At 42.8% G+C, this 144,179-nt stretch overlaps 2 protein-coding genes, 1 long non-coding RNA gene and 1 pseudogene across 3 annotated transcripts in view; 3 read left to right on the plus strand and 1 right to left on the minus strand.

Annotated features, from left to right (window-relative positions):
- Positions 1–23,469, plus strand: part of LOC142842105 (HAUS augmin-like complex subunit 8) — a 24,752-nt gene extending 1,283 nt beyond the window's left edge. Inside the window, exons 2-10 of the mRNA XM_075959039.1 lie at positions 4,276–4,325; positions 7,041–7,093; positions 18,136–18,202; positions 19,159–19,217; positions 19,503–19,568; positions 19,652–19,810; positions 20,119–20,260; positions 21,343–21,505; positions 23,246–23,469. Coding sequence (XP_075815154.1) covers positions 4,276–4,325; positions 7,041–7,093; positions 18,136–18,202; positions 19,159–19,217; positions 19,503–19,568; positions 19,652–19,810; positions 20,119–20,260; positions 21,343–21,505; positions 23,246–23,369 — 883 coding nt within the window. The 3' untranslated portion in view covers positions 23,370–23,469. The remainder of the gene's footprint in view (positions 1–4,275; positions 4,326–7,040; positions 7,094–18,135; positions 18,203–19,158; positions 19,218–19,502; positions 19,569–19,651; positions 19,811–20,118; positions 20,261–21,342; positions 21,506–23,245) is intronic.
- A 7,906-nt stretch (positions 23,470–31,375) lies between these two features.
- LOC142842106 (uncharacterized) lies at positions 31,376–72,714 on the plus strand. The gene is made up of 4 exons (XR_012909174.1): positions 31,376–31,465; positions 63,764–63,890; positions 64,081–64,141; positions 71,841–72,714. It is a non-coding gene; the product is annotated as an uncharacterized LOC142842106 (long non-coding RNA).
- Positions 72,715–86,123: 13,409 nt separating this feature from the next.
- On the minus strand, positions 86,124–86,999 carry LOC142842107 (OTU domain-containing protein 6A-like; annotated as a pseudogene).
- A 17,815-nt stretch (positions 87,000–104,814) lies between these two features.
- LOC142842104 (HAUS augmin-like complex subunit 8) lies at positions 104,815–129,539 on the plus strand. Its single transcript, XM_075959038.1, has 10 exons — positions 104,815–104,985; positions 110,342–110,391; positions 113,107–113,159; positions 124,206–124,272; positions 125,229–125,287; positions 125,573–125,638; positions 125,722–125,880; positions 126,189–126,330; positions 127,413–127,575; positions 129,316–129,539. Exons 1-10 carry the CDS (start codon positions 104,957–104,959, stop codon positions 129,437–129,439), a joined length of 912 nt encoding a protein of 303 aa, XP_075815153.1. The 5' UTR covers positions 104,815–104,956; the 3' UTR covers positions 129,440–129,539.
- Positions 129,540–144,179: the final 14,640 nt, after the last annotated feature.

The following is a 144,179-nucleotide window of genomic DNA, read 5'->3' on the forward strand; positions in this document are numbered from 1 at the left end:
CTCACTGCGATCCACCTGCCTCTGCCTCCCTAGTGCTAGGATTGAATGCGTGCGCCGCCACCACCACCTGGCCAGCTTTTGTTTTTGTTAGGAATATTTCTTAGACGAGCCTCTCTGCCAACACAAATAATTCCAATCAGACCAAATTAGACCGAATAAAAGATGCCCATGTTTGATGGAGCGCTCCTGGGTGGCACCAGGAAAGCATGGTGAGGGGAAGAGAGAGAAGGGGAGACCACATGTTCATATTTTGGGGGACAGCCTAAAAACCCTGTGGGAGTGGTCCTGACCCTCCCTGGGGAGGCTTGGTGGGCTTTCCCAGGGGAGGGGGCTTGAAATGGATGCCAGGGGCTGGGGTGACGCTTTCACCCAAACATCCCAGACTCTTGGATATAGGGACCCGACTCAGGTCTGGCCACTTCCTGTGAGCATGGAGTGACATTGGCAAGGGGGGAGTTGGTGGGCTCATGAGAGGCGTGGCTGGAGCGGCTTCCCATTTACTGTCATCCGGGAGACCTCAGGCAGCTGTTGGTTGAGAGAGATGAGAAGGCAGGAGGCATTTGTTATCATTGGCCCTATGAATAGGGCTAGCCATGGGAAGTCATTAACTGCCAGAAAGAATGGGACAGAGAAGTGCCCTAGTTGTACAGGTGAGGCTCGGGTGTACAATTGGGACACACTAGCAGATAAAACCAGATTTTAGTTGTTAGGTGTCCTTGATCCAGGAGAGTTGGTACCAGTGGTGAAGTCGCAGGAGCTGGTGCAGGTGTTGGCATTTTCTGGAGAGCGCTTTGTAAGTTGGTCTTGGCCCAGATGGCCAGAGTGACCTGTAAAATATGCGTGAAAATGGGTGGGGTTCAAACAGGCTCTGGAGGGCTGGAGAAATGGCTCAGAGGTTAAGAGCACTGACTGCTCCTCCAGAGGTCCTGAGTTCAATTCCCAGCAACCACATGGTGGCTCACAGCCATGTATAATGCGATCTGGTGCCCTCTTCTGGCCTGCTGGCATACATGGAAGGAATGTTGTTTTTTGGGGTTTTTTTTTTGTTTTTTTGTTTTTTTTTTGGTTTTTTGAGTCATGGTTTCTCTGTGGTTTTGGAGCCTGTCCTGGAACTAGCTATTGTAGACCAGGCTGGTCTCGAACTCACAGAGATTTGCCTGCCTCTGCCTCCCGAGTGCTGGGATTAAAGGCGTGTGCCACCACCGCCCAGCACGGAAGGAATGTTGTATACATAACAAATAAATCTAAAAATTAAAAACAAACAGGCTCTGGAAGACTGTTAGTTGTTTGTTTGGGGTTTTTATTATTATTATTATTACCAGACCTGATTTTTGATACAGCAGTAGAACTTTTTCCAGAAACCTGTAGGTATCTGTAAGAGAACTGGAACAGATTTACATCTTGGTGTCATAGCAAAAGGCTGTTGCTTTAGGTTAGAAGGTTTGCACATTTTAGAAGACAATTAAAGGGAATTGGGAACTCTGGATTTTTAAGATACACCTGTTAATCTGAACTATGAAGCCTTGAAAGAGGCACACCTGTTTGTATTTTAGCAGGAAACTTCAAATGAAGTAATGAGCTACCAGTACCTTAAGTTGTCAAATGCCATGGATGAAGTAATAAGTGAACAGTATCCTAAGTCACCAAATGCCATTAGACAGATCTAAGGGGATAAATGGGCAAAAATGAGACACCTTTTTTAGCTACACAGGCAATCCCAAGTCTCTCCTTAGTCCTCGGAGAACATCAGCCTGGAGGCAGTGATTGCCGTTAGCTGCTGGGTACAAGAGGCCCCAAGATTTTCCTGTGGGGGGAAGATTTAGTCCACCTGTCATGGCAGGATGAGAAGATTGAGTCCCCGGGTGGCATCCAGGAAGCTGAAGAGGTAAAAGGCCGCTTTTTGGTGTGTGGGTGTCTTTGCAAAACCCAAAGGCAAGCCTCAAGGCGGAAGATCTTTGTAACCATGTATCTTCTTGGAGGAGCTATAGGTGCCATGGGAGCTGGCATGTCTGTGTTAGAAGCACTTTTGTTAAATTGCCATACTCTCAGATCTGTAAAGGCACTTGAGAATTGGGCACCATTACCTGGTGTATTTAAACTGGACATATAAGCTAAATTTAGGCATGTATTTTATCCAGTTAGTTACAGCTTACCAATGCTAGTGAATGTAAGACGATTAAAAGGAATATTTTAATAAGTCAAAGAATACTAGCACACTGTCACAGAACTCCCTGTGGAGACCCTGTGAGCTTCCAGCTCACAGATCACAGAGATCTGAATGAAAAATGAGGATGTGGCCCAGCAGTGGTGCTGCAGGCCTTTAATCCCAGCACTTGGGAGGCAGAGGCAGGTAGCTCTCACCAAGGCTTTTACACAGAGAAATCCTGTCTCAAAAAGAAAGAAAGAAAGAAAGAAAGAAAGAAAGAAAGAAAGAAAGAAAAGAAGTAAAGAAAGAAAAGAAGTAAAGAAAGAAAAGAAAAGAAAAATGAGGACATGACTGCTCCAACGTATATGGTTGAGCAGAAGGTTTATTGTAGATATGAGGGAAAGTACAGCCAGAGGCATCAGGAAGAGTCCATACTGAACCTGCCCAGCAGCCTGAACCAGGCCATGAGAAGAGAGAGAGGGAGCAAAGAGAGCACTAGAAACATACAGACCAAGTGGACAAAATGGCTGAGTTATATAGAAAAGAGAAGCTGGGGAACTTCAGGGTAGGGGCAGGATATGCCTGCCAGGCTGGCTCTGTGACAGGCACTTGGGATGCTGAGAGATGATAAGTTAAGTAGGCCCCTCACTTAGACACTTGACCCAATGAGGTCCACCTGCCTCTGCCTCTGCAGCTTATAGACTTGTACCACCACACGCGGCCCCAGGCCAGCTTCCTTACTCGCAGGTAAAGGTGCTGCCACCAAGCCTCATAGCCTCAGGATTCCCAGGACCCAACTACAAAAGTCATCCTTTGCCCTCCCGTGTGTCAGAGGACGTGAGCACCACATACTGCATCAGATTTAAAAGGCTGAAGTGCTACAGAGAAGAGGCCGGTGGGTGGAGCCTCCTGACCAGCACTATACCTCAGACTTCCAGCTCTTTACACGGGTAGTGATGGGCACAGGTCAGGTCAAGGCCATGTTGCTGAGGCCTCCGTGATTGATGGGCAGACCGCGGGGAATCCTGAGGGACCACAGCAGGTGCACCTGCCCTGCTTCCCAAAGCCAAGCCCCTACCATCTGTAGGCTTCAGGAAGAAGCCAGCAGCAGAGGCTTAAGACCCCCAGAGCTGGACTGCTGGGTACTGAGCTCAAGTCCTCTGCAAGAGCAGCAAACTCTTTATCCTGCAAACTGTCTGTCCAGCCCTGGTAGGAAGATGATGAGTTCTGGGCCAGCCTTGGCTGTAGCGTGAGACCCTGTTGGTGTGTGTGTGTGTGTGTTAATTATCACTGAACAAGCCTGACAACCTGAGTTTGGGTCCCCAGAAGCCACGTAGAAACTGGATGCAGTAGTGCCTGCACTCCTAGCACACCCTACAGGGAGATGGGAGGCCAAACAGGAGAGTCTGCAGGGGTGAGGACTGGCTAGCCTGGTATACGCAGCCGTGGATGAGAAGGTGGAACGTGACCTATGCTGAGATTGTCCCCTAACCTCTCTGGAGGCACCACGGTACGCACAGTTGGTGGCACTTACACAGCTGCACTCACAGACATACACAGAATAAATAAAAATGAAAATATTTAGAGAATACAACTATTTGGTGACATATGAGCGATGTGTGACCCAAAATGTGCTATGTCAGCAAAGTTTTGTTGCCACATGGCCCACGCATTGTGTCTGTCAACTTTGGTACTAGAATAGCAAAGTTGAGTAGTTGCTGGTCATGACAGTGACCGGGGAGCCTAGGAAACTGACACTTTGCAGAGAAAGGCTGTGTCACCGTCCTCTCCCCAACCTGCCATCTCATCCTTACCATTGGACTCTTCCCTCCTGTCTTCTCCAGCCCCTGTGCTCGCAAATCCTCAGCCCCAGCCCTTCCGAAGCCCTCCCACCTCTCTGGCTGTTGTCACACCAGCCTGATGAGACAGGGATCTTCCTGGTCGGGAAGCTCTGATCCCTGTGGGCCAGTGTTCTACTGCCTTCAGGAGGAAGTTGGTCTTGTGGGGGTTCCACCTCCTGCTTGTCTAGGGACGATCTTCACATGCCCCGCTGCAGCTGACAGAAGGTGGCTCTGGCCTCTGCAGATCTTGTAGATGGATGAATAGCACACCTCTCTTCTCTCTTGTAGGAAGCCCGCAGCCACTGGTGCCCCCAAGACAAAAGGAAGAAGAGTACAAGGTGAGCGCTTTAAGGAAAGTGTTTTGTTTTGTCTTCATCAACGATTTTTGTTCAATTTTTTTATTACAGGTGTATTGATCTCTTTGGAGGGGTGTGCATATTGTATCATGAGTATAGAAGTCAGAAGGGAACTTGTGGGAGTCAATTTGTCATCAATCAAGCTGGGTAGCAAGCAAGTGCCTTACATGCTGAACCTTACTGTTCTCTGAGAAAGTCTCATGGATCCCAGGTTGCCGGTCAGCTCCTGATCCTCCTGCCTCAACCTCCAGGGTGCCATCTAGTTCATGAAAGGGGTTTCTTGGGGGCAGGGGAGACAGAGACAAGTCTGAAACTTCCACTGCTCAGTGGCATGCCTTTGGGGACTCAGGGTTGTCTTTGTCCCTGAGGTGTCCTGTGACTGTAGTTGTCCTTTGGAGAGTTGAAGTCCCTCGAAAGTATAGCTCTAGATGTGCACAGGCCACAGATCCAAGTTCCTTCAGAAACCTGTGGAGCTGCCCGGTGTGGGTGCTGGAAGAGCAAGTACTCCTCAGCCTCATAGGCTCCTTTTTTTTTTGTTACACTTCGTGTGGGGCAGGTAGCACATGTGGCACACACATGGGGGTTAGGCATAATTTGGGTGGTTGTTTCTCTCATTGCACCATAGGAGTCCAGAGGACTAAACTCGGACCCTCAGGGTTGACAGTGATCACTGGACCTGGTTGGGTTTGGGGCTTGGGGTTTGGTCTTAGGGATGGAGCCCAGGGCCCCACATTTGCTAGGCAAGCGCCTAACCACTGACCTATATCCTCAGCAGATATTTTGTTTGTTTGTTTACTGCGATGGCAGAAGTAGAATTGGGGCCCTCACTGTGCCAATTGAGCACCGTGCCACTGAGTGGCCCCAGCCTGGCAGTTTTGTGTGTAAGCTATGACATGTTTGCGTGCTGCCTGGTTTTGTTAACACTGGCCAGGCCAGATGCCCCAGCCACCGCCAAGGGGGCCTGGATCTGTGCGTGAGTCTCATGAGGGTCCACCCGTGATAAAGGCTGGAGTGGTGGTGAGGACAGAGCATGGACATAGGCCTCCCCAACCCAAAGGTACAGAGTCTGACATGGCTCACGTGTGCCCCAGCTTCCCTGCCCCTGGGCTGCTGTGGGCTCTTCTCCTGTCTTTAACTTTATTGTTACTTTTTAATCTGCTAGCTTCATTTAATTGAGAAACATGAGTGGTCAAGGTACAAACGACCACAGACCAGCTGTAATGAGAAATCTGGAGTCTTCCATGGTTGGCAAGCAGGGTCTGAGAGCTGGCCTGGGCACATAGACCAGTGGGCCTGTTTGTCCTGGCTGCAGGCTCAACACGTTTAAACTGAACCAGGGTCAGATTCCTACATCCGGGCTGCATTTTCCAAGCTTTTTCCTGGCACAAGCCCCAGGCAGAGTCTGACTTGGCCTTTTACGTCCATTTCCTATGCTCTCAGAGCCTCTGCAGGATCTCAGCGAGAACCCCCAAATCCATGCCAGTACGGCCATTCCCTCACAACAGTTAACATCATCTAGGGTTACAGGAGTGGATCTCTATCCCTCTGATTTAAAGATAGGAAGGTGGGAATACTAAGACCACGGTGGGCAGCCCAGCTTTACTGTGCTGAAGCACAAACAGAGATGGACTCCACCAGAGAGGGATAGACCCAAAATGCTGTGGGATTTGTTGTTTTGTGTTTTGGTAGGTGGGAGGGGGCTGTGCACATGAATGTAGATGCTCTTGGACACCAGAGAGAGTGTTGAATCTCCCAGAACTGATATTACAGTTGCAAGCATCCCTGTGGGTGCTGGGACCCTAACTCCAGTCCTCTGCAAGAGCAACAAGCGCTTAACCACTGAGCCATCTCTCCTGCTCCTTTTTTTTTTTTAAAAAAATTGCACTTATTTACTGAAGGTGAGGGGGATACCAAGGTGCACATATAGAGGTCAGAGGAAGGCTCTTGAGAGTTGAACCAAAGTCATCAGGCTTGCTTTCAAGCTCTCCACCCAGTGAGCCATCCCACTGGCCCCTGGCTTTCACGGTCTAGAATGTTTCTATCTTTGAACTTACTTGGCACTTGCTCCTACTCCAAGGACCCACATACAAGAGACGTTCCATCAGTGTCTTATGGACACTGAGTGTCCTGTGAAGGTACTAGTTGCAGTAGCTCCCATGTGCATACTGGGGAGACTGAAGGAGCCAGTCTGCATCGGGCTGTAAGGCTGGTGCTTTTCCTGTCATTGGCCCCGGCTCTCCACTGTGGGGTCCTGCTCATGCTCTATGTCTTCATGCTGCAGCATTCCTCTTCTCTAACAAACACTGTTGGTTAATTAATAAAGAAACTGCTTGGCCCTGATAGGTTACAACATAGGTGGGGGGAGTAAACAGAACAGAATGCTGGGAGGAAGAGGAAGTGAGGTTAGAGGCCATGCCGCTGCTCCTCTCCAGGGCAGACGCGATGAAGCTCTGACCCAGGATGGATGTAGGCTAGAATCTTCCTGGTAAGCGTACCTTGGGATTACACACATTAATAGAAATGGGTAATCAAGATGTAAGAATTAGCCAGTAAGAAGCTAGAGCTAAGGGGCCAGGCAGTGTTTAAATGAATACAATTTGTGTGTTGTTATTTTGGGGCATAAGCTAGCCAGGTGGCTGGGAGCTGGGTGGCAGGAATGCAGCCCGCAGCTCCTACTACACACTGTGTCGTCTGCAGGAGGAAGAGTGGTTGAGTCCAGATACCTGCAATATGAGAAGAAAACTAAGAAGGTAATGGAGTCTTTTACTCTTGGAGCCACTAGGAATGGGTGGAGGGCACGTGGCAGCTGCAGCCCGATCCTGGAAGACACCATTGGGGCCTTTGCCGCCTCCAGGTTCTGGGCACAGTCCTGAGTCTCTGGTGAGAGTGACACCAGTGTCCATCAGTCGTATGTACCTCCTCTGCCCCTCCTGTTTTGAGGGCCTCTGTTCTGTCAGATCTGTCCTCCAGCACTATCCCTTCACACCCAGGAGGCTCCTGAGTGATGGGCAGTGGCAGCGGCACTCGGTGTGGGCCACAGGCACAGCTGGCAGGGGTGACGTTCACTTCTGCATCTTCCTGTGTGATACTTTTTCAGCTGTCAATAAGCAAGGCTGGCAGGGCTTCCTGAGGCCCCAAAAGCTGCACTGCATTGCAAGAATGGGGGAAACATGTTGGGGTCAGCTGCAGGCTCATCCCTGTGGTGACACATCCCTGGAGCACAGGATCCAGTTCCAGGTTGTCTGTCACGGCCAGGCAGGACTGCTGAGCACAGGCTTGGTTTATGACAATCAGAAGGTTAATTTCCCATCTGCCTGGCCTGTGCCCCAGGAAGTGTGGTGAGGGTTCCCAGGATTCCTGAAGCTCTGACTGGAAGTCTGGTTTAAGGGAAGGGATTCTCACATCACCCTGCAGACAGCTTTCCCAAGCTACTTATCCCTGCTTCCATTCACCCTGTGGCTGTTGCCACCTTGAAGGCTTGGCCACAGTGCCCCCATGTGTTTATACAAGGCATTTTGGTTCTGCTACCCCATCAGGTGACCTTGGTCTGGCTGGAGTCTTGAGTGTCTGTTGTCATGGTAACATTAGCCTGCGCTTTCTCCTGAGGCTGAATGGATCTCAGAAGGGCTGGTCCTGAGTGGAGCCCACTTCCAGCTGAGCAGCCCTTTCCCTGAGTGTGGGGCAGATGATCTTGAGTTTCAGATTTCAGTTGTGGATAAGGAGTGCTTGGGCTGTGCTGTGTGCTCCCATTCCTCCTGAACACCATTTCACGTTTCTCCCAGGCACACTTCTGTGACTTCAGTAGGTGTCTCCAAGGCAGTTGGTGGTGGGCATTGCTCTGCATTGGTCCTTGTTATTTTTGTGTGTGTGTGTGTACATGTGTGTGTTGCAGGTTGTACAACCATGCATGTACACATGGATGGATGCCAGAGTGAAATCTTTCTTTTGTGACAGGATTTCACTGAACTGCCAGCTCTTGGGATCCTTTTGTGTTCCTCATCCCTTGCTAGGGTGAGAGGTTCTTGTGGTGAAAGACTTAGAGGCCCCTTAGCACTACTGCACCCCCTTCCTCGGAACCAGGGCCCTGGTAACCAACAACACGTGCACGAGAGCTTTGAGTACTTTCCATCTCCATTGTATAGACCTGGACCCTGGAACTGGGGTGAGACGACCTTGTAACCGTCATAACATTGATCAAGGTTCCTCCTTGTAACTATGACATTGATCAAGGCTCCTCCTTGTAACTGTTACAACATTGATTAAGTAGAGTTAGCTGACCATTAAATGAACTAGACAAAATAGTAGACAAATGATTTTTGGACTTTCCCTTTGATTTTGTATTCCCCCCTCCTTGATTTTGTGTTTTTTTTCCTTTAAAAGAGCTTGTAATAGACAAAGCAGTCGTCCTTCTCCTCTCGAGGCTGGGGGACCTCTGCCGCGGCAGAATAAAAATTCCTCTTGCTATTGCATCAACCGAGTTGTGAATGTCTCTTGGGGCGACCTTCTCCTTGGTGGGGCTTTAGGGCCCAACAGTGGATTTGTTTCTGTGTAGATGCTGGGGATTCAAACTCAGGTCTTCAGACTTGCAAAGTGACTGCCAGACTACACACCACACAGCCCTGCTTGTTGGCCGTTAAATTCTCATTTTGTTGCTGGTTTGTTTGTTACATGTTCTACCGTGGACATTTTCTCGCTAGTGAGTCAGGGTTTTCAGTGGTTGGCTTTCATGGCCTGTTGTCAACAGCCACAGGCAGCAGCTCTCGTGTCATTGAGCACAAGTTCTGAATTTGCTTTCAAAAGACCAATCAATATTCCAGCCCGGCGGTGGTGGCAGGCATAGGCGGATCTCTGTATGTTTAAGGCTAGCATGGTCTACAAGAGCTAGTTCCAGGAGAGATAGGGTTGTTGCACAGAGAAACCCTGAAGCATGATTAATAAACGCTCAGGGTCAGAAATTGGGTTTCAGTCTGAAGGTCTAAAAAGCAAAACAGCCAGCCACTGGCTCTTGCCTCTCCCTCAGTCTGAAATGGCGATCCTGCCTCCAGATTTCTCAGAATGAGACTATGTCTGAGAACTGTCTCCCCCATCTTTTTCCTCTGTAGGGCTGGGATTAAAGGTGTGTGACACCATAACCTGGTCTGTAAGGCTGACCAGTGGGACTGTTTTACTCTCAGATCTTCAGGCAGTCTTTATTTATTAAAATACAAAAGAAAACCTATCTCACCCCCCCCAAATAAAAGACCATTATGGATTTTTCTGCCTTTTTTCTTTATGGACAGTGTCTCTCTACATATTCCTACATGGCCGGGACTTAGAGAGATAGAGAGATCCACCCCTCTACCTCCTGAAGGCTGGAATTAAAGACAGGGCAACCACGTCCAACCGCAATTGTTGGTCATCTGTTGTTGGACCTTCTTTAGACTGCCAGTTCCCAAATGATGGCACAGAGACTTCTTATTAATTATGAAAGCTTGACCTTAGTCTAGACTTGTTCCCAACTAGCTCTGGCGGGTGGTGGTGGTGGCACACACCTTTTATCCCAACATTTAGGAGGCAGACAGACCTCTGTGAGTTCAAGACCAACCTGGTCAAAATTTCCAGGGCAGTAGGACTGTTTCACAGAAAAATCTGTCTTAAAAAAAATTACCACGTCTATATTAGTCTACATTCTGCCATGTGGCTCCTTACCTCTCTGTACTGCTGACTCCCTCAGTGTCTCCCTGGCTTAATTATGAGAGCCTCTGATTCTTCCTGAGTTCCCTTCTCTCCTGGAAGCCCCACCTGTTCTCTCCTGCCTAGCTATTGGTCTTTCAGGTTCTTTTTAAAAAATCAGAAGGTGCCTTGGGCAGAGACACATCTTTACAGCATACAAAAAGATTATCCAACAGCAATCAGGTGTGTACACAGACCTGTTGATGGAGCCCAGGCCTTCATGTGCCAGAGCCCAGCACCTGCTGGGGATTGACTGCATGGGCTCCCAAGTCAGCGTCAGGGACGTGCTGGCATGGGGGTCTCAAGACCTGAACCCTGTGATTCTTCTTGGGTTCTGACAGGCTTTCATGTATGATGTGTGAGGGTGGCATCTGGCTTCGGCACGTGCCCCTTTTAGTCTGGAATTCTTTTTTTTTTTTATTGAGAAAAGGACAAAAAAAGTTTCCGCCTCCTCGCAGACTCCTATTTCCCTCCCTCTCCTCCCACCCTTCTCCCCGTCCCCCCACTCCTCACCCCCTCCCTCTCCAGTCCAAAGAGCAGTCAGGGTTCCCTGCCCTGTGGAAAGTCCAAGGTCCTCTCCCCTCCGTCCATGTCTAGGAAGGTGAACATCCAAACTGGCTAGGCTTCCACAAAGCCAGAACATGAAGTAGGATCAAAACCCCATGCCATTGTCCTTGGCTTCTCATCAGCCCTCATTGTTCACCATATTCAGAGTCTGGTTTTATTCCATGCTTTTTCAGTCACAGTCCAGCTGGCCTTGGTGAGCTCCCAATAGATCAGCCCCACTGTCTCAGTGGGTGGGTGCACCCCTCGTGGTCCTGACTTCCTTGCTCATCTTCTCCCTTTTTCCGCTCCTCATTGGGACCTTGGGAGCTCAGTCCACTGCTCCAGTGTGGGTCTCTATCTCTATCTCCATCCATCACCAGATGAAGGTTCTATGGTGATATGCAAGATATTCATCAGTATTGCTATAGGATAGGGTCATTTCAGGTTCCCTGTCCTCAGCTGCCCAAGGAACTAACTGGGGACATTGCCTTGGGCCCCAGGGAGCCACTGTAGGTTCAAGTCTCTTGCCAACCCTAAGGTGGCTCCCTTAACTATTAATTGTGCTTCCGTGCTCCCCTATCCAAACTTCCTTTATCCTAATAATCCTGTTTCCCCAAGTTCCCCCCATCCTCCCTTTCTCACTTTTCTCTGCCCATCATCCCTTACCCCAATCCCACCCCACCCCCAAGATCCCAATTTTCTCCCCGGCAATTTTGTCTACTTCCCATAGCCAAGATGATAACTATATGAGTTTCCTTGGGTTCACCTTCTTATTTAGATTCTTTAGGTTCACCAATTGTAGACTCCATGACCCCTATTTATTGCTAGAAACCAATTATGAGTGAGCACATCCCATGTTCATCTTTTTGGGTCTAGGCTACCTCACTCAGGATTGTGTTTTCTATTTCCATCCATTTGCATGCAAAATTCGAGAAGTCATTGTTTTTTACCGCTGCGTAGTACTCTAATGTGTGTATATTCCACACTTTCTTCATCCATTCTTCCATTGAAGGGCATCTAGGCTGTTTCCAGGTTCTGAGTATTACAAATAATGCTGCTATGAACATAGTTGAACAAATGCTTTTGTCATATTATAGGGCATCTCTTGGGTATAAACCCAAGAGTGGTATTGCTGGGTCCAGGGGTAGGTTGATTGCGAATTTCCTGAGAAACTGCCACACTGATTTCCAAAGTGGTTGCCCAAGATTGCATTCCCACCATCAATGGAGGAGAGTACCCATTCCTCCACAGCCTCTCCAGCAAAGGCTATCATTGGTGTTTTTGATTTTAGCCATTCTGACAGGTGTAAGATGATATCTCAAAGTTGTTTTGATTTGCATTTCCCTGATTGCTAGGGAGTTTGAGCATGACCTCAAGTGTCTTTAGACCATTTGAACTTCTTCTGTTGAGAATTCTCTGTTCAGTTCAGTGCCCCATTTTTTAATTGGGTTAATTAGCATTTTAAAGTCTGAGTTCTCTATATCTTTTGGAGATCAGACCTTTGTCTGTTGCAGGGTGGGTGAAGATCTTCTCCCGATCAGTAGGTTGCCTTTTTGTCTTAGTGACAGTGTCCTTTGCTTTACAGAAGCTTCTCAGTTTTAGTAGGTCCCATTTATTCAATGTTGCCCTTAATGTCTGTGCTGCTGGGGTTACACATAGGAAGCGATCTTCTGTGCCCATCTGTTGGAGGGTACTTCCCACTTTCTCTTCTATCAGGTTCAGTGTGTTCAGACAGATATTGAGGTCTTCAATCCATTTGGACTTGAGTTTTGTGCATGGTGATAGATATGGGTCTATTTTCATTCTTCTACAGGTTGACATCCAGTTGTGCCAGCACCATTAGTTGAAGATGCTTTCTTTCTTCCATTGTATACTTTTAGCTCTTTTATCGAAAATGAGGTGATCATAGGTTTGTGGATTAAAATTCGGGTCTTCTATACGATTCCATTGGTCGACTTCTCTGTTTTTATGCCAGTACCACACTGTTTTCGTTACTGTAGCTCTGTAATAGAGTTTGAAGTCAGGGATGGTAATGCCTCCGGAAGATCCTTTATTGTATAGGATTGTTCTGGCTATCCTGGGTGTTTTGTTTTTCCATATAAAGTTGATTATTGTCCTCTCAAGATCTGTGAAGAATTTTGAAGGGACCTTGCATTGAATTTATAAATTGCCATTGGTAGAATTGCCATTTTTACTGTGTTGATCCTCCCAATCCAAGAGCAAGGGAGGTCCTTCCATTTTCTGGTATCTTCTTCAATTTCTTTCTTCAATGCCTTAAAGTTCTTGTCAAATAGATCCTTCACTTCCTTGGTTAGAGTTACCCCAAGATATTTTATGCTGTTTGTGGCTATTGTGAAAGGTGAAGCTTCTCTGATTTCCCTCTCTGCTTCCATATCCTTTGTGTATAAGAGGGCAACTGATTTTTTGGAGTTGCCCTTGTATCTTGCCACATTACTAAAGGTGTTTATCAGTTGTAAAAGTTCTTTGGTGGAGTTTTGGGGGTCGCTTATGTACACTATCATATCATCTGCAAATAACGAAAGTTTAACTTCTTCCTTTCCAATTCGAATCCCCTTGATCCCATTATGTTGTCTTATTGCTATTGCTAGAACTTCAAGCACTATATTGAAGAGGTATGGCGAGAGTGGACAGCTTTGTCATGTTCCTGAGTTTAATGGAATAGCTTTGAGTTTCTCTCCATTTAATTTGATGTTAGCTGTCGGCTTGCTGTATATAGCTTTTATTATATATAGGTATGACCCTTGTATCCCTAATCTCTCCAATACTTTTATCATAAAGGGATGTTTTATTTTGTCAAATGCTTTTTCAGCATCTAATGAAATGATCATATGGTTTTTTTCTTTCTGTTTATTTATATGATGGATTACATTAATAGATTTTCGTATGTTGAACCAGCCCTGCATCTCTGGGATGAAGCCTACTTGATCATAATGGATATTTTTTCTAATGTGTTCTTGGATTCGGTTTGCCAATATTTTGTTAAGGATTTTTGAGTCGATGTTCATGAGTGAGATTGGCCTGTAATTCTCTTTCCTGGTTGAGTCTTTGTGTGGTTTTGGTATCAGAGTAACTGTAGCTTCATAAAGGGAATTTGGTAATGACTCTTGGGTTTCTATGTTGTGAAATACATTAAGGAGTACAGGTATTAGATTTTCTTGGAAGTTCTGGTAGAATTCTGCATTGAAACCATCTGGTCCTGGGCTTTTTTTGGTAGGGAGGTTTTTGATAACAGCTTCTAATTCTTCATGACTAACAGGTCTATTTAGATTGTTCACCTGGTCCTGGTTTAACTTTGGTATATGGTATTTATCTAAAAAAGTGTCCATTTCTTTTACATTTTCCAGTTTTGTGGCATACAGGCTTTTGTAGTAAGATCTAATGATTCTCTGAATTTCCTCTGTGTCTGTGGTTATGTCCCCCTTTTCATTTCTGATCTTATTAATTTGCATATTCTCTCTCTGCCATTTGATTAGTTTGGATAGGGGTTTATCAATCTTGTTGATTTTCTCCAGGAACCAGCTTTTTGTTTCATTGATTCTTTGGATTTTTTCTGTGTTTCTATTTTGTTGATTTCAGCCCTCGGTTTGATTATTTCCAGTCTTCTACTCATCCTAGGTGAGTCTGCTTCTTTTTTTCCTAGAGCTTTCAGGTGGGCTGTTAAGTCTCCAATATGTGCTTTCTCTGTTTTCTTTAAGTGGGCACTTAGTGCGATGAACTTTCCTCTTAGGACTGATTTCATAGTGTCCCATAAGTTTGAGTATGTTGTTTGTTTATTTTCATTGAATTCCAGGAAGACTTTAATTTCTTTCTTTCTTTCTTCCTTAATCCAGGTATGGCTCAGTAGTTGACTGTTCAGTTTCCATGAGTTTGTAGGCTTTCTGGGGGTAGCATTGTTGTTGAATTCTAACTTTAATCCATGGTGATCTGATAAGACACAGGTGGTTACTAATATTTTTTTGTAACTGTGGAAGTTTGCTTTGTTACCGAGTATGTGGTCAATTTTTGAGAAGGTTCCATGAGCTGCAGAGAAGAGGTTATATTCTTTCCTATTTCGGTGGAATATTCTATAGATGTCTGTTAAGTCCAATTGATTCATTACCTCTATTAATTCTCTAATTTCTCTGTTAGGTTTCTGTCTGATTGACCTGTCCATTGGTGAGAGAGGAGTGTTGAAGTCTCCTACTATTAGTGTGTGCGGTTTGATGGCTGCCTTGAGTTTTAGTAATGTTTCTTTTACGTATGTGGGTGCTTTTATATTAGGGGCATAGATATTCAGGATTGAGACTTCATCCTGATGAATTGTTCCTGTTATGAGTATAAAATGTCCCTCTCCATCTCTTCTGATTGATTTAAGTTTGAAGTCAACTTTGTTAGAAATTAGTATGGCCACACCTGCTTGTTTCTTAGGTCCATTTGCTTGATAAGCCTTTTCCCAGCCCTTTACTCTGAGTAGGTGCCTGTCTTTGTGGTTGAGGTGTGTTTCTTGTAAACAGCAGAATGTTGGATCCTGTTTTCGTATCCAATCTCTTAGCCTGTGCCTTTTTATAGGTGAGTTGAACCCATTGACATTAAGTGATATTAATGACCAGTGGTTGTTAACTCCGGTCACTTTTTTAGTAGTAGAGTTTGTGTGTTTCCCTTCTTTGAGTTGCGCTGGTGAAGGGTCTCTAGATGTCTGAGTTATTGTGGTCATTGTTGGACTCCTCGGTTAGTGATTTTTCTTCTATTACATTCTGTAAGGCTGGATTTGTGGCTATGTATTGTTTAAATTTGTTTTTATCCTGGAAAATTTTGTTTTCTCCATTTATAGTGAACGAAAGCTTGGCTGGGTATAGTAGTCTGGGCTTGCATCCATGGTCTCTTAGTTTTTGCAGTACATCTATCCAGGACCTTCTAGCTTTCATGGTTTCCATAGAGAAGTCAGGTGTAAGTCTGATAGGTTTACCTTTATAAGTAACTTGGCCTTTTTCCTTTGCGGCTCTTAATATTCTTTCTTTATTCTGTATGCTTTGTGTTTTGATTATTATATGGCGAGGGGATTTTTTTTTTTTTGATCCAGCCTCTTCGGTGTTCTGTATGCTTCTTGAACCTTCATAGGTACATCTTTCTTTAGGTTGGGAAAGTTTTCTTCTATAATTTTATTAAATATATTTTCTGGACCGTTGAGCTGCACTTCTTCTCCTTCTTCTACTCCAATTATACTTAGGTTTGGTCTTTTTATTGTGTCCCATATTACATGAATATTTTGTGATGAGAGTTTGTTGGACTCGCTGTTTTCTTTGATCAGGACATTTATTTTCTCTATGTTATCTTCAGAATCTGAGATTCTTTCTTCTATCTCTTGTATTCTGCTGGTTATGCTTGTTTCTGTAGTCTCTATTTGTTTACCTAGATTTTCCATGTGCAGCTGGCCCTCTGTTTGTGTTTTCTTCTTTGCCTCCATTTTAGTTTTCAAGTCTTGAACTGTTTCCATTATCAGTTTGATTGTTTTTCCTTGGTTTCCTAGGGTAGCATTCACTGATTTATTCAATTCTTCAAACTTTCTGTTATACTTCTCATCCATTTCTATAAGGGCTTTTTTTACATGCTGTTTAAGGGCCTCTATCACTTTCATAAAGTCAATTTTTTCTACTTCTTCTTGATTAAGGTGTTCCTGTCCTCCTGTTGTGAGGTCGCTGGATTCTGGTGGTTTCATGTTGTTTTTCAGATTGTTGGGTGAATTCTTGCATTGGTGCCTGCCCATCTCTTCCTCCGAATGCTCCCCTATGGATCTTCTTTTACAGGATCAGGTCTCCTTGCCCACTGATGTACCTTCCCATTGATGTCACTCCCCAGTGATGGCTTTCCTGGTGCCTAGATCAGATCTCTGTGCTGCTTGGATAGCTCGTAAACAAAGGGCCTACCTTGCTTGCTGCAGGCAGGCTATTGAAACAAAGGAACTGCTGCCCTCCCGGTTGCCCTCCCGATTCAGATTCGGTCCCAGCACCCGAACAGGCTGAGCTGGGAGATGTTATGTGGCCAAAGAGGGGAGGGAGGCAAACAGGGTGGGGAGGGTTCTGGATGCAAGCTGGGTGGGATAGAAAGAGAGAGGAGGTATTGGGCAGTATAGCCCCTGCAGGATGACCAGGAAGTGTAGGAGGGATGAGGAACATCTGAGTTCCCTGTTCCGGGCTGCTGCTGCACTCACTTACCCCAATGATGGCTCTCCTGGAGCCCAGATCAGATCTCCGTGCTGCTTGGGTAGCTCGTAAACAAAGGCTAGTCTGGAATTCTTAGGGGTGTGCTTTTGAAACATTTTAATTGGAATTGAGTGTACAAATAATGAGATTCATGGTGACTTTTTAAAAACTTAACTACATTTTTATTCATTAGAGAAGGGTTCGGGCCAACTGTACATATGGTTACCAGAGGACAACCTGTGGGAATTGATTCTCACCTTCCACCACATGGGTCCTGCGCATCAATTTGGTTTGGCAATCTTGGTGGCAAGCACCTTTACACACTGGCCCAACTGCTGGGAGTTGAATCCAAGTTCTCCTCTTAACCAGCGAGTCAACTCTTCAGCTTCTGGTCACACTCAGTCCAGTTACCTTCACTGTGGGTTCTTCAGTATCTGACCCTAAACCCCACAGCCCTTGGCTGTTGTACCACCCGAGGTAGCCAGGTCTGCGTGAGTGTGTGGTCCCTTATGCAGATTGTTCTGAGGGGAGGGCACTGGCACAAGCAGTTGTAGAGCATGATGACCCCGAGTTCCGGAGCCAAGGCCACAGCAGTTCCTGTGCAATCGTGGCCAGGGTGGTCAAGAGCCCCACTGTCAGGCAGGCGAGAAGCAGAGCTTGCACTTTGTTCTTCACAGCTGATTCTCTTCGTGCCCTTGAGGGCCTGGCTGGCAGCACCTATGCAGGGTGGAGTCTGCTGCCTGCTGGCCTGACACCTAGGGCCATTGCAGGTGGTTGCCCAGAGTGACCCTCAGGCTTGGAAAACTTCTTTGCTTTAGTCTGAATAGGCTTGGGTAGTTTTGACAAGGAGTAGGTTTTAGTTTTCCTGTTCCATCCTGCTGCCTCCTTATTTCCTACAGAGGGTCCCCAGACCCAGTGGTGCATGAGAATGAACCACGACACAACCCCCACTGTGCTCCTTGCCTTTCTTGTACCTGACAGCTGGGCATCCACTGCTGCTGGTGGTGCAGCTGCTGTTTGTGAGCTTTGTAGACTTAGGCCAGGGAGAAGTCAGTGTCTCCTGAAGTCCAGAGTAACCTGTGTAGAAGTCAGCGCATCCTGAGAGTGCCATAGGAAGTCGGTCGCCAGCCCCTCCACAGCACACGCAAACACACACCCATCGAGATGGCAGTCCAGCACGTGTGCCGTTAATTCCCATGTCTGAGGAACGTAGCTGTCCACTGTTTGACTCTCCCGTGTTCGCAGTCTCAAAACACCTGCTTCTCTGTCTGACCTTTAAGCAAATGCATCAAAGGTCAAGTGGCCTGACCTCTGACTGTCTGTTTACATAACAGGCTTCTGCATCTGCTGGAGGGAAGTCACCAGAGGGAAGAAAGCCCAGCACATTGCAGAAGGTCAAAGGTGAGTCCTGGCTAGGGTTGGAAGGGTGGGACTCTGGCAGCAGGGAAGGAGCTGCCAGGCCTCCCTCAGGGCAATCAGGACAACCCATCACAGACTGTCCACAGTCCAGCCTGATCCAAAAGTCCCTCAATTCCCCGGTGATCCTAGATTGTGTCAGGTTGTGAGTGAAAACTTAGCATTAAGGGTCTCTGTCAGAAAGGATGTGGTTCAAGTGTGTGATGGGAGCATAGGCAGAGTGTCTGAGGCCCAACCATATGTCCACGGAACTACTTGCGGATCCAGGAGCTGCTACTTGCTGTCAGTTTAGGATGCTACAGAAATTATAACCAATGGGGTGCCTGACATTTGGACACTTGGGAGGTGGTGGCAAGATCAGAAGGTCAAAGTCATCCTTGGCCACGTGGGCTCCATTGAACCAGGGTGTGCATGAGACCCTATCTCAAAACACAGGAACAAAAATTTCTCTGTTCCCACGTGGGGATGAGAACAGCACATGGGCCTGGCTAGGGTGTTCTCATGTGCGGCGTGAGCACCTCCTGAAGACGGGCCAGTCAGGAGTCAGGACCTGCCTGGCCTAAACAGGTGCTCACCAAAAGGGACTGACTAGGGTTAGGGTGTATGCAGACATTTTATTTGGATTTTGGCTTCTGATGGATGAACCACAGCTGCCGGTTGGCCCTTGGTGCACAGGATGCCCCTGGCTAGCATCTAGTTGGCCCAGAGGTCTGCAGTACCAAAGCTGAGGAACGTTGTTTGTTGGTTTTTGTTTTTGTCATTTTGTCGTCATTGGTTCTTGTTCCTGATGCCTTGGCACATTTGATGTCCGAGGACAACTCTGGAGTTCTCTCCCTCCAGCTTCCTGCGAGTTCAGGGATCAAGCGCGTCATCGGGCTTGCCAGGCAAGGAAGCATCTTTATGGGCTCAGCCAGCCAAACCATCCCATTTTTTTGACACAGGGCCTCATGTACCCTTGACTGGCCCAAAAGGAACGACACACCTTCCCCAGAAAAGACAGGTGAGCACTGGGGAGCAGACGGTGGGTAGGTCTGACTCCGGGCAGCCAGTCCTCCAGGATGGAGGCTAGGGCTGTGGTGTCCATGGGTCCTTGCTCAGGTCAGTGTGCCCATATACTGAGTGGGGAGACACCCATACACTTCTGGGCAAGGTGTGACCTGACTCCATCCTCAGCCCCGCGGACACCATTTGAACCTATAAAGTGCACAGAGGTTGGGGTTCTGCCATGCCCGGAAGAGCCAGGTAAACATGGCTTACTGGGAATTGAACAGCAGGACCCTTGCAGGATCTACAGGAGACCATGGACATGATGGAGTCGCAGACACTGCTGCTGACCCTGCTGTCTGTGAAGGTGAGCTTAACTGGGACTCACGAAACAGCGTGTGTCCTCTGTCACCTCCCCCACCCCACCTGAGTTGGTCTTGCATCCCACAGATGGAAAACAACCTGGCTGTGTTGGAGGAGAAGGCTGAGAAGGACTTGGTGGCCTTATGCCATGAGAAGGAGCGTCTACAGCAGCGGGTGCTGGAGCTGCGGTGCCAGCTGCTGCTCCAGCAGAAGCATCAGGAGCTGGCTACCATCCTGGATGCCCAGGTGGGTTTGAGCATGCTCCTGAGGCTAGGGGTGCATGAGGGAGCCAGGATCAGGATGCCACCACTTACATTCTGCCCGCCCTGCTTAGGCTCCTGATACGAATGTGGTACTCTGTATGGGACACCTGTCTCTGCCACACAGTCTGCAGAATACTTGGCACCTGCCAGCATTGATGTTGTTCCACCGTGGAGCTTAGCATAGCAACAGGGCCCCGTCCAGGGCAGGTCAGAGGGGGTCCTGTTACCTGGAAGCTGGCCCTTCTTGTGCGAGTGAGCGGTGTGTCTCACAGTGTCCCCTTCTGCCTGCAGATGGAGGTGCTGGGCCCTCTCGAGGCTGTAGCAAAGCGCTTCAAGGAGCAATACAAGACACTGGCCACAGCCTTGGACGCCACACGACATGAGCTTCCCGTGCAGGGCATCCACATGCAGGGAAGTGGGCAGGAACTCCTAGGTAAGAACAGCCTTGCTGTGTGGCATTGCCTCAGCAGGAAGGAACCTCAAGTCTCACATGCACCAAATTCTAGGTGCCTCTACCCTGGGGTGGTGTTGGAACCCGTGTGGACCAAGTAGGACACAGGCAGCTGAGTCACGATTCCAACCCCACGCTGGACCTCACAGCTGGAAGACTCTGGGGGCAGGGTGACCTATCTACCGGCCCTGAGTCCTCTGGGGGCAGGGTGACCTATCTACCGGCCCTGAGTCCTCTGGGGGCAGGGTGACCTATCTACCGGCCCTGAGCCCTGGGCCCTACCAACAGGGTGGAGGTATTGAGAGGTCATTTGAGGGATTCTCTGGAGCAGACATCCTCCTTAGGACTTTTTAGCTGCACAGGGTTTACTCTGCCTGGGCTACGTAACAAATGAAAAAGGTATGGTGACCTACATTTATTGTCTGACTCTTGGGAGGCTGTGAGTTCCAGGCCAGCCTGAGCTACAACACAGTGAGACCCTGGCTCCATAAAAGAGCATAGTGTTGACCTGGAAGCTGTAGCGATCCTCCTAGCAAACTGCCCCTCGCAAGTCTGTACCCAGCAAAACCCCAGCACTGACGGTGAGGTGAGGACACGACACAGCAGGAACAGGTCCTTTAACCCTCATGACCTTGCTGGGTTGTGTGTGGTGCAGGTCTGTGCCTGGGACACACAGCTGCTACAGATACCAGAACCTCAGCTCTTTAGATCCGGAGGCCAGGAAGTGCAGGTCCAAGCCACATCTGGCAGGTGCATCCTGCTTGTCGCTCGTAGTGGAAGGACAGAGGGTGAGAGAACAGAGCAGTGGCTTGCAGCCTGAAGCCCCAGCTCCCCTGGTCCACAGGAGTCTCCTGGGCAGCAGTCACAGAAGCACCTGTGCGCTCCCCACTGGGTTTGCCTTCCCAGCATGCACTTGGCACCCACACTCCAGGGACGAGTGAGATCTCCTAAGATCCCTCCCTTTGGCCCTGTTCCCTGAGTGTGAGAGAAGAGCCAACGCTGCACAGCTTAAACAGCTGCTGCTTTGGGCACCGGAGTTCTGCTAACAGCCTGTATCTCCACAGATGATCTGGAGCCGGCCCTAAAGACCACCCTGCAGCTCCTGGGCGAGCTGGGCATCTCCTCCCCGGACGCCAGCGGGCAGGTGCCAGACACCAGCGCGCAGGTGTCACGCCTGCTGGAGGAACTCAGGGACTTGATTACCAAGAAGGACCAAGAGCTCTACAGGTGTGGGTCAGGCCTCCCCCTTTCCCCTCCATCCCTCCCCTCCTCTCTCCATCATCCCTTTCTTTTTAGTTGGGTTGCTGGAGGTGGAACCCCACCCAGCTGCTCTCTCAGGTGAAGACTGTTTGGGCTTTTGAGGACTCAGCTATTGAGTGCCTCACTACTACAGCACTGTTCCACTCCTAGCCCACTTCTGAGTTTTGAGACACTGGGACCTTGGGTGCAGTGAAGCCATCAATTCATACTGTGCCAGAGTCCAGCAGAGTAGGACTGGGGACCGTAGAGACCTGAGGTCACCACGGGCAAGGAAAGCATCCCACACTCAGTCTCATGCCCTAGATAGGGCAGCTCCAGGTCAGCAGGGGACAGAGAGAGCCTTTTCTGAGCCGGACAGTTGATCAACACATGTTAAACGTCATTCAGAAGTCAGTCTTAGCAGGATGTTTGGGGGTTTCTTTTTGTATGTTTTGTTTTGTTTCTAGACAGAGTTTCTCACTCTGGAACTCGCTCTGTAGATCAGGCTGGTCTCGAACTCAGAGATTCGCCAGCCTCTGCCTGCCAAGAGCTGGGAGTGAAGCTGCACACCATCACTGCCTAGCCAGTCTCGTGGTTTCTTGAGGGACATTGTTGTTTTGTGTGTTTTCTAAGACAAGGTCTCAATCTGTAACACCGAGTGTGGCTTTGAACGTGCAGAAATCCTCCACCTCAGCTTGCAGAGTTCTAGAATGGCAGGTGTGAACATCACACGTGTTGGGGTTTTGTTTTTGTTTTTTTACGTATTTTTATGTTTGGGCATGTGCATGCCAAGGCAGGAGTGTAAAGGTCAGAGGACGGCTTTGGGGTCTGTTCTCTCTTTCCACTTTGTGGGCCCTAGGGATCAGACTGAGGTCATCAGGCAGGCTTGGCCATTTTGGCCACCTCCAAAAAAATGCATTTAAGGAGATGCCCATAGGAGTTCTCAGGGATTCTGAAGTGCCGTACCCAGCGCTGGCCTACAGAATGGGTCAGCCATCACTCATATGGAGCATAGACTGAGGATGTCTCCCTGTGCTTGTGACCACTGTATGGCCACAAGTTTTCCCAGTCAGTATCTGAGCAGTACAGATGTACCTGGTATTCACTCTTGGACACATGCCCTCCGTCATCTAGGGGCTCTTAAAGTCTTCAGACACCTGGCCTTTGACCATGTGGTAATGGCTGAATCTCACATCTAGCTTGGCACCAACAAGGTCTCCTCACATCAAATTTGCCCACTGTTGAGGGTGTGGGGCACTGAGGTCCCAGGTGAACAGGAGGATGAAGGATGCATTCAAGGCTCGCCACACAGCTCTTTCCTGCTAGGCCTGGGGGCACAGATCTGTCAGCTGTCTCAGATGCTTGGGGGCTGAGGCAGGAGGGTCATCAGTTTAGGGTCAGCCTAGGAATCTTAGGTGCTGTCTCCTTCAAAAGAGGGAGAGCTGGGGACGGAGGGAACTCAGTATACACAGGCCCTGCTTCTGTTTGCAGCACCATATGGACACATGCACACTTGCCCCCAAGTTGGCAGCCACCCTTGTTGACTTCCAAAGACACCATTAGGGTCCTGAGATCAGCCAGCAAGGAAAGTCTGGTGTCCTGAGTTCAGTCCCCAGGATCTGTATGGAAGGAGAGAACCTATTTCTCTAACAAGTTTGTTTTTCTAAGATCTCCTTTAGAGTTCTTGGCCAGAGGCGAAGTTGTCCCTTCTCTTTCTTCTGCCCACAGGATCTTCAGTCTGGCCATGGAGCTTTCTTCCCAGGCCAGCAAGGAGGCAGCCTTGATGAACCAGGAAGTCTGGGAAGAGGCCCAAGGCACCCCTTCGTGCAGCCAGTGGTACTTCGGTCCATAGGCAGCAGACATCACCAATGTCCACACTCCTGGTGGTGGGGTGTAGGGATAAGCCCAGCCCATTAGGGGGCGTGTTCGCCTTGGGCTAATGTTACCTATAAATCTGGCGAGCATGAGCCCCACAGCTCTCTTTGTCTGTATTTCCTGCTCATCACTGGATGGCTGGTGTTGTAAGTTCATTAAAATTTGCTGTTTCATATTAAGCTAGCCTGGTTATTATGCCGCCTACAGTGGGGGGCAATGAGTGGAGAGGCTAGGCAGATTTGGATGGTCACTGAACACCCTTGGAGTCCCCACACCCAGTAAGGTTCACAAGGAAGTTCTGAAGATACTGCAGGGCCAGCAAGCCTGATCACCAAGTAAAGCTGATTGCTGCCATACCTACCCCAAGTTTCATCCCTGGAACCCACATGCACATGGAAGGAGAGAACTCACCCCTGCAAGTTGTCCTCCGGTCTTCACAATTGGGCTGGCTCACACACCCTGGACAGACATTTCCTAAAATACACAGCATCCTAGGCCAGCAATCAATCCCTGGCCTTTAAGGACAGCAGCAAATGCAGGCAAACACTCATACACATAAATATATGAAACGACAAGTATTGATGAGGCTGTAAAGAGACTGAAATCCTCTTCCATTGCTGGTAGAACTATAAGATGATAAACCCACCGTGAACATGTTCAACATCTTTAGCCATCAGGAAAATGAATATCAAAACTACTTTGAGATTTTATCTTACACCTGTTGATTTCTTAAGCTCCATAATACAAGGGACTGTTAATGCTGGTAAGGATATGTGGCAAGGACATGTACAAGTGCAAACTTGTACAGCCAATGTGGAAATCAACATGCAGTCCTCAGGAAGTTGTGAGTCAATTCACCTCAAGACCCAGCTATACCACTCTTGGACATATATCCAAAAGATCCTACCACAAGGACATTTGCTCAACTGTGTTCAGAGTGGCGTGGTTCATAAAAGACACAGACTGCTGTATCTGGGAGAGATTGTGTTGATGATTGACGTGGGAAAGTTCCTCCAATGAGGGTGGCAATATCCCTAAGAAAGTGGGCTTGGGCTACAAAAGGGAGCTATCTTAGCACGAATGAAGGAGTGACTGGGTAATAGAGAAAGCCAGGAAACAATCTTTGTCCATGGATTTTTGCATTCAACTATTAACATGATTTCCTATCCTAAGCTCTAAAAATGATGAAGTCAAATTACCCCACTCATTGTCTGAGCTGATTTTGGTTAGGGGATTTAATCAGAGCAACATAAATGTAAGTTAGGACAAAAAAAATGGAAAACCAAAAGTAATATTGTTGCTAGGCAGAACCTGGGAATGATGTCTCTTGAAACAGTGTAGAAGATATCTAGATTTTAGGTGGTGAAAAAAATATAGAAATTAGTATACAGAACTAAATTGGCTGTTCTTATAGGACCAGGAATATGGAAATGTTAAGAAGAATGTCAGAAAGTAGAGATTGAGATCATAGCATTTCAGTTGGAAATGATACACTCCATAACAGATTAAGTTAGAGGTCATTTGTGTGATATTTTGGCTCCAAAATCTTCCTTTTATTTTCTTATTGAGTGTGGTTGAAAAGGTACTTACAAGGGTTTTGATTCTGTGGTTGTTTGAATCAAAATGGCCCCGAAAGTCTCATGGAGAGTGGCACTATTAGGAGGTGTGGCCTTGTTGAAGTATTTCATAGTCACTTTCTGCTGCCTGCTGATCTGGATGGAGATCTCTCAGCTCTTTCTCCAGCACCATTTCTGCTTGCATCCACCATGCTTTCTGCCATGTTGATAATGGACTAAATCCTCTGAAACTGTAAGCTTGCCTAAATCAAATGTTTTCCTTTATAAGTGTTGCTGTGGTCATGGTGTCTCTTCACAGCAATAGAAGCTTTAACTAAGATACCCAAAAGGCAGCCAAACAGGCACGTCTCCATCTAGTATGTACAATGGCTCTCCCATAGCTGCATATGTGGAGCTTACCTTCTCTCTACTCTTCCACCGCACATATGCTTTCCATTACAATACATTTCTCAGTGAACGTAGAAAGTAAGCCCGATAGCACTCAAGGTAAATCCCCACTTTTAAAAATGGCTTTCTCATAGGTGCATACAAAGAATGTACATCCTCCCAAGTCTTTTCCAGGCTGTGTACTCTAGTTCATCTCTGAAACCAGAAGGTCACATGTCATTAGGCATGATTTGCATATAGGTGACTGGAAAAGAGGCTGTGTACTCAGATGGAGGGGATACTTTCTTTCATGATGGAATATCAACAGTCAGCAAACCCGGTGGTGGTCATCCTTGGTAAGCAGTCACAAGTGATCACAGGAAGGTACCAATTTTTTGTCTTTAGATAGTGCTGAGTAACAACAAAAGAAATCTGAATAGAAACTGTATATGATAATGTAATAAATTAGTATTTCCTAGGTATAAACTGTTCAACTAAACCTTAGATAAAACACAATACATTATTCATATGATACTTGGCATTACTACTGAAAGACCCCCAGTTCTTGGGAGACTCTCACTCAAGTCTTGGGATAACACGACACCCCCCATAGTAACTCACAAAGGACCATCTTTGCTGCAATCACAGGAGGCTTTAATCAATGAGATGGGAACCAGTACACTGGGGCCAAGACTCATAACCCATGCAGGGGAAGAGTTTGACCCTGAGTGACTGGGAGAAGGAGTTTTTAAGGGAAGAAACCATAGCCCAGTAATCCAAAAGTGTCATAGAAAATTTCAAAAATCCAGTGTTGGTCACAAGGGGGCAACTCCCTGCCTCTCAAGATCACTTCCAAGATTACAATCTAACTTTATCTTCAGCTAGTTCTTGAAACACAGTCACTGAACTGGCTAATCCTAGATTCTTGATTCTTCTTTTCTTGCTTAGATTTTTGGCTATTTTCTTCCTGCTGGGAGGGTCTGGATTTAACCAGGTATTTCACCACTATAACCATGCTTTTGGGTTTTAATGTATGTAGTTGATACCAAGAAACAGCAAACACATAACAAAATATCATGGAATTGATCCAGTCCAACACAACTAAGAAATCCCTCTTAAAACTGTGATGCTCCAGCTTACTCTAGAGAGTTACACAGGCAGACTCTCTATCCTTTCTATGGGTGAGTATCTCATTTGCTTTTTTCACTACAGACATGTATACAAAAAAGTTAAATAAACATTTACATCTTTGCATCCAAATCTCTAATAGTTCTGATTAACATACTACTTGTCTTTGGGTGTATTTCAAAGGCAGCCCTCCCTCAGCTAAATTCTATATTGTGTGGCTTACTCTCTAAGCATTGGTCAATCCTTTATATCACCAATTCTACATTGCGACTGAGTAGTAGAGTACTACACAGTACATGAGACCCCATTTACAACGTCCACAAATTAACTCCAAATGGACCTTACACCTAAATGTCAAGTGCTAAGTGCAGAACTTCTAGAAAATACTTGAAACTAGGCCTCTCTGACTTTGGCAACCCGCCTAGGCTTTGGGAGGTTTCCTTAAGGCAATGATGTATAGAGCAACAACAGAGCTCTGTCTCTGATCTCAGGAATACGCTTGGGTGGGAGAGCTGGCAAAGATGTGGGGACAGGGCCTTTGGAAAAGGGTTGTTTCAGATTCTCAGAACCCAAACCTTTACACAGAAGGGTGAAAGCTGTGGTTATCAGTTCCAACACCACTGTGGACTTTGTTTATAATGTTCTTGGTTTACCCAATGTTCTTCTCGTGCAACTTTTTCTGATTAGCCTCTTTCTGAATTTGTATACTTCCTTTTAAAACCAAACCCATTGATTTACATTAGCAAAAGACTTGCTGTTGAACTTGACTTAGATCTCCAACCAATCTGGGATTTGTTTCTGTAGATTAGCCGCCAGTGCTGGGAATGCTGTGCTGTGTCCCTTCTGCTTACCTGCTTCTGTCACTCAGACCTTACTAGCCAATGAGAGCCTCCACCAGTCAAATGGGAGGGTTCTTCTGGGAGCCAGACTTCCGGTTTAGCAGTTCCTGAAGAAATCACAGTCTCTCTCATGCACTGCGCCTTGTGATTCCTTGTGGGGTTAAAGCTTGTCAGCTAGGCAGCTGCACCATGGTGAGTGAATGGTTGCTCTCCCGAATGGGAGGAGAGGCAAGCCAAGGAGAGCAAGGGGCCAATGTCCCCAGGTGGGGAGGAGTTGCTGGCCTTGGTGCACGTGGTTGCTCTTCCCACGTGTGGAGGAGTGGCTGGGCTTGGTGGGTTTGGTGCTGCTGTCCCCAAACTAGGTGGAGCGGACTGCTGAGGCTCGTGGCTGATGTGATGCATCTTCGCCTGGCTGGGCGGGAGCCAGTGGACAAACACAGAGTTTAGTGTGTTCCTGCCTCATCCTAAGTAGCCCTAAGTGATCCTTGCAACTCCCTGTGGCAGACTCTGAATAACTTCACTGCCTGGGTGGGTTGTGTCTGCACAGAGCAGAGCTTTGGGAGCTGCAAATGGTGGTGCCTGTAGTGCTTATGTTGTCGCATGTGGAGAGATATCACCAAATTTTCCAAACTCAGAGCCTACTGGTCTCTCCAGTATCTACAGAAGTTCTGCACTTTTAACATTTATGTTTAGGATCCATCTGTAGTTAATTTTGTGGAGCTCATAAATGGTTTCTCCTGTGTAGAGGCACTCCGCTGCTAAACTGTGAAGTAGGAGAGCATAATTGAGTATAGAATTAATAGTTTAAGGATTTGCCAGTTCTTAGGAGACATTAAGTCACACAAAGTAGAATTTAAGTGAGGGAGTACTGCATCCCAAATTCCCCAAAGATAAGTAGTATGCTGGCCATGCCTGTTAGAGATTAGTATCATGAGATGCAAATGTTTGTTCACCAGGATTAATAAGCGAGTAAGGTACATTTCTATAATAAATGAGACAACCATGATTTACAACCAGCCAAAAGACCCACTTCCCCATCAAAGACCTCTAACATGCTGCCCAAGGGGCCATTACAGGGTCACAACCTGTGTGCCATGAAAGTATAATAATTCTAGGACAGCTGCATTTTTCAGTTTTTAAAAAAGCAGTTTATAGTCAATGTCCCCTATACTGTTTGAGGTGGACTTGAATCCTGTCTGTAGCCCCACAGAGCGTTACCCTTGCTATCCTCTTGGTTAACCGCCATAAATTTTTGGATTAAAAGTATGCTGCACCACAGAGTTCTAAAATTACCACTTTGAGTCTTATCGTGGTGGTGTCCATTGCAATAACAATAAAAGGATTTGTGTGTGGAGCATGGCTTCTCCCTTCAGACCCGAAGTGTAGGAACAGTATACTGTGTACACTGGAAGGGGGAAAAACTGGACAATAACTAGATCACAGAATGAAGTTTAAGGGAGTGAGCTTCAGGGGTATCCATTACAAAGAAGGACCTGATTGACACAGTGTGTGACTTTTGGTGTGATTTCCCATCATACATTAATTTCTTGCATGTGAATGAAGACAGACACCAGTGGGTGTGCAGTTTAAGGAGGATAGCTTGAACAACTACATATTTAGTTTCCAATTAGTGAACTCTCCCATGCAGGTATATTTAATCCTGGTTGACACCGTGAATTCAGCTCAGATGTTTGAGACACAGGCCATTGGCTGTAACTCCATGTGTCAGCTTACAGCACTCAGAAGCTAACATTTTACATGGGACAAAGTCATGCTTTCTCTTACTAATGGCATTCTCCCTACCAGGGAAGTGCCTACTCTGTTTCAAAGTCATTATAACTTATCGAAAATCCAAAAAACAAAAAAAAAAAAGAAAAACAAAGTCAGTATAACTAAGTGTTCAATTATTTTTTATTATTTTAAGAAATCAATTAATGGTTGTCATATTTTAGATTTCATTTTCTTCAAAGGCATAACTGCTATAATCTTGTATTTTCTAATGTTTCCCAGGTTTTGAATTTCATTTTTAAGAGCTGTTTATTTATTCATCTTTTTATTTATTTCAGATTAGAGCAGTGATTCTCAACCTGGTGGGTTATGACTCATTTTGGTGGATCAAATGAACCTATCACAGGACAGGCCTAAGACCATCAAAAAGTACAGATATTTATATTATGATTCATAACAGCAAAAATATAGTTATGAAGTAGTAGTGAAAATTGTTTTATAGGTGGGGAGAATACTACATCATGAGTAACTGTATTAAAGAGTCATAGCACTAGGAAGATTGCAAAAAACTGGTTTAGATCAGTGTCTCCTGTAGCTCGGGCTTGCATCATACTATGTAACTGAGAATTGCTATGAACTCCTAATCCTGCCTCTGCTACCTAGTGCTGCAAAAACAGTCCAGCAACTCCTACCATGCTGGACATTGACTGGTCTGTGTGAAGGAGAAATAGATCAGTGAATGAGTATACTCCAACTTCTTTAGATTTTATTGTGAATTTACAAGTGAAGTAGGACCTGTGTAATAACTGAGTTCATGGACCAATTCTAAAGCCAGTATCGTCACATCAGAAAAAGGGATGGGAAAGAAGGAAGGTAAAAGCTTTCCTACTGTGACAGTAGTTGACATTAGCAGTGAGTAGTGAGGTAATCAATTTTAAATGTTCCATAAATGTGCTGACTGGCCATTTCATGGGTCCACAGACCATGCATACAAGAATCTATATAAAGAAATTAACTTATCATTAAAGCAAATTACTGTAGTTACAGCAGTTCAAGTAAAATAGAAGAGCTGGATAAAATGGTGTGGCCCTGCCTACCATGATTTATTTTCTAGGTTTAAGATGTATACTGTGAGAGAAATGATGTGAGTAGCACTTCGTGTGCTCTGATACAAATCCCTGGTCTCTGGGGCACATGACCATAAAATCTGTTTCAACTTTTTAACAGAATTTTTCAGGATTATAAATACATTATTTCCACTATCTCTTTCCTGCCTCTAAGCCCTCCCATAGACCCTTTGTTGTGTTCTAATTCTCATGGCTTCTTTTTGTTTAATAACAATTACTGTTTGTGACCTGTGTTTGTTTGCAAGACCTCCCAGCTATGAAGTAAGGGGTTGGCTACTCTGGACCTTGAGTGTGTAATGGAAAGTGTACATATAGGACCATGTGCCTTGGAGGAGGAACAGGAAGTGCTCTGGGAAAATGGAAGATTTTACTAAACTACAAAATTTCCAGATTAGTATCTTGTCTGACCATAGTGTGGAAGGACAAACCTGGAGGATTTTTGCTTTCTAAGACATTTGATTTCTGCTCTCCCAGTAGGGTAACTGCCAATGTCTGGAAGCCCAGCTGGGTGGTCCTAGCTAATGAGGGACTCTGGTTGGCAATTAGGAGCACCAGCAGGAGATAGTTTACAGGTTCTTTCCAGTATTGTATCCACATTCTCTTGCCTGTTCCCAAGACTTACCACAATCCCTCAGTGTCTTCTAATTCATGGCCCACTTGTCTTTAATAGCAGTTGTAAATGTGACCTGTGTTTGGCTGCAAGATTTCCCAGGTATGAGGCAATGGGTTGGCTGCAGTGCACATTGAGTGTGTAATAGGATGTGCACACAAAAGACCCTGTGCTTTGGATGAGGAACAGGATATGCTCTTTGAAAGTGGAGGATTATCTACTAAATTACTCACTTTCTATCTAGGGCCCTGACCACTGGGCTGGAAGGACAGAACAGGAAGTACTGTGCTATCTGAGTCATTTGATCTTTGATCACCCAGTAGGGGAGCTGACAATATTCTGAGGCCAAGATGAATGGCCCTAGCCAAGGAGAGATTCTTGAAAGTCTTAGCAATCAGGTATAATAGTGGCAGGTTTCTTGCAGGTTCTTTTCAGGATTCTTTTCTACTTTTATTGAAGTGAGTTTTTTTAACTATACTATTTTGTTTTTTAAAGATTTATTTATTTTTATTTTGCATACAAAAATCTGCCTCCATGTATGCCCACATGTCAGAAGAGGGCACCAGATCTCATTACAGATGGTTGTGAGCCACCATGTGGTTGCTGGGAATTGAACTCAGGACCTCTGGAAAAGCAGTCAGTGCTCTTAACCACTGAGCCATCTCTCCAGCCCTAGGAATACCACAAGCTATGCCATGGTGAGTATAGGGTGTTCAGAGAAGGTCTGTTGAACTGTCATTTCTGCTGGGATTTGGATGGACCATGAGCCAGGCTGTGGTTCTGTTGCCCTATGTAATGACCTGGGCAGTGGTCGTTGTCCTCTGTGCCTCCCTGTATATGGATTTCCTGGGAAGAGGGACACTCTGCAGCCCCGGCAAGGTAGAATATTATACTTGTAATATCACTGTCCAGTGTACACACAGAGTCATGCTTTTGGTGTGCAGTGGGAAGACAGATTTGAAAACTTATAGTTTTATTTCTAGAAGTTCTGAATATTACATTCTACTTTCAAGTTTGTCTTATAAATGTTTCAAATAATTTAAAAGCTGGCAGAACTATGGTGATGTTGACTGTCTTTTAGCAATACATGATTAAAATGTTTCTAATTTGTCTGATACTACTAGCCACAATGATGTCATTCAGTGATATTTAGTTCCAGGTGACAAAAAGAGTTTCTGAGCTGCAGAGGTTTCTTAGGTGTGTATGGTGTTGGGCAGGTAGATAGGGCAGAATCTATATCTTGTGCCATAATCCATGTGACAGGAAGCAGAAATTATACTATATTGCTTTGGTATTGGGCATCAGTGAGACTGGGTTTACCTGAAAACATAACAAGACCGAAGGAGAGGTCTCTAGAGCATGGAGCCTCGCTGTTTGGAACAAATACCAGTAGCTGTAGGGTCAGAAAGAAGAGTTTATGGGTCATTTTGAGGTAGTTTTGTGAAAATTGTGAAGTCTTTATTTATTTAATTTCTCTACACATAGAATCATAGGTAGGCGAGTAACATTTTTTAAGATCACATGTCTTCTAAGTTTTCTTTGGTCTTTTTATTAATAGTTAATGATATTTTTCTGCCTATTCTCTCTTCTTTTTCTCTCCATCTCCTTTATTCTTTCTCAAATATTGTACACATTCTTGATTGTTGTTGCTTTTTCCCCCCAAGACAGGGTTTCTCTGTAGCTTTGGAGCCTGTCCTGGAACTTGCTCTGTAGACCATCTGACTTTGAACTCACAAAGATCCATGTGTCTCTGCCTCCTGTGTGCTGAGATTAAAGTGTGCATCACCACAACCCAGCAAGAATTCATATTATGTCAATTTGTGTACTATTTTTTCATAATCCCACTGATTACTCTGGGTGTTTCCACTATGAATATAACTTTGTAATCAGTTTTCCTGTTATAAATTGTTTTGCATTGTCATTTTAATGTATTTATCATGCAAATTTACCACACACATCATCTTAATTTTGATGCATCATGTTTCCAAGGGTCATTTATTTACTTCTTTATTTATTTTGGTTTTGTTGCTATTATTGTTAATCTGAGAGACTTTTGGTTTATTTGATAAAAGCCATTATGGGGATGTTGGCAGATGGCTCATCACATACTCATTTTGGAGAAGACCTATGTTCAGATACCTAACTCAAGTTGTTAGGCTCATAACTCTTCCATTTCAGATCCAAAGCATCTGAACCCTTCTTTTTTGTATGTCACCTGCATACATATGGAAGATATTCTAACTCATGTAAAATATATGCAAAAAATAACAATAAACTTGTTTTCAAAAGTACTTTTGACTTATAAAGCAATTAAAGTAAAACAAGTTGCTTTAGGTGTACAGATTCTTTAAAAAATCTGTTATCTTGCATTTTGTTTAAAAATGTTTTCATTTCCTCACTCTGATTGCAGACTTACAGGCAATTATCAATCATGGGATACAAATGGTGTCTAAGTGACCCTAGGAGACATCCTATTCCTTACTATAAGATAATGAGATCCTTTTAGTAGTCAAAACTATTTTCTACGAAGTTAAGACATGAGAAGGTTTCAAGGGAATCTCTCCAATTTTGGTGGAACATCCCTCCTCACCCAAGCCATTTTTTGTTATTGTTAAAGGAGAGAGAACTGAAGTCTATAGGATGAGTGCTGGTCAGTGATTTCTTAGAGTTTGATTTTGGTTAAAATCTTGTAGTTTTTATTTAAAGGAGCACAATATGTCTTTGTGTCTTTGTCATCTATGTTATTGATTTTATTAATTGTTATTTAAGAATATTCTTCATTTCTGGAAAATAATGGTCTCACTAACTTTGTATTCAAAAAATTTCTCATGTTATTAGTTCCTTGAGTTTTTATTGGTTTGGGAAGTTTCTGTGGAGAGACAGTACTAGTTTTTTCTTCTTTATCTTATATGTTTGCCATTTTCCATTTTCTGGCATATCTATCTTCATGTTTGTGTTTTTGCTGGTCAAGTGACTGATGCTATTAGTACATTGCCTTTAGATCTTTAAAATATTTTTGTATAATATTGTCTTTTTCTCTTAATTAGCCTCAGCTATCAGCATGACATAGCTTAGAGTGATCTGAGAAAACACCAATTAGGGTATTCCTAGATCAGAATGTCTGATTAAATTGTCTGAGAGAGATTGTGTTGGTTTTGATTGATATGGGAAGGTTTTTCCACTGTGTTGGCAATATCCCTGAGCAAGCAGCTCTGGGATAGATAGAAGAGCTAGCTAAGCACAAGACACTGACAAAACAAGAGAGAAAGCCAGAAAATAATGGTTCCACATGTTTTGCCGTTAGCTATTATTTTTAGCTTGAGTATCCGCTTTAAGCTCCCATAATTAAGAATTGTGAAATAGGGTTAACAACCAAATAAACTTACTCATTACCTGAGTTGCTTTTGATTAGATAATGTAATAGCAGCAACAGAGAAGAAAGTTGGAACAAAAATGGGACTCAAGTGCTGCAAAAGACTTTGGAATGTTGACTGTTATAAGAATGCTACAGATATCATAAAACTGAACAAAAAGCCTAATCAGCTGTTCTTTTGGGACCTAGAAGATGGAAATGTTGAGAGTAATGGCAGAGAGTGGAGGTCAAAGTCATAAAATTTTTGTGGGTTGTAAGCTCTGCAGGGAACCATGGAGTTGGCCTGACCTAACTTCCTTGAGAGACCTGTGTCATAGGTTTTTCAGTTCCAGTTGAATTCCCTCAGATAGTGAAACGTTCAGGCTGATTTGTGTTTCTTTGTATGATCCCTTAGTAGTCAAGGAATCATGAAAGTTTAACATGACAATTCAATTTAAACATTAATCTTGTGTACACTGTATAGCTTGCAAATTTTATTATATCCTGGTGTATACAGATGCCTAGGCTTGCAATAATTATAAAAAATTATTTTAATTACAAGACTGCTTAGCCAATAGCTTAGGCTTTTTATTAAGTAACTCTTACATCTAAAATTAACCTATTTCTATTAATCTTTGTGTCATCACATGACTGTGGCCTACCAGTAAGGTTCCATCCAGCATCTTTCTCCTTCGGCAGCTACATGGCATCTCCCTGACTCTGTCTTCTTTTCTCCTTTATCTCTGCTTGGAATTTCCACTTGTTCTATTCTGTGAAGCCATAAGCCCAAAGTAGCTTCTTTATTAACCAATGGTAATAAAACATCTTCATAGCATACAGGAGGAATCGCACATCACCTCCTATTTTCTGTCTAAATAAAAAGGAAGGTTTCGATTTTGACATAACAAGATTACATATAATGAAACCATTATCCAGCAAGAATTAGAGTTACAATATTTAGTCCCTTTACACTTGGCAAGTTAAGAAAAATACTATATCATCTATTCCATCTTTTTGAGTCTAAGGTTTTATGTCTAATCTATTTTTTATAATTATAAAACTGTCTCTTTCTTCAACTCCATCAAAGAATCCAGAAGGATATACTACTACCTAAGTAAACAGGAAGTACGTTGTAAGCAACTTCTAAAACTCTAGAATTGACAAAGACATCTTGCTGCCTGGACAGTCACCCAAAGTTCTTCTGTAACAGTGGGACATCCATCTCCAGCCTATAGGCCCATAGTGTCTGGCAGACTTTTCCATGAAGCAGGAAATTTCAAAGACAGTTCTGCCTATATTGGCAGTTTGTTAGTCACCTTTTTTTTGTGGATCCTGCAGAATGTCTGGCAGACTCTTGCATGGAGCAGGAACTTTGAATGACTTTCTCACCTTCTTTAGGCAACTTTAGCAGTCATTTTTCTGTGGGTCCTGAGTGTCCAGTTTATAAAACATACCATGAAGCAATTCCAGCAGAAGTTTCTTGCCCAAATGGCTAGTCACATTGAAGGCAAATTCCATAATGAGATTCTTTAATGCCCATCAACCTCTCTGAAATAATATGTGCTGCCAGAGGCAGATGTGGCTCACTGTCATGAAAAGTCCTAAGTTTTTAAAACATTTTAAATGCCATATTATGTATGTCTTTGAAAGATTTAAAGAATACTTATCCCATCTGAAATATATCTCTGTACTTCTAGAAAGCCTAACATGACTAAAAGTTTAACTGTTATAAAAGACAATCTATTAATTTGTATTTCTTTTTATTTATTTTATTGAAAAAAATTCTGCCTTCTCCCCACCTCCCATTTCCCTCCCCCTCCTCCCCCTTCTTCCCCTCCTCTCTCCCTACCCCCACGCACCTCCCCCTCTCCAGTCCAAAGAGCAGTCAGGGTTCCCTGCCCTGTGGGAAGTCCAAGGTCCCCCCCCCTCCATCCAGGTCTAGGAAGGTGAGCATTCACACAGGCTAGGCTCCCACAAAGCCAGTTCATGCAGTAGGATCAAAACCCAGTGCCATTTTCCTTGGCTTCTCATCAGCTCTCATTGTCCGCCATGTTCAGAGAGTCCGGTTTTATTCCATGCTTATTCAGTCCCAGTCCAGCTGGCGTTGGTGAGCTCCCAACAGATCAGCCCCACTGACACAGTGTGTGGGTGCACCCCTTGCAGTCCTGACTCCTTGCTCATGTTCTTCCTCCTTCTCCTCCTCATTTTGACCTTGGGACCTCAGTCCAGTGCTCCAATGTGAGTCTCTGTCTCTATCTCCAACCATCACCAGATGAAGGTTCTATGGTTATATGCAAGATATTCATCAGTATGGCTATAGGATAGGGCCATTTCAGGTTCCCTCTCCTCAGTTGCCCAAGGAACTAACTGGTATGACCACTGTATCCCTAATCTCTCCAAGACCTTTATCATAAACGGATGTTGAATTTTGTCAAATGCTTTTTCACCATCTAATGAAATGATCATATGGCTTTTTCTTTCAGTTTATTTATATGCCGGATTACAGTGATAGATTTTCATATGTCAAACCAGTTCTGCATACCTGGGATGAAGCCTATTTGATCATAATGGATAATTTTTCTAATGTGTTCTTGGATTCGGCTTGCCAGCATTTTATTGAGAAGTTTTGCATCGATGTTCATGAGTGAGATTAGCCTGTAATTCTCTTTCTTGGTTGAGTCTTTGTGTCATTTTGGTATCAGGGTAACTGTAGCTTCATAAAAGGAATTTGGCAATGACTCTTCTGTTTCTACGTTGTGAAATACATTAAGGAGTATAGGTATTAGGTCTTCTTGGAAGTTCTGGTAGAATTCTGCATTGAAACCCTCTGAACCTGGGCTTTTTTTGGTAGGGAGGTTTTTGATAACAGCTTCTAATTCTGCACAACTCTCGGTCTATTTACATTGTTCACCTGGTCCTGGTTCAACTTTGGTATATGGTACTTATCTAAAAAAATGTCCATTTCTTTTACATTTTCCAATTTTGTGGCATACAGGCTTTTGTAGTAAGATCTAATGATTCTCTGAATTTCCTCTGTGTCTGTGTTTATGTCCCTCTTTTCATTCTGATCTTAATTTGCATGTTCTCTCTCTGTCGTTTAACTAGTTTGGATAGGGATTTATCAATCTTGTTGATTTTTTCTCCAAGAACCAGCTTTTTGTTTCATTGATTCTTTGGATTTTTTCTGTGTTTCTATTTTGTTGATTTCAGCCCTCAGTTTGATTATTTCCAGTCTTCTACTCCTCCTGGGTAAGTCTGTTTCATTTTTTCTAGAGCTTTCAGGTGGGCTGTTAAGTCTCCAATGTTTGCTTTCTCCATTTTCTTTTTTTTTTTCTTTTTTGAGACAGGGTTTCTCCGTAGCTTTTTGGTTCCTGTCCTGGAACTAGCTCTTGTAGACCAGGCTGGCCTCGAACTCACAAAGATCCGCCTGCCTCTGCCTCCCGAGTGCTGGGATTAAAGGCATGCGCCACCACCGCCCGGCTCTCCATTTTCTTTAAGTGGGTATTTAGTGCTATGAACTTTCCTCTTAGCACTGCTTTCATAGTGTCCCATAGGTCTGAGTATGTTGAAAGCCTCTAGAAGACACATTTATTAAAACACTATGCTTGCCTGGCCTCCCTTGCCTACTCGGGCATCATCTGGCCTTTCTGTTGTGTGTATGCATCACTGCCTGTGGGCTGCATAGGTAGAGGCAGATTTGGGGTTTCCTGGAATAAGCCTTAAATCAGTAGAGGCTTAGACTGATCATCTTCTCTAAGTCCATGATGAGGAAAGGGCTTCTCAGAGTGTTGCCACCTCACCTCCTGTTCCCCAGCAGCTGCCACCGGAGCCTGAACCCCTCCCTCCTCTTCATCCCCTTATGATGGCAGTGCTTTCTCTAAGCTTTCCAAGCTGTGACTGTCCAACTGGAACATGAGTAATAAAATCTTGGAGAAATTGGGGATATTATATTATATTATATTATATTATATTATATTATATTATATTATATTATATTATATTCCTTTCTAGGACTGGTTTCTATAGCAGCTAGTATGGCTACTGGGATTAAAGGTGTGTGTTACCACTGCCTGGCCAGTAAGACTGACCAATGGGGCTGTTTTACTCTTTGAACTTCAGGCAAGCTTTATATATTACAACATAAATGAAATGCCACTACATCCAATACAGGATGAGCCTGTCTTCCCAAAACTACTTCAACTGCCTGCAGCTGTTCCTGGGCTAGGCTTTTATGTCAATGAGCTGTGTGTCTGGGAAGAACTTTTGTCACAGGAACATAGTCTAGGCTTGTATCCATGGTCTCTTAGTGTCTGCAGTACATCTATCTAGGACCTTCTGGCTTTCATGGTTTCCATAGAGAAGTCAGGTGTAAGTCTAATAGGTTTACCTTTTTAAGTAATTTGACCTTTTTCCTTTGCAGCTCTTAATATTCTTTCTTTATTCTGTATGTTTTGAGTTTTAATTCTTATATGGAGATTTTTTTTATCCAGTCTATTTCTCTATGGTTCTTGAACCTTCATAGGAATAACTTTCTTTAGGTTGGGAAAGTTTTCTTCTATAATTTTATTAAATATATTTTCTGGACCGTTAATCTGTACTTCTCCTTCTTCTACCCCTATTATTCTTTGATTTGGTCATTTTATTGTGACCCAGATTTCCTGAATGTTTTGTGATGAGAATTTGTTGTATTTGCTGTTTTCCTTGATCAGTGCATTTATTTTCTCTGTGGTATCATCAGTGTCTGAGATTCTTTCTTCTATCTCTTGTATTCTGTTGGTAATACTTGTCTCAGTAGTTCCTGTTCGTTTACCCAGATTTTCCATCTCCTGCCTTCCTTGGTTTGGTTTTCTTCATTACCTCCATTTCATTCTTCAAGTCTTGAACCGTTTCCCTTACCTGTTTGATTGCTTTTTCTTGTTTCTCTTGTTTTTCTTGGGTATCTTGGAGAGATTTATTCATTTCCTCTACCTTTTTGTTTGTCATCTCTATTTCTTTAGGGCAGTTTTTCACCTCCTGTTTAAGGTCCTCTATTATTTTCATATAGTTCCATTTAAAGTCGATTTCTTCTATTTCTTCTGGAGTAGGGTGTTCAGTTCTTCTTGTTTTGCGATCCCTGGATTCTGGTGATGTCATGTTGCCTTTCAGGTTGTTGGAGGAATTCTTGCATTGGTGCCTGCCCATCACTTCCTTCAAATGGAGCCAGGAGAGGCCTGGTGTCTTGGTTCAGTCTTTGCTGTGACTGAATCTCTGGGTGGATCTCCTCAGTGTAGAAGCAGGAACTGTTCCTGTCTGTATGGAAGTCCTCAGCACCATCCAGATGGAACTCCTCAGCACTGAAACAGGGAAGCCTGGTAGCCTAAAGACCCACGGACAGAAGGGCTAACGTGGGAAGCAGGGGGGGGTCGAATAGAACACAGGAGACCCTGCAGCACAAGGTGAAAGTGCCCTCGCTCCCTTGCAGGGGACCTTCAGGCCTGCCTGATAGGCAGGCACTCACCCCTCTGGTTGGGTAGCCTTGGTGCAGGAGCAGGAAACTATTCCTGAGCCAAGGATCTTGCAGACAACAGGGCAGGCTTGGGGGGCGGGTCTAATTTGTATTGCATCTTTAAATGAGCTGCACAAATATAATACCTTAAACAAGAACATATATATATATAAACAAAATTGACCTTAAATTTTTATCAATAGGTCAAAATCTATGCAAATGCAAAGTATTATCTCTATTTCATGGCTCCTTTAAATGTAAACAAATGTTTATAAACAATATTTGGGAATTTGGTAGTAGTTCTCTCCATACTCCTTCCTACTTTTTGTTTGTAGGGATCTCTGCATGGGCTTGCATCAGCCCCTGGAAGAAGCCTCTTTAATAACAATTAAGCTAAACAGCAATCTATGATAATAGCAGAAAATAGTTATGAATCATTTCATTGATATTTTTTCTTGGTCAACTGTATTTGGTTCTACCCTTGTTCTCTGAGCCATTCAAGTTCCAGCTCCTGGCCATGTAGGCAGTGTCAGTTATGGACTTCCTCTCACAGTATGAGCTTCAAGTTAGACCAGTCATCTATTGGCCACTAAGCAAGTTCTGAGTCACCAGTGCCCCAGCGTATCTTGCAGGTAGTACAAGTGTGGGTTGAATGTTTTGTGGTTGGCTTGGTGTCACAGTTCCACTGGTAGCCTTATGTGGTTACAGAAGATGGCTAGTTCAACCTCCTCTTGCATACTAGGAGTCCTCACTAGGGTTACCTTTATAGGTTCCAGAAAGTTTTCGCTACACTGTTTCCACATCCCCTGTTAAAAGTTCCCCTATTCCAGTTATCTCTCCCTGTCTTCTCCCCACCTGTCTTTTTTTCACTCACCTGATCCTTCCTGTTCCCATCCCCACCTGCCTCCAGTGCACCCATAAAATCTGTTTTATTTCTTCTTACCAACGAGATGCATTCATCTCCCGTAGAGCTGTTCTTGTTACTTAGCCTTTCTGTGTCTATGGAGTGTACTGTGATTAACTGTGATTACTGTGATTATACTTTAACTGGTAATATCCACCCATAAGTAAATACATGCCATGTTTATCTATGTGATTCTGTGTTTCCTCACCTAGGATATTAAAGAACTCAAGAAACTAGACAACAACAAACCAAATAATCCAATTATAATGGGGAACACCTCTAAACAGAATTCTCAGTAAAGGAATCTAAAGTGACTGAGAAACACCTGAAGACATGTTCAACATCCTTAGCCATTAGGGAAATGAATATCAAAACTACTTTGAGATTTCATCTTACAAGTCTTAGAACTGTTAAGATCCATAACACAAGTGACAGCTAATGCTGGCAAGGGGATTCATTGCTGTTGCAAGTGCAAACTTGTACAGCCAATGTGGAAATTAATATGCAGTCCTCAGGAAATTGGGAGTCAATCTACCTCAAGACCAATGTATACCACTCTTGAACATATACCCAAAAGATCCTACCACAAGGACATTTGCTCAACTGTGTTCATGGTGGCTTTGTTCATAAAAGCCATAAACTACTATATCTGGGAGAGATTGTGTTGATTGATGATTGATGTGTGATGGCTCCTCCACTGTGGGTTGCAATATCTCTAAGAAAGTGGGCTTGGGATACAAAAGGCACCAATCTGACTAGGCAAGAGAGAAAGCCAGGAAACAATCTTTGTCCATGTATTTTTGCCTTCAACTATTAGCTTGCTTTTCTATCCTAGGCTCCCAAAATGATGAAGCCAAAATACCCCCACTCATTGCCTGAGCTGCTTTTCATTAAAAGATTTAATCAGAGCAACATAAATGCAAGTTAGAACAAAAAATGGAAAACCAAAAGTAATATTGTTGCTAGGCAGAACCTGGGAATGATGTCCCTTGGAAGAGTATAGAAGATATCAAAACTTTAGGTGGCAAAAAAATAGAAAGTAGTACACAGAATTAATTAGCTTTTCTTGAAGGATCAGAAAGATGGAAATGTTAAGAGAAATGATAGAAAGTGGAGATTGAAATCATAGAATTTCAGTTGAAATTGATTAAGGTAGAGGTCATTTGTGTGATATTTTGGCTCCAAAATATGTCTTTTTCTGCCTGTGACCTGGAAATTTAGTAAAGCAGAATTTAAAAATATGAGCTAATTTCTTAAATGGAATATTGAATGTGGTGGATGGTTATTACTGATGATTCATTCAAGACCATAGTGGAAAAAAAACAAGTGGGGCAGAAATAAATGAAAATGAAAAGGCAGTTTCTTATGGCAGTCAATTACTGGAACAGGCTGGGATTTTCAAGGATTTTATCACCATTATAGAGAAGGACCTTGCTATGGAATGGAAGCCTAGCAAGGTGCTCTAAGGGTAAGACTCCATTCACATAAGCATTCAACTTATGGAAGGCGTAAGCAAAGTGATTCCCAACTGTAACCCTAAATGCATTTTTCTTCATTGGTGACCATGAGCCTATAGTGACCCAGGTCAGGATGTAATTGATTGAATAAAAACCTCCCATATAGGAAGATGTATTTGAACATGTCTCTTTTCTTGGCAACTTTCATTTGATTGCTTGTGAATCCAGTAGGAGGATGAGCCTTTCTGGATGAAATTCCTCATTGGACACGTGATATGAGTTTCTATAGCCTCAACCCATTCCCTGTTCTTTGTGCCTGCTATGTTGTGGTTGAAACTAATTGGTCAGCTTTCTTCTTTTGCTGTCATGACTTCCCTACCATTATAAACTCTATCACTAAATCACATTGGATTCAGTAGAATTACCTGCTATTTGATGCTAAGACAGTTTGGTAGCCTACAGTTTTCATTTTTGTTTGTTTATTTCTGAATACAAGATTTGTCTGTGTAGCCCTAGATGTCCTGAAAGTTGCTCTATATACCAGGCTGGCTTCAAACTCAGAGATCCCCTGAACCTGATTCCCAAGTACTGGGATTAAAAGTGGGCCTGGATTTTTTGTTTTTATATTGTTCTATGATGATTTTTGTTCCTATCAAGCATATGCTGTTGTACTGAGCTTCACCCATATCTTGAATTTTAAAATTTGACAGAGGGTATCATTATGTTTCCCAGGATGGCATGTATTTATGACATTGATACTGGTTGTGCTTTCTGAGCCATTGGATTGCAGGTGCATCACCTTCTTCTTCCTGCCTATTTTGTTTGGTTTGAATTTTTATTTTAATATGAGTATTTACTTGTACATGGATATGTACCATGTAAGTGCCTGATCCTTATATTGATTAAAAGATGGAACTAGAAACGCTGAACTTGGAATAATGAATAGTTGTGATCCCCCCATGTAATTCCTTGAGTCAGACCAGGAGTACTCTTTACTGTTGAAACATGTTTCCTGCTCAGTGTTGATTATTTGTGATCAACATAAATATTTGATGTTTTCATTTGTCCATTTATAAGAGTGTTATTGCTGGGTAGGTTGATCCCAAATTTCCTGAGACACCACACTGCTTTCCATAGTGGTTGCACAAGTTTGCATTCCCACCAGCAATGGATGAGTGTACCCTTTACTACACATCCTCACCAGCAAAGGCTATCGGTGTTTTTGATTTTAGCCATTCTGACAGGTGTAAGATGGTATCTCAAAATTGTTTTGATTTGCAGTTTTCTGATCACTAAGGAGGTTGAGCATGACCTTAATTGTCTTTTGGCCATTTGAACTTCTTCTGTTGAGAATTCTCTGTTCAGTTCAGTACCCTATTTTTTAATTGGGTTAAGTAGCATTTTAACATCTAGTTTCTTGAGTTCTTTATATATTTTGGAGATCAGACCTTTGTCTGTTGCGGGGTTGGTGAAGATCTTCTCACAGTCAGTGGGTGGACAGTGTCCTTTGCTTTACAGAAGATTCTCAGTCTCAGGAGGTCCCATTTATTCAATGAGGTCCTTAATGTCTGTGCTGCTGGGGTTATACGTAGGAAGTGGTCTCCTGTGCCCATATGTTGTAGAGTACTTCCCACTTTCTCTTCTATCAGGTTCAGTGTGTTTGGACTGATATTGAGGTCTTTAATCCATTTGGACTTGAGTTTTGTGCATGGTGATAGATATGGATCTATTTTCATTCTTCTACAGGTTGACATCCAGTTATGCCAGCACCATTTGTTGAAGATGATTTCTTTCATCCATTGTATACTTTTAGCTCCTTTATTGAATATCAGGTGTTCATAGGTCCATCAGCATTTCTTGGTTTAGTAAGTTTCTGTGGAGAAACAGTTTTAGTTTTCTCCTCTTGATCTTAGAGGCTTACTTTTTCTCATTTCTTGACCTATCTGTGTTTTTCAGTTCTTCATGTTTGATATGGTTAATATATTGATTTTGTGTTAAAAAATCTTCTTCTCCTATATTATCATCTCTACCTTAATTAGCTTCAGCTGTCAACATGATGTAGATTAGAGTCATCTTGAGAGAACATCAGTTGAGGCTTTGCCCAGATCAAAATTGCTATTTTTTCCTAACTATGGGAAAATTGTGTTGATTGATGATTCATGTGGGAAGGCTCTTCTCTTCCACTCATGGTTTCAATACCCTAAGAAAGTGGGACTGAGAGGGATAAGTAGGCTAGCTGAACAAGAGAGAGTGACTAAGCAAGAGCGAAAACCAGTAAATATTTTTCCTTAGTGTCTCTTGCCTTCATTTTGTAACTTGAATTTCTATCCTAAGCTTCCACAGTTGTGGGTTGTGATCTGGAAATATCAGTCAAAGAAACCCGTTTATTACCTCACATGCTTTTATTTAGGGAATTTAATCACAGCAAGAAATGAATAAATTAGGTCAAAATGTGGTACACCAAAAGTGATTTTGTTGCTGGGTAGAATGTGGAAACGTTGTCTTTTGGAGGAATGTGGAGGATATTAGGACTTTAGGTGGCAAAAGGAATAGAAAACTGTACAGAGCTTAATTAACAATTCCTGTAGGACTAGGAATATGGGGGTGTTGAAAGTAATGCACACAGTGGAGCTCATTGGATTTCAGTGGGAAATAGATTTCATGAAAAATTTATCTATGGGTCATTTGTATAATATTTTCTTCCCAAATCATTCCAATTTTCTCCATTCCCTGAGAAGTTGAGTAAGGCCAACTTAAAAAGTAGTTGGGAGATTTCTTAGACAAAGCATTGATTCGGTTGGGTATTTATTCCTGATGATTTATTTAGGTCTACAGTGGAAAAAAATGAGTGATGTGGATAGAAACAAAAAGTCAGTTTTGTGGAGAAAAACAACACTAGGAAGATTCAAAGGGCAGTCCTGTCATGAAAAAGAGGACAAAATTTCAAGAAGTTTAGAACCATTAAAGAGAAGGCCCTTCTTATTGTTTGAAGCCTAGGAAGGTAACTTAGGGAAAGATTTCATCTATCCAAGTCTTCAATTTCTCAAAGGAATAGGCAACCTGATTCCTAATCTGAGAAAGCAACTTCATGCAGAAGCTGCTGGAACTCTGAACGAAGCATAGTAGCATCCACAACAACTTAGAAGCCAAATTGTGTGTGTTGTGGAGGGACCCATGTTGTATTGTTTCTGGAAAAAAGAAAGAAGCAAAATTTTAAAGTCATAAATTCTTCCTCTTTAGTTTCAGTTGAACATGGTTTTGTCCATCTGTGTTTGGCAGAGTCAGAAACCCACTGAAGAGACTGTGAAACTTTTTATTGCATGAAGCTGTGAAGATGAAGACAGAGTTGTATTTTTAGATGATAGGATGTTGTAATACCCAAGCTATGAGATATCTGCCATGGAGAACTACATATAGGAGGTAGATATATACATATATATAATAAATATATAAGGATATATATATATATATATATATATATAATTTTTCATGAATAGTGCTATCTAAGCTCTTTGAAAATGAATCCCTACCTGTCTGAGGCACAGCTAAAGGATTTGTTGTTTGCCCTACTGAGTTTTCGTGTTACCATGAACCAATCTTCCCTCACTGTGTCCACATTTCTCTCTCTCTCTTTTCAAAATTTATTCTTCTTGTAAACACAGGCTGCTTATTCATTTCCCAGGCACCCAGACCCGAAGAATCACAGAGAAACTATATTAATTACAGCACTGTTTGGCCTACTAGCTCAGGCTTCTTAGTAACTTGCTCTTTCATCTTAACCCACGTCTATTAATCTCTGTGTCACCACGAGGCTGTGGCCTACTGATAAGGTTCTGGGGCGTCTTTCTGCTTTGGCAGCTACATGGCCTCTCTTACATTCTGCCTACTCTCTATATATCTCTTCCAACCTGGCTATATTCTGCCTTGCCAAAGCAGCTTTATTCATTAACCAATAAAAGCAACACTTATACAGAAGGACATCACACATCACTTTTCTTATAATATATCCCAACTGCAGTTTTTCTGTTCTCCATTTCTCTCAGTCCTCTCCACAACTCCCTTCTCCACCAGATCCACTCAATCTTCATTTCCCTTCAGAATAGAGCAGACACACAAGAGATATCAATAAAGCCATATATAGCAAATTGAAATTAGACTAGGCACATATCAAAGACTGCATGGGTCAATCTAGTAGGAGAAAAAGGGTTCCAAGAGCAGGCAAAAGAGTCAGAGACATTCCCCACTCCCACTGTTAGGAGTTGCACAAAAATAGCATGCTACAAATGATAACACATATAGAGAGGAATTGGGGCAAACTCCTACAGGCTCCATGATTGCTATTTCAGCCTCTGTGAGCTCCTAAGAGCCCTGCTTAGTTGATTCTGTGGCCTGCGTTCTCCTGTATTATTTTAGTTAGAAAAGATTTTGACTATGAATTTTTTTGAAATTTTTTTCTGTGTTTTTGGGGTGAGATAGTTCTCCATTTCCTGTTATTATTAGGGTTGGTATTTTTCTAGTGTTTCAGATTTCCTGGATGTTATGTTTCAGGAAATTTTTGGTTTAACATTTTCTTTGATCAATATGTCCATTTCTTTGATCATGCCTTTAAAGTCTGAAATTCTCTGTTCAATATCTTATTTGATTATTTAGATTTTCATTTTCATAATTATTTCAGTTCATATTTTTTAATTGCTCCTATTTCTATTTTAAGGTCTTGAACAGCTTCATTTCTGCCAACTGTTTCTTTGTTTGTTTTTGGTTTTCTTTAAGGGATATATTAATTTTCTCCAATACTGCATTTATCTTTTCTCTACTTTTTTTAAAAAGGGATTCATTTACTTCTTTAAGGACTTCTGTCATCTTCGTAAAGTTGGTCTTAATTGTGCTTCAACTCTATTGGAATATTCAGAGCTTGCAGCAGTAGGATACCTGGAATCTGGTAGTGACTTATTGCTCTGGCTGTTGTTGATTGTGTTTTTATGTTGGTGTCCAAGTATCTGGGTTTTAGGAATTTGTGGATCTAGGTACTCATCTCTCAGTTTGTCTTTGTTGCATGGGTGTTATTTTGCTTGGTTTCTATTTGCTTTCTAATTTTCTGCTTTATGTGGCCTATGGTTGAGCAGGTGCTCTCATCCCAAGTTAGAGCTGGAAATCTTACAAATGGTGTTCACCCAATGTTTGGGCATGAAAGGAGAGGAGACCATAGGGAATTTGGAGATAGTGTTGATGGGGACTGAGAGACTGAGGAAGGCCATTTGGAAGGTGGCCTACATAGACTTCTTGCAGATAGTTGAAGTTGAAGGCTACAACACAGAGAAGAGGAGGGAAGTGGGATTGGGGATAGTGTTGTGGAATTATTAAAAGAATGGAGGTGCACAGATAAACCCATGTGAATTTCTGGTGACTTCCATAGGTTCTGGTCCAGCAGAGAGTCTTTACCTCTGTTTCCCTACCTGGTTTTTTTATTTTGGCTCATGTGGCCTGCACTGGAGCAGAGGCTATGCATCTGATATAGGGGTGGGTACATGGTTTTGGTAGTAGCAGCTGTAGGGTTGCTGAAAGATCATGTCTGTGGGAATGTAGGGAGTGTGGAAATTTCATGGGTTTGTGGTCTGCCTATCTGTTCTCACTGGTGTGACATACACATGAGTCTGCCTAAGATGGGAGGTGTAACACAGTCATATTCCTGTTTTTATGAATGGGACTATGCCCTGTGCCATTATATGTTGTAAATCTTTATTTATTTTTTTATTTTACAACATGTGACAGTCAAGAGATTGTCTAAAATGTCAGAAGAGACTTTGGACATTTGTGATGTTTGGGCTGCTACAGATTATAAGGATCATTGAACTTACACTAAATGCATTTTATTTTTATTTGTATTTATTCTTCTCGTATTCTATATATCCTGATTCAATTCTCACCCTCCTCTACTCATTCCAGTTCCTCCCCCACCAAATCCCATTGTCCCAGCCCCACTGCTTCCTTTTCCCTTCAAAAAAAAAAAAAGAGCAGACCTCCCAGGGAAATCAACAAAATAAATCATACCAAGGTGCAATAAGACTAGGCACAGACTCTTATTTCAAGGCTAGACAAGGCCAATGCAATAGAAGGAAAAGGGTCCTAAGAACAGACAAAAGAGTCAGAGATGCCATGACTCCTACAGTTAGGAGTTTCACAAACACCCCAAGCTGAACTATAGCATGTATGCAGAGGACCTGGAACAGAGCCATGAAGACTCTGTGATTGCTACATCAGTTTTCTTTGAGCCACTATATGCCCTACTTAGTTGATTGTGTGGGCCATGTTCTCCTGATTTCCTCAACCACTGAATGCTACAATCCTCACACCCTCCTTCTACAAGATCAATACAGCTCAAGCTTATGTTTGGGTAAGGATCTCTGATGGGCTTCCATCAGCCCCTGGAAGAAGCCTCTTTAATAAAAAGTAGGCCAGGTGTCAACCTATGATTATAGCAAGAAATAGTTAAGAATCATTTTATTGATATCTTTTCTTGGTCAGCTGTTATTTGGTTCTACCCTTGTTCTCTGAGCCATTCAAGTTCTGGTTCCTGGCCATCTAGGCAGTTTTCAGTTATGGGTTTCCTCTCATAGTATGAGCTTCAAGTTAGACCAGTCATTTATTGGCCATTAAGAAATCTCAGAGTCACCAGTGTCCCAGCATATCTTGCAGGTGGTACAAGTGGGTTGAATATTTTGTGGCTGGCTTGGTGTCCCAGTCCCACTGTGAGCTTTATGTGGTTACAGAAAACGGCTAGTTCAACCTCCATATTCTTGATTACTAGGAACAGTCACTAGGGTCACCTTTATAGTTTCCAGAATGTTTTCACTACAGTTTCCACATCCCCTGTCTTTCCCTGTCTTCTCCCCATCTGTCTCTTCCTTGCTCACCTGATCCTTCCTCTTCCCATCCCCCCTGCCTCCAGTATACCCACAAGATCTGTTCTATTTCTGCTTACCAGGGAGATCCATGCATCTCCCCTAGAGCTGTTGTTCCTTAGCCTGTCTGTGTCTATGGATTGTACTGTGATTAACTGTGATTACTGTGATTATACTTTACTTAACTGCTAATATCCACCTATAAGTGAGTAAATATCATATTTTTCCATGTGATTATGGGCTTCCTCACCTAGGATATTAAAGAATTCAAGAAACTAGACAAGAACAAAGCATATAATCCAACTATAATGGGGAACACTTCTAAACAGAATTCTCAGTAAAAGAATCTAAAGTGACTGAGAAACACTTGAAGACATGTTCAACATCTTTAGCCATCAGGAAAATGAATATCAAAACTACTTTGAGATTATATCTTACACCTGTTAGATTTGTTAAGCTCCATAAGTCAAGGGGCAGCTAATACTGGCAAGGACATGTAGCAAGGGGATTCATTTTACAAGTGCAAACTTGTACAGCCAATGTGGAAATCAACATGCAGTCCTCAGGAAGTTGTGAGTCAATTCACCTCAAGACCCAGCTATACCACTCTTGGACATATATCCAAAAGATCCTACCACAAGGACATTTGCTCAACTGTGTTCAGAGTGGCGTGGTTCATAAAAGCCATGACTGCTGTATCTGGGAGAGATTGTGTTGATGATTCACGTGGGAAGGCTCCTCCAATGAGGGTGGCAATATCCCTAAGAAAGTGGGCTTGGGCTACAAAAGGGAGCTATCTTAGCATGAATGAAGGAGTGACTGGGCAAGAGAGAAAGCCAGGAAACAATCTTTGTCCATGGATTTTTGCATTCAACTATTAACATGATTTTCTATCCTAAGCTCTAAAAATGATGAAGTCAAATTACCCCACTCATTGTCTGAGCTGATTTTGGTTAGAGGATTTAATCAGAGCAACATAAATGCAAGTTAGGACAAAGAAATGGAAAACCAAAAGTAATATTGTTGCTAGGCAGAACCTGGGAATGATGCCTCTTGAAAGAGTGTAGAAGATATCTAGACTTTAGGTGGTGAAAAAAATATAGAAAGTTTTACACAGAACTAAATTGGCTGTTCTTATAGGACCAGGAAGACAGAAATGTTAAGAAGAATGCCAGAAAGTAGAGACTGAGATCATAGGATTTCAGTTGGAAATTATAGACTCCATAACAGATTAAGCTAGAGGTCGTTGTTTGATATTTTGGCTCCAAAATCTTTATATTACCTGGATATTTAGTAAAGCACAATTTAAAAAAATGGGCTGATTCCTTAAATGAAATATTGGATCTGTTGGATGGTTATTACTGATGATTCATTCAGGTCTACAGTAAAAAGAAAACACGTGGGGCTGAAATAAATGAAAATGAAAAGGTAGTTTCAGGTGGCCACCAATTACTGAAAGAAGCAGGGATTTTCAAGGAGTTTATTACTATTATAGACAGGCCCTTGCCATGGAATGGAAGTCTAGCAAGGTGCTCCAGGAGTAAGACTCCATCCACATAAATCTTCAATTTATGTAAGGAGTAAGCAAAGTGATTCCTAATTCTAGGAAGCAATTTCATACAAAATCTGCTACACCTGTGGTCCAAGTGTGTTAGTGTCTGTCAATTAAGAAGTTAAGCTTTTCAGGACCACTCATCATGTGCTGGTCCTGTAAACAAGAAAGAATCAAAATTTAGGGTACTGGGTTTTTAGTTTGTGGTTACAATTCAGCATTGTTACTGGCATCCATGTTTGGCAGAGACAGAAACCCAGTGAAGAGATTGTGAGAGTTCATACCATGAAGCTATGAGGACAAAACCTGGTGTTGTTGTTTTTACTCTTTTGGAGGTCTGCCACCCAGCTCTCAAAAAGTGACATACACTGAGGCTTATTATTATTATTATTATTATTATTATAAATTTCTGGTCTTAGGTTGTCTTGTTTCTAGCCAGCGTTTCTAAACTAATTGTCCCATCTACCTTTTGCTTCTGGGCTTTTATCTTTCTCTATTCTGTATAAATTTTTATTTACTTCTTATTCTGTGGCTTGCTGTGTATCTGAGTCACTGGCCCATACTTTTCTCTCCTTTTCTTGGTCATCCTTCCTTTTTTTCCTCCAAGATTTCTCCTCCTGTTTATTGTTTCTGCTTGCCAGCCCTTCTTATACTTTTCTACCAAGCTACTGACTGTTCATTAGGCCAAATAGGTATTTTAGACCAGCCCAGTATCATAGCTTCACAGAATTATACACATGCAACATAAAAGAATGCAACACATATTTGTATCATTGAAACAATTGTTTCACAACATAAACAAATATAACACATCTTACAATAATATTCCACAACAGCCAGGGTTGTATTTTGATACAGCCTAGGTTGCATTTTGATAGCATAAGATATTGAGATGCCTAAACTATAAAACATCTTCTGTGGAGAACTAGCTGAATATAGGGAGTGAAATTAACCACAGAGATATATGAAAAGATGCAGGGCTGGGTGGTATGGTGCATGCCTTTAATCCCAGCACTCGGGAGGCAGAGCAGGTAGATGTCTATGAGTTCAAGGCCAGCCTGGTCTACAAGAGCTAGTTCCAGGACAGGCTCTAAAGCTACAGGAAAACCCTGTCTCAAAAAAAAAAACACAAAAACACAACGAAAACTAGATGCAGGGATAGGGCCATCTAAGCCCTTTGAAACTGAAGCCTTGTGTATCAGAGACAGAGCTACAGGATTTGATATTTGTCCTGCTATGCTTCAATCTTCTCTTGGTTCAATCTTCTCTCACTATGTCTCCATTTCTCTATTTTGCAGTGTAAATGGTGTTCCATATTCTATACCATTGTATGTTGGAAAGATGTAACTTGTTTTCTGATTTTTTAAATTTATTTATTTATTAAAGATTTCTGTCTCTTCCCCGCCACCGCCTCCCATTTCCCTCCCCCTCCCCCAATCAAGTCCCCCTCCCTCCTCAGCCCGAAGAGCAATCAGGGTTCCCTGCCCTGTGGAAAGTCCAAGGAACCCCCACCTCCATCCAGTTCTAGTAAGGCGAGCATCCAAACTGCCTAGGCTCCCACAAAGCCAGTACGTGCAGTAGGATCAGAAACGCATTGCCATTGTTCTTGAGTTCTCAGTATTCCTCATTGTCCGCTATGTTCAGCGAGTCCAGTTTTATCCCAGGCTTTTTCAGGCCCAGGACAGCTGGCCTTGGTGAGTTCCCGCTAGAACATCCCCATTGTCTCAGTGTGTGGGTGCACCCCTTGCGGTCCTGAGTTCCTTGCTCGTGCTCTCTCCCCTTCTGCTCCTGATTTGGACCTTGAGATTTCTGTCCGGTGCTCCGATGTGGGTCTTTGTCTCTGTCTCCTTTCATCGCCTGATGAAGGTTAATATTCAGGAGGATGCCTATATATGTTTTTCTTTGGGTTCTCCATATTTAGCTTCTCTAGGATCACTAACTATAGGCTCAATGTCCTTTGTTTATGGCTAGAAACCAAATATGAGTGAGTACATCCCATGCTCCTCTTTTTTGGTCTGGCTTACCTCACTCAGGATAGTGTTTTCTATTTCCATCCACTTGCATGCAAAATTCAAGAAGCCCTTGTTTTTTACTGCTGAGTAGTACGCTGATATGTATATATTCCATACTTTCTTCATCCATTCTTCAATTGAAGGGCATCTAGGTTGTTTCCAGGTTCTGGCTATTATAAACAATGCTGCTATGAACATAGTAGAGCATATATTTTTGTTGTATGATAAGGCCTCTCTTGGGTATATTCCCAAGAGTGGTATTGCTGGGTCCAGGGGTAAGTTGATCCTGAATTTCCTGATAAACCACCACACTGCTTTCCAAAGTGGTTGCACAAGTTTGCATTCACACCAGCAATGGATGAGTGTACCCCTTTCTCCACAGCCTCTCCAGCAAAGGCTATCCTTGGTGGTTTTTTTTTGGTTGATATTTTTTTTATTATTATTAATTTATTTATTTATTAAAGATTTCTGTTTCTTCCCCGCCACCGCCTCCCATTTCTCTACCCCTCCCCCAATTAAATCTTTCCCCCAGCCAGAAAAGCAATCAGGGTTCCCTGTCCTGTGGGAAGTCCAAGGAACCCCCACCTTCATCCAGGTCTAGTAAGTTCAGCATCCAAACTGCCTAGGCTCCCACAAAGCCAGTGCGTGCAGTAGGATCAGAAACCCATTGCCATTGTTCTTGAGTTCTCAGAAGTCCTCATTGTCTGCTATGTTCAGAGAGTCCGGTTTTATCCCAGGCTTTTCCAGACTCAGGCCAGCTGGCCTTGCTGAGTTCCCAATAGAACATCCCCATTGTCTCAGTGTGTGGGTGCACCCCTCGCGCTCCTGAGTTCCATGCTCGTGCTCTCTCTCCTTCTGCTCCTGAGATTTCAGTCCTGTGCTCCAATTTGGGTCTCTGTCTCTGTCTCCTTTCATTGCTTGCTGAAGGTTAATATTCAGGAGGATGCCTATATGAGTGAGTACATCCCATGTTCCTCTTTTTGGGTCTGGCTTACCTCACTCAGGATAGTGTTTTCTATTTCCATCCATTTGTATGCAAAATTCATGAAGTCCTTGTTTTTTATTGCTGAGTAGTACTCTAATATGTATAAATTCCATACTTTCTTCATCCATTCTTCCACTGAAGGGCATCTAGGTTGTTTCCAGGTTCTGGCTATCACAAACAATGCTGCTATGAACATTGTAGAGCATATACTTTTGTTGTATGATAAGGCCTCTCTTGGGTATATTCCCAAGAGTGGTATTGCTGGGTCCAGGGGTAAGTTGATCCCGAATTTCCTGAGAAACCGCCATACTGCCTTCCAAAGTGGTTGCACAAGTTTGCATTCCCACCAGCAATGGATGAGTGTACCCCTTTCTCCACAACCTCTCCAACAAAGGCTATCATTGGTGTTTTTGATTTTAGCCATTCTGACAGCTGTAAGATGGTATCTTAAAGTTGTCTTGATTTGCATTTCCCTGATCGCTAAAGAAGTTGAGTATGACCTTAAGTGCCTTTTGGCCATTTGAACTTCTTCTGTTGAGAATTCTCTGTTCAGCTCAGTACCCCATTTTATAATTGGGTTGATTAGCCTTTTACGGTCTAGTTTCTTGAGTTCTTTATATATTTTGGAGATCAGACCTTTGTCAGTTGCGGGGTTGGTGAAGATCTTCTCCCAGTCAGTGGGTTGCCTGTGTGTCTTAGCGACAGTGTCCTTTGCTTTACAGAAGCTTCTCAGTCTTAGGAGGTCCCATTTATTCAATGAGGTCCTTAATGTCTGTGCTGCTGGGGTTATACGTAGGAAGTGGTCTCCTGTGCCCATATGTTGTAGAGTACTTCCCACTTTCTCTTCTATCAGGTTCAGTGTGTTTGGACTGATATTGAGGTCTTTAATCCATTTGGACTTGAGTTTTGTGCATGGTGATAGATATGGATCTATTTTCATTCTTCTACAGGTTGACATCCAGTTTTGCCAGCACAATTTATTGAAGATGCTCTCTTTTTTCCATTGTATACTTTTAGCTCCCTTATCGAAAATCAGGTGTTCTTACATTTGTGGGTTAATGTCAGGGTCTTCTATTTGATTCCATTGGTCGACTTCTCTGTTTTTATGTCAATACCAAGCTGTTTTCAATACTGTAGCTCTGTAGCAGTATTTGAAGTCAGGGATGGTAATGCCTCCAGACGCTCCTTTGTTGTATAAGATTGTTTTGGCTACCCTGGGTTTTTTGTTTTTCCATATAAAGTTGATTTTTGTCTTCTCCAGATCTGAGAAGAATTTTGATGGGATTTTGATGGGGATTGCATTGAATCTATAGAATGCTTTTGGTAAAATTGCCATTTTTACTATGTTGATCCTCCCAATCCAGGAGCAAGGGAGATCCTTCCATTTTCTGGTGTCCTCTTCAATTTCTTTCTTCAAAGACTTAAAGTTCTTGTCAAATAGATGTTTCACATCCTTGGTCAGAGTTACCCCAAGATATTTTATGCTATTTGTGGCTATCGTGAAAGGTGATGCTTCTCTAACTTCCTTCTCTGTTTCCTTATCCTTATTGTATAGAAAGGCCACTGATTTTTTGGAGTTGATCTTGTATCCTGCCACAATACTAAAGGTGTTTATCAGCTGTAGGAGTTCTTTGGTAGAGTTTTTGGGGTCGCTTATGTGTACTATCATATCATCTGCAAATAACGAGAGCTTAACTTCTGCTTTTCTGATACGAATCCCCTTGATCCCCTTATGTTGTCTTATTGTAATTGCTAGAATTTCAAGCATTATATTGAAGAGGTATGGAGAGAGTGGACATCCTTGTCGTGTCCTGATTTTAGTGGGATGGCTTTGAGTTATTCTCCGTTTAATTTGATGTCAGCTGTTGCCTTGCTGTAAATAGCTTTTATTATTTTTAGGTATGACCCTTGTATCCCTAATCTCTCCAAGACTTTTATCATAAAGGGATATTGAATTTTGTCGAATGCTTTTTCAGCATCTAATGAAATGATCATATGGTTTTTTCTTTCAGTTTATTTATATGATGGATTACATTGATAGATTTTCGTATGTTGAACCAGCCCTGCATCTCTGGGATGAAGCCTACTTGATCATGATGGATAATTTTTCTAATGTGTTCTTGAATTCGGTTTGCCAGTATTTTATTGAGAATTTTTGTGTCGATATTCATGAGTGAGATAGGCCTGTAATTCTCTTTCTTGGTTGGGTCTTTGTGTGGTTTTGGTATCAGGGTAACTGTAGCTTCATAAAAGGAATTTGGCAATGCCTCTTCTGTTTCTATATTGTGAAATACATTAAGGACTATAGGTATTAGCTCTTCTTGGAAGTTCTGATAGAATTCTGCAATGAAACAATATGGTCCTGGGCTCTTTTTGGAGGGGAGATTTTTGATAACAGTTTCTAGTTCTTCGTGACTAACAGGTCTATTTAGATTGTTCACCTGGTCTTGGTTCAGCTTTGGTATATGGTACTTATCTAAAAAAATGTCCATTTCTTTAGCATTTTCTAGTTTTGTGGCATATTGGCTTTTGTAGTAAGATATAATGAGTCTCTGAATTTCCTCTGTGTCTGTGGTTATGTCCCCCTTTTCATTTCTGATCTTATTTATTTGCGTGTTCTCTCTCTGTTGTTTAATTAGTTTGGATAGGGGTTTGTCGATCTTGTTGATTTTCTCCAGGAACCAACTTTTTGTTTCATTCATTCTTTGGACTGTTTTCTGTGTTTCTATTTTGTTGATTTCAGCCCTCAGTTTAATTATTTCCAGTCTTCTACTCCTCCTGGGCACGTCTGCTTCTTTATTTTCTAAAGCTTTCAGGTGTGCTGTTAAGTCTCCAATGTATGCTTTCTCCGTTTTCTTTAAGTGGGCACTTAGTGCTATGAACTTTCCTCTTAGCATTGCTTTGATAGTGTCCCATTGGTTTGATTATGTTGTCCCTTTATTTTCATTAAATTCAAGGAAGACTTTAATTTCTTTCTTGATTTCTTCCTTGACCCAGGTGTGGTTCAGTAATTGACTGCTCAGTTTCCATGAGTTTGTTGGTTTTCTGGAGGTAGCGTGGTTTTTGCCTTCTAACTGTAATCCATGGTGATCTGATAAGACACAGGTGGACACTGATATTTTTTTGTATCTGTGGAGGTTTCCTTTGTTTCCAAGTATGTGGTCAATTTTCGAGAAGGTTCCATGAGCTGCAGAGAAGAAGGTATATTCTTTCCTATTTGGGTGGAATGTTCTATAGATGTCTGTTAAGTCTATTTGCTTCATTACCTCCAGTAGTTCTCTTAATTCTCTTAGGTTTCTGTCTGATTGACCTGTCCATTGCTGAAAGAGGTTTATTGAAGTTTCCTACTACTAGTGTGTGTGGTTTAATGTCTGCCTTGAGTTTTAGTAATATTTCTTTTACATAAGTGGGTGCTTTTATTTTAGGGGCATAGATATTCAGGATTGAGACATCATCCTGAAGAATTGTTCCTGTTATGAGTATAAAGTGTCCATCTCGATCTCTTCTGATTGATTTTAGTTTGAAGTCAGTTTTGTTAGAAATTAATATGGCCACACCTGCTTTTTTCTTAGGACCATTTGCTTGAAAGACCTTTTCCCAACCCTTTACTCTGAGTAGATGCCTGTCTTTGTGGTTGAGATGTGTTTCTTGCAAACAGCAGAATGTTGGATCCTGTTTTCGTATCCAATCTCTTAGCCTGTGCCTTTTTATAGATGAATTGAGACCATTAATATTAAGTGATATTAATGACCAGTGGTTGTTAACTCTGGATATTCTTATTGTTTTTGGAAGTAGAATTTGTGTGTCTCCCTTTTTTGAGTTGTGCTAGTGAAGGGTCGCTAGATGCCTCAGTTATTGTAGGCAGTGTTGGCAATGTTGGATTCCTTGGTTGCGATTTTCCTTCTATTATTTTCTGTAGGGCTGGATTCGTGGCTACGTATTGTTTAAATTTGTTCTTATCCTGGAATGTCTTGTTTTCTCCATTTATAGTGAATGAAATCTTGGCTGGGTATAGTAGTCTGGGCTTGCATCCACGGTCTCTTAGCTTCTGCAGTACTTCTATCCAGGACCTTCTGGCTTTCATTGTTTCCATAGAGAAGTCAGGTGTAAGTCTGATCGGTTTATCTTTATAAGTTACCTGGCCTTTTTCCTTTGCAGCTCTTAATATTCTTTCTTTAACCTGTATATTTTTTGTTTTGATTATTATAAGGCGAGGAGATGTTTTTCTTTGATCCAGTCTGTTTGGTGTTCTGTATGCTTCTTGCATATTCAAAGGAATATATTTCTTTATGTTGGGAAAGTTTTCTTCCAATATTTTGTTAAAAATATTTTCTGGCCCTTTGAGCTGTGACTCTTCTCCTTCTTCTATTCCTATTATTCTTGGGCTTGGTCTTTTTATTGTGTCCCAAAATTCCTGAATGTTTTGTGATGAGAATTTGTTGGCTTTGCAGTTTTCTTTGATCATTGCATTTATTTTCTCTATGGTGTCCTCAGAATCTGAGATTCTTTCTTCTATTTCTTGTATTCTATTGATTATGCTTGTTTCTGTCGGCTCTTCTCGTTGACCTAGATTTTCCATATCCAGCTGGTCTTCAGTTTGTGTTTTCTTCCTTGCTTCCATTTCAGTTTTCAAATCTTGAACTGTTTCCATTACCTGTTTGATTGTTCTTTCTTGGTTTCCCAGGGTATTATGTACGTATTTACTCATTTCTTCAAACTTTTGGTTATACTTCTCATCCATTTCTATAAGGGCATTTTTCACATGTTGTTTAAGGGACTCTATTGCTTTCATAAAGTCAATTTTTTCCACTTCTTCTGTGTTAGGGTGTTGAAGACCTTCTGTTGTAAGATCGTTGGGTTCTGGTGTTTTCATGCTGTTTTTCAGATTATTGGGTGAATTCTTGCCTTGGCGCCTGCCCATCTCCTCCTATGGATGCTATCTAATGGGTTTTTTTAAAACTGGTTCAGGTTTCCCTGCTGGCCAGGGGCTCCTCTTACAAAATGCCCTCACTCTGTTTCCTGGTTCCTGCCGGGGGGCCAAGGTCCCTCTCACCCCTCAGAAGGGTCTTCAGGAATAGGGCCTGGCTCCTCCTTTGCCAGGGACTTCACCAACCAAAGGCCTACCTCTTTGATTTAATTGATGTGGGGCGATCTGGTCTCGGTGTGCGGTCCTTGCAGCCTGTATCTGCTGCCACAATGGTTCCCGTTTCCTGTGGCCTGCGTCTTCTGCTGCCGCTGGTCCACCTCTGCGACAATGTTCTGTCCGCCTCTGCGACCAAGTTCCATCCCTGTTTTCTGATTTTTACAAGATATTATTTGCTGTGGGACACTGGTCTTGTACCTTGCAAAGATTTGTCACTTGTATTAGTTTAATAAAATGCTGATTACCAGTAACCAGGCAGGAAGGATATGTGGGGTGACCAGAACAGGAGAATTCTGGGAAGAGGAAAGGCTAAGTCTGCAGTCATCACCCAGACATAGAGGAAACAAGATGAGAATGCCTCACTGATAAAAGGTACCAAACCCTGTGGCTAACACAGACAAAAATTATGTACTAATGTAAGATGTGAGAATTAGTTAATAAAAAGCCTGAGCTAATAGGCCAACCAGTTTATAATTAATGTAGACCTCTGTGTGTTTCTCTGGGATTGAATGACTGAGACCAAGTAGGACAGAAACCTCTGTCCACAAGTCACTGTCAAGTGATTGTTTTGAGCATCAGAAGAGATTTTAACATTTGAAAAGTGTAGGGGCTATTGCAGACTATGAGTATCATTGAAATGACCAAATTAATTTTCTTCTTGGATGAACATAAGCCTCTAGTGACCCAGGTTAGAATTTAATTGATTGAATGAAAACCTCCCAGATTAGAAGATGTATTTTAACATGTGCCTCTTCTTGGTAACTTTCATTTGATTGCTTGTGAAATCATTAGTAGGAGGAGCCTCTCTGGATAAAATCTCTCATTGAGGCTGTGATATGATGTAGTAAAGAGGGCTACTTGTTTGTTCCCAGTTGCTCAGCCCTGAAATAATCACACAGAAACTGTATTAATTAAATCACTGCTTGGTCTTTTAGCTTTAGCTTCTTATTTAAGGCTAACTCTTACATTTTAATTTAACCCATTTCTATTAATCTGTATAACACTATGTGGCTGTGGCTTACCAGCTAATGTTCCCAGAATCTGTCTCTGGCAAGGCTACATAACTTCTTTCTGACTCCGCATTCTTCCTCCCAGCATTCAGTTTAGTTACCCCCGCCCCACCTAAGTTCTGCCCTATAGCTCTGCTATAGGTCCAAAACAGTTCCCTTATTAAACAATGATAATCACAGCATAGAGAGAGGAATTCCAGATCACCTCCCAATTCTTCAACTCCAACAGAGACTCCAGAAGGATATAATATTACCTAGGTAAACAGGAAGTATATTGTAAGCAACTTCCAAAACTCTAGAAATGACAAAGACATCTTGTTGCCTGGATAGTCACCCAAAGTTATTCTGTGTTGTTGGGGGCATTCAATCTTCAGCTCACAGGTCCATACTATCAAGCAGACTTTTCCATAAAGTAGGAAATTTGAAGACCTGTTCTGCCTTGCAATGGAAAAGTCCATCATTTGCCTTCTTCTGTGTCCTGCAGAATGTCTGGCGGACGCTTTCATGAATCAGGAACCCTGTGAGTCCTGCATGTCTAGTTCATCAAGCAGTCCAGCCTAGAGCAGTTTCTTGCCCAAATGGCTAACCAACTCCATAAGGAGCCTCTTCGATGCTGATTATCCTCTTGAAGTAGATTGCTGCTGCCAGGAGCAGATGTGTCTCATTGTCATGAAAAGTCTTAAGCTCTTAAAACATTTTAAAGGTCATATTCTGAAAGTCTATGAAAGATTTGAAGAATCCCTATCTATCTGAAATACATTTCTATACATCGAGAAAATCTAATATGCTACTAACTATTACTATTATAGATGACTCTCTATTTACCTATATTTTAATTATACATTGCATTTTTAAATGAGCTAAACAAATACAATGACTTAATCAAGAGCAGAAATGCATAAATAAAATTGACCTTAAAATAGTATCAATGAACCAAGATCCATACCAATGCAAATCTCTATAGCATATTCCCTTTTAAATGTAAACAAACATTTATGAACAGTATTTGGGAATATGGGCATAGTTCTCTTCAAACTGCTTCCTGCTCTTTATTTGGTGAAGTAATTTTTTGGGTGTGTTCATAGTGACCTTTTGGGCGGTCTTGCTTCATCAAACCACATTAGTCTGGAGGGATTCCACAGGTTCTCATCCTTTGTGGAAAAAAAAGAGAACCTCTTTTGCAAAGCAACAAATCCTTAGACCCAAATCCTGAAGACATGATACCTTTAAAATATATATGTTGGTTACTTAGCTCCTTTACAGCCAAAAAAAATTAAAGAAAACACAATAATATACATAATCCAGAGACTCTGTATATAGTCCATGTTTATGTGGCTTATTTTTTTATTCTATTACTTTTTAATATTTATTTTATTATCTTTACTCCTTTAATTTATGATTGTCTATACTCTGTCTCTCTAAAGACTTTGTTTCGTTTTTATAAACCATTTACTTCTTTTTATAACTTTCTATAGTTTTCTTCTCTCTCCCAAGCCTATGTACATTTTTTAAACACACCATGTCTCATTTAGAGGTCTTTTAGGTATGAATCTGTCCTATTGTGTGTCTGTAATTCTTTACTGTTTAGGAGCGCTTCTTAAAATGCTAAGCACTGTGGAACTTAAGCTGTGCCATTGGTAGAGCAAATACGGCCTGCCTGCTTGCTCCATCCAGTCCAACATGGCAGAGGTATGCTTGCTGCCTCTGAGAGCCATGTACATTGCCCCATTTTCAGGCATATAGGGGATCTAAGTTGCCAGTAGCAATCTGCTCACAGATCCCATAGCTGGTCCTCCAGAAAGTCAAGAGTTCACGGTGGCAGCACAGTCCAGAAAGCCGGCATTTCAAAATGGTGCAGGTTTTTTTTCCTGCTATCTCTAAATCAGAAAAACTCTCTTAAAGGAACCGCAGCATGTCACCAGTAAGCAAACCCCATTTGGGGAAATAAATGTGGCTAAACTTTATTTTTTTAGTGTCTAGAATCCTTTTCCAAGCTCTCTAAGATTTTAAGTGGATTTTAGTTGGCCACACAAGCACCAGTTTGTTGTGGGAAGCCACTTGTTAGTTCCCAGCTGCTCAGCCCTGAAATAATCACACAGAAACTGTATTAATAAATCACTGCTTTGCCCATTAGCTCTAGCTTCTTACTGGCTAACAGTTACATATTAATTTAACCAATTTTTATTAATCTGTGTATTGCTATGTGACTGTGGCCTAGTAAAGTTCTCAGCATCTGTCTCTGGTGGGGCTCCATGACTTCTCCCTGACTCCACTTTCTTTCTCCTAGCATTCAGTTTAGTTTTCCCCACCTAGCTAAGTTCTTTCCCATAGCTCTGCTTAAGCCCAAAGCAGTTCCTGTATTAACTAATGATAATCACAGCATACAGAAGGGAATCCCACAATATGAGTTTCTGTAGCCTCAACCCATTTCCTGTTTTTTGTGCCTACCATGTTGTGGTTGAAACTAATCAGTCAGCTTTCTTCTTTTGCTGTCATAACTTCCCCACCATCATAAATTCTAACACTAAATCACACAAGATTCAGTAGAATTAGCTGCTATTTGGTGCCTAGGTGGTTTAATAGCCCACTGTTTTCATTTTTGTTTGTTTATTTTTGGAGACAAGGTTTGTCTTTGTAGCCCTAGCTGTCCTGAAACTAGCTCTATATACCAGGCTGGTTTCAAACTCACAGATCTTTTGACTCTGACTCCCATGTGCTGGGATTAAAAGTGGGCCAGCATTCCTGGCTTTTGTTTCAATATTGTTGTATGACGGTTCCTATCAAGCATATGCTATTGTACTGAGCTTCGCCCATATCTTGAATTTTAAAATTTGTCAGAAGGTTTCATTATGTTTCCCAGAATGGCATGTATTCATGACATTAATACTGCCTGTGCCTTCTGAGTCATTGGATTGCAGGTGCATAAACTTCTTCCTGCCTGTTTTGTTTGTTTTGAATTTTTATTTTAAAAAGAATATTTTTGTAGGAGGAGGAGGGTGGCCCTTTGTTCCCTTCTTGGCGACAAAGATGGGATTGCTTGTCGTCCTGGCTAGCTTACACCCAAAATAATCACACAGAAGCTGTATTAATTTAAATACTACCTGGTTCATTATCTGTAGCCTCTTATTGGCTAACTCTCATATATTGATTTAACCCATTTCTAGTAATCTGGATATCACCACAAGGTTGTGGCTTACCGGGAAAGATGCAACATGTCTGATATTGGCACCTCCATGGTGGTTCTCTATGACTCTGCCTTCTTCCTTCCAGAATTCAACCCTATCTACTCTGCCTACCTCTACGTATTTTACCTGTATGCATGGATATGCACCATGTGAGTACCTGGTCTTTACACTGATCAAAAGATGGTATTAGAAACCCTAATCTGGGAACAATGGATAGTTATGATCCCCCATGTAAGTCCTTGAGCCCACCTGTATGCAAGACCAGGAGGACTATTTACTGTTGATCTATCTTTTTTGCTCTGTGTTGATTATTTATAATCAGCATATTCATTGCTATTGTTTTCATTTGTCAATTTGTAACTTTAAACACACAGTGCTTCTAGTAAAATCTTATTTACATTGCAGTTAAAATTGGGACACTTCAGGTTTCTGGTAGATGAATAAAGAGTTCAAGTGAATGCATAACTCTTTGTAGAAACCAGTAAAAACCTATGAGTTATTTCTTTTATATTTGTTTGATATTTTTCATGTGAAACAGATATTTAATATGTATTTCTTGCTGTCCTAGCAGTGATTGCATAGACTAGGCTGGTATTCAACTCAGAGGAAGATAGATATACATGCCTCTGCCTTTTGAGTATAAGGATTAGAGGTATGATTCAATACATCTGGCTTTTTCATCTTATTTTTCTTTTTGTAGGTAGGTATTAACCTTTCATACAGTTTCTCTTATCTGTACTCTGTACTCTTGATCTGTTTACATATCTTTCATTGTTGGTCAGTAGGCATTTCTCTTGTAAGGTGATATCCCATTCAAAGGGTCAGAAATGACAGAGGTGAGCCTCCTATTCATTTTGCTTCTAAAGTGACTTGGTGATTAAATTATGATGTCTGTGTCATGGAGTAAGTATGGGGAGCACCAGAATTATATGACTATACTGTCAAAGAAGTATACATTTACAGTGTTGTCAGAATCGTGCTTTTGGTTGTACACATGTATGGCATATTTTAGAATACAGTGACCCATGATGATGTGCATGTCGACTTCAATTGGGAAGAATGGACTTTGCTGGATCCTTCCCAGAAGAATCTCTACAAAGATGTGATGGTGAAGACCTACAGAAACCTCACTACTATAGGTAGGGCTGAATTATCTTTCATGTTTCAAATAAGGGGACAACTGTTCATTGGTTAATGGTGCTCTTTTGTAATATGATTGAGAAAGTAGAATGGGGTAAATAAATCAGGCATGGTTGTAAGGTTTACTACAAATGGTGGCTAAATTTTTTTTATAATTTTTAATATATAATGTCTGGCACTATATTTTAGGATACAGTTGGGAAGACCATAATGTTGAAGAACATTGTCAAAGTTCTAGAAGACATGAAAGGTAATTTTCATTTATAAATATACAAATATACCTCTGAAGAATTGTAATACATCCTATATGTTTTAAACAACACCAGCAGTGTATATAATAACATGCATTGATAATTATTAAATTCTCACAAAATCATATACCTTAATTTCAGATAGGTGAACTGCATTTGCAAGTCATTCTTTTAAGAAAGAAGTCAAGGAAACAATGTCTTAACTTATATTACCATTTGAATCATAATACAATGAGAACTATACTGTAAAATTGTCTGTTTATTTCATATTATTCATATTATAAAAGATATACATGTTGAAAAGATGATAAGTATATCTCTAAAACTCTCTATTACACTAATAGTCCATAGAAAAGGTAGTTTAACCCATATACTTGTGACTGTGTTAAGTTCAGTGAGCGGGCAGTTAGAGTCATGAATCAAGGGGCAGCTGTTGTGGAGAGGCCTTAATCCAGATGCCACAAGTCTATGAGGCCATAAAGTGTGATCTCAATGTGGAAATCTTGTATTTGTTATTCTTCCTTTACTAGGTATATCATATGTTACTCTGGATACAAGCCACATGAGCATAGGGATGTGAAAAGATATAGCATACCTCTCTCTCAGAACAAACAGAAGATGTGTAGCAGTCTCCATGTTGAGTATACGTGTTGAATTTGATATAAAAGTATACAAGTAATTAGTTTTATAGCCTCATTGTTAATATATCAACAATCTCACATTTCAGAAAAGCACCATGAGTACTAGGACTGTACAAATATTTCTCTTTGTCCTAGTTTACTTAGCAAATGTAGTATCACTCACAGTAGAGGACACATGAATGCAATAAGAGTGGTAAAGCTCTGAGTTTTTTCAGTTCTCTTCAAATACACGAAAATTCTCATGTAGAAAAAAGATTCTGTAAATGTGAATCATGTATCTTCAAAGATGAAAAGCAAGCCTTAATGGGGAAAAACAAAATTGTAAAATTGTAAACATAGTAATAAAATGTTAACATTTAATTCCTCTTTATAAAAGGACTAAATTGTAAAATTAATTTATACAGATAAAAAATTCAACAATGTATTAAATGTAGTAATGCTTTCACATGTACCATTATCATTGTAGGCATGAAAAAAGTCAAACTAGAGAGAAAACTTCTGCATATACTCAATGTATTAAAGCCATTACATGTGACAGTCATCTTCACATGCCTGAAAAAACACCTATAAAGGAAATGAGTGTGGTCAAGCCTTTTCACATCACAGTCATCTTCAAATGCATAAAAAGACAGACACTGAAAAGAAATGCTATGAATGTAACCAGTGTGGTAAAGCCTTTGCATGTCACAGTTACCTCGAAAGCATAAAAGAACTCATACTGGAGAGAAACCCTATGAATGTAATCAATGTTTTAAAACCTTTGCACATAACAGTACTCTTCAAACACATGAAAAAAGGCATATTGGAGAGAAACCCTATGAATGTATCCAGTGTGGTAAAGCCTTTGCATGTCACAGTGATCTTCAAAGGCATGAAAGAACCCATACTGGAGAGAAACCTTATGAATGTAACCAGTGTGGTAAAGCCTTTGCATGTCACAGTAATCTACAAAGGCATGAAAGAACCCATACTGGAGAGAGGCCCTATGAATGTAACCAGTGTGGTAAGGGCTTTGCATGTCACAGTGATCTAAAAAGGCATGAAAGAAGCCATACTGGAGAGAAACCCTATGAATGTAATCAGTGTGGTAAAGCCTTTGCATGTCACAGTTACCTCAGAAAGCATAAAAGAACTCATACTGGAGGGAAACCCTATGAATGTAACCAGTGTGGTAAAGCCTTTGCATGTCACAGTAACCTACAAAGGCATGAAAGAAGCCATACTGGAGAGAAACCCTATGAATGTTGATGGAGGAAGGTCATTGGCTAATATAGGAACTGCCTCGGCCCATTTTATTGGTTAGAAGATAGGTGGGTGGAGTAAACAGAACAGAATGCTGGGAGGAAGAGGAAGTGAGCTCAGACTCAACAGCTCTCCTCTCGGGGCAGACACCTCAGAGAGATGGCATGCCCCGCTCCTGGGCAGACACATGCCATGAAGCTCAGACCCAGGATGGACTAGGCTAGAATCTTCCCGGTAAGACCGGTTCTCACAGATTATTAGAGATGGGTTGATCAGGATGTGAGAATTAGCCTGTAAGTGCTAGAGCTAAAGGGCCAAGCATGTTTAAAAGAATACAGTGTCCGTGTAATTATTTCAGGGCATAAGCTAGCAGTGCAGGCGGCCAGGGTGCTGGGAATGCAGCCCCACCGCCCTTATTACTACAGAATGTAATCAGTGTGGTAAAGCCTTTGCATGTCACAGTAACCTCCGAAAGCATAAAAGAACCTATATTGGAGAGAAACATTGTGTTTGTAATTAGTGTGGTAAAGGCTTTGTTTATTATAGTCATTTTCAAAGACATACTAACACATACTGGAGACAAACCCTATGAATGTAATGAGTGTGGTAAAGCCTTTGTACGTCACAGTACTCTTCAAATGCATAAAAGATCACACACTGGGGATAAACTCTATGAATGTAATCAGTGTGATAAAGCATTTGCATGTATGAATAATCTAAATCATGAGAAAAAATCGTACTGCAGAGAAACCCTATAAATGTATTCAGTGTGGAAAAATTTGTGCTTTATATAGGAGTAAAATTTTTATTTGCAGCAATCTTTTAAAATCTTTGCATATTACAGTAGACATTGACCTGAAATAAAAAAGAGGACTTCTTATTATACAGTATTTGGTCAGATCTTTAGCCAAAACATTTATAATCAGCTACAAAGTGATTTGGTATTCCCCTCTGTACGCTGTGAATATATTTTGTTGCCTTTGTTTAATAAAAAAAAAAAGCTGCTTTGGGTCTATAGCAGGGCAGAATAGAGCAAGGCAGGAATTCCAAGCAGAGATAGAGGAGAAAAGAAAGTGGAGTCAGACTCCATGTATCTGGAGTCTGGAGACAGATGCCCTGGAATCTTACTGGTAAATCACAAGTCTTGTGGTAAAATACAAAATAATAGGAATGGGTTAATTTAAGATGTCAGAGTTAGCCAGGCGATGGAGTTGCACGCCTTTAATCCCAGCACTCGGGAGGCAGAGGCAGGCGGATCTCTGTGAGTTCGAGACCAGCCTGGTCTACAAGAGCTAGTTCCAGGACAGGCTCCAAAACCACAGAGAAACCCTGTCTCGAAAAACCAAAAAAAAAAAAAAAGATGTCAGAGTTAGTTAATAAGAATTCTAAGCTAGCTGGGCGGTGGTGGTGCATGCCTTTAATCCCAGCACTAGGTAGGCAGAGACAGGCGGATCTCTGTGAGTGTGAGGTCAGCCTGGTCTACAAGAGCTAGTTCCAGGACAGGCTCCAAAGCCACAGAGAAACCCTGTCTCAAAAAAAAAAAAAAAGGAATTTTAAGCTAATAGGCCAAGCAGTGTTTTAATTAATATTGTTTCTGTGTCATTATTTTGGGTCTAGGCAGCCAGGAATGAACAAGGATCTTCTGCCTACAACACAGAGCTATTTCTTCTGTAGAAATAAATTTGACAGTGTTAACAATCTTTTCAAGCATTATGATGTCATTTTTATACTGTTTGTACTTACAAACTCATGGTAAAATGAATTTATGAAGTCCTATGTGTAGGGTAAATGGGCCAGCCAAAAAAAACCACATCCTGACTCTGAAATCAGAGCCAGTGAAATACATAATTTTGACTCTGAAACTGGAGACAAAGAAATACATCCTGACTCTAAAACCAAGACAAGGAAATACACTTTGTTTCTGAATCCAGAGCCAATGAAAGAAACACCTGACCCTGAAATCAGACTTAAAAGACTATAAAAGGCAAGGGATAGAACACACTTTGACTCTAAAACAAAAGCCAAAGAAACACACTCTACCCTTGACCAACTGAGCACAAAACCAGCTAATCCCTAAGCTCAAGATCTACCAACCCCTGAACATGAAATCCAGCCAATCTCTGCATTGTTCAAGATCAGAGATTGACATCTAACCAATTCCCACCATGAGAACCTTCTCCCTGGGAATACTCTGTGACTAAGAAGTCCTATATAAGTTCTGTACATGTTCAGCTGGCTTCTGCCCTGGCAGAGAGAGCCCCTCTCCTGGATTCTTCCCTTCCAATTAAGTTTCTTGAATGAGTTTTGGGTGAAAAACTTCACTGTAGTGGTAAGAAACTTTGTAGTGGATTGGAACAGAGAAGCTTTGGTCACCTCTGCTGGCAAACTCCCTTAAAGGAGCAGAGCAGAAGTAGCAACTCTTCACCAGTGACTTCAACATTTCTGCAAGTTTCCCATTAACTCCAGTGAAGCAGAGAAGTAACAATTTGGGCTGAAGCTGAGAAAAAAATTGGCATCTCTGTTAGGAAACTCCCTAGTGGGGTGAAACAGAGAAGCATTGAACATCTCTGCTAGGAAACTCCCTTAGGGAAGTGGAGTATAACAGCCATGGACATCTCTGTTCTGAAGCTCTCTTAGCAGAATGAAGCAGGGCCCAGCTGTGATGGCTCTTTTGGAGAGGAGCAGTATTGCTACATCCTGCATGGAGAACATCTCCCACTGGAACACAGCCTCACATATAGCCGGACTTCCCAATAGCCAGTATTTGTCAGGGACCATCTTTGACAAGTATACCAGTTACCAGGGTAGGGGCCTGGGGATTAGAAAAATAAGCAAAGAGAATGAAGACACAAGTGAAAATAATAAAGCAGAAGCATAGGATAGTACTGGCAGGGAGTTCCAGTGAATACTGTAAATCTGCCTGCATTTAATTTCCCATTATGTTTATACCCCAATACAATGGGGGGGGGGGAGACAGAAGACTGCTTTAACACAATGCCAAGGACAACTAGAACAGTTACTTGCTTCAATACTTTGATCCATCAAGTCCTTGATTATTGAGAAAAACATTCTGTTATTCAGGCAGTGAACCGACCCTAGACCAAGGATCCTAAAGGCAGTCATTCCTTAGGCCAAACATCTTAATTCAAAAGAAGGAGCAGAAGTATGTTTGAATTCTCTCACCTTTGCTCAAGGGGGAGTGGATTTATCTGCCTGGGCCCTCTTAAAGTCCAAAACATAAAACAACCACACCTTAGGTCAGGGTGTGTAACCACACCTGTTAACAACTTTGCCACCCTGAAACTCTGACCTTCAGACAAGGTGGAAATAGGCTCATGGTTTGGGGCCTCTACAAGGATACCTTTTCTTGTCATAGCTGTAGGTATCCAGTACACTTTCCTTTCACAACTGTAGGTATGGCCTGACTTCTAACAATCAGGCTACCATTTTCTTCAGAGCCCTAGGTATCAGGCTACCTTCCCTCCACAGCTTCAGTTATAGCCAGACTTCCGGGAATCGAACCAGGGTTTTTATTTATTTATTTATTTATTTATTTTTTAATTTATTTATTTATTAAGGATTTCTGCCTCCTCCCTGCAACTGCTTCCCATTTCCCTCCCCCTCCCCCGATCAAGTCCCCCTCCCTCATCTGCTCGAAGAGCAATCAGGGTTCCCTGACCTGTGGGAAGCCCAAGACTGCCCACCTCTATCCAGGTCTCGTAAGGTGAGCATCCAACCTGCCTAGGCTCCCACAAGGCCAGTACCTGCAGTAGGATTAAAAACCCACTGCGATTGTTCTTGAGTTCTCACTATTCCTCATTGTTCGCTTTGTTCAGCTAGTCCGGATTTATCCCATGCTTTTTCAGACCTAGGCCAGCTGGCCTTGGTGAGTTCCCGATAGAACATCCCCATTTTCTCAGTGTGTGGGTGCACCCCTCATGGTCCTGAGTTCCAAGAGGAACATGGGATGTACTCACTCATATTTGGTTTCTAGCCATAAATAAAGGACATTGAGCTTATAATTCATGTTCCTAGAGAAGCTAAATAAGAAGGTGAATCCAAAGACAAACACATAGGCATCCTCATGAATGCCTTTCAGACGATGAAAGGAGACAGAGACAGAGACCCACATGGGAGCACCGGACAGAAATCTCAAGGTCCAAATCAGGAGCAGAAGGAGATAGCCAGACTTCTCAACAGTCAGGATTCCTTTCTCCTTATAGGTGTAGGTATCCAGTATACTTTCCCTTCACAGCTGTAGGTATGTCCTGACAGGTCAGTGAGGGTACCTTTCTCTTTAGAGCTATAACTATTCAGAATACCTTTTCTCCACAGTTTCAGGCATAGCCTGACTTAATAACAGTCAGGGTAGCTTTCCTATCAGCTGTAGATATCCAGGATTGTAATTTGAGACTGTTCAGGAAGTTTCTGGAGCCATCTAGACCCAAATAGTCACACAGAAAATATATTAGTTACAACACTGTTTGGTCTGTTAGCTCAAGATTCTTATTGACTAATTCTTACATCTTAAATTAACCCATTTCTATTAATCTCACCACAGGCTGTGGCTTATCAGTAATGTTCTGTTCTGGCATCTTTCTGCTTGAACAACTACATCTCTTTTACTCCACCTATTCTCTCTCTCTCTCTCTCTCTCTCTCTCTCTCTCTCTCTCTCTCTTCCAGCCTGACTATATTCTGCCCTGCTGTAGGCCAAAGCAACTTTTTTTTTACCAATGGTAATAAATCATGTTCACAGCATACAGAGGAGAATCCCACATCCCAAGATACCTTCTCTTCACAACTGTAGGTATAGCCTGACTTCTGACAGTCAGTGTTGTAGGGAGGTTGCTTGTTTGGTTCCCAGGCACCTGGCTAGCTTAGATCTGAAATAATCACACAAACACTGTATAAATTAAACAACTGCTTGGCCCATTAGCTCTGGCTTCTTATTGGCTAAGTCTTACATATAAATTTAACCCATTTCTATTAATCTATGTATGGTCTTGTGGCTGTGACTTACTGGGTAAAATTCCCAGCATCTGTCTTCAGCATCTCCATGGCATCTCACTTACTCTTCCCTTCTTTCTCCCAGCATTCAGTTCAGTTATCCCTGCCGACCTAAGTTCTGCCCTATCAACAAGCCAAGGCAGTTTCGTTATTCATTAATGGTAATCACATCACACAGAGGGGAATCCCACATCAGATCAGGGTATCTTTCTCTACACAGCTATAAATATCCAGACTACCTTCCTTTCATAGCTGTAGGTATAGTCTGACTTCTGGCAGTCAGGATAATTCCCCCCCCCCCCGAGCTGTAACACTTGCACTATGAATTTAAACAGTAATGTAACCCTTTTAGATTTTATATTTCTCCTCAATTGAATGGAATCACTGATTCAAGTGTAAAACTTTATTGATTTATATTTGTTCCTTTTCTGTTGTGATATAATGTCTAGGTCAACTTATAAAAATTAAGTTGGCCTTTGGCTCCAGCGGGATACATACAGGATCACCATGAAAGTGACATGACAGCTGGACAGTGGTGGTGCATACTTTGATCCCACACTCAGGAGGCAGAGGCAGGTGGGTCTCTGTGAGTTTGAGGCCAGTCTGGCCTACAAAGCTAGTTCTAGGACAGACTTCAAAGCTACAGAGAAACACTTTCTCAAAAAAGAAAGAAAGAAAGTGTTATTGCTACAACTGTCTAACATGACAGCTAAAACAGGTTAAGAACTCAAATCCTTAACTTACAGCATGAAGCAGAGGGTGTAAACTAGAAAAGCCTACCCACAGTGACTTATTTCCTCCAGCAGGACAGCATTTCATAAGTCTTCCCAAATGATTCCATCAACTTAGAAGGATTGATTTCTCAGACTTCAAGCCTGCCTGATTGCTTCATGGTGAAGAAAAACTCTGTAAGCCATTAGGTGCCTTAACACCTATATTATAGGAATGAATTCTTACATGAGAAAAACTTTCATGACTGAAAATATGTTTAAAGAGTTGTTTTAATTGTGATTATGTGATATCAGTGTGCTTTGTGTGGGTATGTGAATGTGCATGCTGGTTTCTGATATATTAGATCCTAGGATTTTATTGCAGAAATTACAGGAGGTTGTCAAAAAATCAGACCTTGGGCCACGTAGCAAACATTTCTTAACTGCCCAGCCATGTTTCTAGTGCTCTAAATATTTTAAAGCCTATGTGTATCAATTAAAAGACAGAAATATGAATAAACTCACATAAAAGAAAACGCTTTCTGAAAATGATTTTGTAAAGGCTTTAGACATTACAGTTGTCTTCAGCTTCAAGAAAAAAATAATGATCCATTTATTTTTCATTATAGCCTTGAAGGAAGTAAATTATTTACCATGCTCACTGAAGACTGATGGTAGAGATCACTGCCTTGTGGTTTCTACTTTGAAACATTTGAGGTAGATACTAAAGTGTGCTCCATGTGTGACAAATCCATTTAGTAAAGTTTATTTTGTGGTCCTTATTTTTCTTCCGTGACTTTTGTTAATCTGTATTTTTCTACTATAATGTGTAGAATGGTAACCCCATCATCTAATTGATTCATTTTTTTATCTAAATATCAGGCAGTGTGTGATCATACTTTTTAAGTAAGAGTATCTATGAAATGGTGGTGGGTTGTTGCTCCTGGTTTTGTTTTTCATATTTCCACAAATTCCCTTGAGATTTTCTTGTTTGTTATTCAGTTTTGCCTAAATGTTAGTAATGATTCAGGGATATATTTGAACTCTTGATCCTCATGAGTCTACCTCCTTAGTACAAGTCTAAGGGTAGATGAAGTACTCACAACATTTGCTCTTTGGTCAACACAATTTAACAATGTTAATGTTAAAAATGCTTAATAGAAGAGAATATAAGAAACATTAATGATCTCGTGTGTGTACTCAAAACAGTATTTTCATTTATTTGGTAGAGATGTAATAAAGTAGGATAATGAACATTCAACTGTGTATCTCATACCATAGCTTGATGTTTTATATGTGTGTTGTAAATATATATTAGAATATATATACATAATACTGATGTTCCATGCTTCCCTGCTGCCAATTAGTTAACCATTTTATCTTGAAGAATTGCCTTCTAAGGAAATTATCCAAAGATGTCAGGTAATGTAAGGGCACTAAGATTTATTTTGTAACAAAGATTTACGGTGTGTGTGCAATGTGATTATGGGTTTTTAGGACCAATGCAGATATTTGGAGACCAGAAGACCACTTTGCAGTTTCTACTTTTGGTCCTCTTAATATGATAATCAAGGTCAGTTTTCCATCCTTGCACACCACAGACCTTTCCCATGGAGCCATTTCCCTGGTCCTCAAATAAGATTATGAGGAATATTATAATAGTAAACTATTGTCCTCTTTTCAGATTGTAAACAAGACAGATGAACACTGTATAATTTGAATGCAAAATCCTCTTTGCATAGGAAAATATTTGTATGATCAAACTGCCACACCAACTCCAGTGTCATCTCTGTGACATGACATATGTCATTATACCGGATGGGAGCTACGTATCCTATGGGACTAGCCTTCCTGGAGGTCAATGGAAGACAGCCTGGTATTAGCCACCGCTGAGGCATAGACGGGTTTCTCGATTAGATGGCTATGCGGGATATGAACTTTGCACAAATTCTTTCATAATAATGATAGTTTTTATATATATTCAAGACAAGGATCATTCTCTTCAGAAACAGCTCTGGGATAAGGAAGCACAGTATGGGAATGTATAAGACTACAGCAGAACCTTTGTTATACACAGGGTGTATGATGAGCAAGGGAATAGATGGGTTAATGTTGATGGACAAAAACTGTTATATAATACTTTGAACTTTATGGATAGGCTTGCTAGATCCCAACCCCCATGATGTCTGCTGCATAAGAAGGTATTAAAAAGTATAGTTCAACAGGTGCAGAGAACTGATTAGGTATATTTGGTCACTAGATGAAATAAAGGATTAGGAAGAGGAAGGGCCATGATAGCGATAATGAGACAGAAACTTTCTATTCTTAAGATGAAACCACTTGTCTGAGGTTTACAGTCCCAAGGACAAGATTTCCTCTTCTAAGGATGCTTTATGTCTAACACCTGTTCCTGATAATGTACTTTTCTTAGATATTGCTGATGTGACTAAAAGAAGCTTTCATACTGTGTCAACCAATGACACCTGACCTTCTGATTTGTTCTTTGTTTGAATACTATATAATGAAAACATGAATTCAGTAAAATCGCAGCAGATTCCAACCACTCTCTTGTGTGTTGTGTCTGTCTGTCATTCACCGAACTTGTGCCTTCCTGTTACCAGGACCCTGCTTCTCCCATGGTCTGAGTGGCTCCCCTAAGCCGGTCCATGGCACAAACATTTTTTTAACTTGCTTATTCTGGGGACTAAACATTTGTTTATAACACTTTCTCAAAAACCACAATTGAATTCCAATTAATTGTCTCATTCATTAAAATTGGTTGCTGATAAGCCTGATGACCTGTGTTCTATCTCTGGGTGATCCATATTGCTCCTACAAGTTTTTTCTTTTATTTCTAAACTTGGGAAGTGGCATATGCACACTCCTACACACATAAATAATTTTTAATCCTGAATAAGTGCAATTGAGACCAATTGCAGTCAAAGAAATCCCTAGGTTTCATCACTAAAACTCACATAGGGGAAGAAAATAATAGACACCTGTGAGTTGCCCAGGTGTATACACACAAACACTCTTCAAACATTTTTACATGGATAAAGTTAATAAAGTAAAGACAATGACCCAATTATTGAGCACATATTAAATGATTGCACATTTCAATTACAGAATTTCAAGAAATTTACTCTTCATCTGAACAATGATGGTCCCTTTTAAATCATACTTTATTTTTCATTCTCTGATTCAATGATAGGTCATTTAAAAACATATACCTCAACTGGATTTAGAGGTGTATGGCTATAATCCTAGCACTTGAAGGATTGTGTTTGGCCAGTCTCTGAGTCTGTGGCCATCTTGGCGCCCATAGTGAATTCCATTGCAGCTATGGCTCTGTGGACATACCCTGGGTCAAAAATTCCAAAAATAAAATCTTATCTCAAATTTTGGAACTTTTCCTAATATAATCTGGCTGGACTCTGAATGGTTTTAACAGAAGCTTTTATAGTCTTACATCAAGAGAACTGTGTTAACAATAAAACTCAGAAACAATATGGAGAGGTAAAGAAATCCATTAAATTCTTTGACAACCATCAAGAGGGGACTTTCCTCACCTTCAAGTGATAGGAGACAGAAGGAATAGTAGCTCATCTTCATCTTTAGCATTATTATGACCTGGAGAGTTGGCTCAGTAGTGCTGCTCCTCTTGGATACTGAAGTTTAATTCCTGGCACCTATATCTGATTCTTCAGAATGACTTGTATTTCCCAGTCTTAGAGATCTGGTGCATTCATCTGGCCTCCTAGGGAACCAGATATGCAAATGGTGGAAAGACATCTATATATATGATTACATATTGTTAAAAGGGTTTTCTTCATGTGTCTATTACCTTAGAAAAGAATAAAATTTAATTTAAGTGTATAAGTTTTGCCAGTGAGTATACCAATGGCATGCCAGGAACCAGTAGTGACTAGAAGATGTTGTCTGATCCCCTGTGACTAGAGTTACTGACAATTGTAAGCTGTCTTTTGGGTGCTGGAAATCAAAAGTCAGGCCCTGTGGGTGAGCAGCCAGTGTTTTAAGTGCTGAGCCTTCTATTCAGTCCCATGAACATGCCATTAATAGCAATAACGTGTGACTGGTTGATCTAAGTAACAGTTGACTCCCATCAAATGCAGCCTTCCTGTCTTAAGGTCCACTGTCTTCCAACTATGAGCAAAATTGTTTTTCTTTATCTTTGTATTATAATTCATCAAGAGACTAGAGCACAGTACTGTCTTTATTCTACAGATGGTTGAAACCCAGGCTCATGGAGATTGGTGGAGTTTTAATATAATTAAGTGTAACTGCTCATCTTACTCACCCCAACTTTCTAACGAATGATTAAATGGAGTTAAAGCCAACTAAGTCAAGCATGGTTACAGATGTATAACCATGGTACTTAGAAAGTGGAGGCAGGAATTTCAGGATTTCAAAGTCATCTAAAATGAGAATGGTCAGTAGGGTATGGTGGAAGGCCCATTGAACCCAGGGAGCCTGTGGTTTGCTCAGGACAGTGTCCATAGTCTTTCCTGCAGCCCTACAACTTCAGGGCTGTGGCACCAGCAAATGTTAGATGAGGTATTTGCCAATCTAAGTTTTTTATTCTTGATAATGTTTTCTGTCCAAGTCAGCCTAAGTCACTTAAGGGTCAGAATTATGTTGCTCAATAAAGATTGCAATTCTCCTACAATTGGGTGAATTAGCCTCAGGCGGGGATGAGATCCCTATTTATGTATCTGAAACAACATGTTCAGTTCTGAAACAATAACACAAAACCAACAGAAATGGACTCAGCAGGTTTTATTAATATAGTTGCACATCCTTATTCATACAGACTTAAGGAAGGAATTAGAAAAGAAAATTTTGGGAATAAATTTTAAATAAAAATGCAGCTTGCAAGATAGCTTAGCAATTAAGAACACTGGGTGTTGTTGCAGTTGGCACAGGTTACATTGCCAAAAATCATGGTTGCTAACCATCTCCTGCAACTCCAGTTCCAAGGGATCTGATTCACTTATCTGGCTTCTGCGGGTACTGCACAGGGACACCTGTGGGTAAACACCCATATACATAAAATAAAACTTAAAAAACGAGATTCTGTACAGTAATGTCACAGACTTGAAATAAACACCAATCAGGGCTGTTCATCAAAAAAGCATCTGTGGCCTTTCTCTGAGACAGCTAGCTTGGAGGCAAAAGAAGGATTATTTTGAGGTTAGAATGGCTCAGAACAGCTGTTGACTTAAGAACAATCACAGTGTGGATAGGTGACTTTCCCATAACATTGTTTTAATTTGTATTCTATGTCCTTTGTATATGTGAGGATTGTAGCATCAGTACATCTTAAATATATCATTTAGATCATATATTAAGATCTATTTCTCTTTTAAGTCATACATTGTGATATATTTTATTTTTATCATAATGCATAATCTCAAAGATAGTTTTGTTCTGTAAATCTCCATCTGCCTAAGTGGCTAGACTTGCATTCTCCTGTCCCTATTTACACTGTTCAATGTATAACCTCAGGCCTGAACCTAAAAAAAAGACTTAAGGATGACAGCATATGTGGAATGCAAAATCTGGACCAGGTGGTCTCCTCTTTTAGCATTAACCACCATGAATGCATACTGTTACTAACGGAATTTATGTCTATTAAACTTTAAGTGTGTGAATGATTTATCACTGGGAAGACATATTAATTCTAGAATAGCAGTACCTCAAGCATTGTAGAAAAATGTTTCTGAGAAAAACATTTCTTTGTTGGATTAGGTAGCCTTGATCCCACACCATTGCTCCCCAGAGCAATGACCTTGTTGTCCTTGTAATTAAACTAAATTCTTGGATGAAAACACAATGACCACTGAGCTCTAAAATTGAAAATTTAAGACATGTAGTCAACTGTCCATTACAGTAACAGGAAAAGGATTTGTATGCGGAGCATGGCTTCCACTTTCAGACCAGAATAGGAGGAATAGTTTATTGCATACACTGTAGGTAGGCAAACATCTGCTGGAGTCACCATTATGAAATAGGACCTGATTGTGACAGGATCAGTGATTTTGTAATTTCCCAGCATATGTTAATCTGTCATGAGAATGAAGGCAGGCTAGATTTGGGCTGTGTAATTCGGGAAGGTTAGCTTGAGTCAATAAATATTGACTTTCTAACAAGGGAACTCTCCTATGCTTATATGTCCAATCCTGCCTGTCATGATTCTATCCATTAGCTGCAGCTGTGTGTTTCAGGTCACAGGTCTCAGCAGCTGACACTGCACATGGGGCATGGTGAAGTCATGCCTTTTTAATGTCAGTCTCTTTACCAGGGAGTGTTCTTCTCTTGTCCAAAGTCAGTATAACTGTGTTTTTAAAAAATTATATTTATGTTTTTTAAAAGATAATTGCTATTTTCACTTTTTAAATTTTATTTACTTTAAATGCTCTAATTTCTGCTCTAATCTATTTGTTTCTATTCCCTATTATTAACAGGTCATTAAGAATTTCTTTCCATTTTTTCTCAAATTCTGTTGATTATTTATTTCTGTCTCCTGTAGCTTAGGCTTATCTCACACTACATATTTGAGAATTGCTTTGAACACCTAATCCTGCTCCTGCTGCCCAGAAAGCAAGTTCTGCAATTGCTTCAAGACTGGGCCTTAACTGCTCAGTGAGAAGGATAATAGATGAGTAAATGAGTGTCCTCCAGCTTCTCTGGATTTTATTGTGAGTTCTAAAATTATCAGTTTGAGTCATATAGAGCATGGCTCCTCCCTTCAGACCAGAAGAGTAGGAACAGTGTACTGTGTGCACTGCAGGGGACACACTGGACAACACCTAGATCACAGACTGAAGTCGAAGGTCACGAGCTTCAGACCAGAAGAGTAGGAACAGTGTACTGTGTGCACTGCAGGGGACACACTGGACAATACCTAGATCACAGACTGAAGTTTAAGGTCATGAGCTTCAGACCAGAAGAGTAGGAACAGTGTACAGTGTGCACTGCAGGGGACATACTGGACAATAGCTAGATCACAGACTGAAGTTTAAGGTCATGGGTGGCAGGGGTGTCCATTACAAAGAAGGATCTGATGGGTCACAGTGTGTGATTTTCCATCATATATTAATTCCTTCCGTGTGAATGAAGACAGACACCGGTGGGTGTACAGTTTAGGGAGGAGAGCTTGAACTACTAAGCATTTAGTTTCCATTAGTGAACTCTCCCATGCAGATATGTTCAGTCCTGCTTGACACAGTTAATCAGCTCAGATGATTGAGACACAGCCATTGGCTGTAACTCCATGTGTCAGCTCACAGCACCCAGCAGCTAACATTTTACATGAGACAAAGTCATACATTTTCTTATTAATGATGGCGGAGGAGTAGTGGTTCTTTGCTCAGCTGAACCAATTTGCAACAGGAAGTAAATTTCTAAAAATTAAACAACAAATGACAAAAATTATTTAAAATCATACAATTTGAAATATATCTCTCTCTTCACATTTAAACAGTGTAAAGCTGGTAGCACATACTTAAGTCCTGGCATTGGTGAAGGCCAAAGCAAAGGGATCATGAGCTGATAATAAGACCCTATCCTAAAAAACACAAAACTAAACGATGAACTGAGATACTATGGAGCTGAACATGTAGCTCCATGGTAGAGTACTTGTCTAGCATGTATGAAGCTTGGGTTTGATACCAACCGATGGAAAGATAAATAACTAAATTTAAAAATTAAGTAAAAATAAGAGGAAATCATTTATATAAAAGTAAGCAAATACTTTGAAAATAGAAGTGAAAGTCAATTTTTCAACAGGATCACAACATAAATAGAGAAGTATATACCTAAGGCATCAACATCAAATTTATTTTTAACTGAGATAAACCAGACATTACTTTTATGAATCAGTAAGTCTTTTTGATGGGTATTTTTGTTTGTCTGGTTTTTGGTTTTGTTTTTTCAAGTTGAATTTTTTTTTTGCTTTTGTTTTGGAGCATGTCCTGGAACTAGCTCTTGTAGACCAGGCTGGCCTTGAACTCACAAAGATCCACCTGCCTCTGCCTCCTGAGTGTTGGATTTACTACTGTGCGGCAATGGGCATTATTTTTAAAAGTTAAAAGAGCTTTACTATTATCTAAAAGAGAGATAATTACTTTTCCCCTACAAAATTTATTGAGTATTATGTAACAGTATAATGTTAATTAAAAGCTACCTTCAATAGTCATGATGAGAAATAAGAAACTTACTAGGAAAATCATTCTGACAAATATTCTACTTCATCTAGATGACTTTCTTAAATTAGCCCATCTCCAAAAGCTTTTCTAACCTGTGTGGAGAATAAAGCTTGAAGCTACTTCATCACTAGTTCATATTTCACAGAGATAGAAAAGTATATCATAGCATTTTAGGAAAATATTTACAATGTATTTTCTAAATATTCTTAGGATTTTGCAATCAATTAGGGTCCTAAAAAACAAAGAAGCTACATATACTGACCTCATTCATGGCAGGGAATCTGAGAGGAGCAGAAACCTTTTGTTGTCCATTGTCATAGATATAGATGGTGCTCTGACAAAAGGGCCTTTGCCCAGGCATGTGAACAATGGTTATGTTGTGCTAATGAAGTAAAGCACACATTAAAATGACTAAAATTACATCATGTCTTTGCAATGACATATGCTTACAGATTATTACTTCATACTTTGTGTGAAGAAAATATTAAGGAAAGCTAAAATGCTGACTCAATGATGTTCTCAAAACAAGTAACAATTTTCATGTACTGTAAAACAATTAAGTCTTTATCAGAGACTTACAAAAATTGTTTCTTCTGCATTTTCTAAGGTTCTAAATATTCTTAAAATTATTTTCTTCAAGGAGAACCATTTTATGTTTTTGAAGTAAGCAACAAAAATACATTGATTTAACATTAATTCATTAGAAATGAATATTGGCAGACAAAACCGTCTCCTATAAATGCATCAAACTGTTATACTTCTTTTTTGAGACAGGGTTTCTTTGTAGCTTTGGAATCTGCCTTGAAAATAGCTTTTATAGACCAGGCTGTCCTTGAAACTCACAGAGTCACCTACCTCTGCCTCCTGAGTGCTGAGATTAAAGGTGAGAACTGTTATACATCTTAAAGGAAAGATAGAATGAAGAGTTTGAGGTGGCATCCTGAAGTCTTACCCAGAGAGAATCACAGAAACTGTGGTCAGGAACATAACTGTTGCTTATTCTCTTTTTGTGCACACTGCCACAACCAACATACCTAAGTGAGTGATAAAAGCTTCAAAACCCATTCCATTACCTGTAAAAAAAAAAACTAACAAAAATATATGTTATCAGAACCTCTGAAATAAAGTAGACAAGTCTCTTCATCATTGAAGTTCACCATCGTGAACATATAATGTGATTACAAATATCTTTATCAACAATGCTGCAATCTTAATTTTATCGCTATACAACAGACTTGGTTTCAGTCATTTTTTAAATCCATTTTGGCATAAAAGTTAAAAAAAATTATAAAAGGTAACACTGGAAGTGGGATTTCATTATCAAGCTAGAACAGTGGTTTTCTACCTTCCTGATGCTGTGTGCCTTTAATATACAGTTCCTGTTGTAGTGACCCCTAGCTATAAAATTATTTCAGTGATACTTCATAACTGTAATTTTGCTACTGTTACAAAGCAAATATAATTATCTGCGTTTTCTAATGGTTTTAGGTAACCCTTGTGAAAGGGTCCTTCGATGGCCCCCAAAGGACTCACAGGTTGAGAACCTCTGAGCTAGAACAAAACCACAAATTTCAAATCTTTTAAAGTCTTCCAAATATCCAGAAAGCACACATAAAAGTTTTAATAATAAGGCATATTAAAAATTATTAGCTACCTGAGGCCTGAATGTTTTACATGAGAACACAACTCCTGCAGTGGAACGGTTTACTATTTCTTCTCCACTTTTATACTACTTTCATTTTTGTTTCCTAAAGTTACTCAGCATTTAGCCAGGAAAATATATAAGATACAGAACTATTTTAAAAGTAATAAAGCACTTCTAAACTATATACAGGCACAAAATAAAAATTTCATATAAACTGTTATAGATACATTATCCTACTTAAGAATGTGACAATCTTCATTTATATTCCACAATTTGTACCATTACCTATATAATTGTTTTCTTTTTCCTCCTTTGTTAGCAGTGTCAAGGGGTAATTGATCCTGATCTAAGCAAAACCAAGCAGAGAAGGAAAATGCAGACCCAGGCCATTTCTCAATGGCAGGCACAGAAATTCCAAATTAAAATACTGCAGTGCACTCTCAAGATTGAGTTTCCGTGCCATTGTCAGAATTGCATGAGTCACAGGAATGGCATATGGGTGAATAAACTCAGATTCATCTACTCTCAGCAATCGTAGTAGTTGATGGATTCAGCACAAGTTCGATGTAGGGAAGAATGGGATTCAAGGGTTTCAATGATTCTCATTCCCATGTTTGCATTCACACACATAGTTCGGCTCTGTTTATTAATACAACAATTTTTTTCAGCCAATCAGAGATGAATATTTGTAGGTCATGTGATTCTAGCTCTGGAATTCATTGGATAAGAACCAAGAGAGGATGGACATTACTAATGCCCAAAATACTAACTGAAGTATGATCACCTTCTACAGCCTGAAAAGTGACACAGAAGTAAAAGGTTAGTTACTATTCTTAAAGTTGAAACAAAGGAACTTCACATCACAATGGTTAAAAACTTACTATATTCTTAAGTTCTTTAAGCAGTTCTAGTGATGGGACCCAAAGATTTTAATACCTCAAACGTGCATATAGCCAATTCTTTCTTTAAATACTTCCTAAAGGGGAAGACAACATATCAAAGCACATTTTCAATGATTAAATTTGTTGGAATATTAAATATCAAAAACTATTTGGTTAATAAAGTCCAAGAAAAGACTGAGATTATGTTTTTTTATTATTATTTTCATTGAGTTCTACATTTTTCCCTGCTCCCCTTCATACCTCTCCACTCCCCTTCAACCCTCTCCCAAGGTCCCCATGCTCCCAATTTACTCAGGAGATCTTGTCTTTTTCTACTTCCCATGTAGATTAGATCTATGTATGTCACTCTTAGGGTCCTCATTGTTGTCTAGGTTCTCTGAGATTGATTTGTGAGCTGGTTTTCTTTACTTTATGTTTACAAACCACCTATGAGTGTGTATATGTGATAATTGTCTTTCTGTATCTGGGTTACCTCACTCAAAATGATGTTTTCTAGCTCCATTCATTTGCCTGCAAAATTCAAGATATCATTATTTTTCTCTGTTTTATAGTACTCCATTGTGTCAATGTACCACATTTTCCTTATCCATTCTTTGGTCAAGGGGCATTTCAGTTGTTTCCAGGTTCTGGTTATGACAAACAATGCTGCTATGAACATAGTTGAGCACATGTCCTTGTGGCATGATTGAGCATCCTTTGAATAGATACCCAAAAGTGGTATTACTGGGTCTTGAGGAAGGATGTTTCCTAATTTTCTGAGAAATTGCCACATTGACAATGAGGGCAGTTTTGTTCTCTGATTACTATCTATGTGCATCTATATCCATCTCCTCCTACAACCCTAGGGTCTTTTCTATGTTGCCTAAGCTGCCCTTAAAATTGCAATCCTTCTATCTCTCACCTGTCTCTGAAACTGGGATAACAGGCATATGCCCTTGAACCTGACTGTATTAATCTTAGAATAGATGCTATATTATTTTTGTAATAATAATAAAGGTACAAAAGTCCAGCAAAATGAAAAATAGACTAAATTAGAAACAACTGTGTTACAGAATTCTTTTCTGTATATTAACTTATATGACACTTTCTTTACCCTCATCTCTCTCCCTCTCCCTCTTTCTCCCCCACCCCAAAACAGGGTTTACCTATATATAGCTTTGGCTAGCCTGGAGCTCTATCTTGGGGGTGGGGGGAAGAAGGGAAAAACATCAAGAAAGGTCTAGATTAGACAGATTCCTGATTAGTGTGGTGGTCCAGAACTAGGAAGGTACAGACAGAAGAAATGAGTGTTCAAGGCCATCCCAGGCTATATACTAAGACCCAACTTAAATAACAAGGACTAGAGATGTAGCTCAGTAGCAGACTGGAGGCCCTGAGTTAGGTCTATAACAATGCTCAAATTTTAGTGGCCAAAGTAAGAGTACAAAGAATTTTCTCTCTGTTCTCTGTGTCTAAATGATCTAGAGCATCAATTTCACATAGTGTTCCTAAAATCATGCACATTTTTTAAACTCAAAGATTAAAAATAAAATATAAAGACTACCAAAAACATAGAAAATACAAAATCAGTCCATTAAATTAGGCAAAAATAGATACACCAACCACAAAAAGGTTTAAACAAAAAACCAGTTACCTATAAGAATAAATTGCATGCCAAGGGTAAGAATAATGTTGTTTTGATGGGGAATCTCTGTTAGCCAATGATCTTTAAGAGGGTGGACCAGGATAGAGAGTGACCTTTTGGGTACCTGGAGAAAACCACTGGCCTGCCCAGGGTTCTCTCTGTGGTTCCCATGTTACACAGCTGATGCTGGACTTCTCGTTCCTGTTTTGTGAGTTTGCCCCTTATAATAAAGAAAAAATATAATTGGTATATCTTGGAGTTAGCCTGGGATTCTTTGACCCATGTCCTTCAACAATTGGCTTGGGGACCATTACATCCACTTTTTAGGACCCACGCAACTCCACCCAGCCACCACTGGATCACACGTAGGTATTTGGGCACTGATCCTCCTTGTGCATGGCTCTATAGCAATCTCTGGCCTCAGTGGCATCCCAGAGCTGCTCTGGGTCTGGCTTCCCGGGCACGTTGCAAAGGCACAGGTGGGGTGTGGGGTTCCCTGGATGTCTCTGTTGGCATTGCTGCCTTCCTGTCCCTCCAGTACCCATGCTGCGGCCACAGAGGGATCTTTGTGGAGTACAGGGTTTGTGATTTGTACTGATGGAAGGCTCTGGATTTTCTCTTTATCCTCGTCACCAACTCTCAAAATCACTTTGATCACTTTAATAACTGATCCTAAATTAAGCATATCTTTCAGTAAATAATGGGTTAAAACCAATTTGAAAAGTCCTTGGCTAGGATTTTCCTACCAGGCAAATACAACTGCGACACCTGCTGGCCGGTAACAGTTATTGCACATACTTCAATTCGATATACCTTATGACAGGTGAGATTTATTTATTTTTTTTTTTATTTCAAATGCTGTTTTTATCTTTTAACACATTGCACAACTGGTTTTAAACATTTTTGAACAGACATGTATTATTTGGGAACATTTGGAAGGGACGAAGGTTTTTCAAAATGAATTGAAGTAACTTCACTGAAATCTAGGACCTTATGAATAACCTTAGAAATTACACAAATCATTCCGTGCCGCTCTTCTTTTGGCATATTCAGGATATCAACTCATCCTTAACAAACACAGAGCTGGATTGTTCACTGTTTTCTTTTACATAAAGCTCATCAACTACCGTAGAACTTCCAAAAGTTGCTTTAATTTTTTTTCCTCTTAAGGAAAGTCACTAAATTCAGATCTTCCACATCTTTGAGGTAACCCTTACTTGTTCTACTGGCTCATTTAAACTGAATTTCTGTATCTAACAGTTACGCTTAGCATTTAAATTTGAAAACATATTTTTTAAAAGCTCAGAAAACATTGAGCAACTAAAATCCATTTGCAGCTTTACAAGTTTGAATGAAAAACAAAACAATCAAATTACTACTGGAAGACTTGCTCGTGACCCTGGCATTGGAACGTCGGTTAAAAGCAAACCAAACGGCCAGCTGTGGCTTTTTTTTTTCTGGAAAAAACAATGAAAAACACTCATAAACCACTTCAGCCACACAAACTCCTCTTATCAAGTGATTTGATAGATACATAAGGAAAAGTCCCACAAACTGAACCTTTCTGCTAAACTCATTCACGCCCGGGTAAACAATAAGCAAAGTCCAACATTTCCATTTTCAGCTTACCATTAATTGAAGCCTGAAGGAGACAAAAGTACCTCAGGGCCAAATGAAGTTAGACTCAATGAAACCTAAGTCTCTTGGTTGTCCCGAGGAGGTATTCTTCCGTCCGTAAGCCTGTCCCCCAAAGAAGACACACATAACAGTCGGAAAACAAAACAACCAAAATGAGGCAGGATTGGAAGGGACGAATTTCAATATTTAAGTAAATCTTGGAAGAAAATAAACCAGCCAAGGAAAATGCAAGTGTTCCTACTGAGAAATGCCATAGCTGTTCCAGCTTTCCCAGGATCTGCAGGTGTCAAGCATGGCAGAAACATGGCGCGTAGAGCCGAGGTCCGTGGCTGCTGGAAACTTTTAGAACAGGCGCGGCGCCATGGCAGCGGCGGAGGTGCCCGCGGCCTCGATGGGCTTCACTGAGTTGTAGTGCTCCCCGAACTCACAGGCGTAGTGCAGATAGACCAGTGTGATCGGCTTCCGGGTGTACTCCTCCCCGATCACAATGGTGGGCGAGTTGGCCTGTATCACCTCGATGGGGGTCTGCAGGACATGCGACATGGCTCTCAATTCCAGCTGGCCACCCCACAATGACCTGTGCACGATGTCATCGCAGTACCTCAGGAAGTCCTCACGGGTGTAGAAGTTGCCGGCCTCGGGTTCCGTGAAGAAAGGTAAGAAGTCATCAATGTGTTTCTTCATATAGTAGGCCGTGCGGTAGCGCAGGCTCTCCACAGTCACCGAGAACACCAGCTGGTCTTGGATGGCACGGTACATGCAATGGCCGTCGGCAGGGATGGGCTTCATCTCCAGACTTCTAGCCGCCAAAATGGCAGCGACCTTTTCTTCCTCCTCGCGGCGGTAGGCGGCCTGCTCTTTGCTCTGGGCCACTGGGATCCTCTGCGGGCGTTGTCTCTGCAGGTTAGCTCTTCGCTCACGCCTTTACCGGGCCTTCGATGGGCGTGGGGGCACATTTTCAAGGTTCATCTTTTTGAGGTTGGCTGCAATCGACTCCACGCTGGTGTCAGGCTCTTCTTGAAATCTCTCCAGTTCCTGACGGTGCCTCTGCTCCATCTCGGCCCTGAGACGGGCAGTATCAGCAAACACCTGCTTTCTTCTGTTCCTGTCATTTTTCGGGACAGAACTTTCGAGGGCCTGGATGTGAGCTTGCAGCTCTCTTTTTTCGCGATAATGGTGGCGGATCACCCGTTGGAATTCGGTCTCGGGGTCATCCATTATCGCAGTGGAAGGCGAGAATTGTAGTTGGAAGGAAGCTGGAACAGTTCAAATCACCAGACCGCCTCACAGAACCGCCGTCCGAGGGACCAGACCGCCTCACAGAACCGCTGCCCTAGGGACCAGACCGCCTCACAGAACCGCTGCCCGAGGAAGCTGTGGCACTCTCGACAGGTGAGATTTATAATGTCAACATAACAAGTAATTTATCAATACAAGACAACAGCTTTTTAACTTATACCATGTATGGTATTATGCAAGGCTTATGTGATTTCCATCCTACATCCCTATATTTCATTCCAGGGATTAGCTTTGTATTTCATATTTTCACCTTTAAAAATGGTTTGATAACTAATGAGCCATGAATGAGGCACTTTAAGACTGATAATGACCAGCTGAAAGGAAAAATCGGCACTCTGGAGAAGGATACAACCAATTTGATGGCCCAAACCCAGTCAATGATGGAGGGTGAAGAGACACTGTCTGAGAGAATTCAAGCTGTTGAATGTATTAAGCAAAATCTGTTAAACAGTTAGGATAGATTGATGGATAGAGTGTCTGTCCATGAAGGTAATATGTATGCCATAAAAATTATGTCCAAGATCCAGAGTAAGCGATCTCCACTGAAACAGGTACTGGGGAGTAACCGCTGAGCAAGCGAGCCAGAGCCAGAGACTGCTGAGAGTCCCAACGTGAACCTGGGACCTTCAAGGGAGTAGACCTAAGCCAGGATCCCTGTGGGTCTCAGCATGAGTTCCTAGGACCTCCCAGGAACTAGGCCTGAGCCAGGACCTCTGCCAGTCTAGGCGCGCATCTGGGACCTCCAAGGGAGTAGGCAGGAACCAGAGATCTCTTGGGGCCAGGCATGAGTCTGGGACGTCAGAGGGAGTAGGCCTTAGCCAGGACCTCTGTGGGCCTGGGCATTGTTCTGGAACATCAAAGGCAATAGGCAGAGACCTGGAACCTCTGCGGGTCCAACCATGAGTCTGGGACCTCTGAGGGAGTAAGCTTGAGCTAGGTCCTCTGCTGTTCTGGGTGCACCCAAGCCTGGGAACGCTGAGTCAGTAGACCAGAAACCTTTGCAGGACCAACTCCAGGCAAGGGACATCTACAGGAGGGGATCCAGACCAGGATTTACAGAAACAGGTAAAAGCCAGCAACCTAGTAGGCCTGAGACAACAAACTCCAAGGGAGCAGAGAAAAACACAGGAGCACTGAGCTATCTCCAGGAACACAGAGTAACCAATGGGTAAACTAGAACTGTGGCACTGACTGTACCACAAGGAACAACCATCTGAGCTTTGGATTCTTTAGCACCTAAAAGATTAATCAACAGAATCTCAGACAGCCCCAACCACATCTATTAGAGGAAAAGATGAGTAGAAAAGGTAAGGTCACATGCTACAGCAGAAATAGCAACACAATACCAGTAAACCTAAAGACCCTACAACAACAAGACTTGAACAACCAAATAAAGATAAAGCAGAAGAAAATGACCTAAAAATAATTTCAAAAGAATGTTTAAAACTCTTAAAGAGGAAATGAGAAGTTCCCTCAAAGAAATGGAGGAAAGGACAAACAAAATTTGGAAGACATCAGCAAATCCCTCAGGGAAAAACAAGAAAAGGAAATCAAACATATGAAAGAAACTATTCAAGACTTAAAAACTGAAATAGAGACAATAAAGAAAATACAAGCTGTGGGAATTATAGAAACAGAAATCATGAGAAACGATCAGGAACCACAAAAGCAAGCATGAACAGCAGAATACAAGAGATGGAAGAAAGAATCTCAAGTGCTGAAGATACAGTACAGGAAATAGAGTTATCAGTCAAAGAAAACATTAAATCTAACAAAAGCTTAACCCAAAATAACCAGGAAATATTGGACACAATGAAAAGAAATTCTAAGAATAGGTATAGAAGAAGAAGTTCAACTCAAAGGCACATAAAATATATATATTTAACAAAATCATAGAACAAAATGGTCCCAACCTAAAAAACAGATATGCCTATGAAGAAACAAAAAGTTTACAGTACACCAAATAGACTCAATTTTAAAAAAAAGTCCTCTGGCCAAATAATCAAAACACTAAACATCTAAAGTAAAGAAAGAATATTAAGAGCTGCAAAGGAAAAAGGCCAAGTAACATATAAAGGTAGACCTATCAGAATTACACCTGACTTCTCACTGGAGACAATGAAAGCCATAAGGTTATGGTCAAGTGTTATGCTGTCATTAAGAGACCATGGATGCCAGCCCAGACTACTATATCCAGCAAAACTTAAAATCACTATAGTAAGGCAAAACAAGATATTTCATGACAAAACTAGATTTCACTAATACCTAGCTACTAACCCAGCCCTACACAAAATACTAGAAGGAAAAGTCCCACCCAAGGAAGTTGGCTACACCAACAAAAACATAGACAATTGATGGTCTCATAGCAGCAAATCCCAAAGAGAAAAACACACAAATTAACATTACCAAGAATGAAAAGTAAACTAACAGGAGACAGCAATCACTGGTCATTAATATCTAACAAAATAGACTTCAAGCTAAAATCAGTCAAAAAAGATAAAGAAGGTCATTTTTCATATTAGTCCAGGAGACTAATAAGAAGAAATCTCAATACTGAACATCTATGCCACAAATACAAGGACACCCTCATATGTAAAAGAAAAACTTCTAAAGTTTAAATAATATATTAAAATCCCACACACTAATAGTGGGAGACTGTAACACTCCACTCTCACCACAAAACAGGTCAGTCAGACAAAAAATGAACAGAGAAATAAGAGAACTAACAGATGTTGTGATTCAAATGGACTTAAAAGACATATATAGAATACTCTATCGAAACAGAAAAGAATACACCTTCTTCTCAGCATCTCATGGAACCTTCTCAAAAATTGACCACATACTTGGTAACAAAACAAACCTCAACAAATAAAAGAAAATTGGAATAACCCAAAGTACCTTATCAGATAACCATGTTTTAAAACTAGAAGTCAAGAGCAATACTAATTCCAGAAAACCCACAAACACATGGAAATTAAACAATGCTCACCTGAATCATTGATGGAACAAGGGAGAAATTTAAAACTTCCTAAAATTCAATGAAAATGACCACACAACATACCCAAATTTATGGGACACAATGAAAGCAGTGTTAAGTGTTCATAGCACTAAACACTTACACGAAGCTGGAAAAAGCACACTAGTGAATTAACAGAACATTTGAAAATTTTAGAACTGAAAGAGGTAAACTCAGCTAACATAACTAGACAGGAAATAATCAAATTGAGAGCTGAAATCAACAAAATAGAAACAAAGAAAACAATACAAAAAATCGGTGAGACAAAGAGTTGGTTCTTCAAGAAAATCAACAAAACAGAAAACCTCTATCCAAACTAACCAAAGGCAGCAAAAGAATATCCAAATTAACAAAATCAGAAATGAAAAGGAGGACATAACAACAGACATGAAGGAAACACAGAAAATCATCAGGTCATATTTTGAAAACCTGTACTCCATAAAATTGGAAAACTTAAAGGAAATGGACAATTTTCTGGATAAATATCACTTATGAGAATTAAATCAAGAAGAGATAAGCAAATTAAACAGACCTATAACTGCTGAAGAAATAGAAACAGCTATTAAAAGTCTCCCAACCAAAAAAGGCCCAGGACCAAATAGTTTCAGCTCAGAATTCTACAAGACTTTCAAAGAAGAGCTAATTCCAATACTCCTCAAATTATTCCACACAATAGAAACAGAAGGAACATCGCCAAACTCTTTTTATGAGGCTACAATTACCCTGATACCCAAACCATAGAAAGACATTACTAAGAAGGAGAATTACAGGCTAATCTCACTCATGAACATTGATGTAAAAATACTCAATAAAATACTGGCAAATCGAATCCAAGAACACATCAGAACCATCATCCACCATGATCAAGTTGGCTTCATCCCAGAGATGCAGGAATGGTTCAACATACAGAGATCTGTCAATCTAACCCACCATATAAAAAAACTGAAAAAGAAAAACCACATGATCATCTCATTAGATGCCGAAAAAGCTTTTGACAAAATACAACATCCCTTCATGATAAAGGTCTTGGAGAGAACAGGGATACAAGGAACATACCTAAACATAATATAGGCAATAGACAGCATGACAACAGCCAATATCAAACTAATTGGAGAGAAACTCCCAGCAATTCCACTGAAATCAGGAACAAGACAAGGCTGTCCACTCTCTCCATATCTATTCAATATAATTCTTGAGGTCCTAGCTAGAGCAATAAGACATCAAAAGGAGATCAAGGGGATAGAAATCAGAATAGAAAAAGAATTCAAACTCTCACTGTTTGCTTATGATATGATAGTTTACATAAGCAATCCCAAAAATTCTACCAAAGAACTTCTACGACTTTCAGTAATGTAGCAAGATACAGGATTAACTCAAAATAATCAGTAGACCTCTTGGACACAGATGATAAAAAGGGCTAGAGAAGAAATTAGAGAAACAACAGCCTTCACAATAGCCACAAATAGCATAAAATATCTTGGAGTAACTCTAAACAAAAAAGTGGAAGACTTGGATGACAGGAACTTTAAATTTTTGAAGAAAGAAATTGAAGAAGACACCAGAAAGTGGAAAGATCTCCCATGCTCTTGGGTAAGTAGAATCTTACCAAAAGCAATCTACAGATTCAATGCAATGCCCAGCAAAATCCCAGCAAAACTCTTTACAGACCTCGAAAGAACAGTACTCAAGTTCATATGGAAAAGCAAAAAACCCGGGATAGGCAAAATAATTCTGTAAAATAAAATAACTTCTGGAAGCATCACAGTCCCTGACTTCAAACTCTACTATAAAGCACAGTACTGAGAACAGCCTGGAATTGGCATAAGAACAGACAGAAGGAGCAACAGAACCCAATAGAAGACCCAGATATTAATGCACACTCCTTTGAACACCTGATTTTTGACAAAGAAGCTAAAGTTATACAATGGAAGAAAATATAGCATATTTAACAAATGGTACTGGTATAACTAGATAACAACATGTAGAAGAATCTATATCTATTATCATGCACAAAGCTCAAGTCCAAATGGATCAAAGACCTCAAGATAAAGCCAGCCACACTGAGCAGTATAGAAGAGAAAGTGGGAAGTACACTTGAATACATTGGCACAGAAGACCACTTCCTAAATATAGCCCCAGCAGCATAGATACTGAGAGAAACAATAAATGGAACCTCCTGAACCTGAAGAGCTTCTGTAAAGCAAAGGGTATGGTCAACAAGAAAAAACGACATCCTACAGAATGGGAAAAAAATCTTCACTTAACCCCACATCAGACAGAGGTCTGATCTCTAAAATAGACAAAGAACTCAAGAAATTGGTCATCAAAAGAACACATAATCCAATTTAAAAAAATGGATTACAGACCTAAACAGAGAACTCTCAACAGAGGAATCTAAAAAAGATTCCATCTTTTTTTTTTTGTCCTCCAGAGAACTTAGACAACAAACAATGAGGACAGTAAGAGAAACTTACATAGATCTAATCTACACAGGAAGTAGAAAAAGACAAGATCTCCTGAGTAAATTGGAAGCATGGGGACTTCAGGGGAGGGTGGAAAGTGGGAGGGGAGAAACAGGAAGGGGAGCAAAGAAAAATGTTGAGCTCAATAAAAATCAATAAAAAACTGTAAAAAAATTCTGTACAAGGACAGACTTCATACTTTGAAATCTTCAAGGAGGGCATTAGAAAAAAATACTGGACAGGAGATCCAGACTTTACAAAAGGCAGGAGTAAAAAAAAAATTTAAAGATTAAAAAAAATTATCAAAAATTTGAGCAGGGACAAAAGTTACAAAGACAAAATTTAGCCCGATTAGTATGTACCAAACTCCTGGATGGCTTACCCAGAGTTCTAACTGACCATCTGTCACCAAGTACCCTAAGGTAGTCAAAAAATATAAATGGGAACCCATTCATATGAGTGATCTAAAAGAAATTAAGTAAGCAATTATTTCTTTCTTTTCTAAATATTTGTTTTATTTATTTATTGTGTATACAATATTCTGTCTGTGTGTATGCCTGCAGGCTGGAAGAGGGCACCAGACCTCTTTACAGATGGTTGTGAGCCACCATGTGGTTGCTGGAAATTGAACTCAGGACCTTTGGAAGAGCAGGCAATGCTCTTAACCACTGAGCCATCTCTCCAGCCCCAAGCAATCATTTCTTACAGCCTACATTCACCCTTTGTTAGGAAAATGATCAAAACGTGGGCTTCAAGCAATAAGGCTAACCTACAAGCTTGGCTTCAGTTAATCTCAGGGGTCCTACAAGATGGACTGCAGCTTCTCTAAAAAGGTTTTTGGGAAAAAAAGACAAAAATTTTTTAACAAAAGTAAAAAGCAAAAGAACTTGAGAGTTCCTGAGATCAAATTCTTGGCGAGGGTCCTTACTCTGATCCTAAGGACCAGGCTCTTTACAAAAAACACACCTTATACTTATGCAGCACAGCAGCCTTAAATTTTTGGTACAGGATTCAGAAACCAAAATAGAAAAAATATATATTAGGGTTAAACAGGGTCAGAGAGAACCTTTTAGTGACTTTTTTTCAAAGATTAACTAAGGCTGGACAAATAGGAGTAACAGACCCAGAAGATAGATGTATACTTATTAAATATTTAGCTTTTAAAAATGACAACTTAGAATGGAAAACGATCCTTGGGCCTCTAAAGGTCAGATCAGTACTAATGGATGAATGGATCTGGATACAATGAATGTTGAGACATTTGACTATAATAATAAATTGGGTAGGAGAAGTGATTTCCAATGGTATAAGGAAACAGCAAAATGCTAAATGTTTTAATTGTGGTAAAATAGAACATCTGAGAAAGGATTTTAGACAAGAAATTCCTAGAAATAATATCTACTATAGAAATGGCAAGAATAGGAGGACTCAGCCTTTGGGTGTCTGTAGGAGGCATGGCAAAGACTAACATTGGTCCAATAATGTAGGTTGACAAAGGAGAGACAGGACAATCCGATACCATTGGAGAACTCCCTTGTGGGCCTTTCACAGGTCCAATGGCCCAATCTTTCTCAGTTACTGTGGCAAACATGTCCCACAAAAAAATTTAAAAAATCCAGTGCCTACTGTAAAAAAAAACAATACTGGTCTGAATGATAAAATAGATATGGAGGATAAATCAAAAACTCTAGTAGGAAATAAAAAAAACATATTCTGGCAGACTTCTATAAATGATCAAAGACCAAAGCTAAAAATGTAAATGGCATTGTTATTGAGGGCTTGATAAACATGGGTGCAGATGTAAATATCATTACTCCAGAATCTTGGCATCCGAATTGGCCTCATCAAGAAGCAGATATTCAGTTCCTAGGAATTAAAACCCTATCTCAAGTAAAACAATGCATGAAATGGGGTAAAAGCATTGGGCCAAAAGAATAAAAGGAAGGCTGAGGCCTTATGTAGCTAATACTGCAATGAATTTATGCGGTTGTGAACTGTTGCAGCAATGAAATATTGAGGTTAACATTCCTGCAGTACCAAAAACTTAAGACAAAGGTCATCAGACATTCAGGCTGTACAAGAACACAAAACAACCAGCAAATCTTCAGAGATTCTAATGGTCTTGCCTTTAAAATGGTTAACTGAGAAAGCAATATGGTTTAAACAATGGTCTCTAACAGAAAGTTTTAAAACAGTTGGTACAGGAGAAACTAGATGCTCAACATATTAAAAATTCTACCAATCCTTAAAATTCTCCTGTATTTGTTGTTAAAAAGAAATTTGAAAAATGAAAATGTCAACAGATCTTGAAGCTGTTAACAAGGTTATTGAACCTATGGGCTCTTTATAATCTGAAATTCCTCTGCCTTGTCTGTTATCAAAAGGATGGCCTGTCATAGCTATTAATTTAAAGGATTGTTTCTACAAAACAGGACTGAGGAAAATTTGCCTTCACAGTGCCTACTTATAAAAATTCTCAGCCTACTAGGAAATACCAATGAACCATCCTCCCACAGAGAATGCTCAAAAGCCCCACCCTGTGCCAAAACTTTGTCAGTCATTGAAAATAATATGTAAGCAATTTTATAAGACTGTAATTTACCATTACATGGATGACATTTTGTTATCTGATTCAAATGCAGATACCTTAAAAACAATGTTTCAAAAAGTAAAAAAAAAAAAATGCCTAAATGGGGATTACAAATTGTTCCTAGAAAGATTCAAAGAGGAGATTCTGTCAATTACTTAGGTTACAAAATAGAAAATTTTTCTTTCTCCATGCCTATTTTGTCTATATTGTATTTTTATTGAATATATGTCTTTATAAATGATGTTTAGTTTTCCACAATAAACATTAGATTTTTCTACAGATCCCTTTCCTCCAATAATCTTTAAAGTTTCCAGGAAGATGTGGCCCCACAGCAATGACTCCACCTGGTTAAGATAAAATCATGATGCTGACAGCACTAAAATAAAGTTCAGTTTTTTGGGTATTAGCTGCTAAAATGGTGCACGTTCTCACAACATTCTGGTCAGAACTTCAAAGAAAAACTTTGAAAACCCTATTGACTACTCAGAAATCATTTGCAATTATACTAGACAATAATCTAAAGAGAAAACAAAGAGAAAAATTGAATGGGGTAACAGGTAATTTTGTGTGATCTTATTCATACTAATAATAATCATAGTGAGTAATAAAGTAAAAATTTTTGAGCTATTACTTATGGACAATTTACATTTGTATAGTTTGTTGTATATTAATACAAGTTCTGTTGTAATAAGAGTGGTGGGGCTGCGTTCCCAGCACCCCGGCCGCCTGCTAGCTTATGCCCGAAATAACAACACAAAAACTGTATTCATTTAAACACTGCTTGGCCCATTTCTATCTAGCCTCTTCTAGGCTAACTCTCGCACCTGGACTAGCCCATTTCTAATAATCTGCTGTAGCCCACGAGGTGGCTTACCAGGGAGCTTCTAGCCTATGTCCATCCTGGGTTGGAGCTTCATTGCGTGTGTCTGCCTGGGAGTGGGGAGCATGGCGTCTCTCTGAGGCGTTGCCCCTGAGAGGAGAGCTGTCAAGTCTTAGCTCACTTCCTCTTCCTCCCAGCATTCTGTTCTGTTTACTCCTTCCACCTATGTTTTAACCTATGAGGGCGAAGCCGTTTCTTTATTGCTTAACCAATGAAATCAACAGATTGATATATGACACTCCCACATCAAAGTTCAAATTATATTTGTTATTTCTGTTTACAATATTTGTACACCCATGCAAAGTTATTTCATCAGATTGTATGCATACATGTTTCTACCTTTTTAAGACATTTTGTATACTGATACAATTTTAGTATATATTTATCATTTTACAATATATATTCCTACCTCTGATCAAGATACTTATATATTGCTTACATTTTGAGGTCATTGTTCCTTTTTACTGCAAAGTTGTTTAAATGTTTAATATTCTGATATAAAGTCTTAGTCTTTAAGTTATACAGGTATTAAGTATAATAGGTCAATAGTTATTCAAGTTTGTTATACATATAGTCAGATTAATTAGGTTTTTTAGATACATAGAAATATGTGTGCATAAATAGGTAATTTTCAACCACTTCAAGGATCTGTAGAACATGGCATTTAAATAACTTAGGGTTCCATTGATGTGAGACACAATACAATTGCTCCTGAGAGCACTGATCTACTCCCAAGAGAATGTTAAACAGCAAAGATATGCCACTTGGAGCTTGTTTTCTTCTTGGCACAATTGGCCTTTGGTCAAGGAATTGCCCATTCATCGACCACTGACAAAGCACATGGTGTATAGCAGGACACAAGAAAAAAGACTGCCAAACCTTGCCAAAATAGGGTAAGATGGTTCTAAAAATTTTCCTGCCTCTGAAAATGGTCTGTCAGTTACACTAAGGCCTTGGTCAAAGTTGGTTGCTTCAACATTGCAAATGAGACTTTGAGTGATTGCCCAGGTAGCCAGTTGCTTCTCTCATATACTGTGCATTTTGGAAGCTGCTTGATTTCACTTCCTGCCTACTCAAGTAAGATTATCTCCCTTCTCAGGCCTTCAAGGGGGTTGAAGATTAGATAGTCATAGTTATCTTCCTCTTATGATTTAGCCAAACCATTTCCAATGCAAGACTTAGACTCTTTTTTATTTTATTTTTTATTGAGAAAAGGAAAAAAAAACAAGTTTCTGCCTCTTCCCAGCCTCGCATTTCCCTCCCCCTCCTCCCACCCTTCTCCCCCTCCTCCCACCCTTCTCCCCCTCCCCCTACTCCTCTCCCTCTCCCTCTCCAGTCCAAAGAGCAGTCAGGGTTCCCTGCCCTGTGGAAAGTCCAAGGTCCTCACCCCTCCGTCCAAATATAGGAAGGTGAACATCCAAACTGGCTAGGCTCCCACAAAGCCAGCACATTAAGTAGGATCAAACCCCCGTGCCATTGTCCTTGGCTTCTCATCAGCCCTCATTGTTCACCATGTTCAGAGAGTCCGGTTTTATCCCACACATTTGATTACTGAAACAGGGTCCTCCCATGGAGTCCACACTGGCCTTAGGCTCCTAACCCTCCTGCCTCAGAGTGACTGGGCTCCCAATTTGTTTTGAAGGGCAGTTGACTTACAGTGTAGGAGGTAAGGCCAATTAAGGTTCTGTATTTGGGGTCATCTAAGGCCCCCAGGGTGGTAGGGACCTAGTGTCAGGCTCTTGAGTGGGTTTCCCCAGCCTAACAGCTCTCTGTGTGGGAACTCCCCAGTGATGTCATACCATGGGACTCTCCATCTCACTGGCTATGTGAGGCTGGGCCTCAGGCTGGGATTGAAGTAGTCACTCAAAAAATACTCTCTCCTATGTTTCCAAAGGTCAAGAATCCTCTGTGGGAAATGCCTGTGAGCATTTTAGATTTTTGATATTTCTGGATTTTACAACATGTACAAATACAAAAAAAAGGCAGCTCTGCATACATGCCTGTGATCCCAGTACTTGGGAAACTGAAGCAGAAGATTGCTACAATGGAGATTGAAGACTGCACGTTCCAGGCCAGCAGGCTAGCTCTCAAAAAAAAAAGTCACGCTGAAGATTCCACCCAACTATAAGCCAAAAAGCTTCTGCATCGACCCTGCCATTCATCTGTCAGCCCTGCAACATTTGCACTGGGTCTCTGTTGACGGCAATCCATCTTATGTTGCCGCATGAGGAATATTCTATCCATGGCATCATGTGAGTGGCTCAGAAAGTTCCAGGCTTGGGAGAATTTATGAGTTTGGATGTGGAAATGATCTTCTGCTGTGGCAGAGCCCTTGCCTAGCATGCGGGGACCCAGGTTTAATTCCAACAGTGAGAACAAAATCCCAAATATTAACAATAACAAACTCCTGTCCAGTTTCCTCCAAAGTCCACAGGGACTCCGCCTTCAGGACCTCTGTGACCTGTGAGAAGGGATCTAACCAGGAGACCAAGCACCACAAGCCCTGCCCTTGTGTATACCTTTGGTGACACTCACCACCTAACCCACTGGAAACCTATCCACGTGGGAGCTCGGTGGCACTCATGTCACCAAGCAAAGCCCAGGCCCTAGGGCCAGCATGGACAGGTAGTGTGGAAAGCGTGTCTCTCATGTACATCAGTGACTGCCACTGGGCTAAGTATCTCCAGGGAACAATATCATCAGGCAGTATGGTGTCACTGAATCCTCACAGACCAAGGCCGGAATACTGCCTGCTATAGAGAACAACTACCATCCCCAAACATCACGGAGTGACTGCCACACAGTTCAGGGGTGCCCTGGAGTCTCAGGGGTACAGGAGAAGGTAGCTTGGCCCCTCCCCATGCCCACAAGACACATGACAGATCCAGCAAAGGGATGTAAACACAGTGACCTCAAGAAATAAACACCTGCCTCGGTGGCCAAGTCCACACTCCACCTCCAACCTGTCTTTCCCTGCTAAGCCCATGAGGAAAGTCAGACCAAGTCCCCTGTGGACCAGGTGCTCACAATTCCTTTCCTCAGGTCATGCCTACCTACCCCGATAAATTCCATCTCTGTGGACAAGGAGATCCTGTCACCATCCCAAGCCAAGTCCAGGGACCCCAGCATCCTCACCAGGAAATGAGTGCCTGAGGAAGTTCCAGGGACCTAAGGACAGAGACGGGAGTCCCTTACTGGCTTCACTCATTCAAGAACAAATGAAGGTGGCTCTGACTCTGGGAAGGGCGGTAGGAAGAACCCAGGTCTGGGTGCTGATATTGATGCACAGCTGTGGCCTTGCTGCTCTGGAAGCAGCATTATTACCTCCAAGGTCTGGCTTCCTGGTCTCCATAACAGCTTGTTTATTTTAAATTATGTATGTCTGTGCTGTGTTTGCAGCATTTGCAGAGGGCAGAAGACGGCATCAGAGTCACCTAGGGCTGGAGTTACAGGTGACTGTGAGCTGCCCACAGTGGCTTGCTGGGAACATATTTCTGGTCCTCTGGAAAAGCAGCAAGCAATTTTAACCACTGAGCCATATCTCCAGGCTTCCCCGTGGCTCTAGAAACAAGTTTTCTGCCCCTGGACACCTTCACAGCTCCTGCCATGGTGTGAACTCCTGACTACACAGACAAAACAGTTCCTGTTCCCCTCACTGTCCCCAAGGGCCCACTCCAAGCCTGGCTCCCAATCAACCCTCCATTCTCACTGAAAGATTCTGAAACCCTTCCAGAAGCTTCTTTAAACCAATTGTCTCAGGCAGTAGCTGATCCATGATGGAGTAGCTTTGGGATGTTGTTCTCCGTGACAAGAAATGATATGAATAGGGCATCCCACTTCATGCTGTTTGTAAATTTCACCTGGTCCCTTACCCAACACTCACAGCCCCTTGCAAACCACAAAAGAAAGCCAGCCAGGTGTAAGCCAGATGGTGGTGGTGCACACCTTTAATATCAGCACTCGGGAGGCAGAGGCAGGCAGATCTCTGTGAGTTGGAGGCCTGTCTGGTCTACAAGAGCTAGTTCCAGGACAGGTTCTAAAGCTGCAGAGAAACCCTGTCTTGAATATCTAAAAGGCTAGGTGTGGTGGTTCAAAACCTGTCATCCTGCACTTGAGAGGCTTAGGTAGAAGGACTGGGAATTCAAGGCCAATTTGGGCAATCCCTCTCCGCAAAAGTCCCCAAAGATCACCAGCTACTTCCAGACAGAATCCCAGCCTCTCTGGATTTACTGTGAACATAAGAGGGTAGAATCCAGAGAACTCCCTTCCCAGGAGCTTTCCAGAGTTGACGTGGTCAACCAACTTACTCATTCCTTAAAGTGGTTTTTTTTTTTTTTTGGTTTTTTGAGACAGGGTTTCTCTGTAGCTTTTGGTGCCTGTCTCGGAACTAGCTCTCATAGACCAGGCTGGCCTCGAACTCCCAGAGATCCGCCTGCCTCTGCCTCCCTAGTGCTGGGATTAAAGGCATGCGCAAGTGTTTATTCAACAGAGAAGGAACTGGACGAACACAGTGCGGGGGGGGGGGGGGAGTGTCGGGGGATGATCTGTCTCCCCAAGGCCCTCTACTGGCTGAAAACCAAGTTTGTCACTGATCTAGCATTAAGGGCCAAGACGCCCTCACCCTTTGCTCATGAGCTCAATTCTTAAAGCCCAGGATGCTAACTTTTACTTTTTGTTCATTGAAACTGTAGCTCTACAGCCCAGGTTGGTCTCAACTCAGGATCTTCCTCCCTGTCTCAGCATATCTGCTGGGACTACACGTAAGGCTACTCCAAGATCCCCACCTCTGACTTTAAAGACAACTCCATCAGGAAACAAGGTTCTTTACAATGACGATTAAAATGAAGCGAGATCCCCAACATGGACTTTCATCTGTGCGGTTAGTGTCCTCCTAGTCAAGACACAGAGACAAGCTCAAAGAAAGATGACAGGAGACAAAGGGGGAAGATGGGGTCACCCATGAGCCTGGGGTAGATTACCATGAACCCCAAAGGAGGTGGCCATGTCTGTATGTGGTCTTGGACTCCTGGCCTTCAGAACCTCATGACGGCCTGTGGGTTGTCCATCTAGTCTGTGGCAGATGCAAGACTGCCAGAATTGGCTCTAGCTTGACTCCACCTCACAGGTCCACACATGTGCTTATGACACCCTGCAGAGCCAGGATCTACATGAGTCAACTCTGCCAGCTTATTCATCACAGCACAATCCTCCAGGCTGAACCCCTGAATCACTTCTCAGGGATCCCTGACTAGGAAATGAGCAGATCCCGAGCTCATCGGCTGCATTTTTCCAACGTGCCTAATAGTGGAGGATTTTCCCAGCCAAAGTGGATAGCAGTGCAGAGACAAGACCCTTTGTTCTGTCCCTCAGGGAACCATGAGGGCAGAAGAGAATGGCCTGTCTTGCTCTGTGAGGAGGCCACGCCTGGGTCTGGCTGAATGATGGGCCGGGCAGGGGCTGCCTGGCACAGCTGGGTTGGGGACCTCAAAGACACAAATTCCTGGCAGGTGGGACATGGGGAGGGGTGCACATCTAAGAGAGGGTCATTAGCTGGAGGAGCTCCAGATTAGGCGACCTTCTCCCACTGAAGAAAGCAGTTATGTCATGGTCATTGGTGAGAGGAGTCAAAAGGAACAGGCAGAAAGAGAGGGGACAGCAAGGAACAAAGACACAAACCCCAAAAGAACTTCAACAGTGTGGGAAAGGATGAGTACCTTGGCGGCCTGGGCCGTGGAGGAGATAATGCCGTTTATCAGAGGCATGGCGATCAGACAACCTTTCATGCTGGAGTCTGGTATAGCTAATCTTGCAAGAAAAGTGAGAGTTTGTTCCCAGATGAGGACAGAGTCTCCACAAACTCAGGTCAGTGGTGATACAATGGCAAGAGAGACAATGGCCCTGCTGTGCCTGTCAGGCTGCCTCATGGGGCCCACCTGCCTTGGTTCCTCCAGGGTATTTCTCCTCCCACCCAGCAGCTAGCAGAATTAGTATCCAAGGTCTCCCCACCTCTCCCCCAACTCCTGAAAATGCCTGGGAGAAGCACTGAGGCCAGGAGGGGCTGTAGCCATAATTTCACACACAGCATCTATTCTCACCTTGGGTGCATTCCATGTGGCTCACTCCACATGACACAACCTGTCATCATCTCTGGTCACCACCCTCATGATAATGTGAGCCAAGGATGCTACAGCATCACAGGGTAGACAAGCTGGCCCTGCGGCCAAAGAATGAACCCACACCAAATATCACAACAGTCTGACAGCCACATCTGAATTAAGGGCTGTTGTAGAGGGTTGAGGATCAAGGACTTGTTGGCTTTTTGTTCTCTTGTGGTGCTGGAGATGACTGGGCCTTGAATGTGCTGAGAGCTGGAGCATGAACCTAGCCTGTCAGCCATGCTCCCTGGTTCTACAGAGTCTAGGGTTCCAGCTCCAAAGCTAGCACTACTTTGAGAGAACAAAGACCCTCTCCTGGTGGCTGAATGGAATAGACAGCTGGGACAAACAAAAGCAGGGGCCAGCAAGTGTGCCAAACAGCAGAGACCCCATTGCAACTGGGTCTCTGCTCCAGTCATTGCGGTTCATCACTAACATGACTTCCCAGGTGTGGCTGGGTCAGCCACCTCTTCGGAGGATATATAATGAACTCCCCTCATCCTAAACCTCGATCTCCAGTTCTGCCCTTTTGATAACACATGCCACCTGTCACTCTGTGCACCTGCCCAATGGGAATATCATTTTTTCTATGAAAAGGAACAGTAGTCGTCCCTGAGGCACAAGGAGATCTCAGCTCTGCTCTCAGGAGGCAGCCAAGCACTTGGCACAACCGGCTCTTGCTCTGGCAGACTTTGGACCCATCCAGCACATGCCACTCCAGAGATGAGGGAAGAGATGCCACTATTTCATGGTCTTGTCAGGAAGGGTGTCAAGCCAGGAGTCCTGAGTCCCCAACTGACCCACACGGTCATCAGCTGGACTTGAGAGAGGGTTTTACCCAACCAGGAGGTCAAAGCCACAGCTTTGTGCTTTGTGCAAGAAGCACACTGGATACCTGGCTAGGGGTATGGCTCCATGGTGGAACACTTACCCAGCATGAACGTGTAAGGCTCTATGTTCCATGCCCAGGATTGCAATGCAGGAGACAGAAGAAAGTCGGGGCTGCATAAAACCAAAGGGTATGTACCAGAAACACGAAAGTTAGTGAGTGGGGTCAGCTCATGGAAAAAGCTGACACAGACCAATCCAGTTACTTTGCAGAGGAGGACACCAGACACAGGGCACTTCTTCCAGGAGACCCCCACGCAGTCACATGCTCTGAGTGCACAGTGGAAACCACACGGCCTTGGCATAGGAAGATTCAGGTCCTCCCTGGGGTCTCCAGACCCAAGCAGTCTTTGACACTGCAAGAGGCATGACTGAGCAGTGTGCCCTAGGGCAGGCTAAGATGAGAGCTTTCTTACAGACCATTCCAGAAGTGAATAGGGCAGTCATGTCTCTGAGACTTTCTTTATATTCAGATTTGTGTACCAAATGGAACTCTAAACCTGGTTTTCTTCTGCAAGCACACAGCAGATAGGGAATCCTAGCAATAGGGGAGGGGAAAGAAGAAAGTCATGCCATCCAAAACTAGGCAGTTCCAGGCCCTTGTAGGAGCAGATGGGCCTTTGACAACTTTTCAGTTGTCAATGCCACCTCCAGTCATTCCTGGACTGGAGTCTAAGACCAGACAATACTCAGGGAATAAAGGAGCTGTAACATGAGGGGCTGCATCCAAGCCAAAGAGGCAGATAGGCCTCCCCTCAGAAGCCCTAGGGCTAGGAGACCCCGGAAAAAGAACGGAGGGCTTGCTGGCAGCTGTGCTTCCCTGGTGCTGATCTCACAACCCCTGCCGGGGGACACATTTCCTGTATGTCGGGCTTTACCCATTTAAGTCCATGGATGCAACTCTCGTGAGAGGGTGGCTTCCACCCTACCCGGCTCCTGGCCATTTGGAGCATTAGCACTTCTCCCTAGCTCCCCTAGAACCTGGCTAGTCCTTTCTGGAGCCGAAAGTGATGCACGTTCCAAGGCAGAGACAGACAGACCCAGAGGACGCTGGGACTCTCCCCTGCAGATCACCCAGCTGTCAGGGTGTGAAGTCAGGAAGAAGATGATGAATCAAGAAGGGGAAGGCGGGGGCGAGTCTCCAGAGGCTGCACCCTGTCATCTCCCGGGCCGCTGGAGCCCTTTCCTCCTCCTCCCCCCCACCTCAGGCTCTCTGAGGAGCTGTTCTTGCATGGCTTTCCAGGCCCATCTTTTGCAGGCTCCACTCCCATTAGAGGGCAGCCGCAGAACTTGTCCCATTCTCTGAGCGCCTGGCACACCTCGGCGACACCCGAGAGCTAGGACCGCGCTTTAGATGCCTCTTTCCCCAGCACGGGGCCCTCAGCTCCGCCTTCCTGGCCTCCTGGATTTCCTGAGACCCCCTCCTCAGTGTCCACCTCAGCCACGTCCTCTCCACAGCCACCGCTCAAAGGCGCCCTCGAGCCCCGTAAGCCCGCCATTCTCGCCCCCATCAGTCACCCCGCGACCCCCAGGCCGCGTCACACCCTCGCGCCCTGGGACACCAGCACCAACCCCGGCTCTATCCTCCCATCAGGAGAACCACTGAAAGAACTCACCTGAACCTTGGCCGCCCTGCTCCAGGGAGGAGGGGTGCTCTGGGCCACGCCCACTAGAGCCACGCCCCTGCTGTTGGTGTGGTCCGGTTTTCTGGCTCCCTCGAGCTGTGAGAGGCGGGGCGCTACAGAGCCCTGCCCCCTCAGAGCGCGCTCCCAAAAAAGCGGGCTCCTTGGCTTCACTTGCTGACAGGCCCCAGTGCCCCACTGTCCTGCCTGCCTCCTAGAGAGCGGAGCCCCAAGAAGAGGCTCTTTGAGTGGAAGGCGGGAAAATGGCGGACTCCTCGGAGCGGGACGCGGGGTGAGTTGGGGACACAGTAGGGCGGGGTTTAGGGGCACCCGAGGGCTGGCCAGAGCCTGGGCTGACGGGTGCCCAAGCGGGAGAACGGGGCTCCTTAGAGCCACTCCCCGAATCCCTCCCAGCCTGGAGGCCCAGGCTCTGAGCATCTCCTGTGGGGCTCAGAATGGAGTTGTGTGTGGTACTTTGGTGTTGGCAGCAGGTAACTTAGCCTCATGGTTCCTAGCTTTTGCATCTAGGGGAGCACTCAACCTCCTGAGTTCTGTGTGTGACTTGTTCTGTTTTGGTTCCAAGACAGGGTCTCTTGTAAGCCAGGCTTGCTTCGAACTCTCCAGTTCCTGCCACTCTTCCCGCGGGGATGATTAGTGTGCTCCCCCAGCAGCAGCTGGACCAGTCTGCTGCACCACAGCACTGCGGGGATTCATCCTTGTTAGTGAGCTTGGGAAGTATTGGAGCCTGGATAGGTTTTTTTTTTCTTAGAATTTCAGGTTTACTTTTTTCCTGAAAGGAGTTTTGAAGCACTGATAAGGGAAGAGTCGGGGGGGGGGGCAGAGAGATGGCTCAGTGATTAAGAGCATTGCCTGCTCTTCCAAAGGTCCTGAGTTCAATTCCCAGCCACCACATAGTGGCTCACAATCATCTGTAAAGAGGTCTGGCGCCCTCTTCTGGCCTTCAGGCATACAGACAGAATATTGTATACATAATAAATGAATGAATGAATAAATAAATAAATAAATACATTTTTTTAAAAGGGGGGAAGAGTCGGGGAGTTACAAAATAATCGCTTGAGAGTTATGGTCTGGAAATTGATAAAAATCTACACCTGGGCGGGTTGATGCTAGTGGCAACCACAAGTACTCAGTGATGGTAAAGAAACTCTCCCACCCCACCTGAGCTTCACTAGAAGCCTGCCTGTCAGCACAGGCAGGAGGTGGTGGTGGAAGAATCCCGAGTTCAAGGACAGCCTGAGTTACCTACCTGAGGACCTGTCTCAAATAAACCATTTTTTGTTTTTGTTTGGTTTTTTGTTTTTGTTTTTGTATTCAAGACAGGGTTTCTCTGTAGTTTTGGAGCCTGTCCTGGAACTAGCTCTTGTAGACCAGGCCGGCATCGAACTCACTGCGATCCACCTGCCTCTGCCTCCCTAGTGCTAGGATTGAATGCGTGCGCCGCCACCACCACCTGGCCAGCTTTTGTTTTTGTTAGGAATATTTCTTAGACGAGCCTCTCTGCCAACACAAATAATTCCAATCAGACCAAATTAGACCGAATAAAAGATGCCCATGTTTGATGGAGCGCTCCTGGGTGGCACCAGGAAAGCATGGTGAGGGGAAGAGAGAGAAGGGGAGACCACATGTTCATATTTTGGGGGACAGCCTAAAAACCCTGTGGGAGTGGTCCTGACCCTCCCTGGGGAGGCTTGGTGGGCTTTCCCAGGGGAGGGGGCTTGAAATGGATGCCAGGGGCTGAGGTGACGCTTTCACCCAAACATCCCAGACTCTTGGATATAGGGACCCGACTCAGGTCTGGCCACTTCCTGTGAGCATGGAGTGACATTGGCAAGGGGGGAGTTGGTGGGCTCATGAGAGGCGTGGCTGGAGCGGCTTCCCATTTACTGTCATCCGGGAGACCTCAGGCAGCGGTTGGTTGAGGGAGATGAGAAGGCAGGAGGCATTTGTTATCATTGGCCCTATGAATAGGGCTAGCCATGGGAAGTCATTAACTGCCAGAAAGAATGGGACAGAGAAGTGCCCTAGTTGTACAGGTGAGGCTTGGGTGTACAATTGGGACAAACTAGCAGATAAAACCAGATTTTAGTTGTTAGGTGTCCTTGATCCAGGAGAGTTGGTACCAGTGGTGAAGTCCCAGGAGCTGGTGCAGGTGTTGGCAATTTCTGGAGAGCGCTTTGTAAGTTGGTCTTGGCCCAGATGGCCAGAGTGACCTGTAAAATATGCGTGAAAATGGGTGGGGTTCAAACAGGCTCTGGAGGGCTGGAGAAATGGCTCAGAGGTTAAGAGCACTGACTGCTCCTCCAGAGGTCCTGAGTTCAATTCCCAGCAACCACATGGTGGCTCACAGCCATGTATAATGCGATCTGGTGCCCTCTTCTGGCCTGCTGGCATACATGGAAGGAATGTTGTTTTTTGGGGTTTTTTTTTTTTTTTTTTTTTTTGGTTTTTTGAGTCAGGGTTTCTCTGTGGTTTTGGAGCCTGTCCTGGAACTAGCTATTGTAGACCAGGCTGGTCTCGAACTCACAGAGATTTGCCTGCCTCTGCCTCCCGAGTGCTGGGATTAAAGGCGTGTGCCACCACCGCCCAGCACGGAAGGAATGTTGTATACATAACAAATAAATCTAAAAATTAAAAAAAAAACAGGCTCTGGAAAACTGTTAGTTGTTTGTTTGGGGTTTTTATTATTATTATTATTATTACCAGACCTGATTTTTGATACAGCAGTAGAACTTTTTCCAGAAACCTGTAGGTATCTGTAAGAGAACTGGAACAGATTTACATCTTAGTGTCATAGCAAAAGGCTATTGCTTTAGGTTAGAAGGTTTGCACATTTTAGAAGACAATTAAAGGGAATTGGGAACTCTGGATTTTTAAGATACACCTGTTAATCTGAACTATGAAGCCTTGAAAGAGGCACACCTGTTTGTATTTTAGCAGGAAACTTCAAATGAAGTAATGAGCTACCAGTACCTTAAGTTGTCAAATGCCATGGATGAAGTAATAAGTGAACAGTATCCTAAGTCACCAAATGCCATTAGACAGATCTAAGGGGATAAATGGGCAAAAATGAGACACCTTTTTTAGCTACACAGGCAATCCCAAGTCTCTCCTTAGTCCTCGGAGAACATCAGCCTGGAGGCAGTGATTGCCGTTAGCTGCTGGGTACAAGAGGCCCCAAGATTTTCCTGTGGGGGGAAGATTTAGTCCACCTGTCATGGCAGGATGAGAAGATTGAGTCCCCGGGTGGCATCCAGGAAGCTGAAGAGGTAAAAGGCCGCTTTTTGGTGTGTGGGTGTCTTTGCAAAACCCAAAGGCAAGCCTCAAGGCGGAAGATCTTTGTAACCATGTATCTTCTTGGAGGAGCTATAGGTGCCATGGGAGCTGGCATGTCTGTGTTAGAAGCACTTTTGTTAAATTGCCATACTCTCAGATCTGTAAAGGCACTTGAGAATTGGGCACCATTACCTGGTGTATTTAAACTGGACATATAAGCTAAATTTAGGCATGTATTTTATCCAGTTAGTTACAGCTTACCAATGCTAGTGAATGTAAGACGATTAAAAGGAATATTTTAATAAGTCAAAGAATACTAGCACACTGTCACAGAACTCCCTGTGGAGACCCTGTGAGCTTCCAGCTCACAGATCACAGAGATCTGAATGAAAAATGAGGATGTGGCCCAGCAGTGGTGCTGCAGGCCTTTAATCCCAGCACTTGGGAGGCAGAGGCAGGTAGCTCTCACCAAGGCTTTTACACAGAGAAATCCTGTCTCAAAAAGAAAGAAAGAAAGAAAAGAAGTAAAGAAAGAAAAGAAGTAAAGAAAGAAAAGAAAAGAAAAATGAGGACATGACTGCTCCAACGTATATGGTCGAGCAGAAGGTTTATTGTAGATATGAGGGAAAGTACAGCCAGAGGCATCAGGAAGAGTCCATACTGAACCTGCCCAGCAGCCTGAACTAGGCCATGAGAAGAGAGAGAGGGAGCAAAGAGAGCACTAGAAACATACAGACCAAGTGGACAAAATGGCTGAGTTATATAGAAAAGAGAAGCTGGGGAACTTCAGGGTAGGGGCAGGGTATGCCTGCCAGGCTGGCTCTGTGACAGGCACTTGGGATGCTGAGAGATGATAAGTTAAGTAGGCCCCTCACTTAGACACTTGACCCAATGAGGTCCACCTGCCTCTGCCTCTGCAGCTTATAGACTTGTACCACCACACTCGGCCCCAGGCAGCTTCCTTACTCGCAGGTAAAGGTGCTGCCACCAAGCCTCATAGCCTCAGGATTCCCAGGACCCAACTACAAAAGTCATCCTTTGCCCTCCCGTGTGTCAGAGGACGTGAGCACCACATACTGCATCAGATTTAAAAGGCTGAAGTGCTACAGAGAAGAGGCCGGTGGGTGGAGCCTCCTGACCAGCACTATACCTCAGACTTCCAGCTCTTTACACGGGTAGTGATGGGCACAGGTCAGGTCAAGGCCATGTTGCTGAGGCCTCCATGATTGATGGGCAGACCCCGGGGCATCCTGAGGGACCACAGCAGGTGCACCTGCCCTGCTTCCCAAAGCCAAGCCCCTACCATCTGTAGGCTTCAGGAAGAAGCCAGCAGCAGAGGCTTAAGACCCCCAGAGCTGGACTGCTGGGGACTGAGCTCAAGTCCTCTGCAAGAGCAGCAAACTCTTTATTCTGCAAACTGTCTGTCCAGCCCTGGTAGGAAGATGATGAGTTCTGGGCCAGCCTTGGCTGTAGCGTGAGACCCTGTTGGTGTGTGTGTGTGTGTGTTAATTATCACTGAACAAGCCTGACAACCTGAGTTTGGGTCCCCAGAAGCCACGTACAAACTGGATGCAGTAGTGCCTGCACTCCTAGCACACCCTACAGGGAGATGGGAGGCCAAACAGGAGAGTCTGCAGGAGTGAGGACTGGCTAGCCTGGTATACGCAGCCGTGGATGAGAAGGTGGAACGTGACCTATGCTGAGATTGTCCCCTAACCTCTCTGGAGGCACCACGGTACGCACAGTTGGTGGCACTTACACAGCTGCACTCACAGACATACACAGAATAAATAAAAATGAAAATATTTAGAGAATACAACTTTTTGGTGACATATGAGCGATGTGTGACCCAAAATGTGCTATGTCAGCAAAGTTTTGTTGCCACATGGCCCACGCATTGTGTCTGTCAACTTTGGTACTAGAATAGCAAAGTTGAGTAGTTGCTGGTCATGACAGTGACCGGGGAGCCTAGGAAACTGACACTTTGCAGAGAAAGGCTGTGTCACCGTCCTCTCCCCAACCTGCCATCTCATCCTTACCATTGGACTCTTCCCTCCTGTCTTCTCCAACCCCTGTGCTTGCAAAACCTCAGCCCCAGCGCTTCCAAAGCCCTCCCACCTCTCTGGCTGTTGTCACACCAGCCTGATGAGACAGGGATCTTCCTGGTAGGGAAGCTCTGATCCCTGTGGGCCAGTGTTCTACTGCCTTCAGGAGGAAGTTGGTCTTGTGGGGGTTCCACCTCCTGCTTGTCTAGGGACGATCTTCACATGCCCCGCTGCAGCTGACAGAAGGTGGCTCTGGCCTCTGCAGATCTTGTAGATGGATGAATAGCACACCTCTCTTCTCTCTTGTAGGAAGCCCGCAGCCACTGGTGCCCCCAAGACAAAAGGAAGAAGAGTACAAGGTGAGCACTTTAAGGAAAGTGTTTTTTTTGTCTTCATCAACAATTTTTGTTCAATTTTTTTATTACACGTGTATTGATCTTTTTGGAGGGGTGTGCATATTGTATCATGAGTATAGAAGTCAAAAGGGAACTTGTGGGAGTCAATTTGTCATCAATCAAGCTGGGTAGCAAGCAAGTGCCTTACATGCTGAACCTTACTGTTCTCTGAGAAAGTCTCATGGATCCCAGGTTGCCGGTCAGCTCCTGATCCTCCTGCCTCAACCTCCAGGGTGCCATCTAGTTCATGAAAGGGGTTTCTTGGGGGCAGGGGAGACAGAGACAAGTCTGAAACTTCCACTGCTCAGTGGCATGCCTTTGGGGACTCGGGGTTGTCTTTGTCCCTGAGGTGTCCTGTGACTGTAGTTGTCCTTTGGAGAGTTGAAGTCCCTCGAAAGTGTAGCTCTAGATGTGCACAGGCCACAGATCCAAGTTCCTTCAGAAACCTGTGGAGCTGCCCGGTGTGGGTGCTGGAAGAGCAAGTACTCCTCAGCCTCATAGGCTCCTTTTTTTTGTTACACTTCGTGTGGGGCAGGTAGCACATGTGGCACACACATGGGGGTTAGGCATAATTTGGGTGGTTGTTTCTCTCATTGCACCATAGGAGTCCAGAGGACTAAACTCGGACCCTCAGGGTTGACAGTGATCACTGGACCTGGTTGGGTTTGGGGCTTGGGGTTTGGTCTTAGGGATGGAGCCCAGGGCCCCACATTTGCTAGGCAAGCGCCTAACCACTGACCTATATCCTCAGCAGATATTTTGTTTGTTTGTTTACTGCGATGGCAGAAGTAGAATTGGGGCCCTCACTGTGCCAATTGAGCACCGTGCCACTGAGTGGCCCCAGCCTGGCAGTTTTGTGTGTAAGCTATGACATGTTTGCATGCTGCCTGGTTTTGTTAACACTGGCCAGGCCAGATGCCCCAGCTACCGCCAAGGGGGCCTGGATCTGTGCGTGAGTCTCATGAGGGTCCACCCGTGATAAAGGCTGGAGTGGTGGTGAGGACAGAGCATGGACATAGGCCTCCCCAACCCAAAGGTACAGAGTCTGACATGGCTCACGTGTGCCCCAGCTTCCCTGCCCCTGGGCTGCTGTGGGCTCTTCTCCTGTCTTTAACTTTATTGTTACTTTTTAATCTGCTAGCTTCATTTAATTGAGAAACATGAGTGGTCAAGGTACAAACGACCACAGACCAGCTGTAATGAGAAATCTGGAGTCTTCCATGGTTGGCAAGCAGGGTCTGAGAGCTGGCCTGGGCACATAGACCAGTGGGCCTGTTTGTCCTGGCTGCAGGCTCAACACGTTTAAACTGAACCAGGGTCAGATTCCTACATCTGGGCTGCATTTTCCAAGCTTTTTCCTGGCACAAGCCCCAGGCAGAGTCTGACTTAGCCTTTTACGTCCATTACCTATGCTCTCAGAGCTTCTGCAGGATCTCAGCGAGAACCCCCAAATCCATGCCAGCACGGCCATTCCCTCACAACAGTTAACATCATCTAGGGTTACAGGAGTGGATCTTTATCCCTCTGATTTAAAGATAGGAAGGTGGGAATACTAAGACCACGGTGGGCAGCCCAGCTTTACTGTACTGAAGCACAAACAGAGATGGACTCCACCAGAGAGGGATAGACCCAAAATGCTGTGGGATTTGTTGTTTTGTGTTTTGGTAGGTGGGAGGGGGCTGTGCACATGAATGTAGATGCTCTTGGACACCAGAGAGAGTGTTGAATCTCCCAGAACTGATATTACAGTTGCAAGCATCCCTGTGGGTGCTGGGACCCTAACTCCAGTCCTCTGCAAGAGCAACAAGCGCTTAACCACTGAGCCATCTCTCCTGCTCCTTTTTTTTTTTTTTTAAAAAAAATGCACTTATTTACTGAAGGTGAGGGGGATACCAAGGTGCACATATAGAGGTCAGAGGAAGGCTCTTGAGAGTTGAACCAAAGTCATCAGGCTTGTTTTCAAGCCCTCCACCCAGTGAGCCATCCCACTGGCCCCTGGCTTTCACGGTCTAGAATGTTTCTATCTTTGAACTTACTTGGCACTTGCTCCTACTCCAAGGACCCACATACAAGAGACGTTCCATCAGTGTCTTATGGACACTGAGTGTCCTGTGAAGGTACTAGTTGCAGTAGCTCCCATGTGCATACTGGGGAGACTGAAGGAGCCAGTCTGCATCGGGCTGTAAGGCTGGTGCTTTTCCTGTCATTGGCCCCGGCTCTCCACTGTGGGGTCCTGCTCATGCTCTATGTCTTCATGCTGCAGCATTCCTCTTCTCTAACAAACACTGTTGGTTAATTAATAAAGAAACTGCTTGGCCCTGATAGGTTACAACATAGGTGGGGGGAGTAAACAGAACAGAATGCTGGGAGGAAGAGGAAGTGAGGTTAGAGGCCATGCCGCTGCTCCTCTCCAGGGCAGACGCGATGAAGCTCTGACCCAGGATGGATGTAGGCTAGAATCTTCGTGGTAAGCATACCTTGGGATTACACACATTAATAGAAATGGGTAATCAAGATGTAAGAATTAGCCAGTAAGAAGCTAGAGCTAAGGGGCCAGGCAGTGTTTAAATGAATACAATTTGTGTGTTGTTATTTTGGGGCATAAGCTAGCCAGGTGGCTGGGAGCTGGGTGGCAGGAATGCAGCCCGCAGCTCCTACTACACACTGTGTCGTCTGCAGGAGGAAGAGTGGTTGAGTCCAGATACCTGCAATATGAGAAGAAAACTAAGAAGGTAATGGAGTCTTTTACTCTTGGAGCCACTAGGAATAGGTGGAGGGCACGTGGCAGCTGCAGCCCGATCCTGGAAGACACCATTGGGGCCTTTGCCGCCTCCAGGTTCTGGGCACAGTCCTGAGTCTCTGGTGAGAGTGACACCAGTGTCCATCAGTCGTATGTACCTCCTCTGCCCCTCCTGTTTTGAGGGCCTCTGTTCTGTCAGATCTGTCCTCCAGCACTATCCCTTCACACCCAGGAGGCTCCTGAGTGATGGGCAGTGGCAGCGGCACTCGGTGTGGGCCACAGGCACAGCTGGCAGGGGTGACGTTCACTTCTGCATCTTCCTGTGTGATACTTTTTCAGCTGTCAATAAGCAAGGCTGGCAGGGCTTCCTGAGGCCCCAAAAGCTGCACTGCATTGCAAGAATGGGGGAAACATGTTGGGGTCAGCTGCAGGCTCATCCCTGTGGTGACACATCCCTGGAGCACAGGATCCAGTTCCAGGTTGTCTGTCATGGCCAGGCAGGACTGCTGAGCACAGGCTTGGTTTATGACAATCAGAAGGTTAATTTCCCATCTGCCTGGCCTGTGCCCCAGGAAGTGTGGTGAGGGTTCCCAGGATTCCTGAAGCTCTGACTGGAAGTCTGGTTTAAGGGAAGGGATTCTCACATCACCCTGCAGACAGCTTTCCCAAGCTACTTATCCCTGCTTCCATTCACCCTGTGGCTGTTGCCACCTTGAAGGCTTGGCCACAGTGCCCCCATGTGTTTATACAAGGCATTTTGGTTCTGCTACCCCATCAGGTGACCTTGGTCTGGCTGGAGTCTTGAGTGTCTGTTGTCATGGTAACATTAGCCTGCGCTTTCTCCTGAGGCTGAATGGATCTCAGAAGGGCTGGTCCTGAGTGGAGCCCACTTCCAGCTGAGCAGCCCTTTCCCTGAGTGTGGGGCAGATGATCTTGAGTTTCAGATTTCAGTTGTGGATAAGGAGTGCTTGGGCTGTGCTGTGTGCTCCCATTCCTCCTGAACACCATTTCACGTTTCTCCCAGGCACACTTCTGTGACTTCAGTAGGTGTCTCCAAGGCAGTTGGTGGTGGGCATTGCTCTGCATTGGTCCTTGTTATTTTTGTGTGTGTGTGTGTACGTGTGTGTGTTGCAGGTTGTACAACCATGCATGTACACATGGATGGATGCCAGAGTGAAATCTTTCTTTTGTGACAGGATTTCACTGAACTGCCAGCTCTTGGGATCCTTTTGTGTTCCTCATCCCTTGCTAGGGTGAGAGGTTCTTGTGGTGAAAGACTTAGAGGCCCCTTAGCACTACTGCACCCCCTTCCTCGGAACCAGGGCCCTGGTAACCAACAACACGTGCACGAGAGCTTTGAGTACTTTCCATCTCCATTGTATAGACCTGGACCCTGGAACTGGGGTGAGACGACCTTGTAACCGTCATAACATTGATCAAGGTTCCTCCTTGTAACTATGACATTGATCAAGGCTCCACCTTGTAACTGTTACAACATTGATTAAGTAGAGTTAGCTGACCATTAAATGAACTAGTCAAAATAGTAGACAAATGATTTTTGGGCTTTCCCTTTGATTTTGTACTCCCCCCTCCTTGATTTTGTGTTTTTTTTCCTTTAAAAGAGCTTGTAATAGACAAAGCAGTCGTCCTTCTCCTCTCGAGGCTGGGGGACCTCTGCCGCGGCAGAATAAAAATTCCTCTTGCTATTGCATCAACCGAGTTGTGAATGTCTCTTGGGGTGACCTTCTCCTTGGTGGGGCTTTAGGGCCCAACAGTGGATTTGTTTCTGTGTAGATGCTGGGGATTCAAACTCAGGTCTTCAGACTTGCAAAGTGACTGCCAGACTACACACCACACAGCCCTGCTTGTTGGCCGTTAAATTCTCATTTTGTTGCTGGTTTGTTTGTTACATGTTCTACCGTGGACATTTTCTCGCTAGTGAGTCAGGGTTTTCAGTGGTTGGCTTTCGTGGCCTGTTGTCAACAGCCACAGGCAGCAGCTCTCATGTCATTGAGCACAAGTTCTGAATTTGCTTTCAAAAGACCAATCAATATTCCAGCCCGGCGGTGGTGGCAGGCATAGGCGGATCTCTGTATGTTTAAGGCTAGCATGGTCTACAAGAGCTAGTTCCAGGAGAGATAGGGTTGTTGCACAGAGAAACCCTGAAGCATGATTAATAAACGCTCAGGGTCAGAAATTGGGTTTCAGTCTGAAGGTCTAAAAAGCAAAACAGCCAGCCACTGGCTCTTGCCTCTCCCTCAGTCTGAAATGGCGATCCTGCCTCCAGATTTCTCAGAATGAGACTATGTCTGAGAACTGTCTCCCCCATCTTTTTCCTCTGTAGGGCTGGGATTAAAGGTGTGTGACACCATAACCTGGTCTGTAAGGCTGACCAGTGGGACTGTTTTACTCTCAGATCTTCAGGCAGTCTTTATTTATTAAAATACAAAAGAAAACCTATCTCACCCCCCCCAAATAAAAGACCATTATGGATTTTTCTGCCTTTTTTTCTTTTATGGACAGTGTCTCTCTACATATTCCTACATGGCCGGGACTTAGAGAGATAGAGAGATCCACCCCTGTACCTCCTGAAGGCTGGAATTAAAGGCAGGGCAACCACGTCCAACCGCAATTGTTGGTCATCTGTTGTTGGACCTTCTTTAGACTGCCAGTTCCCAAATGATGGCACAGAGACTTCTTATTAATTATGAAAGCTTGACCTTAGTCTAGACCTGTTCCCAACTAGCTCTGGCGGGTGGTGGTGGTGGCACACACCTTTTATCCCAACATTTAGGAGGCAGACAGACCTCTGTGAGTTCAAGACCAACCTGGTCAAAATTTCCAGGGCAGTAGGACTGTTTCACAGAAAAATCTGTCTTAAAAAAAATTACCACGTCTATATTAGTCTACATTCTGCCATGTGGCTCCTTACCTCTCTGTACTGCTGACTCCCTCAGTGTCTCCCTGGCTTAATTATGAGAGCCTCTGATTCTTCCTGAGTTCCCTTCTCTCCTGGAAGCCCCACCTGTTCTCTCCTGCCTAGCTATTGGTCTTTCAGGTTCTTTTTAAAAAATCAGAAGGTGCCTTGGGCAGAGACACATCTTTACAGCATACAAAAAGATTATCCAACAGCAATCAGGTGTGTACACAGACCTGGTGATGGAGCCCAGGCCTTCATGTGCCAGAGCCCAGCACCTGCTGGGGATTGACTGCATGGGCTCCCAAGTCAGCGTCAGGGACGTGCTGGCATGGGGGTCTCAAGACCTGAACCCTGTGATTCTTCTTGGGTTCTGACAGGCTTTCATGTATGATGTGTGAGGGTGGCATCTGGCTTCGGCACGTGCCCCTTTTAGTCTGGAATTCTTTTTTTTTTTATTGAGAAAAAGACAAAAAAAGTTTCCGCCTCCTCGCAGACTCCTATTTCCCTCCCTCTCCTCCCACCCTTCTCCCCGTCCCCCCACTCCTCACCCCCTCCCTCTCCAGTCCAAAGAGCAGTCAGGGTTCCCTGCCCTGTGGAAAGTCCAAGGTCCTCTCCCCTCCGTCCATGTCTAGGAAGGTGAACATCCAAACTGGCTAGGCTTCCACAAAGCCAGAACATGAAGTAGGATCAAAACCCCGTGCCATTGTCCTTGGCTTCTCATCAGCCCTCATTGTTCACCATATTCAGAGTCCGGTTTTATTCCATGCTTTTTCAGTCACAGTCCAGCTGGCCTTGGTGAGCTCCCAATAGATCAGCCCCACTGTCTCAGTGGGTGGGTGCACCCCTCGTGGTCCTGACTTCCTTGCTCATCTTCTCCCTTTTTCCGCTCCTCATTGGGACCTTGGGAGTTCAGTCCACTGCTCCAGTGTGGGTCTCTATCTCTATCTCCATCCATCACCAGATGAAGGTTCTATGGTGATATGCAAGATATTCATCAGTATTGCTATAGGATAGGGTCATTTCAGGTTCCCTGTCCTCAGCTGCCCAAGGAACTAACTGGGGACATTGCCTTGGGCCCCAGGGAGCCACTGTAGGTTCAAGTCTCTTGCCAACCCTAAGGTGGCTCCCTTAACTATTAATTGTGCTTCTGTGCTCCCCTATCCAACCTTCCTTTATCCTAATAATCCTGTTTCCCCAAGTTCCCCCCATCCTCCCTTTCTCACTTTTCTCTGCCCATCATCCCTTACCCCAATCCCACCCCACCCCCAAGATCCCAATTTTCTCCCCGGCAATTTTGTCTACTTCCCATAGCCAAGATGATAACTATATGAGTTTCCTTGGGTTCACCTTCTTATTTAGATTCTTTAGGTTCACCAATTGTAGACTCCGTGACCCCTATTTATTGCTAGAAACCAATTATGAGTGAGCACATCCCATGTTCATCTTTTTGGGTCTAGGCTACCTCACTCAGGATTGTGTTTTCTATTTCCATCCATTTGCATGCAAAATTCGAGAAGTCATTGTTTTTTACCGCTGCGTAGTACTCTAATGTGTGTATATTCCACACTTTCTTCATCCATTCTTCCATTGAAGGGCATCTAGGCTGTTTCCAGGTTCTGAGTATTACAAATAATGCTGCTATGAACATAGTTGAACAAATGCTTTTGTCATATTATAGGGCATCTCTTGGGTATAATCCCAAGAGTGGTATTGCTGGGTCCAGGGGTAGGTTGATCGCGAATTTCCTGAGAAACTGCCACACTGATTTCCAAAGTGGTTGCCCAAGATTGCATTCCCACCAGCAATGGAGGAGAGTACCCATTCCTCCACAGCCTCTCCAGCAAAGGCTATCATTGGTGTTTTTGATTTTAGCCATTCTGACAGGTGTAAGATGATATCTCAAAGTTGTTTTGATTTGCATTTCCCTGATTGCTAGGGAGTTTGAGCATGATCTCAAGTGTCTTTAGACCATTTGAACTTCTTCTGTTGAGAATTCTCTGTTCAGTTCAGTGCCCCATTTTTTAATTGGGTTAATTAGCATTTTAAAGTCTGAGTTCTCTATATCTTTTGGAGATCAGACCTTTGTCTGTTGCAGGGTGGGTGAAGATCTTCTCCCGGTCAGTAGGTTGCCTTTTTGTCTTAGTGACAGTGTCCTTTGCTTTACAGAAGCTTCTCAGTTTTAGCAGGTCCCATTTATTCAATGTTGCCCTTAATGTCTGTGCTGCTGGGGTTACACATAGGAAGCGATCTTCTGTGCCCATCTGTTGGAGGGTACTTCCCACTTTTTCTTCTTTCAGGTTCAGTGTGTTCAGACAGATATTGAGGTCTTCAATCCATTTGGACTTGAGTTTTGTGCATGGTGATAGATATGGGTCTATTTTCATTCTTCTACAGGTTGACATCCAGTTGTGCCAGCACCATTAGTTGAAGATGCTTTCTTTCTTCCATTGTATACTTTTAGCTCTTTTATCGAAAATGAGGTGATCATAGATTTGTGGATTAAAATTCGGGTCTTCTATACGATTCCATTGGTCGACTTCTCTGTTTTTATGCCAGTACCACACTGTTTTCGTTACTGTAGCTCTGTAATAGAGTTTGAAGTCAGGGATGGTAATGCCTCCGGAAGATCCTTTATTGTATAGGATTGTTCTGGCTATCCTGGGTGTTTTGTTTTTCCATATAAAGTTGATTATTGTCCTCTCAAGATCTGTGAAGAATTTTGAAGGGACCTTGCATTGAATTTATAAATTGCCGTTGGTAGAATTGCCATTTTTACTGTGTTGATCCTCCCAATCCAAGAGCAAGGGAGGTCCTTCCATTTTCTGGTATCTTCTTCAATTTCTTTCTTCAATGCCTTAAAGTTCTTGTCAAATAGATCCTTCACTTCCTTGGTTAGAGTTACCCCAAGATATTTTATGCTGTTTGTGGCTATTGTGAAAGGTGAAGCTTCTCTGATTTCCCTCTCTGCTTCCATATCCTTTGTGTATAAGAGGGCAACTGACTTTTTGGAGTTGCCCTGGTATCTTGCCACATTACTAAAGGTGTTTATCAGTTGTAAAAGTTCTTTGGTGGAGTTTTGGGGGTCGCTTATGTACACTATCATATCATCTGCAAATAACGAAAGTTTAACTTCTTCCTTTCCAATTCGAATCCCCTTGATCCCATTATGTTGTCTTATTGCTATTGCTAGAACTTCAAGCACTATATTGAAGAGGTATGGCGAGAGTGGACAGCTTTGTCATGTTCCTGAGTTTAATGGAATAGCTTTGAGTTTCTCTCCATTTAATTTGATGTTAGCTGTCGGCTTGCTGTATATAGCTTTTATTATATATAGGTATGACCCTTGTATCCCTAATCTCTCCAATACTTTTATCATAAAGGGATGTTTTATTTTGTCAAATGCTTTTTCAGCATCTAATGAAATGATCATATGGTTTTTTCTTTCTGTTTATTTATATGATGGATTACATTGATAGATTTTCGTATGTTGAACCAGCCCTGCATCTCTGGGATGAAGCCTACTTGATCATAATGGATATTTTTTCTAATGTGTTCTTGGATTCGGTTTGCCAATATTTTGTTAAGGATTTTTGAGTCGATGTTCATGAGTGAGATTGGCCTGTAATTCTCTTTCCTGGTTGAGTCTTTGTGTGGTTTTGGTATCAGAGTAACTGTAGCTTCATAAAGGGAATTTGGTAATGACTCTTGTGTTTCTATGTTGTGAAATACATTAAGGAGTACAGGTATTAGGTTTTCTTGGAAGTTCTGGTAGAATTCTGCATTGAAACCATCTGGTCCTGGGCTTTTTTTGGTAGGGAGGTTTTTGATAACAGCTTCTAATTCTTCATGACTAACAGGTCTATTTAGATTGTTCACCTGGTCCTGGTTTAACTTTGGTATATGGTATTTATCTAAAAAAGTGTCCATTTCTTTTACATTTTCCAGTTTTGTGGCATACAGGCTTTTGTAGTAAGATCTAATGATTCTCTGAATTTCCTCTGTGTCTGTGGTTATGTCCCCCTTTTCATTTCTGATCTTATTAATTTGCATATTCTCTCTCTGCCATTTGATTAGTTTGGATAGGGGTTTATCAATCTTGTTGCTTTTCTCCAGGAACCAGCTTTTTGTTTCATTGATTCTTTGGATTTTTTCTGTGTTTCTATTTTGTTGATTTCAGCCCTCGGTTTGATTATTTCCAGTCTTCTACTCCTCCTAGGTGAGTCTGCTTCTTTTTTTCCTAGAGCTTTCAGGTGGGCTGTTAAGTCTCCAATATGTGCTTTCTCTGTTTTCTTTAAGTGGGCACTTAGTGCGATGAACTTTCCTCTTAGGACTGATTTCATAGTGTCCCATAAGTTTGAGTATGTTGTTTGTTTATTTTCATTGAATTCCAGGAAGACTTTAATTTCTTTCTTTCTTTCTTCCTTAATCCAGGTATGGCTCAGTAGTTGACTGTTCAGTTTCCATGAGTTTGTAGGCTTTCTGGGGGTAGCATTGTTGTTGAATTCTAACTTTAATCCATGGTGATCTGATAAGACACAGGTGGTTACTAATATTTTTTTGTAACTGTGGAAGTTTGCTTTGTTACCGAGTATGTGGTCAATTTTTGAGAAGGTTCTATGAGCTGCAGAGAAGAGGTTATATTCCTTCCTATTTTGGTGGAATATTCTATAGATGTCTGTTAAGTCCAATTGATTCATTACCTCTATTAATTCTCTAATTTCTCTGTTAGGTTTCTGTCTGATTGACCTGTCCATTGGTGAGAGAGGAGTGTTGAAGTCTCCTACTATTAGTGTGTGCGGTTTGATGGCTGCCTTGAGTTTTAGTAATGTTTCTTTTACGTATGTGGGTGCTTTTATATTAGGGGCATAGATATTCAGGATTGAGACTTCATCCTGATGAATTGTTCCTGTTATGAGTATAAAATGTCCCTCTCCATCTCTTCTGATTGATTTAAGTTTGAAGTCAACTTTGTTAGAAATTAGTATGGCCACACCTGCTTGTTTCTTAGGTCCATTTGCTTGATAAGCCTTTTCCCAGCCCTTTACTCTGAGTAGGTGCCTGTCTTTGTGGTTGAGGTGTGTTTCTTGTAAACAGCAGAATGTTGGATCCTGTTTTCGTATCCAATCTCTTAGCCTGTGCCTTTTTATAGGTGAGTTGAACCCATTGACATTAAGTGATATTAATGACCAGTGGTTGTTAACTCCGGTCACTTTTTTAGTAGTAGAGTTTGTGTGTTTCCCTTCTTTGAGTTGCGCTGGTGAAGGGTCTCTAGATGTCTGAGTTATTGTGGTCATTGTTGGACTCCTCGGTTAGTGATTTGTCTTCTATTACATTCTGTAAGGCTGGATTTGTGGCTATGTATTGTTTAAATTTGTTTTTATCCTGGAAAATTTTGTTTTCTCCATTTATAGTGAACGAAAGCTTGGCTGGGTATAGTAGTCTGGGCTTGCATCCATGGTCTCTTAGTTTTTGCAGTACATCTATCCAGGACCTTCTAGCTTTCATGGTTTCCATAGAGAAGTCAGCTGTAAGTCTGATAGGTTTACCTTTATAAGTAACTTGGCCTTTTTCCTTTGCGGCTCTTAATATTCTTTCTTTATTCTGTATGCTTTGTGTTTTGATTATTATATGGCGAGGGGATGTTTTTTTTTTTTTTTGATCCAGCCTCTTCGGTGTTCTGTATGCTTCTTGAACCTTCATAGGTACATCTTTCTTTAGGTTGGGAAAGTTTTCTTCTATAATTTTATTAAATATATTTTCTGGACTGTTGAGCTGCACTTCTTCTCCTTCTTCTACTCCAATTATACTTAGGTTTGGTCTTTTTATTGTGTCCCATATTACATGAATATTTTGTGATGAGAGTTTGTTGGACTCGCTGTTTTCTTTAATCAGGACATTTATTTTCTCTATGTTATCTTCAGAATCTGAGATTCTTTCTTCTATCTCTTGTATTCTGCTGGTTATGCTTGTTTCTGTAGTCTCTATTTGTTTACCTAGATTTTCCATGTGCAGCTGGCCCTCTGTTTGTGTTTTCTTCTTTGCCTCCATTTTAGTTTTCAAGTCTTGAACTGTTTCCATTATCGGTTTGATTGTTTTTCCTTGGTTTCCTAGGGTAGCATTCACTGATTTATTCAATTCTTCAAACTTTCTGTTATACTTCTCTTCCATTTCTATAAGGGCTTTTTTTAAATGCTGTTTAAGGGCCTCTATCACTTTCATAAAGTCAATTTTTTCTACTTCTTCTTGATTAAGGTGTTCCTGTCCTCCTGTTGTGAGGTCGCTGGATTCTGGTGGTTTCATGTTGTTTTTCAGATTGTTGGGTGAATTCTTGCATTGGTGCCTGCCCATCTCTTCCTCCGAATGCTCCCCTATGGATCTTCTTTTACAGGATCAGGTCTCCTTGCCCACTGATGTACCTTCCCATTGATGTCACTCCCCAGTGATGGCTTTCCTGGTGCCTAGATCAGATCTCTCTGCTGCTTGGATAGCTCGTAAACAAAGGGCCTACCTTTCTTGCTGCAGGCAGGCTATTGAAACAAAGGAACTGCTGCCCTCCCGGTTGCCCTCCCGATTCAGATTCGGTCCCAGCACCCGAACAGGCTGAGCTGGAAGATGTTATGTGGCCAAAGAGGGGAGGGAGGCAAACAGGGTGGGGAGGGTTCTGGATACAAGCTGGGTGGGATAGAAAGAGAGAGGAGGTATTGGGCAGTATAGCCCCTGCAGGATGACCAGGAAGTGTAGGAGGGATGAGGAACATCTGAGTTCCCTGTTCCGGGCTGCTGCTGCACTCACTTACCCCAATGATGGCTCTCCTGGAGCCCAGATCAGATCTCCGTGCTGCTTGGGTAGCTCGTAAACAAAGGCTAGTCTGGAATTCTTAGGGGTGTGCTTTTGAAACATTTTAATTGGAATTGAGTGTACAAATAATGAGATTCATGGTGACTTTTTAAAAACTTAACTACATTTTTATTCATTAGAGAAGGGTTTGGGCCAACTGTACATATGGTTACCAGAGGACAACCTGTGGGAATTGATTCTCACCTTCCACCACATGGGTCCTGCGCATCAATTTGGTTTGGCAATCTTGGTGGCAAGCACCTTTACACACTGGCCCAACTGCTGGGAGTTGAATCCAAGTTCTCCTCTTAACCAGCGAGTCAACTCTTCAGCTTCTGGTCACACTCAGTCCAGTTACCTTCACTGTGGGTTCTTCAGTATCTGACCCTAAACCCCACAGCCCTTGGCTGTTGTACCACCCGGGGTAGCCAGGTCTGCGTGAGTGTGTGGTCCCTTATGCAGATTGTTCTGAGGGGAGGGCACTGGCACAAGCAGTTGTAGAGCACGATGACCCCGAGTTCCGGAGCCAAGGCCACAGCAGTTCCTGTGCAATCGTGGCCAGGGTGGTCAAGAGCCCCACTGTCAGGCAGGCGAGAAGCAGAGCTTGCACTTTGTTCTTCACAGCTGATTCTCTTCGTGCCCTTGAGGGCCTGGCTGGCAGCACCTATGCAGGGTGGAGTCTGCTGCCTGCTGGCCTGACACCTAGGGCCATTGCAGGTGGTTGCCCAGAGTGACCCTCAGGCTTGGAAAACTTCTTTGCTTTAGTCTGAATAGGCTTGGGTAGTTTTGACAAGGAGTAGGTTTTAGTTTTCCTGTTCCATCCTGCTGCCTCCTTATTTCCTACAGAGGGTCCCCAGACCCAGTGGTGCATGAGAATGAACCACGACACAACCCCCACTGTGCTCCTTGCCTTTCTTGTACCTGACAGCTGGGCATCCACTGCTGCTGGTGGTGCAGCTGCTGTTTGTGAGCTTTGTAGACTTAGGCCAGGGAGAAGTCAGTGTCTCCTGAAGTCCAGAGTAACCTGTGTAGAAGTCAGCGCATCCTGAGAGTGCCATAGGAAGTCGGTCGCCAGCCCCTCCACAGCACACGCAAACACACACCCATCGAGATGGCAGTCCAGCACGTGTGCCGTTAATTCCCATGTCTGAGGAACGTAGCTGTCCACTGTTTGACTCTCCCGTGTTCGCAGTCTCAAAACACCTGCTTCTCTGTCTGACCTTTAAGCAAATGCATCAAAGGTCAAGTGGCCTGACCTCTGACTGTCTGTTTACATAACAGGCTTCTGCATCTGCTGGAGGGAAGTCACCAGAGGGAAGAAAGCCCAGCACATTGCAGAAGGTCAAAGGTGAGTCCTGGCTAGGGTTGGAAGGGTGGGACTCTGGCAGCAGGGAAGGAGCTGCCAGGCCTCCCTCAGGGCAATCAGGACAACCCATCACAGACTGTCCACAGTCCAGCCTGATCCAAAAGTCCCTCAATTCCCCGGTGATCCTAGATTGTGTCAGGTTGTGAGTGAAAACTTAGCATTAAGGGTCTCTGTCAGAAAGGATGTGGTTCAAGTGTGTGATGGGAGCATAGGCAGAGTGTCTGAGGCCCAACCATATGTCCACGGAACTACTTGCGGATCCAGGAGCTGCTACTTGCTGTCAGTTTAGGATGCTACAGAAATTATAACCAATGGGGTGCCTGACATTTGGACACTTGGGAGGTGGTGGCAAGATCAGAAGGTCAAAGTCATCCTTGGCCACGTGGGCTCCATTGAACCAGGGTGTGCATGAGACCCTATCTCAAAACACAGGAACAAAAATTTCTCTGTTCCCACGTGGGGATGAGAACAGCACATGGGCCTGGCTAGGGTGTTCTCATGTGCGGCGTGAGCACCTCCTGAAGACGGGCCAGTCAGGAGTCAGGACCTGCCTGGCCTAAACAGGTGCTCACCAAAAGGGACTGACTAGGGTTAGGGTGTATGCAGACATTTTATTTGGATTTTGGCTTCTGATGGATGAACCACAGCTGCCGGTTGGCCCTTGGTGCACAGGATGCCCCTGGCTAGCATCTAGTTGGCCCAGAGGTCTGCAGTACCAAAGCTGAGGAACGTTGTTTGTTGGTTTTTGTTTTTGTCATTTTGTCGTCATTGGTTCTTGTTCCTGATGCCTTGGCACATTTGATGTCCGAGGACAACTCTGGAGTTCTCTCCCTCCAGCTTCCTGCGAGTTCAGGGATCAAGCGCGTCATCGGGCTTGCCAGGCAAGGAAGCATCTTTATGGGCTCAGCCAGCCAAACCATCCCATTTTTTTGACACAGGGCCTCATGTACCCTTGACTGGCCCAAAAGGAACGACACACCTTCCCCAGAAAAGACAGGTGAGCACTGGGGAGCAGACGGTGGGTAGGTCTGACTCCGGGCAGCCAGTCCTCCAGGATGGAGGCTAGGGCTGTGGTGTCCATGGGTCCTTGCTCAGGTCAGTGTGCCCATATACTGAGTGGGGAGACACCCATACACTTCTGGGCAAGGTGTGACCTGACTCCATCCTCAGCCCCGCGGACACCATTTGAACCTATAAAGTGCACAGAGGTTGGGGTTCTGCCATGCCCGGAAGAGCCAGGTCAACATGGCTTACTGGGAATTGAACAGCAGGACCCTTGCAGGATCTACAGGAGACCATGGACATGATGGAGTCGCAGACACTGCTGCTGACCCTGCTGTCTGTGAAGGTGAGCTTAACTGGGACTCACGAAACAGCGTGTGTCCTCTGTCACCTCCCCCACCCCACCTGAGTTGGTCTTGCGACCCACAGATGGAAAACAACCTGGCTGTGTTGGAGGAGAAGGCTGAGAAGGACTTGGTGGCCTTATGCCATGAGAAGGAGCGTCTACAGCAGCAGGTGCTGGAGCTGCGGCGCCAGCTGCTGCTCCAGCAGAAGCATCAGGAGCTGGCTACCATCCTGGATGCCCAGGTGGGTTTGAGCATGCTCCTGAGGCTAGGGGTGCATGAGGGAGCCAGGATCAGGATGCCACCACTTACATTCTGCCCGCCCTGCTTAGGCTCCTGATACGAATGTGGTACTCTGTATGGGACACCTGTCTCTGCCACACAGTCTGCAGAATACTTGGCACCTGCCAGCATTGATGTTGTCCCACCGTGGAGCTTAGCATAGCAACAGGGCCCCGTCCAGGGCAGGTCAGAGGGGGTCCTGTTACCTGGAAGCTGGCCCTTCTTGTGCGAGTGAGCGGTGTGTCTTACAGTGTCCCCTTCTGCCTGCAGATGGAGGTGCTGGGCCCTCTCGAGGCTGTAGCAAAGCGCTTCAAGGAGCAATACAAGACACTGGCCACAGCCTTGGACGCCACACGACATGAGCTTCCCGTGCAGGGCATCCACATGCAGGGAAGTGGGCAGGAACTCCTAGGTAAGAACAGCCTTGCTGTGTGGCATTGCCTCAGCAGGAAGGAGCCTCAAGTCTCACATGCACCATATTCTAGGTGCCTCTACCCTGGGGTGGTGTTGGAACCCGTGTGGACCAAGTAGGACACAGGCAGCTGAGTCACGATTCCAACCCCACGCTGGACCTCACAGCTGGAAGACTCTGGGGGCAGGGTGACCTATCTACCGGCCCTGAGTCCTCTGGGGGCAGGGTGACCTATCTACCGGCCCTGAGTCCTCTGGGGGCAGGGTGACCTATCTACCGGCCCTGAGCCCTGGGCCCTACCAACAGGGTGGAGGTGTTGAGAGGTCATTTGAGGGATTCTCTGGAGCAGACATCCTCCTTAGGACTTTTTAGCTGCACAGGGTTTACTCTGCCTGGGCTACGTAACAAATGAAAAAGGTATGGTGACCTACATTTATTGTCTGACTCTTGGGAGGCTGTGAGTTCCAGGCCAGCCTGAGCTACAACACAGTGAGACCCTGGCTCCATAAAAGAGCATAGTGTTGACCTGGAAGCTGTAGCGATCCTCCTAGCAAACTGCCCCTCGCAAGTCTGTACCCAGCAAAACCCCAGCACTGACGGTGAGGTGAGGACACGACACAGCAGGAACAGGTCCTTTAACCCTCATGACCTTGCTGGGTTGTGTGTGGTGCAGGTCTGTGCCTGGGACACACAGCTGCTACAGATACCAGAACCTCAGCTCTTTAGATCCGGAGGCCAGGAAGTGCAGGTCCAAGCCACATCTGGCAGGTGCATCCTGCTTGTCGCTCGTAGTGGAAGGACAGAGGGTGAGAGAACAGAGCAGTGGCTTGCAGCCTGAAGCCCCAGCTCCCCTGGTCCACAGGAGTCTACTGGGCAGCAGTCACAGAAGCACCTGTGCGCTCCCCACTGGGTTTGCCTTCCCAGCATGCACTTGGCACCCACACTCCAGGGACGAGTGAGATCTCCTAAGATCCCTCCCTATGGCCCTGTTCCCTGAGTGTGAGAGAAGAGCCAACGCTGCACAACTCAAACAGCTGCTGCTTTGGGCACCGGAGTTCTGCTAACAGCCTGTATCTCCACAGATGATCTGGAGCCGGCCCTAAAGACCACCCTGCAGCTCCTGGGCGAGCTGGGCATCTCCTCCCCGGACGCCAGTGGGCAGGTGCCAGACACCAGCGCGCAGGTGTCACGCCTGCTGGAGGAACTCAGGGACTTGATTACCAAGAAGGACCAAGAGCTCTACAGGTGTGGGTCAGGCCTCCCCCTTTCCCCTCCATCCCTCCCCTCCTCTCTCCATCATCCCTTTCTTTTCAGTTGGGTTGCTGGAGGTGGAACCCCACCCAGCTGCTCTCTCAGGTGAAGACTGTTTGGGCTTTTGAGGACTCAGCTATTGAGTGCCTCACTACTACAGCACTGTTCCACTCCTAGCCCACTTCTGAGTTCTGAGACACTGGGACCTTGGGTGCAGTGAAGCCATCAATTCATACTGTGCCAGAGTCCAGCAGAGTAGGACTGGGGACCGTAGAGACCTGAGGTCACCACGGGCAAGGAAAGCATCCCACACTCAGTCTCATGCCCTAGATAGGGCAGCTCCAGGTCAGCAGGGGACAGAGAGAGCCTTTTCTGAGTCAGACAGTTGCTCAACACATGTTAAACGTCATTCAGAAGTCAGTCTTAGCAGGATGTTTGGGGGTTTCTTTTTGTATGTTTTGTTTTGTTTCTAGACAGAGTTTCTCACTCTGGAACTCGCTCTGTAGATCAGGCTGGTCTCGAACTCAGAGATTCGCCAGCCTCTGCCTGCCAAGAGCTGGGAGTGAAGCTGCACACCATCACTGCCTAGCCAGTCTCGTGGTTTCTTGAGGGACATTGTTGTTTTGTGTGTTTTCTAAGACAAGGTCTCAATCTGTAACACCGAGTGTGGCTTTGAACGTGCAGAAATCCTCCACCTCAGCTTGCAGAGTTCTAGAATGGCAGGTGTGAACATCACACGTGTTGGGGTTTTGTTTTTGTTTTTTTACGTATTTTTATGTTTGGGCATGTGCATGCCAAGGCAGGAGTGTAAAGGTCAGAGGACGGCTTTGGGGTCTGTTCTCTCTTTCCACTTTGTGGGCCCTAGGGATCAGACTGAGGTCATCAGGCAGGCTTGGCCATTTTGGCCACCTCCAAAAAAATGCATTTAAGGAGATGCCCATAGGAATTCTCAGGGATTCTGAAGCGCCGTACCCAGCGCTGGCCTACAGAATGGGTCAGCCATCACTCATATGGAGCATAGACTGAGGATGTCTCCCTGTGCTTGTGACCACTGTATGGCCACAAGTTTTCCCAGTCAGTATCTGAGCAGTACAGATGTACCTGGTATTCACTCTTGGACACATGCCCTCCGTCATCTAGGGGCTCTTAAAGTCTTCAGACACCTGGCCTTTGACCATGTGGTAATGGCTGAATCTCACATCTAGCTTGGCACCAACAAGGTCTCCTCACATCAAATTTGCCCACTGTTGAGGGTGTGGGGCACTGAGGTCCCAGGTGAACAGGAGGATGAAGGATGCATTCAAGGCTCGCCACACAGCTCTTTCCTGCTAGGCCTGGGGGCACAGATCTGTCAGCTGTCTCAGATGCTTGGGGGCTGAGGCAGGAGGGTCATCAGTTTAGGGTCAGCCTAGGAATCTTAGGTGCTGTCTCCTTCAAAAGAGGGAGAGCTGGGGACGGAGGGAACTCAGTATACACAGGCCCTGCTTCTGTTTGCAGCACCATATGGACACATGAACACTTGCCCCCAAGTTGGCAGCCACCCTTGTTGACTTCCAAAGACACCATTAGGGTCCTGAGATCAGCCAGCAAGGAAAGTCTGGTGTCCTGAGTTCAGTCCCCAGGATCTGTATGGAAGGAGAGAACCTATTTCTCTAACAAGTTTGTTTTTCTAAGATCTCCTTTAGAGTTCTTGGCCAGAGGCGAAGTTGTCCCTTCTCTTTCTTCTGCCCACAGGATCTTCAGTCTGGCCATGGAGCTTTCTTCCCAGGCCAGCAAGGAGGCAGCCTTGATGAACCAGGAAGTCTGGGAAGAGGCCCAAGGCACCCCTTCGTGCAGCCAGTGGTACTTCGGTCCATAGGCAGCAGACATCACCAATGTCCACACTCCTGGTGGTGGGGTGTAGGGATAAGCCCAGCCCATTAGGGGGCGTGTTCGCCTTGGGCTAATGTTACCTATAAATCTGGCGAGCATGAGCCCCACAGCTCTCTTTGTCTGTATTTCCTGCTCATCACTGGATGGCTGGTGTTGTAAGTTCATTAAAATTTGCTGTTTCATATTAAGCTAGCCTGGTTATTATGCCGCCTACAGTGGGGGGCAATGAGTGGAGAGGCTAGGCAGATTTGGATGGTCACTGAACACCCTTGGAGTCCCCACACCCAGTAAGGTCCACAAGGAAGTTCTGAAGATACTGCAGGGCCAGCAAGCCTGATCACCAAGTAAAGCTGATTGCTGCCATACCTACCCCAAGTTTCATCCCTGGAACCCACATGCACATGGAAGGAGAGAACTCACCCCTGCAAGTTGTCCTCCGGTCTTCACAATTGGGCTGGCTCACACACCCTGGACAGACATTTCCTAAAATACACAGCATCCTAGGCCAGCAATCAATCCCTGGCCTTTAAGGACAGCAGCAAATGCAGGCAAACACTCATACACATAAATATATGAAACGACAAGTATTGATGAGGCTGTAAAGAGACTGAAATCCTCTTCCATTGCTGGTAGAACTATAAGATGATAAACCCACCGTGAACATGTTCAACATCTTTAGCCATCAGGAAAATGAATATCAAAACTACTTTGAGATTTTATCTTACACCTGTTGATTTCTTAAGCTCCATAATACAAGGGACTGTTAATGCTGGTAAGGATATGTGGCAAGGACATGTACAAGTGCAAACTTGTACAGCCAATGTGGAAATCAACATGCAGTCCTCAGGAAGTTGTGAGTCAATTCACCTCAAGACCCAGCTATACCACTCTTGGACATATATCCAAAAGATCCTACCACAAGGACATTTGCTCAACTGTGTTCAGAGTGGCGTGGTTCATAAAAGACACAGACTGCTGTATCTGGGAGAGATTGTGTTGATGATTGACGTGGGAAAGTTCCTCCAATGAGGGTGGCAATATCCCTAAGAAAGTGGGCTTGGGCTACAAAAGAGAGCTATCTTAGCATGAATGAAGGAGTGACTGGGCAAGAGAGAAAGCCAGGAAACAATCTTTGTCCATGGATTTTTGCATTCAACTATTAACATGATTTCCTATCCTAAGCTCTAAAAATGATGACGTCAAATTACCCCACTCATTGTCTGAGCTGATTTTGGTTAGGGGATTTAATCAGAGCAACATAAATGTAAGTTAGGACAAAAAAAATGGAAAACCAAAAGTAATATTGTTGCTAGGCAGAACCTGGGAATGATGTCTCTTGAAACAGTGTAGAAGATATCTAGATTTTAGGTGGTGAAAAAAATATAGAAATTAGTATACAGAACTAAATTGGCTGTTCTTATAGGACCAGGAATATGGAAATGTTAAGAAGAATGTCAGAAAGTAGAGATTGAGATCATAGCATTTCAGTTGGAAATGATACACTCCATAACCAATTAAGTTAGAGGTCATTTGTGTGATATTTTGGCTCCAAAATCTTCCTTTTATTTTCTTATTGAGTGTGGTTGAAAAGGTACTTACAAGGGTTTTGATTCTGTGGTTGTTTGAATCAAAATGGCCCCGAAAGTCTCATGGAGAGTGGCACTATTAGGAGGTGTGGCCTTGTTGAAGTATTTCATAGTCACTTTCTGCTGCCTGCTGATCTGGATGGAGATCTCTCAGCTCTTTCTCCAGCACCATTTCTGCTTGCATCCACCATGCTTTCTGCCATGTTGATAATGGACTAAATCCTCTGAAACTGTAAGCTTGCCTAAATCAAATGTTTTCCTTTATAAGTGTTGCTGTGGTCATGGTGTCTCTTCACAGCAATAGAAGCTTTAACTAAGATACCCAAAAGGCAGCCAAACAGGCACGTCTCCATCTAGTATGTACAATGGCTCTCCCATAGCTGCATATGTGGAGCTTACCTTCTCTCTACTCTTCCACCGCACATATGCTTTCCATTACAATACATTTCTCAGTGAACGTAGAAAGTAAGCCCGATAGCACTCAAGGTAAATCCCCACTTTTAAAAATGGCTTTCTCATAGGTGCATACAAAGAATGTACATCCTCCCAAGTCTTTTCCAGGCTGTGTACTCTAGTTCATCTCTGAAACCAGAAGGTCACATGTCATTAGGCATGATTTGCATATAGGTGACTGGAAAAGAGGCTGTGTACTCAGATGGAGGGGATACTTTCTTTCATGATGGAATATCAACAGTCAGCAAACCCGGTGGTGGTCATCCTTGGTAAGCAGTCACAAGTGATCACAGGAAGGTACCAATTGTTTGTCTTTAGATAGTGCTGAGTAACAACAAAAGAAATCTGAATAGAAACTGTATATGATAATGTAATAAATTAGTATTTCCTAGGTATAAACTGTTCAACTAAACCTTAGATAAAACACAATACATTATTCATATGATACTTGGCATTACTACTGAAAGACCCCCAGTTCTTGGGAGACTCTCACTCAAGTCTTGGGATAACACGACACCCCCCGTAGTAACTCACAAAGGACCATCTTTGCTGCAATCACAGGAGGCTTTAATCAATGAGATGGGAACCAGTACACTGGGGCCAAGACTCATAACCCATGCAGGGGAAGAGTTTGACCCTGAGTGACTGGGATAAGGAGTTTTTAAGGGAAGAAACCATAGCCCAGTAATCCAAAAGTGTCATAGAAAATTTCAAAAATCCAGTGTTGGTCACAAGGGGGCAACTCCCTGCCTCTCAAGATCACTTCCAAGATTACAATCTAACTTTATCTTCAGCTAGTTCTTGAAACACAGTCACTGAACTGGCTAATCCTAGATTCTTGATTCTTCTTTTCTTGCTTAGATTTTTGGCTATTTTCTTCCTGCTGGGAGGGTCTGGATTTAACCAGGTATTTCACCACTATAACCATGCTTTTGGGTTTTAATGTATGTAGTTGATACCAAGAAACAGCAAACACATAACAAAATATCATGGAATTGATCCAGTCCAACACAACTAAGAAATCCCTCTTAAAACTGTGATGCTCCAGCTTACTCTAGAGAGTTACACAGGCAGACTCTCTATCCTTTCTATGGGTGAGTATCTCATTTGCTTTTTTCACTACAGACATGTATACAAAAAAGTTAAATAAACATTTACATCTTTGCATCCAAATCTCTAATAGTTCTGATTAACATACTACTTGTCTTTGGGTGTATTTCAAAGGCAGCCCTCCCTCAGCTAAATTCTATATTGTGTGGCTTACTCTCTAAGCATTGGTCAATCCTTTATATCACCAATTCTACATTGCGACTGAGTAGTAGAGTACTACACAGTACATGAGACCCCATTTACAACGTCCACAAATTAACTCCAAATGGACCTTACACCTAAATGTCAAGTGCTAAGTGCAGAACTTCTAGAAAATACTTGAAACTAGGCCTCTCTGACTTTGGCAACCCGCCTAGGCTTTGGGAGGTTTCCTTAAGGCAATGATGTATAGAGCAACAACAGAGCTCTGTCTCTGATCTCAGGAATACGCTTGGGTGGGAGAGCTGGCAAAGATGTGGGGACAGGGCCTTTGGAAAAGGGTTGTTTCAGATCCTCAGAACCCAAACCTTTACACAGAAGGGTGAAAGCTGTGGTTATCAGTTCCAACACCACTGTGGACTTTGTTTATAATGTTCTTGGTTTACCCAATGTTCTTCTCGTGCAACTTTTTCTGATTAGCCTCTTTCTGAATTTGTATACTTCCTTTTAAAACCAAACCCATTGATTTACATTAGCAAAAGACTTGCTGTTGAACTTGACTTAGATCTCCAACCAATCTGGGATTTGTTTCTGTAGATTAGCCTCCAGTGCTGGGAATGCTGTGCTGTGTCCCTTCTGCTTACCTGCTTCTGTCACTCAGACCTTACTAGCCAATGAGAGCCTCCACCAGTCAAATGGGAGGGTTCTTCCGGGAGCCAGACTTCCGGTTTAGCACTTCCTGAAGAAATCACAGTCTCTCTCATGCACTGCGCCTTGTGATCCCTTGTGGGGTTAAAGCTTGTCAGCTAGGCAGCTGCACCATGGTGAGTGAATGGTTGCTCTCCCGAATGGGAGGAGAGGCAAGCCAAGGAGAGCAAGGGGCCAATGTCCCCAGGTGGGGAGGAGTTGCTGGCCTTGGTGCACGTGGTTGCTCTTCCCACGTGTGGAGGAGTGGCTGGGCTTGGTGGGTTTGGGGCTGCTGTCCCCAAACTAGGTGGAGCGGACTGCTGAGGCTCGTGGCTGATGTGATGCATCTTCGCCTGGCTGGGCGGGAGCCAGTGGACAAACACAGAGTTTAGTGTGTTCCTGCCTCATCCTAAGTAGCCCTAAGTGATCCTTGCAACTCCCTGTGGCAGACTCTGAATAACTTCACTGCCTGGGTGGGTTGTGTCTGCACAGAGCAGAGCTTTGGGAGCTGCAAATGGTGGTGCCTGTAGTGCTTATGTTGTCGCATGTGGAGAGATATCACCAAATTTTCCAAACTCAGAGCCTACTGGTCTCTCCAGTATCTACAGAAGTTCTGCACTTTTAACATTTATGTTTAGGATCCATCTGTAGTTAATTTTGTGGAGCTCATAAATGGTTTCTCCTGTGTAGAGGCACTCCGCTGCTAAACTGTGAAGTAGGAGAGCATAATTGAGTATAGAATTAATAGTTTAAGGATTTGCCAGTTCTTAGGAGACATTAAGTCACACAAAGTAGAATTTAAGTGAGGGAGTACTGCATCCCAAATTCCCCGAAGATAAGTAGTATGCTGGCCATGCCTGTTAGAGATTAGTATCATGAGATGCAAATGTTTGTTCACCAGGATTAATAAGTGAGTAAGGTACATTTCTATAATAAATGAGACAACCATGATTTACAACCAGCCAAAAGACCCACTTCCCCATCAAAGACCTCTAACATGCTGCCCAAGGGGCCATTACAGGGTCACAACCTGTGTGCCATGAAAGTATAATAATTCTAGGACAGCTGCATTTTTCAGTTTTTAAAAAAGCAGTTTATAGTCAATGTCCCCTATACTGTTTGAGGTGGACTTGAATCCTGTCTGTAGCCCCACAGAGCATTACCCTTGCTATCCTCTTAGTTAACTGCCATAAATTTTTGGATTAAAAGTATGCTGCACCACAGAGTTCTAAAATTACCACTTTGAGTCTTATCGTGGTGGTGTCCATTGCAATAACAATAAAAGGATTTGTGTGTGGAGCATGGCTTCTCCCTTCAGACCCGAAGTGTAGGAACAGTATACTGTGTACACTGGAAGGGGGAAAAACTGGACAATAACTAGATCACAGAATGAAGTTTAAGGGAGTGAGCTTCAGGGGTATCCATTACAAAGAAGGACCTGATTGACACAGTGTGTGACTTTTGGTGTGATTTCCCATCATACATTAATTTCTTGCATGTGAATGAAGACAGACACCAGTGGGTGTGCAGTTTAAGGAGGATAGCTTGAACAACTACATATTTAGTTTCCAATTAGTGAACTCTCCCATGCAGGTATATTTAATCCTGGTTGACACCGTGAATTCGGCTCAGATGTTTGAGACACAGGCCATTGGCTGTAACTCCATGTGTCAGCTTACAGCACTCAGAAGCTAACATTTTACATGGGACAAAGTCATGCTTTCTCTTACTAATGGCATTCTCCCTACCAGGGAAGTGCCTACTCTGTTTCAAAGTCATTATAACTTATCGAAAATCCAAAAAACAAAAAAAAAAAAAGAAAAACAAAGTCAGTATAACTAAGTGTTCAATTATTTTTTATTATTTTAAGAAATCAATTAATGGTTGTCATATTTTAGATTTCATTTTCTTCAAAGGCATAACTGCTATAATCTTGTATTTTCTAATGTTTCCCAGGTTTTGAATTTCATTTTTAAGAGCTGTTTATTTATTCATCTTTTTATTTATTTCAGATTAGAGCAGTGATTCTCAACCTGGTGGGTTATGACTCATTTTGGTGGATCAAATGAACCTATCACAGGACAGGCCTAAGACCATCAAAAAGTACAGATATTTATATTATGATTCATAACAGCAAAAATATAGTTATGAAGTAGTAGTGAAAATTGTTTTATAGGTGGGGAGAATACTACATCATGAGTAACTGTATTAAAGAGTCATAGCACTAGGAAGATTGCGAAAAACTGGTTTAGATCAGTGTCTCCTGTAGCTCGGGCTTGCATCATACTATGTAACTGAGAATTGCTATGAACTCCTAATCCTGCCTCTGCTACCTAGTGCTGCAAAAACAGTCCAGCAACTCCTACCATGCTGGACCTTGACTGGTCTGTGTGAAGGAGAAATAGATCAGTGAATGAGTATACTCCAACTTCTTTAGATTTTATTGTGAATTTACAAGTGAAGTGGGACCTGTGTAATAACTGAGTTCACGGACCAATTCTAAAGCCAGTATCGTCACATCAGAAAAAGGGATGGGAAAGAAGGAAGGTAAAAGCTTTCCTACTGTGACAGTAGTTGACATTAGCAGTGAGTAGTGAGGTAATCAATTTTAAATGTTCCATAAATGTGCTGACTGGCCATTTCATGGGTCCACAGACCATGCATACAAGAATCTATATAAAGAAATTAACTTATCATTAAAGCAAATTACTGTAGTTACAGTAGTTCAAGTAAAATAGAAGAGCTGGATAAAATGGTGTGGCCCTGCCTACCATGATTTATTTTCTAGGTTTAAGATGTATACTGTGAGAGAAATGATGTGAGTAGCACTTCGTGTGCTCTGATACAAATCCCTGGTCTCTGGGGCACATGACCATAAAATCTGTTTCAACTTTTTAACAGAATTTTTCAGGATTATAAATACATTATTTCCACTATCTCTTTCCTGCCTCTAAGCCCTCCCATAGACCCTTTGTTGTGTTCTAATTCTCATGGCTTCTTTTTGTTTAATAACAATTACTGTTTGTGACCTGTGTTTGTTTGCAAGACCTCCCAGCTATGAAGTAAGGGGTTGGCTACTCTGGACCTTGAGTGTGTAATGGAAAGTGTACATATAGGACCATGTGCCTTGGAGGAGGAACAGGAAGTGCTCTGGGAAAATGGAAGATTTTACTAAACTACAAAATTTCCAGATTAGTATCTTGTCTGACCATAGTGTGGAAGGACAAACCTGGAGGATTTTTGCTTTCTAAGACATTTGATTTCTGCTCTCCCAGTAGGGTAACTGCCAATGTCTGGAAGCCCAGCTGGGTGGTCCTAGCTAATGAGGGACTCTGGTTGGCAATTAGGAGCACCAGCAGGAGATAGTTTACAGGTTCTTTCCAGTATTGTATCCACATTCTCTTGCCTGTTCCCAAGACTTACCACAATCCCTCAGTGTCTTCTAATTCATGGCCCACTTGTCTTTAATAGCAGTTGTAAATGTGACCTGTGTTTGGCTGCAAGATTTCCCAGGTATGAGGCAATGGGTTGGCTGCAGTGCACATTGAGTGTGTAATAGGATGTGCACACAAAAGACCCTGTGCTTTGGATGAGGAACAGGATATGCTCTTTGAAAGTGGAGGATTATCTACTAAATTACTCACTTTCTATCTAGGGCCCTGACCACTGGGCTGGAAGGACAGAACAGGAAGTACTGTGCTATCTGAGTCATTTGATCTTTGATCACCCAGTAGGGGAGCTGACAATATTCTGAGGCCAAGATGAATGGCCCTAGCCAAGGAGAGATTCTTGAAAGTCTTAGCAATCAGGTATAATAGTGGCAGGTTTCTTGCAGGTTCTTTTCAGGATTCTTTTCTACTTTTATTGAAGTGAGTTTTTTTTAACTATACTATTTTGTTTTTTAAAGATTTATTTATTTTTATTTTGCATACAAAAATCTGCCTCCATGTATGCCCACATGTCAGAAGAGGGCACCAGATCTCATTACAGATGGTTGTGAGCCACCATGTGGTTGCTGGGAATTGAACTCAGGACCTCTGGAAAAGCAGTCAGTACTCTTAACCACTGAGCCATCTCTCCAGCCCTAGGAATACCACAAGCTATGCCATGGTGAGTATAGGGTGTTCAGAGAAGGTCTGTTGAACTGTCATTTCTGCTGGGATTTGGATGGACCATGAGCCAGGCTGTGGTTCTGTTGCCCTATGTAATGACCTGGGCAGTGGTCGTTGTCCTCTGTGCCTCCCTGTATATGGATTTCCTGGGAAGAGGGACACTCTACAGCCCCGGCAAGGTAGAATATTATACTTGTAATATCACTGTCCAGTGTACACACAGAGTCATGCTTTTGGTGTGCAGTGGGAAGACAGATTTGAAAACTTATAGTTTTATTTCTAGAAGTTCTGAATATTACATTCTACTTTCAAGTTTGTCTTATAAATGTTTCAAATAATTTAAAAGCTGGCAGAACTATGGTGATGTTGACTGTCTTTTAGCAATACATGATTAAAATGTTTCTAATTTGTCTGATACTACTAGCCACAATGATGTCATTCAGTGATATTTAGTTCCAGGTGACAAAAAGAGTTTCTGAGCTGCAGAGGTTTCTTAGGTGTGTATGGTGTTGGGCAGGTAGATAGGGCAGAATCTATATCTTGTGCCATAATCCATGTGACAGGAAGCAGAAATTATACTATATTGCTTTGGTATTGGGCATCAGTGAGACTGGGTTTACCTGAAAACATAACAAGACCGAAGGAGAGGTCTCTAGAGCATGGGGCCTCGCTGTTTGGAACAAATACCAGTAGCTGTAGGGTCAGAAAGAAGAGTTTATGGGTCATTTTGAGGTAGTTTTGTGAAAATTGTGAAGTCTTTATTTATTTAATTTCTCTACACATAGAATCATAGGTAGGTGAGTAACATTTTTTAAGATCACATGTCTTCTAAGTTTTCTTTGGTCTTTTTATTAATAGTTAATGATATTTTTCTTCCTATTCTCTCTTCTTTTTCTCTCCATCTCCTTTATTCTTTCTCAAATATTGTACACATTCTTGATTGTTGTTGCTTTTTCCCCCCAAGACAGGGTTTCTCTGTAGCTTTGGAGCCTGTCCTGGAACTTGCTCTGTAGACCATCTGACTTTGAACTCACAAAGATCCATGTGTCTCTGCCTCCCGTGTGCTGAGATTAAAGTGTGCATCACCACAACCCAGCAAGAATTCATATTATGTCAATTTGTGTACTATTTTTTCATAATCCCACTGATTACTCTGGGTGTTTCCACTATGAATATAACTTTGTAATCAGTTTTCCTGTTATAAATTGTTTTGCATTGTCATTTTAATGTATTTATCATGCAAATTTACCACACACATCATCTTAATTTTGATGCATCATGTTTCCAAGGGTCATTTATTTACTTCTTTATTTATTTTGGTTTTGTTGCTATTATTGTTAATCTGAGAGACTTTTGGTTTATTTGATAAAAGCCATTATGGATGTTGGCAGATGGCTCATCACATACTCATTTTGGAGAAGACCTATGTTCAGATACCTAACTCAAGTTGTTAGGCTCATAACTCTTCCATTTCAGATCCAAAGCATCTGAACCCTTCTTTTTTGTATGTCACCTGCATACATATGGAAGATATTCTAACTCATGTAAAATATATGCAAAAAATAACAATAAACTTGTTTTCAAAAGTACTTTTGACTTATAAAGCAATTAAAGTAAAACAAGTTGCTTTAGGTGTACACTGATTCTTTAAAAAATCTGTTATCTTGCATTTTGTTTAAAAATGTTTTCATTTCCTCACTCTGATTGCAGACTTACAGGCAATTATCAATCATGGGATACAAATGGTGTCTAAGTGACCCTAGGAGACATCCTATTCCTTACTTTAAGATAATGAGATCCTTTTAGTAGTCAAAACTATTTTCTACGAAGTTAAGACATGAGAAGGTTTCAAGGGAATCTCTCCAATTTTGGTGGAATATCCCTCCTCACCCAAGCCATTTTTTGTTATTGTTAAAGGAGAGAGAACTGAAGTCTATAGGATGAGTGCTGGTCAGTGATTTCTTAGAGTTTGATTTTGGTTAAAATCTTGTAGTTTTTATTTAAAGGAGCACAATATGTCTTTGTCATCTATGTTATTGATTTTATTAATTGTTATTTAAGAATATTCTTCATTTCTGGAAAATAATGGTCTCACTAACTTTGTATTCAAAAAATTTCTCATGTTATTAGTTCCTTGAGTTTTTATTGGTTTGGGAAGTTTCTGTGGAGAGACAGTACTAGTTTTTTCTTCTTTATCTTATATGTTTGCCATTTTCCATTTTCTGGCATATCTATCTTCATGTTTGTGTTTTTGCTGGTCAAGTGACTGATGCTATTAGTACATTGCCTTTAGATCTTTAAAATATTTTTGTATAATATTGTCTTTTTCTCTTAATTAGCCTCAGCTATCAGCATGACATAGCTTAGAGTGATCTGAGAAAACACCAATTAGGGTATTCCTAGATCAGAATGTCTGATTAAATTGTCTGAGAGAGATTGTGTTGGTTTTGATTGATATGGGAAGGTTTTTCCACTGTGTTGGCAATATCCCTGAGCAAGCAGCTCTGGGATAGATAGAAGAGCTAGCTAAGCACAAGACACTGACAAAACAAGAGAGAAAGCCAGAAAATAATGGTTCCACATGTTTTGCCTTTAGCTATTATTTTTAGCTTGAGTATCCGCTTTAAGCTCCCATAATTAAGAATTGTGAAATAGGGTTAACAACCAAATAAACTTACTCATTACCTGAGTTGCTTTTGATTAGATAATGTAATAGCAGCAACAGGGAAGAAAGTTGGAACAAAAATGGGACTCAAGTGCTGCAAAAGACTTTGGAATGTTGACTGTTATAAGAATGCTACAGATATCATAAAACTGAACAAAAAGCCTAATCAGCTGTTTTTTGGGACCTAGAAGATGGAAATATTGAGAGTAATGGCAGAGAGTGGAGGTCAAAGTCATAAAATTTTTGTGGGTTGTAAGCTCTGCAGGGAACCATGGAGTTGGCCTGACCTAACTTCCTTGAGAGACCTGTGTCATAGGTTTTTCAGTTCCAGTTGAATTCCCTCAGATAGTGAAACGTTCAGGCTGATTTGTGTTTCTTTGTATGATCCCTTAGTAGTCAAGGAATCATGAAAGTTTAACATGACAATTCAATTTAAACATTAATCTTGTGTACACTGTATAGCTTGCAAATTTTATTATATCCTGGTGTATACAGATGCCTAGGCTTGCAATAATTATAAAAAATTATTTTAATTACAAGACTGCTTAGCCAATAGCTTAGGCTTTTTATTAAGTAACTCTTACATCTAAAATTAACCTATTTCTATTAATCTTTGTGTCATCACATGACTGTGGCCTACCAGTAAGGTTCCATCCAGCATCTTTCTCCTTCGGCAGCTACATGGCATCTCCCTGACTCTGTCTTCTTTTCTCCTTTATCTCTGCTTGGAATTTCCACTTGTTCTATTCTGTGAAGCCATAAGCCCAAAGTAGCTTCTTTATTAACCAATGGTAATAAAACATCTTCATATCATACAGGAGGAATCGCACATCACCTCCTATTTTCTGTCTAAATAAAAAGGAAGGTTTCGATTTTGACATAACAAGATTACATATAATGAAACCATTATCCAGCAAGAATTAGAGTTACAATATTTAGTCCCTTTACACTTGGCAAGTTAAGAAAAATACTATATCATCTATTCCATCTTTTTGAGTCTAAGGTTTTATGTCTAATCTATTTTTTATAATTATAAAACTGTCTCTTTCTTCAACTCCATCAAAGAATCCAGAAGGATATACTACTACCTAAGTAAACAGGAAGTACGTTGTAAGCAACTTCTAAAACTCTAGAATTGACAAAGACATCTTGCTGCCTGGACAGTCACCCAAAGTTCTTCTGTAACAGTGGGACATCCATCTCCAGCCTATAGGCCCATAGTGTCTGGCAGACTTTTCCATGAAGCAGGAAATTTCAAAGACAGTTCTGCCTATATTGGCAGTTTGTTAGTCACCTTTTTTTGTGGATCCTGCAGAATGTCTGGCAGACTCTTGCATGGAGCAGGAACTTTGAATGACTTTCTCACCTTCTTTAGGCAACTTTAGCAGTCATTTTTCTGTGGGTCCTGAGTGTCCAGTTTATAAAACATACCATGAAGCAATTCCAGCAGAAGTTTCTTGCCCAAATGGCTAGTCACATTGAAGGCAAATTCCATAATGAGATTCTTTAATGCCCATCAACCTCTCTGAAATAATATGTGCTGCCAGAGGCAGATGTGGCTCACTGTCATGAAAAGTCCTAAGTTTTTAAAACATTTTAAATGCCATATTATGTATGTCTTTGAAAGATTTAAAGAATACTTATCCCATCTGAAATATATCTCTGTACTTCTAGAAAGCCTAACATGACTAAAAGTTTAACTGTTATAAAAGACAATCTATTAATTTGTATTTCCTTTTATTTATTTTATTGAAAAAAATTCTGCCTTCTCCCCACCTCCCATTTCCCTCCCCCTCCTCCCCCTTCTTCCCCTCCTCTCTCCCTACCCCCACGCCCCTCCCCCTCTCCAGTCCAAAGAGCAGTCAGGGTTCCCTGCCCTGTGGGAAGTCCAAGGTCCCCCCCCCCTCCATCCAGGTCTAGGAAGGTGAGCATTCACACAGGCTAGGCTCCCACAAAGCCAGTTCATGCAGTAGGATCAAAACCCAGTGCCATTTTCCTTGGCTTCTCATCAGCTCTCATTGTCCGCCATGTTCAGAGAGTCCGGTTTTATTCCATGCTTATTCAGTCCCAGTCCAGCTGGCGTTGGTGAGCTCCCAACAGATCAGCCCCACTGACACAGTGTGTGGGTGCACCCCTTGCAGTCCTGACTCCTTGCTCATGTTCTTCCTCCTTCTCCTCCTCATTTTGACCTTGGGACCTCAGTCCAGTGCTCCAATGTGAGTCTCTGTCTCTATCTCCAACCATCACCAGATGAAGGTTCTATGGTTATATGCAAGATATTCATCAGTATGGCTATAGGATAGGGCCATTTCAGGTTCCCTCTCCTCAGTTGCCCAAGGAACTAACTGGTATGACCACTGTATCCCTAATCTCTCCAAGACCTTTATCATAAACGGATGTTGAATTTTGTCAAATGCTTTTTCACCATCTAATGAAATGATCATATGGCTTTTTCTTTCAGTTTATTTATATGCCGGATTACAGTGATAGATTTTCATATGTCAAACCAGTTCTGCATACCTGGGATGAAGCCTATTTGATCATAATGGATAATTTTTCTAATGTGTTCTTGGATTCGGCTTGCCAGCATTTTATTGAGAATTTTTGCATCGATGTTCATGAGTGAGATTAGCCTGTAATTCTCTTTCTTGGTTGAGTCTTTGTGTCATTTTGGTATCAGGGTAACTGTAGCTTCATAAAAGGAATTTGGCAATGACTCTTCTGTTTCTACGTTGTGAAATACATTAAGGAGTATAGGTATTAGGTCTTCTTGGAAGTTCTGGTAGAATTCTGCATTGAAACCCTATGAACCTGGGCTTTTTTTGGTAGGGAGGTTTTTGATAACAGCTTCTAATTCTGCACAACTCTCGGTCTATTTACATTGTTCACCTGGTCCTGGTTCAACTTTGGTATATGGTACTTATCTAAAAAAATGTCCATTTCTTTTACATTTTCCAATTTTGTGGCATACAGGCTTTTGTAGTAAGATCTAATGATTCTCTGAATTTCCTCTGTGTCTGTGTTTATGTCCCTCTTTTCATTCTGATCTTAATTTGCATGTTCTCTCTCTGTCGTTTAACTAGTTTGGATAGGGATTTATCAATCTTGTTGATTTTTTCTCCAAGAACCAGCTTTTTGTTTCATTGATTCTTTGGATTTTTTCTGTGTTTCTATTTTGTTGATTTCAGCCCTCAGTTTGATTATTTCCAGTCTTCTACTCCTCCTGGGTAAGTCTGTTTCATTTTTTCTAGAGCTTTCAGGTGGGCTGTTAAGTCTCCAATGTTTGCTTTCTCCATTTTCTTTTTTTTTCTTTTTCTTTTTCTTTTTTGAGACAGGGTTTCTCCGTAGCTTTTTGGTTCCTGTCCTGGAACTAGCTCTTGTAGACCAGGCTGGCCTCGAACTCACAGAGATCCGCCTGCCTCTGCCTCCCGAGTGCTGGGATTAAAGGCGTGCGCCACCACCGCCCGGCTCTCCATTTTCTTTAAGTGGGTATTTAGTGCTATGAACTTTCCTCTTAGCACTGCTTTCATAGTGTCCCATAGGTCTGAGTATGTTGAAAGCCTCTAGAAGACACATTTATTAAAACACTATGCTTGCCTGGCCTCCCTTGCCTACTCGGGCATCATCTGGCCTTTCTGTTGTGTGTATGCATCACTGCCTGTGGGCTGCATAGGTAGAGGCAGATTTGGGGTTTCCTGGAATAAGCCTTAAATCAGTAGAGGCTTAGACTGATCATCTTCTCTAAGTCCATGATGAGGAAAGGGCTTCTCAGAGTGTTGCCACCTCACCTCCTGTTCCCCAGCAGCTGCCACCAGAACCTGAACCCCTCCCTCCTCTTCATCCCCTTATGATGGCAGTGCTTTCTCTAAGCTTTCCAAGCTGTGACTGTCCAACTGGAACATGAGTAATAAAATCTTGGAGAAATTGGGGATATTATATTATATTATATTATATTATATTATATTATATTATATT

Source organism: Microtus pennsylvanicus, assembly GCF_037038515.1.
Source record: "Microtus pennsylvanicus isolate mMicPen1 chromosome 13 unlocalized genomic scaffold, mMicPen1.hap1 SUPER_13_unloc_1, whole genome shotgun sequence".
Lineage (NCBI taxonomy): Eukaryota > Metazoa > Chordata > Mammalia > Rodentia > Cricetidae > Microtus > Microtus pennsylvanicus.

What these genes read in the sequence shown, in the direction of transcription:
- LOC142842104 (XM_075959038.1), top strand. Translation starts at nt 104,957, where the DNA reads ATGGCGGACTCCTCGGAGCGGGACGCGGG. An exon ending in ATGAGAAGAAAACTAAGAAG is followed by an intron (nt 113,160 to 124,205) that starts GTAATGGAGTCT and finishes TTTACATAACAG; the next exon opens with GCTTCTGCATCTGCTGGAGG. An exon ending in ACCTTCCCCAGAAAAGACAG is followed by an intron (nt 125,288 to 125,572) that starts GTGAGCACTGGG and finishes GGACCCTTGCAG; the next exon opens with GATCTACAGGAGACCATGGA.